At 34.9% G+C, this 144,179-nt stretch overlaps 1 long non-coding RNA gene across 3 annotated transcripts; it reads left to right on the top strand.

The window, feature by feature from the left end:
- The first annotated feature begins 23,680 nt into the window (after nucleotides 1–23,680).
- On the top strand, nucleotides 23,681–104,465 carry LOC123839833 (uncharacterized). Of its 3 annotated transcripts, none has more exons than XR_010409957.1 (5): nucleotides 23,681–23,803; nucleotides 75,445–75,522; nucleotides 76,689–76,747; nucleotides 79,481–80,941; nucleotides 102,048–104,465. It is a non-coding gene; the product is annotated as an uncharacterized LOC123839833 (long non-coding RNA). The 3 variants fall into 3 exon arrangements; XR_006789764.2 differs by lacking the exon at nucleotides 102,048–104,465 and having other exon boundaries at nucleotides 79,481–80,208; nucleotides 80,800–84,025; XR_008505702.2 differs by lacking the exon at nucleotides 102,048–104,465 and having other exon boundaries at nucleotides 80,045–80,489.
- Nucleotides 104,466–144,179: the final 39,714 nt, after the last annotated feature.

The raw sequence follows: 144,179 nt of genomic DNA, 5'->3' as shown, positions 1-144,179 counted from the left end.
CGCACGAGCAGGGGGAGGGGCACAGGGAGAAGCAGACTTCCTGCTGAGCAGGGAGCCCGCTACCCTACCCTGAGGGACTTGATCCCAGGACTCTGGGATCATGACCTGAGCCAAAGGCAGACGCTTAACTGACTGAGCCACGCAGGCGCCCTCTGTGGGTGTTTTCTTGAACATGCACCAACTGCGAGGCCGGCTCTTAATCTTTCTAGACTCCATCAGTTCTGTAGCGATGTTGCCACTCACTTTTGACTGGACTAACTCAAATCTGTAAAATCTTGGCCAACTTTATTGAAAAATGGACTATAAAACTACCATTGGTTCTGTTTAGATATTTGTCTCAGATTCCACAATTGTTATATATGAAATAACAATTCTCATATATACACACAAAATACCCAGGCATATGAGGTTTATGTGTGCATAGATAGGTGTGTGGTATACTCCTTTACTGATTTTCAGACAAAGGACAATTTATTCTTTTAATACCCGTCACTTAACCGTTTCTCTAATTTACTGAATTCTTTATGCTAATTTTGGTAGTTAAAACATTGAGCTATGTTTCTTGTAGACAAATAAGACTAAGTTCTTTGAGAACCTAAATGTAGTCGTGAAGGCTATTGGAGGAAAGTAACTTAGATACAATGCTGACTATAGCCTTCGGGCTAAAGAAATCTTACAAAATGTTCTCTACTGAAAGTCTCTATCAGCACATAGTGCCTCCTAGGCAATAAGCAATTACATTATAATAACATGGACACTTAATACATTTATTTGTCCTTCTAAAGTTTAACAAATTGTGCTTTTGCCAATTTCAGTGTAAGAGGATATGTGTGTAAGTGTGTGTTTAAGAAGGAAAGTTATTGAATTAATTGTTGAAAGGCCCACAACATTTTAGTTTCTCTCCACTTTAAGATGTAATAAAATGTATGTAGATCATCACACTTAGTATTCTTACGAGTATACTTACAAGTCACTTGGCAATAAAATCCTTACATATAAGATGTAATCTATTCCATTAAAATACCTACAGTTTTTTTTTTGTATACATGTATAATTATTCAAAGAGATAAAATATTTTCCCTGGCTCCAGTATTTCTTGCTTCCAATGTATCCTTTATTTTCAGTTAGAGTCATTTTTATAAAACACAAGTAAGAATATAATATGTCTTTGCTCAAAGTCCTTTACCCACTCCATGACTTTCATAATAAAATCCAAATTTGTTGATTTAGCAATCCAAATGGTTTTTGACATGGTTCCTGCTTACATCTTTAGTGTTAACATCACTTTAAATGCCCTCAATATCAAGCCAAACATCTTCCTGCTTCCTGAATTCACCATGTTTTTGCAAGTATCTAGAGATATCTAATGAAGAAGAAGAGCTGTACATGGACAAGTAGAGGAAGAAGGGGGTGGAGGTGTGCGGGTATGAGGTATTCGGATGGCATGAGGAGAGGGGGAGGCATGGGTTGCCGAGTGAAGAGGGAGACTTTATTATAAAAGTAAACGGGACTAAGAACTAGAATCTGGAGGAAGGGTAGGTGCTACTCTTCCCTAGCACACAGATCATTCCTACATCTTTAGAGTAGGAAGGAATCTCAGAAGTTGAAGACAGGAGATGAAGAAACAATAAAGAGGAGAAAGGAGAAGGAGAAGAAAAAAAGTAAGCTTAACCCTCTCATAGAACTCATCTTTACAGTTTCATTCTACATTAACTGTATTTCAGTAAAAATATTCTTCCGTTAATATTACATCCACCTGATTTTATTACACTTTTGGCTTCTAGGTTATATCCTCAAAGGCATACAAATCGGTTCACACTCAATATTGTGAAACAAATATTTCAAACTTAATACTCAACAGTTAATAAATAAAGTTCTGGGTATTCATACCCTTTTTTCTTGTGATTAAAACATGTATCACAGCAACAGAAAATCACAAACCCATATTTGTATTTATAATTGCTGAACAGTGACTCTGGTCATGGCTTTCTTTTTCTGGTAATTATTTAGTACTGTCGAGAGAACATAATGGAAATACATACTGTTTAAAAATATAGTAATATATTTCTTTCCCAACATCACCTTAGCATTACATAGTGCCCAAAACTTCCCCAGTACATTTACAAAGAGCCTTGAGAGGGAGCAGGAGAAGGAAAAGCTGATTCTCATTACTCTTTTGAAGTTGAGACTAAAAACAAAAGATAAGACTCGGAAATTACTTATATCCGAGCCAGCTTCCGATCATCATTAATGAAGTTATCTTTATCTCCATGAGTTGTTTATTGTTCTGATTTAATATAAAAAGTTGATGTTTCTTAAAGACACTGTTTTCTTTTGAGGTTAGTAAAAAGTAGATAATAAACTACCCATAAACCACAAAAATGAATATATAAATCTACTGTGCAGTTTTTATCATGCTTCAGACTTTTTATAATCCTCATGTATTGATCATGATCTACATGTTTCTAGGCTTTGAAATTAAATTAATATTTAAAATAGAAAAGTAGAATTCTTTAGAGGAAATTTTCCTTGGAATTGTAGAAATTAAACATAGCAAATGTTTTTTATATTTTGTAATACTATATATATATATGTATATATATATGTAATGCAGTCAGTAATCCAAATAGATAATATTATGTTTAAAAAGACCAGTTAATATACAGCGTTAAAGTCACAGGATATTCATGAAACTCAGAGGGCAAATCCTTCAACTTATGCAAAAAAGTTTGGCTTTGTTTCAGAAATTCTACCCTCATAAATCTAAGCAAAAGAGTTATTATTACATATCAGATTATCAGCTAACATTATGATAGAAATAAAGCTAAGATAAAGGCAGATGTTTTTCTTTTTTAAGATTTATTTATTTATTTTAGAGAGAGACAGCATGAGCGGGAGGGGCAGAGGAAGAGGGAGAGAGAATCTCAAGCAGATTCTGAGCTGATCTCAGGACCCTAAGATCAGGACCTGAGCTGAAACCAAGAGTTGGTCACTCAACCGACTGCGCCACCCAGGGACCCCTAAAGACAGATTTCTTAAGTCAGTCCTGACCGCCACCTGCTTAACACTATGCCAGCTACTCTGAGGAACATACAAAAAGTTGCAATCTCATTGAGGAGTGAAGTTTACATACCGAAAATAAGCAGAGAATACAATCTGATAGTATATCATCAGGTACTAAATTCTGCGTAACCGTTTATCAGTTCTAAAAGAATTGAGTTGAAAGAAGATGTTAAAAACCGATACTGAGGAAAACTGAACAGTTTCTAAAATTTCTCAGTAACTGAATATGAGAGTTAGAGTAAAATTTTATCAAGTCCCTTCATTTTCAGTCTTGCCACTATGCCCAGTTGTCTTTTTATAATGAATATAAATATAAAGGGTTGTACGCATTGTGTGAAGTGTTTCCAGGTGACTTCATAGAGATTTCTTTCCCAAACATCATCTTTACATCACTTAAAGCTGAAAACTTTCCCAATACATTTACAAAGAGCATTGAGAGGGCACAGGAGAAGGAAAAGCTTGTAGAAAAATTTTAAAGTTTGAAATAATTTTTGAGGAAGACGGAAAGAAAACTGCTTAAGGAAAAATCAGAGATTATTAAGAAGCACTAAATCCCCAAGTGAGTAGACAACCACACATTTATGATCAGACAAATCTGTACATTTGGGAGAATTTCTCGAGAAACGCTCAGGAGCTGAGGCATGATAATATTAAAATTCTAAGTTTAGTAAGTCATATTATGTACATTTGTACCCCCAGCCTCTTTAACACTTCTAGTGCTCAATGATTTTAAAATCCCAATTTGTTTTTTGATTTGCCTCTTCTCCAACCACTTAAAATCCATTCATCCACTTAGAGATTCTCAAGGAGCATCATTTTTAACCTAGTAGGGTCTCTTTCAGTTATTGTTCAGATGACATCCATCATCACTGCGTACGAGATGTAATACAAAGAGAACTCTTGGAGATTTCTCACATCTCGATCTCTCTTCTAGTCTTGCTTCACTCTTTTACTGAGAATGTGCTAAAGAGGAAGTATCTACAAATGTGTTATGAGTGTAAAATAAGATAAGCAAAGGGCCCTTTGCTCAGTGAAACCTCTACCCATTGGCATTGTGATAAATAAAAATCTATCATTTGATGCATATTTTTAGTCTTTTCTTACAATTCAAATACAGAAGGGAAGGACTAGAAGTAAATGTGAGCAGGAGATTGTACTGTTGTTGGTTCATTCATTTGCTTGTTTTCAGATCTTTCGCCGAGAGCATATTATACGAGGAAAAAAGGATGAGACACCAGAGTACAAGCACCTACGTGTTGGGAGACACTGGGAATTGGGAGAGGAGCACATCCATGAGTGAGAACCGAGAAAGGCCATGGAGGCCCCCCGATTCTGCTTTCATTGTGCCTGCCGAAGCCATCCTTTGCCACCGCCACTGAATCTCCTCCATTCTCGAGATGGTGGCTGCTCAGCTCAAAGAAAGAATTCAATCTGAGGTTTGAGGAAGATCAAAGATAAGTTTTGTTTGAAGTCTGAATTTGTTCAGAGAAAAGATGAAGCACATGGGAGTAGATGAAGGTGGGGGCTGTGTTGGTATAAAAGGGTATCAGTGTGGTCAGAGCAGTTTTAGGCATTGGGAAAGATCAGCAGCTTAGGAAAGTGCTAAAATTTGGAGACAAATCTGGAAATCATTCACATCGAAATGATCTCTCTTGTTTGGGTAATGGGTTCATGTGTTATTTCCTCATGGAATGAGAGGAATACTAAAACTAAGAATGTAATTTTATATAGTGATTGGGAACTCAGGTCTTGGTCTCTGAGAGTTTGTTGTCGATTACTGCCCTTGAAATTTCTGTCACTTTGGGCAAGATACTCAACATCTATTAGCCTTGGTGGGAGCTTTGGTAACTGGGGATAACACTTATTTTAGAGAGTTTCAGGCAAGGATTAAATGGGTAATGCATGTAAAGTGCTGAGCAGATGCCTGGCTTTCACTATGCCCTCAACTGTTCCTTAATATTATTATTAATGTTATCATTATTACTGTACATATATAAATTGGCAGGCTTGCTTTTCACCAATTGTTGGTTTCTTAAACAACTATCAATCACAGTCTTCTCCACTGTATACATAGTATACCTGATAAAAACATAAGGGAGATTTTTAATGGCTTTTTAAAAAAATCACTAGAGCCAGGAAAAAGCACCTGGTGAATGTTAGCATATTCACAGTCTACAGGAAATTCAATTCAATGAAAAAAAAGGAAATCCAACTTCGGTCTGGAACAACTGTCAGTCTTCAAAATTGATTTTTGCGAGTGTGGAGTGATAATCTTTTACCCAAATTTCTCAGGGCGAGGGCTTTACAAGGAGGTTGTCTGATAGTTAAGTCTGTTTTAAAAGATATTTCTGTAAACATGCTAAAGTGCTTCCTGTCTCAGACCAGTGCTTGCTGAATGACATGGCATTGCACAGTGTTTGTGCCCGGAGCTTAAAATGCAGGAAGCTATAGATCATTCTTAATGAATAAATCATGTGTGTTCCTGCTGTCAATTCTGCTAACGTTTTTACAGAAGCTAAGGCTAGTGCTGTGGTAAACTATCAATAATTAGAACCTACTAGGCCAGCTTATTTAGTACCTCGATCTAGCAGTAACAGCTGTTCCCGTATATATTTCTTTCTTTCTTTTAAAGCACTGAAGCACAACTTAGAAAAAACTAGTTCCTAGAATGTATCTGGGTTTTTTTTTCCACTCGTTTTCATGTGAAGCAATAAAGTGTCCATAAAAGCAGACCATTTTTGAATAATAAAGCTGGTCTTGTTTGAGGCATGGAATTCTCAAATTATTTATTAAATTTGGTTTGAACGCCTTATAGTTAAAACTTCATTACTTGCCATAACAATCTTGTCAGAGTGTCTGCGATATTAATAGGAAAAGAAGTGAGCTGAGTATAACAAAAAAAGGGGGGGGGGATTTAGGTGCTTTATCTTTTCAAAAAACATCTAATTGACCATTCCATTTTGGAGAGAAAATAGATTATTATTAGGAATGTACAAATCAGATACATGATTAGCAGCTTATATTTGTTTTATATAAATTTATATGAATTCTATACACATTAATTTTATATAAGCAGCTATTTAATAATCTCCATTTAAAGCCAGGGATATAAAATAGTAACTAAACATAAAATTGGTATCTTTTCATTTTAAAATAACTTTGAGTGTCTACTCTTACTTTCTTCAAGTCTTACGTTTATTCAGTGTTTGTTTAGTTCTTAATTACACCAGAACCTTCATTTAGCAAGTATCTATGCACTTTTGGGAATTTGGGCTTTAATACAGATTTTTTTACATAAAGAAATGTCCATTTAATGAACATATCTGTGAAGCAAGCACTATACTTTTCATGAGTGTATTTGGCCCAATAATTATGTAATCTTTACCCCAAGGAAGCTTATTAAACTAGATAATACAGTTAAGTGAATACACCTTTAAAATCTAGTGGGACAGTAGCTATGATAAAGGCATTTGCAGGGTACTGGGTGAACATGGAATAGACACAGTTGAATCACAGAGACTGGTGAGGAGAATTCAGGTAGGAGAGTAATGGGATATTAAATTAGAGTGCAAGCATGGCCTTGTGGGTTAAATTAAAGCACTTGAATTTTTGACTAGAAAGTTAAAGGAGGCAGTAAAGGTTCCTGAATACCTCAAATGAAAGATAGAGGGCAGAAAAATCAGGGAGGCATCAACAGTCAAAAGATTATAAAAGATCCAGAACACACAGTACAATCTGGAAGGTACCCTGAATCTGAGTGGTTTTGCAAAATACAGTTTATTATAAGTTCAAAACAGTGTTTGAACTGTTTAATGATAAAATAGAGCATATTAAAAAGAAACCACTATTGTCTTTATCAACTGCTTAAGGGTTGATTTTTTTTTTTAATTTTATTTTACTAATACTAATAGTTTACAGCTAACTTAGATAGTTTTACCTGGCAGTTAAACCTATCTTATCCAATCTATTATTTTACTGTTATATAAAATAGGTCCCACTGAGGGTTGTCTAACTGTAAAATTATAGCCCTTGAGAACAAAGAACTAAATCTGATTATATTAAATTTAAGTCACACTTTGTATGCATAACCTTTTGCCAGTGGTCCACCCTCTTCAGTCAACAGTTCTAAATCTATCTTTAGCCCATAAACTTGTTTTTTACTGCCACATAAGATGAGGGGAACTGTTTACATGTAGACGACTTATTGACAATTATTTTAATCCCTCTTTTAAAATATTCTCTGTGGATGTTCATATGTCTTTATCTGAACCAAGTTTCCATTAACTTAATAACTCCAGTCCTTAGATGGAAGGACAGTGTTATATTGTGAAAGCACTTTCATCTAAATGTTACCCTTACCATAAAAATAACTCTTGGAAAGTTCTTGTTCCAGAAGCCAAAAGATAATGAGCCCATGTGGAATATGTATGTTTATTTACTTGTGCAATGTTATTAAGGTGAATCAGTTGAGGAATGTATCATCGATTTTTAACACAATGTGAGGTTGCTATACTTATGTCATTTGTCACACCCAGTGATCCTGTTAATAGTCTTTAAAAGTCTGGACACCTGAGTTTTAATATTCTGTGTATTTCCTTACTCTGGACTTTTCCTCTCTATGCTGGAGACAGTAACATTTACCTGACTTCAGAAAGCTTTATACTATCTTGATATCTCTGATTCTGATTCTCAGGTAAGAGTCTTCCTTTTTAAAAGAGAAATAAAGCAGAAATGTAAAAGTATTATTTAGGCATTCATTGAAGAATTCAGATCTCTTGACTTTTCATTTAATAGTAACATATACTCCCCAAAATTGGTCTCTTATTTTGGCAAATTTTAACAAGTTTTGAAACATTAGGCAAGATTCCCTCTTCACTGGAGAAAAGAATATTTTGAAATTTGATGGCAACAAGTTTAATAGTAGAAAAATCCTATCTAACACACACACACACACATTTAAAACCCCTGATATTTTATTCACAAAGACTCATTACTAGAAAAAATAATTTTAATCATCTGGGTCTATGTTCTAGGGAAGTGCAAATATCTCAATATAAAAACATATTAACATAACATTCTATCACTGTGCAAAAAAGCAACTCTAATCCACAAATTCATTTTTTTTAAGAAAAGTAATTCTTCTATTTCTGAGAAAGAATGTGTACAAAGACACCAAAATTCCTCCTGGTCCTTAAGTCTCTTTTTCAAATATTTATTTTACAAAACTACAGTAAGAAAAAAAAACAAAACCTGTCCAATGGAACAATGCTTACGTTCGAAAATTAGATTTTTTAAAAGTTTCTAAAGCTCTCCAGGTAGAAAATAATTTGAAATTGAATTATCCAAGATACCATGGTTTTATTAACACTATTAAAGGAAGAGATTCCTTGAGGGAAATTCAAAATCAACCATATTCCAAGACACAAACTGAGGGTTCTAGAGGGGAGGGGAGGTGAGGGGATGGGCCAGCCCCGCGATGGGTATTAAGGAAGGCATGTACTGCATGGAGCACTGGATGCTATACGAAAACAATGAATCCTGAAACACTACATCAAAAACCAACGATGTACTGTATGGTGACCAACAGAACACAGCAAAATAAAATAAAAAACAAAACAAAACAAAAAACCAAAATCAACCGTATTCAGTGGCAATTACTTAGTAGCTTCTATATAATAAATAACAAATTCATGAACAACAACAACAAAAAATCAAGTGGTCTCCCCTTGTAGAAATAGCTATTTGAGGTAGGGTTTTCAGGATGGCAAAAACTGAAAACTTGAGCCAGATGTTTTAATAACCTAGATTGATTTGGGGTCTTTGTAGTGAAACAAAACTCAGGTAAATTTTTCATGACTCAAGTTTTCATTACAAACTTGGCTGCATCCAATTACTGATAGCTGTTACTCAATCACACATCGTGTTATAAATTCACACCTTCTGTTCCACAATCAAAATCAGTACCACAGGAGGGGAAATGAAAGAGAATCTACTTTGCACTGAGGTCCTTTTCAACCAGGGCCTCGTGGCATTGTATGAATATTAATTTCCCATCAAGTGATATTCAGTAAGTTAACGCTCACGAGAGAAGCCATAATTTGGACATTATTTATAATTGTAAAGTCTTGGAAATGATGAATGATGCTTTTGCCAGTGCCACATAGAAATTAATTTCATTTCTCCTTTTAAATTGCAAATAACTGTGAAAAACAATTATATATGGATGATACCTATACACACATATATATGGACACACTCTGAAGAGAAAGTAATAATCTGCCCACCTGAGACAGACAATTCAGAAAGAGAGAGAAAAGTAGTCAAATAAGGTAGTCAGAGAAACAGAGGTAGGCAGTAAACTTTTCCTACTTGTTACTTTCTTCTAAAGTCATGTCTTTTTTAGAGTACTAAGGATTCTATGGTTCTTAAAATGCCATGATGGGGATTAAGCTAAATATTGAAAGTACCTCTTTACATATTAAGACCCCTTGTAATACATTTGGCTTTTGTTACTAAACATATTTGTCATTTTGGAGAACTTGGTGTGGAAATTTAATTGCCTTTGCAGCATCAAAACCCCACAGGCTATGGTCCACGTTGAGGTGCTAATGCACGGAGGACATGCAATGTTTTGTACTGAGAGTAGAAGCAGTAATCATGCTAAACAGTGCACATGCAAATAAATCATTGTATTTCAAAGTGATTTATCTGGCAGTTTTACACTTTTCTAGGCTTATCTTGGTGTCAAAGCATAGACTAGAGGCCTTCTGGACATACAAACAAACCCTCTGCTATAATCCTAGGTAATACAACATGGGAGTAGTGAATATCAAGAAGCCTAGGAAAGCCATTCCACAGATTCCAAGCTATGGAATAAGTATTGCCCCAGGGAGTCTTCAACACGCTAAGAGAGAACATTGCCCCCTGATGAAATGTGTCCTTGCTGGAGCCAGATAGAATCCGCTGTCTGCAACCCTCAGTTTTAAGGAAAGAGCTATTGCAATAAAAAGGGCCATACTGTTTTCAAATAACTGAAAACAGCTTTTCTTTGCTTCAGTCCAGGGCTGTCGTCAAAGAAATAAACTTCTCTCAGGACCAGTGATGAGACTGCCTTGTGAGTAGGAGATTTATACTGCTGTCTGAGTTACTAGTGAAAGTCTACATGTGGGTCTCATCTTTCTCCTTGTCTGCCCACCCAGTTAAAACTCTGGCAGTGTCCTCCGGCAGGGACCGGAGCCCTTTAGGTAATTGCAAGTCTGATCCCTGATGTTGCGACCGACCAATCCATTGACCACGTCAGACTGATATCCCAGCCCTTCTGAAACTCAAGTTCTAAGCAGAAAGCTAAATACAGGCATGAATTGTTTCTTTATGTACTGTGTTGAGGTTTACCAGAACATCATTCAGGGTAAATCAAACCTTAAAACATTCTGTTCTTGCTGCTTCAAAGAATCTTTTTTTTTTTTTAAATCATATCAGTGTTATAGATATGAGTAACTTTGTCTAGCTTAGAACAAAATAATTTTCTTGGGATGAAGTTAAGCCACTTCCATGTCTATTTCTGTGATAGGTAATTCTTCCCAATTCATCTAAGAAAACATTAGCTATGTGATCTATGACCTTTCTTGAGGAAACACTTCCCAGTAAATCCATAGCCATGCAGGTAGAAATAGGGTACCTCTTAAGAAATCAGATTTCAGATGCAATCCATAATTATCTGATCACAATTGTGTGAAATAACCAAATACCATCAAAGGGCAAATGGACAATGTTTGGAATAAGGGATCATTTGAATATGGGCATGACAAACAATCATGTATGAAAGGGCTTATTTGTAAAAGATATATGACTTTTAGGCCAGTTTTTTTGATACTTGGCTCCTACTATGTAGTAAAATTATATGAAAAATTGTTTAAGGTTCAGTGATTATGGGCCCCACCCTAGACTTACAGAATCAGAAATCTTTGAGTTTTAAAATACTACTCCAGGGGTGCCTGAGTGGCTCAGTCGTTAAGCGTCTGCCTTTGGCTCAGGTCATGATCCTGGGGTCCTGGGATCGAGCCCTGCATCGGGCTCCCTGCTCCGCGGGAAGCCTGCTTCTCCCTCTCCCTCTCCCACTCCCCCTGCTTGTGTTCCTTCTCTCGCTGTGTCTCTCTCTGTCAAATAAATAAATAAAATCTTTAAAAATAAATAAATAAATAAAATATTACTCCAGTGATTGTAATGCACAGCCAAATTTGGGGACGCAATGACCAAACACCAAATGTGGAAGATAATCTTATTTCCATCAAAACTAGGGAGTTAAAAACAATTCTTATCACAATGGAAAGTATTTCCTAAAAGAATTGCAGACATGCCTGTGTCAAACACATTTTGTACTAGAGCAGTTGTACCCCCTGTGTTTCTGGGATGTACATGGACTTAAGTTAGAATAATTAGGAGAGTAATTGCATTTTGTATTTAAAACATGAATTTTTATCAATCACAGAAAAATGAAAATGTATTATCAATAAGTATAGCAGTTCAAATAACAATAATAAGCACTGACATTTATGGAATGCTTACTTTCTGTCAATAATACACTCAAAGAACATCAAGGGTCAGAGTTGGTCACACAGGAGGTCCAGAAAATAGCAAAAGAGAATCTGGATGAGTCCAAATAAAAACTATTAAGTTAGCTATTTCTGGTTGCACACTTAATTTTTTAAGTTTATTAGTGAGATACTGATCAACAATAGAACGATGCTGCAGGATTCTGATACATCATTTTAGTTTCTGTGGTTTTTTTTTAATAGTTCCTGTATACTTACATTAGTTCTAAGTATGGTATACTCATGCTTGATTAGCTGAGCATCCTTATAAATTACGAAGAACTCTGATAGGTCATTATTAAAGAGTTTTCTAACTATAGTGAACTTCTCTGATATTTAAATAGCATATAGATAACCAGATATAGAAAATCTTATAAAATTGTTTCTGAACAGTGTGCATTATCAATCCAGTGTGCTGTATTTTATATAGATCCTGGGAAATCCCCCAGGAGCAGTTGGATTTTACCTGTTCCCTTCCATCCCTCAAAAATCTCAAACATTTTGAAATGGTTCTTGTTTCCTCTCATGCATAGTTCCAATAGGATTACTAATAACCACAGCCCATATGTCTCATGTTTAGAAAGTACAGGTAGATGCATATATCATTATATCATTATTTTCATAATACTGCAAATAAATAAGGAATGACAAAGAGGATGATGACAATGTTGAGGATAACGATGATGATGATTGCCAAAAGGATAGGGAGAGAGGGAGGAAGAAGAAAAGGGTGATGAGGGAGAAGAAAAGGGTGATGAGGGAGAAGAAAAGAGAATCAAAACTTTAAAATTTTTATTTATTGATTGGCTATTATGACCTACATTCAAAGTCAAGTATTTACTATTATCTATCAAGTAGGCACTGCAGATTCCCACTGCCATATGCAGAATTGTTTATATAATTTGCTTTAATCATAAACAACAACAAAAAGAATGCTAGATGTCAAACCCTGACCTGCCCAATTCTCTAGAATAAGTTATGAGAACTACATGCTCTTGGAAAAATTGATGAATCGAAGCAGAAAGTCTAGTTTGAAAAAAATCATATAGCAATAAATTCAGGTCTCTTTATAATGTAATTCTAGATATCTGCAAAAATGTTCTTCTTCCATGACATTTAATGACAAAGTAAACTGATAGCAATACTTAATACTATTTAACTACATTTTCAGAAGAGGTGTGTGTCTACTTTATTGAAATTTTTATTCCATGAATAAAAAGATACTGTATTTTATTTTTTCATCATATAATGTTATGAACAAAAATATTGTATTTAATGTGTTTTAACCATGTAATGTTAAAAGTGTTAACACTAAAAACAAGACTATTGAGACCAAGATCTTACCAAGTTGTGTCAAAAGGCATTCCAATTTAAAGTTAAGAATGTGATTATTATCAGTATTACAGCCTACTGAGTGATGATCTTAATTTAAAAAGTACTGGTATTTAAATTTTAAAATACCATAGAGGAAGTCATTATGAAGTTTTATGTTTATTTATACCTGAAAAGTTAGATATACTTATTAGGTATACATTTAACATATATTTAAAAAAAGAGATCTGAGATCCTTTTAAGAAATCTATTTTTCCAAGGAACACTTCTTTAAGACAGAGATTATCCCCCCCCCCGGCCCCTTCAAATAGTTCTAGTACGGTATCATTAAAACCTAAATAAATTGGGGTGCCTGGATGGCTCAGTGGGCTAAGCATCTGCTTTCTGCTTAGGACATGATCCCAGGGTCCTGGAATCGAGCCCTGCATTGGCCTCCTTGTTCAGTGGAGAGCCTGCTTCTCCCTCTCCCTCTGCTGTTTGCCCTGCTTGTGCTTTCTCTTGTTCTCTCTCCCACTCTCTGTCAAATAAATAAATAAATAAAATCATTAAAAAATAAATGGGTTTTATGTTCAAACTTTTTTATTTCTTGACTTCCATTAAAAAAAAATCCGAATTATATTGTCCTTCCCTTAGAGTCCACAGATACACATTTTGGATGTACTGCCTGGAGATGATGCAAGTGCTGTCAAGTTTCCTAACCTAGGTTTTATTTCCTTCAGGATGAGAAATAGAAGTACATAATTTGGCAGAGAGCAAAGTGATTATCCTGTTGCCTAAGAGGCAAATGTTTTAGTGATGTGCAAAATAAAGAATCATTACAAATTCCAAGTGATATGTGATGCTGCTCTAAGTGTGGGAGGTAACAATGTCTGGGGAAAAGGAATTGTTTCTGGAGGACGGGTGGGTCTGAATGAGTGGGACTTTGTTCCAGAAAACTAAGGTGGACAGATGGAGTTTGGCTTTGGAGCATGACTTAGATTGGAATGTGCATCCAGAAAAATCCACTGCTCCTCTATTTTTTCATTTTCTTGATTCATCCCCTAACTTTGTTTTCTGTGTGCCTTTGTTTGTTTGTGTTTCACTCCTGACCTTTTCTTTGAACCATTTTTTTAAAACAATTATGCCTTTACATGTCTTGATTACTTTTTCAAAATATAAGCACAAACTGAAGTGCCTCCTATTTGTGCATATTAGAAGTGCTATTGAACTATGAAAGGTCCAAGTGGCAGAACACTGCAGCCTGGACCAGGTGGAGAACTTTATCTTGCTGTAGGTTTTAGTCAAAGTTGGCAGATTTTAGGGTCAATTTGATAAATGAGTCTGTTCTGAACAATATATCCAAAGTGGTATATGTAACCTCTCAAATCCCAAGAGACATACCTAGCATGTAGTATTCAAATGCAGTATTTTTTTTCACCTTATAGTAACTAACCTACATGCCAGAACTATTAGAACACTGGCAACTTTACAGAGGCATCAGGTTCCAGGAATTATCTCCCTATTCATAAACATAACTTACAAAGTCATCCATGACAACTGGTAATTCTGAATCATCAAGTCCTATTGGAATGATATTACCACTATAGTGTTTGAAAGATCCATAAATGCATAATAGGTCCTGGGATCCATGTTGATTTGCAATTGGAGTAAACAGCTGATTAAGCTTATAATAACTGTCTGGCATATGCTAAGAATACTCATCACCTGTACTAGCCAATAGTCTATTTAAATGAGAGTGTGATAGGAATCTTAACTCTTGCATCTTAAATTTTTAATGATGTCATTAATCATTGATTCCCCCAGGAGTATAATATTGCTTTTAGCTTACAATTTTGAAAGGTAGGGTGAATTCCAGGAACTTTCAGTTGTCAAAATTGTTCTCATTCCATGAATTGGAAAGGCAACATGGGGACTGTGCCAGTTATTAAAATACCTATTTTAGAGAAGCTTTTGTTTCTGACCAATATGTGTGGCTAATGTGCAATTAATATGATTGGATTTATCCTCCTACTTAAGAGAAACAACTGAACAAAATAAATAAAACAATGCTTTTCAAGATACTGGGCATGAGGCAACAGAAAATAGAGACTTTTGAGATAGAGAAAACAAATGAGGTGAACCCTAAAAACTGCCTAAGTTTACTTATTTGAGGGAACGTTCAGGTTACAGAGTGGGGAGAAGAAACCCAGGTAGATCTAGGCAGACTTCCTGAGTTGAGAAGACAGATCTAATAGTCCAAGGAAAACAAGGTAGCTAAATTTCATGATACAGAGCATTGGGATAACAAAGCTGCACAGAGAGAGAACTCCAGAGATCTGTAGAGGGATCCCTCAAGTGTTCATCAGAGTACTGATCAGTGCAAGCATGTGAAAAACTACCTGAGGCTTGGAAATGAACCACCTAAAAGGATTAGAATACAGTAACTTGAGCTCACCCAGGGCTGGGAATAAACTCTATTTCCATTAGCCAGATTGGAAACCCTCATAATTCACTGAACATTTGGTAGTGTATTCAGAAGAATCTTGCCTCAGTGCTGGGGAATAATTAGCTATACCCTGAGCACTGCTCCAGACCTTACCAAATCTTAAAATTTAAGGCTCTAAAGTCTCAAACTAGGTCTTAGTATCATAAATGTGTCCAAGAACAAAGATTGAGAATATAGGGTTACAAAAATATCCAACACCCAACAGGATAAAATTAACAATGCCTGATGTCCAATAAAAAATTATCAGGCACACAAACAGGCAGGAAAATGCAATCCATAATGAGGAGAAAATGAAATCAATTGAAACTGACCCAGATGTTAGAATTCGCAGACAAGAACATTAAAACAGTTATTACAACTGTATTCCATATGTTCAAAAAGCTAGAGGAGAAATGAATATTAAGTAGTGACAGAAAAGACATAAAAATATAGCCAAGCTTCTAGAGATGAAAACTACAGTGTCTGGGATGAAAAATGCACTGGATGTTATTAACAGCAAACTATGCATTGCAGAAGAAATGATTAGTGAATTCGAAGACACAGGAACAGAAATTATGCAACATTAATGAAACACACAGGGAAAAAATATGTAACTAAAGAATGAACAGTATATTAGTGAGCTTTGGGACAAATTTAAGAAATTATAATTGCAATTGGGAGCATGAAGTTTGGCTGAGTTGGGGAAAGGGAAGTGGCAGGAAAGAATATCTGAAGAAATAATGATAGAAAAATTTCCAGATTGATTAAACTATGCAAAAAAAAATTTTTTTTAAAGATTTTATTTATTTGACAGAGAGAGACACAGCGAGAGAAGGAACACAAGCAGGGGGAGTGGGAGAGGGAGAGGCAGGCTTCCCGCAGAGTGGGGAGCCCAATGTGGGGCTCGATCCCAGGACCCTGGGATCATGACCTGAGCTGAAGGCAGACGCTTAACGACTGAGCCACCCAGGCGCCCCATAAACTATCCAAAAATTTTAACAGTTCCAAAATCTCTACTAACTCCAAGCACATTACAGAAATACAGTCCAGCTAAGTGAAACATTGAAGCATCAATTACTAAATCATCTTAGCACCATTAATTAATGATTTGAACACTGAGTGCTTCAGATATTAAACTTTATCCTAATAGTTTCTAAGGAGCAGTTAAAAGCATTACAATAAGTAGGCAGTAATGTTAAGATTAGAATTAACATTTCAGGGACACAATTATATCTGTAAAAATGTCATCAGTCTTTATTACAAGTAGAACATTTGATTTAGGATGTTTCAGAACAAGTGTTGAATATATAATTTCAAAAATCAAGGTAAATGTGATAAAGAGAAAATCTTAAAAGTAAACAGAGGGAAAAATGCATTATGTTTAGGAGAACAAAGATAGCTTGCTGGAAACATTGCAAACAATAAAACAGTTGGGAAGGGAAGATGGCAGTGGAATAGGAGGACCCCAGGTTACCTTGTCCCAGAAATACAACTAGACAATGATCAAATCATCTGAGATACCCCAGAAATCTATCTGAAGAATGGCAGAACAAACTCTGCAACTAAAGGTAGGGAAGAGGCCATATGGAAGAAGGTAGGAAGTGCAGAGATGCAGTTTGGGAGAGTAACAGATCATGGCCCCTGTGGTAGCAAGAGAGCCACAGTCACAGAGAAGGGTGAGAGACAAACTTGTACACAGGGGAGCTCATGGAGAAAACAAATCCTCATAACAGTTGGCTTGGAAAGTGAGAGAGGGTCCGAATTTTGTGAGTTCTTGCAACCAGTGAGGCTTAAAGCCTGGAGTTTTAAAAAATCAACCTGCTTGGCTCTGGGAGAACTCAGAGGACTTTGGGGCTGCTCTTGGAGAAAAGGCAGGGCAAATAGCATGCAGACATACAGTGTGGAAACAGTGAGCTGAAGATCACTGAGGCACACAGTAGGGAGGTTGGTTGATCATTATGTAGCATGTCCCAGAAAGGCAGAGTTCATAGAGAGACCCCTCTAGGAACAATGGAAATGGCAGCAGTGCCATTTCCCTCCCCCAATCCCTCAGCATAAGCATAGAGCCACCTGCAAGGACCAGTGCAGCACTGACACTCGCTACCTAATTGCTTACACCATTCCCCCCACTCCCACTGTGCTCCAGAAAAACTGCCCTTCCCAGTTATATTTGCTTCAGCCCCAGCGCAGTGGGCCCCCTCCCCTGGAAGACTGGCCCAAACCCCTGCCAACTTTGCATCTCCCCACCTGGGAGTTTTGTGAGGCCTCACTTCCAGTGGCAGCAGTGACAGGTCTCATTTCACAAGCAGATCAGAGTATACCTAGTTAAAACTTGCCATATTCAGGCCAGAAACCAAACACTCCCCACAATAGGCAAAGAGAGCCTCTGTAGACGACTGGCCTGAAGGAAAGGGCTAGGACAAAATAGTAAAGCACATGCAACACACACTGGGGACACTCCCAGAAGCGCCAGGCCCTGGAGAACAGGGGACACTACATTGCAGGGCACTACAGGACCTCTTCATCACAAAGCCATTACCCTCAAGAATGGGAGATGTAGCTGATTTTCCTAACACACGGAAACAGGCAAAAGGCCACAGCCAGAGATATAAGCAAAACAGATATAAGCAACATGCCTGATGGAGAATTTAAAGCAATGATCATAAGGATACTCACTAGATTTGAGAAAAGAGTGGAGGACATCAGTGAGACCATTAACACAGAGATAAGGAATTACATGGCAGAGATAAAGGGCTCAGTATACAAAATGAGAAACATATCTGATATAATGAAGAGCAGGGCAGAAGAAGAAGAGGAATGAGTTAGAAGAAAGAGTAATGGAAAGTAATCAAACTGAACAAAAGACAGAAAAAATAATTACACAAAACAAGAATGGACTTAGGGAACTCAGTGACTCCATCAAACATAGTAACATTCATATTATAGGAGAAGAGGGGGTAGAGAATTCATTTGAAGAGATACTATCTGAAAACTTTCATAATCTGGGGAAAGAATCAGATATGCAGATCTAGGAGGCACAGAGAACGCCCAGCAAAATCAACAAAAGCAGATGCACACCAAGACATATTGTAATTAAAATCACAAAATATAGTGATAAAGAAAAAGTATTAAAAGCAGCAAGACAAAAGAAGAGAGTTACATACAATGGAAAGCCCCATAAAGATATCAGCAGATTTTTCAGCAGAAACTTTCCAAGCCAGAAAGGAGTGACATGATACATTCAAAATGCTGAAGGGGAAAAACCTGCAGCCACAAAAACTCTATCCAACAAGGCTATCATTCAGAATAGAAGGAGAGATAGAGTTTCCCAGACAAACAAAAACTAAAGAAGTTCATGACCACTAAACCAGCCTTGTAAGAAATATTGAAGGGGACTCTCTGAGTAGAAAGGAAAGACAAAAAATGACAGTATGAACCTAGGACACACAAAAGCAATAAAGATGAATATTTCTGTAAAAAATTCATCAAGGAACTCACAAAATAAAACGATGTAAAATATGACACCAAATACCTAAAATGTGGTGAAGAAGAGAGGAGTAAACAATGGGCTTAAACTTAAATGACCATCAACTTAATACAGATTGTTTTATGCAGAAGCTGTTATATACAAACCTACTGGTAACCACAAAGCAATAAAATAGTTGAATAGCATCTTTAAAGCAATGGAAAAAAACCCAGAAAACCTCTCAGCCTAGAAACTATATACCTAGAAAAATATCTTTAATAATAAAGCCAAAATAAAGACAACAAAGACAAAAAGATGTTTAAAAACTTTGTCACCAGTAGGCCTGAATTACAAGAAATGTTAAAGAAATTTTTTTTTAGGAAAATAAGAAATTTTCTTCTTATTTAAGTTCATTTTAAAGATACTGAATGATTATAGGAAACATAGTAGGACAGTATTGTGAAGATTATGAAAAATATAGAAGTAAACATATGACAACAATAGTGTAAGGGCCAGGAGGGGAAAGATGGAATTAAATTATTGTAATTTTTTTATAACATACATGAAGTATGTTATAAAGTCAAAGACATATAAAATAAACTGTAACAGAACCACTAGAGTAGCACAACAGTTCCAGTATATAGAAGATATAAAATAAAATTAACCATGAAAAATATTAAACTAAAAGAAAACAGTACAAAAAAGGGGGGGGTGGTTAAAAAAGCTAAAGGGGAGGAATAAGGAACAGATGGGACCAACAGAAAATAAACAAGAAATTTTAGATTTAAATCTAACCATATAAGCATTATGTTAAATGTAAATGGGATAAAAATAACATATATTGACAGACTAGGTAAAAAAGCAAGACCCAATTATATGTGCTTATGAGAAATCTGTGTTAAATAATAAGATACACACATGTCAATACTAAAAAGGATTAAAAATTACATATCGTGCTAACAGTAATCAAAGGAAAGCTGGAGTGGCCATGTTGATATCAAACATAGTATATTGCAGACTAAAGAATATTACCAGGGATTAAAGAAATTCATTTCAGCGTGATAATGGAACGACCTAACAAACCTAAATGTTTATGTAACTTGTTATAGACCTTCAAAATACATGATACTAAAATTGAAGAATGTCCAGGAGAAATGGAAAAATCTACAACTATAAGTCAGAGAGTTTAATATCTGCATCTCAATAATAGAAAAGTAGATGGAAAATCAGTAATCACATATAGGACTTGAGCAATAGTATTAAACCTATTAATTTACACAAAAGAATATTCTGTCCAAAAGCAGGAAAACACACATTCTATTTATGTTCTCATAGAAAATTTACAAGATAACCTATATCCTGGTCTATAAAACAAGTTTCAGTAGATTTAAAGGGATTCAAGTTAGATATTCTCTGAACAAAATGAAATTAGGAATCATTAACAAATTTCTGGAAAATTACAGATATTTAGAAACTATATAACATACTTGTAAATTATTCATGTCTCCAATCTATTTTAAACTAAATAGTTTTAAAAAGCATATCAAAACTTATGGAATATTGCATATTCAGCACTTAAAGGAAAATTTGTGGCACTAAATACTGTATTATTAGAAAAAAATTGCCTCAAATTGATGATCACAGCTTCCACCTTAAGAGTGTAGAAAATAAAGCACAAATGATGCCCAATGGAAGCAGGGGAAAGGAAATAATAGACACCAGAGCAAAAAATCAATAGAATAAGAAACAATTTTAATAACAGAGAAAATATGAAAATGAAAGATAGTTCTTTGTAAAAATTTAAAAAATAAAAAAAATAAATTTCTAGCCAGAGTAGTCAGAAAAAAAGAAGAAACAAAGTTCTCTTAGCAGAAATGAGAAAAATAACAGTACTAGAGATTCCATGAATATCCAAAGCATAATCAGGGATATTATAAACAACTTTATGCAAAGAAATTTGACAAAAACAATGAAGTGAATAACATCTTGAAAACAGGAAGAAATATATTGCTTGTATAGCCGATGTCTATTAAAGAAACTTAATTTGTAGTTAAGACATTCCAATAAATAAAACTCCTGAATTGAATACCTTTACTGGTGAATTAAAACAAAAAACTAAGGAAGATATAATTCTAATTTTGTACACTTTTCCAGAAAATTGAAGAGAAAGAAATACTTCCCAACTCATTACATGAGGCTAGCATTACACTGTTATCAAACCCAAAGATGGCAAGAACACAAAATGCTGACTAATATCCCTTATAAACATGATACAAAAATTCCTAACAAAATTTTAGAGAACAAATCCATAAATATATAAAGTGTAGTTTATCCCAAGAATCCATCAATAATTTACCATTCAATAATCAAATAATATTATTCACTATATTAACAAACTAAAAATTGAGACATTTGGTATATAAACCATTTCCTCTAGGTTTGGAATTCTACTTTTCTCCCGGAGAAGGTTGGAGTTGGATTCTAGTTATAGGTCTGGAAGTAATGAGGGGTGGTAAAAATGGGACACAAGCAAAATTGCCTTGTCCTTGTAGGGTAAATGCCTTAGGCATTCATTACAGAGACCTCAAACAAGGCAAGAAGAAACGAGTTGCTTCCTCAGATGAGAGAATCTCCATCGGATTTAGTGGTTCAGAGTGAACTGTTTTATGTAACCTAATCTTATGAGTTTATTCTAATTCTCTGTTTACTGCCCCCCAACCTGTTTCCTAAAACCAACGGATATGTTTGCAAGTATGAATAATATATATATATATATATATTTTTTTTTTTTTTGCTAACTCACTTTGCTTCCTCAAGCTTCTGCTACAAGTGATAAAGACTTATTCAATGGGATCTTGAAGAATTAGGGCTTTGATCTTTTTGTTCTCATTCTTTAGGCCCCACAAGTCAGTTACAAAAAGGAAAGCTGACACCACAGTTCTAGAATTTCATAATCAACGTTTTATTTAATAATAGCAGCTATTTAATCAAGACTTAAACTCCTGAGCACAGGAGAACCCTGGTAATAAGGCACTGTTGTGCCACTGCATGTCAGGGACTGTTAGAGAACTGTTCTCTGTGGTTGTTTTCTCACTGTGTTCTGATCCATGCATAGCAAATATCCCATCTGGGATTCTTATCACTGAATGTCTACTACCTTCAACCATTTCCAGGGCCAATATTCTTTCAGTTATTTTTATAGTTAAAAAAATGGAAATGTGCTGGCCAGTTTAAGAAAAATAGCATTCATTAAAGAATATTAGAATTTAACATGATCAGTAGGATAATTAGAGAAAACAAAATTTGAGCTTAAACTTGTAGATGAATATCTAAAAATATGCTGCAAAATTTAGCTCATAGGAAAACCTATTCTGGGCTTCCTCTCAAAATGAAATGGCAAAAAAAAAAAATCAACTTTACTGCAATGCTTATTGTCTGTTATTACTCCCAAAACTGATGCCACCTCTCCATGAGAAATATAATCTTGCTACTACTACCATTCCTCAAGCCTAGAATTCAAAATTTCAGTTTTACTGAGTAGAACATGACTCACGATGTGCTGATTTTTTAAAAATACAAGCAAGTTATACAAAGATGGTTGGTGCCCAGGAATATGCCATATTTTCCTGACAGTTTGCTTCACCTATTTCTCCATGTATAAGTAGGGTTTATTTATCATATTTATATTCCTAAGTTAGTACATATACTGTAGGATATAGGATCATGACAAAAATAGAGGATTGGTTATCACCTACAGATCCTGTAGTTTGAGCTAGAGATAATATGTGATTGGACTCTGTTGCTTCACTTTTGACAGTGTGAGAAGATATTTTCAACTGTCTGAAACTTGAAAGTATTATATGAGTCTTTACAGTAAAATGACTATGAAAGCTAGAGGCATGTACCTATTGAGTAATCAAAAAGATGGGATCTAGTCAGGATGTCTGTCATGTTTTGGCCACCTAGTTCTGAACTACCATCCTATTTAGGGAAAACTCTTTATTATGTGAGTTTTGGTGAATGGGGAGCAGATAATCTCTCACTCCCTGCAGCTAAGCTTTTAGACACATAACTTAGGCTAACTCAATCATATATTCCCAGAGGGACATTGAAATTTGAGAGTGCTGCAAAGAGAGGGAGATTTAGAATTTATTCACAGTGGCAGAGATGGAGTTGAGATTTTGTTGATCACAGCAGGGAATGTCATCTTTGGGTTTTTATGAAGATTTAATAAGTTGATGTAAATAAACTGGCTTGAATAATTCACAGAGCATATCCTAGGTGTTTATTATTAATAAGTGAGAGGCCACTTCAGGCATTGCCAAAATTGGACTTAAGAGCATTTTACTAGTCCAGGAATTCAGAATTAAAAATCACCCCTTGCTATTGTAATTTAGTTTGTACTTCCTTAGATGTGAAATAAATATTTTATTAAATTGGATATTTATATGAATCAAATGACTCAATGTATGACCTCCAATCAGTATAACTCATTTACTCTTGCAAAAGTTACCATGTGATCACTTTTTGTGTTTTGGGAGTAGACTTACAAAAAGGGATGCAGAACCAGTGCAACAGATAGACAATTTCACTACATTAATCCTCTTATGGGAAGAAAAGGAGAACTAGTGTGTGGTATTGCCTAAGCACAAAGCCATATGCAGTAAGTGGAAGGGCTGGCTATCCAATGTAGCAGATCTGCTCATTTCACCATATCCAGCTTTTGTGCTAGTTGGAGACAGTCCTGGAGTATTGTGTAATGTTTCAGAAAGTCCAGTATGGGGAGTGCTGTTTGCATAGTATACACCATCTACTGCTTTGCATTTTGTTCTTAGAATTTCTGGAATTAGTGTTCTTGAGTACTGCCAAACTGCAGCCTCAGTGAAGGTAAATATATTTTATTCTCTGTCTTTGGAAGTATGAGAATTGTAAGTGTTGTTTGTTTTTACTTTTTATTATATTTATGATAGAAAAAATAGTATAATATAATTGGACAAATTCTAAAATTCATCTCAATTTTTATACTAATAGTCTTCATTTTATACATAAGGAAGCTGAAATCTAGCAATTCTAATGATTTGTCCAAGGTCATACATATAATAAATGGCAGAAGTGGATGAAATCTGGGTTTTGATGACCAGAGGTAATGTGCTTTTCACAACAGTCACTCATTAAGCTTCCTCCTAACAGAGAACACTTTATAGCTGACTAATGGTCATCACAAATGTAGATGGTCTTAGACAATTAAGAGTCAAATAACGTGAGTTTATTTTACATATAGAAAATGCATAATTTAATTGAAACATAAATCTGGTTTTGTTTTGTTTTGGTTTTTATGTGTTATTTTGGTAAGTATGAAAAGATAATAGTAATCTGTAATATATGCTACAGTGGCACAGTGTAAGACTGGAATCAAGATCTTTTAATTTTAAGGCAATTATTCACAATGCAGATGATATTTAAAAAATCATAAATATATATATGTAAATAAATTTAAAATTACACAAACATTATTATTTCAAAAACATTTTGCCCATCCTCTATCCTCTTCCCTCCGGCAACCAAAAGTTTGTTTTCTTTATTTATGAGCCTATTTCCACTTCTTGTTTGTTTATTTGTTTGTTTTGTTTCTTAAATTCCACATATGAGTGAAATTATATGGTATTTGTCTTTTTCTGACTGGCTTATTTCATTTAGCATAATATTCTCTAGGTCCATCCATGTAGTTGCAAATGGCAATACGCCATTCTCTTTTATGGCTGAGTAACGTTCCATTGTATATATATACCATACCTTCTTTTTTTTTTTAAGATTTTATTTATTTATTTGACAGAGAGAGACACAGCGAGAGAAGGAACACAAGCAGGGGGAGTGGGAGAGGGAGAGGCAGGTTCCCTTCTGAGCAGGGAGTCCTATGCGGGGCTCAATCCCAAGGCCCTGGGACCATGACCTGAGCTGAAGGCAGATGCTTAACACCTGAGCCACCCAGGTGCCCCTATACCACACCTTCTTTATCCATTCATAATCATTATGGCTGAGATTAAAATCCTTTACACCACCATTCCTAATCCCAACTTCCTCTCTGCCTTCCCTTTGGGTAGTCATCTCTTAAAAGGTATTTTTCAATCCACATGATTTTCTAAGCATTTCTATACATATAACTTTGTCCAAAAATGAAGGTTGGGATAATTCGTTAAAGACCCTAAACTCTACATATTCCTATTTAATTTGCTGTGTTTACAAAATCATAATAATATCAATGGATATAATTAATTTCAGCAAAGCATTACATAATATAGATTTTATTTGGCCATTTTCATTCTGAAGTAATTTTAAATAATCCACTTTTTCAATTGTATCAGTAATATTTCATAAATATTGTCCTTATACATAATTTGATTATCTTTGTGATTAATTAGAGAAGGGAGGTAATTGTTTTGTAAATTTCATCTCTGGAGATTATTAGAAGAAATATTGAACAGATTTTCAAATTCATGTGACTTTAAGAGTGGTTTTGTTTTGAATCAGAGTTAACAAATGACTAGTATCTTTTCTGTTCTATAATTCTGTATCTGTTTTTTTAAATAAACTTCAGAAAAAATAATAGAGAGAATAGGAGAGTCTTAAAACTCTCAACACTTTTCAAAAAGTTGTTTTTATAAGAGTAAATCAAAAGGTAAATCAAAAAAATATTTTCAGACAAATGAAAATTTAAACACAACATATCAAAACTTATGAGATGCAACAAAGGAAGTTCAGAGAGAAAAGCTTATGGCTATTAACACATACATTAAGAAAAAAGAAACATCTCAATTTACTACCCAACATTACACCTCAAAATCTAGAAAATGAACAAATTAAGCCCAAAGTTAAGAGAAGGAAGGAAATAATAAAGACTAAAGCAGAAATAAATGGAACAGAGAACAGGAAAGATTAGTGAAACTAAGAGTTGGTTCTTTGAAAAGATAAAGTTGGCAAACGTTTAGCCAGACTAACCAAGAAAAAAAAAAAAGAGGCTGAATTGGGAAGAAATAGAAAATCTGAACAGACCAATAACAAGAAAGGAGATCAATCAATAATCAAAAACCTCTCACCAAAGAAAAACCCATGATCAGATGGTTTCTTAGATTAATTCTACTGAACATTTAAAGAAGAGTAAATGCTAATTCTCAAACTCTTCCCAAAATGTGCAGAGGTAAAAACACTCCTAAACTCATTTTACAAGCCTAGCATTATCCTGATACCAAAGCCAGACAGGGACACTCCAAGAAAAGAAAACTACAAGTCAATATCCCTGATGATTATAGATGAAAAAGTTCTCAATAAAATACTAGCTAACTGAATTCAACAGCAATTAGAAGGATCATACTTTATGATCAAGTGGAATTCACCCCTGGGATACAAGGATGATTCAACCAAAGAAAATCAATAAATACATCACATTAATAGAATGAAAGATAAAATATGTATAATCATCTGATGGATGCAGAAAAAGCATTTGACAAATACAACATCTTTTCATGATAAAAACTTGCAACAAATGGGGTATAGAAAGAATGTACCTTGACATATAAAGGTCACATATGACAAACCCACAGCTAGTGTCATACTCAACCCTGAAGGGTTAAAAGCTTTTCTTATAAGATGAGGAACAAGACAAGGGTACCCACTCTCACCAATTTTATTCAGTGCAGTAATGGAAGTCCTAGCCAGAGCAATGAAGCAAGAAAAAGAAATAAAAGGCATCCATATTGGAAAGGAAAAAGTAAAATGGTCTGTTTTCAGATGACGTGATTTTATATATGGAAAGTCCTAGACTCCACCAAAAATTTAGAACTAATTAATAATATCCAGTAAAGTTGTGGGATATAAAATCAATATATTTAGAAATCAGTTGCATTTCTATAAATAACAGCCACATTTCTAAAAAAGAAATTAAGGGATTCATAATAGTCTTTCTGCTTGCATTGTTCAGCCTTCTCTGCTGCTTCACCTTGCATACCTTCAGGTAACCTTAAGTGACACCTTTTCACTAGCTTTCCAGACTAATTAAGTCTCAATGCTATCTAAAATTTTACTGCATATTTTACTCCCCTTTCTGATATTGGTAACACTTGTATTAATTGCTCAGTGTGTATCTTCATATTAGACTGTTCAGGAACTATTCTGTCATGCTCACTGCTGTGTGCCTAGATCTGTCACAGAGTAGAGGTCAATGATTAATTGTTGCTGATTTAATATCTTCACTATTTCAAACTTGGGTGACTTGGAATATGAAATAATTTATTTTATTTTATTTTTTTAAGAGATTTATTTTTTTTAAGATTTTATTTTATTTATTTGACAGAGAGAGAGACAGACAGCTAGAGAGGGAACACAAGCAGGGGGAGTGGGAGAGGGAGAAGCAGGTTTCCCGCGGAGCAGGGAGCCCGATGCGGGGCTCGATCCCAGGACCCTGGGATCATGACCTGAGCAGAAGGCAGACGCTTAACGGCTGAACCACCCAGGCGCCCCTGAAATAATTATTGATAGAAATAAGGATCTAAAACGAAAAGCTAATTTTTCCAGGAAATAAGATAAATGTATGTTTTCATGCTCAATTTTAATTTAGATAGGACTTCCAGGTATAGTCATTTAGAGCCAATAATAAGCACGAAGCTTAAAAAAAGTACAAAAGGAAACACTAAAATGAATAAAAAACTTAAAATACAAATAGTCGTATATTGATAAGGAGAAAAAAGAAAACATGTGGCAGAGAACACAAAATTGCCTAAGCATGAGCATCCACTATGAGAATCTAATCATTAAGGTTATGAGAATTAATATGATTGCTCAGGAAAAAATACAGGAATAAAGCCAAGGACTGAACTTTGAAGAACGGCTTAATTTTGGGAATAGAGTGAACAATAATAGCATGTAAAGGATAGAGAGAAAGAAGAGAGCAATGTTTGTATGAAGTTACAGAAACCAGAGAAGGGAGTGCATGAGTCAGAACAAGTGCTACAAAAGAGTCTGAGGCTGGAGACTGAGGAAATGATGGTGTTCAGTACGTAGGAGTAGGAGTTCAACAGTGCTTTTCAAGGAACAGTTGGAGTAGGGTAGGGGAGTTACATTAAAGAGTTTTAAGAACTATTTGGAAAAGACAAAATGGGAGCTAGGACACAAATATTTTTCAAGGATTCAGGTCAAAAGTTTGAAAAATGAGGGGCACCTGTGTGGATCAGTTGGTTAAGCATCTGCCTTTTGGCTCAGGTCATGATCCCAGGGTCCTGGGATTGAGCCCCCCATGGGCTCCCTGCTTAGCGGGGAGTCTGCTTCTCCTTCTTCCTCTGCTGTTCCCCATGCTTGTGCTCTCTCACTCTCTCTGTCAAATAAGTAAATAAAATCTTTAAAATAAAAGTGTGAAAAATGGGGTTTTAGCTTGAAAGGAGGGCAGGTTTTTTATTTTTCTTTCAAAGGAAAAGGAAGATTTGACCATGTATAAGGTAGAAAGAAATATCCAGTGAATTGGGTTGAGTTAGAGAATTAAGAAAGAAAAGAGATTAACTGAGGAAGAAACTTATTAGAAAAGGCATAGAGATTATTATTTACCTTTATCATCATCATCATTATTATCATTGCCATCTTTATTAGGATAGATTCAAGAATGTAGGTTGAGAGCTTCAGCTTTTCAAATAATAATAATAGCCGTAATTTGTTAAATGTTTACAATCTGCCAAAAATCTGTTAATTACCCCTTATCCCCTGTAAGGTAGAAAATTGTACATCTATTTTGGAGATGATGACATTGAGGTTGTGAAGCTGGAAAACTGGTCAGGGTCACTCCATGTCAACAAAGAGTATTTAACTTTGACTCCAAACCCAAAGCACTCCACCACAGCATGATGCTGTTTCCCTGCAAAGGGAATGATTTCCTCAAAACAATGCAAAAGCAAAGAGGGAGAGATGCACAGATTTTTTGAGTGGAAACGAAGGCAATTGGGTAAGCTTAGGTTGGGATGGTTTCAATTTTCCCAGTAGGAGGTGAGGTTATGTGCTTAGAGGGGAGGGGGGAGCACTGGGATTAGGGACTTGAGTGCAGTGGAAACATTTGGAACAGCTGCGGCGAGGAATGCACTAGGGAGTCAACAAATGATAAACAAAAGATTTGCTGAGATACAGTGAGAGACCAGTTGAGGTTACTTGACTTGGTCACTACTGTCTAGTGACTTGCTTCAGTTTACAAACATGGGAAGAGAAATTGGGCAGTAAGGGTTATTGAAATGTGGGGATTGGTAAGGTGGAAATAGCTGGAGATCAAAGAGGGGGGAGAAGTAAGTGGGCCGTAAGTGCATTATGACCTGATTGATTGTGTGGGTGTTGGCAGAGTAGAGAGGAAGGGTGTGGCTCCGAGGAAGAAGTGTGCATGATGAAGCTACTAGACTGCATGATGAAGATGAAGACAGAAGAAGAGAAGACATGAGAGAGGCAGAAGGATAGCAATCCATCTGTAGTTTAATAATGATAAAATAATTTTAAAAAGAATTGCTAACATTTAATGATTGCTCATCTTCGGCTAAAACCAATACCTGTGTTACTGTGTTGAATTCTCATAATAACACCATCAGTTTGATATCATTATCTCCACTCTATATGTGAAGAAACCAAAAGCTGGATAAATTAAGTAACTTGAAGAGGATTTTAATCCTCCTGGAAATGGAAGAGAGGGGATTCAAGGACAGATTGTTGGGCAGCAGAGCCCAGTGAACTTATCCAAGAAGGAATCTTTGATGAGGGTTGAGGCGCCCCTTTGTAACATATACACATGGTTGAATAACTCCAGTTCTTTGAGATCCTTTAGTAAAAAAAAGATATATATATGCTTATATGTAATTCTTATAAAATCCAAGTATACTACTTCATACATTTCATGTCATAGGAAAACTTTCTGGGGAAGGTACACACCTGCTAATTGTTACTAACACCCTCAGACATATTTTATTGGTCAGGCTGTAGTGCTCTTGCAAAGTTTTAGTTCTTGCAGCTGGATGAAGCTGCACGTTTTGAATGCCTGAAATTTGACCTAAATGGTGTTGACATTACAGTGACTGTGAGTGATGGAAAAGGAAACAAAAAATCTTGGATTCTTTTCCTCTACAGAGACCTCTTCTCCTTAAATTAATAACAACAACAGACTTAGAAAATATCTCATGAACCGTAGACTGCAGCCAGAAGTACAGCTGCGGAGTTCCAAGAGGCCCACAGAGACGCCTGCCTTTCAGGCTAAATCTTTCCACTCATAAAACTCCCCCTGTTGTGTTGTGAAAGTGTCCTCTCTGCTTGTTATTTTATTTATTTATTTTTGTTTTATTCTATTTTATTGACATTTAAGTGTCAGTGGAAAAGATCTCCAATGCTCGACATGGATAACTTTGGCAATCTATATTTATTGTGCTATGATTTCACAGAAACAGAAAGAGGGAAAGACAACTGAATTCAATAAGTGTATATTGACAAGTACACTAATGAGTGAAGTTCTAGATTCCTAGGGAGCTTACAAGGTGATTGAAGCATGATCTCTGTCCTCAGAAGCAATATGGTTTAGAGAGACAGGTGGGCAATACTGAGCGATGATTATAATATGAATCACAAGGTCACTTTATTTTGAAAAGTTTTGGAAGTGAGTTTTGGTAATATAGATGAGGAGATATTACATATGGTTAGTGGACCTGAAAAGTGATTGAGGCATTAATAGCAAGTAAAGCGAAGATTTTGATAGGTGTATGTAAGATTAAAACTCAAGCCAGGTAGAGAGTATCTCAGTATCACAGGCAGCAAGGCAAGACGGTGAAGGTAATTTTCATGAAACAATGTGGACCTGCTCTGTGTAGTAGCTCCAACTGTATGCATGAGAAATATGCACTGAGGCCATTTTTGAGATTTTTTAAAAAAAGATTTATTTATTTATTTGAGGGAGAGAAATAGAGAGATAGCAGGGGGAGGGGCAGAGGGAGAGGGAGAGAGAAAATCCTCAAGCAGACTCCCTGCTGAGTGTGGAGCTGGACGAGGGGCTTAATCCCAGGACTCTGAGATCATGACCTGAGCCGAAATCAAGAGTTGGCCATTTAACTGACTGAGCCACCCAGGCACCCTGAGAATTTTTTAATGTATGGTTGACGAGTACAAGCAGCATTGTTTTCTGCGACTGTGAGCAGTGAAAGATTTATGAACAACTAAGTCATATAATCCATATATTCTTTAGGCAACACATTCACTTAAAGATATGAATGAGGCAATTACCTGGAACATTATACTTAATTACTTTTTCATTGTTTACTTATGCATTTTGCTAAAAGTAATATGCAAACTTTAATTACATTGATATATGTGATAAGGGAGTTAAATAATTGACCCTATATAATGACAGAAACTTTGAATGAAGAAGCGTTAAGAGAGGTGTTCTAGATGCCCTTTGTCACTTCTCTTTCTGACAGTAAAGTAGACTTCAAACTCTGACTTTGCCACTTGAAATAGCTGAAAAGCTGGAGTGTGTGTGGCAGGAAGAGTAAACATGTTTATACCTGCATTGCTAAAGTGGCAAGATAACAAAGAATCCCACAGAGAATAACAATGAGAAGAACATCCAGAAAGTAACCAATCATCAAAACCTACTTTGACCTTACTGAAAAACTTGGATACCTTGAATTTTCTGCTCTGATGGTTGTATGGGAATTAGCCTAAGGAGACAGTCTAACCTAGAGTTAGGAGCCCATATAAGGGACTCCCACTATAAAGCTGGAAAAAAAGGGATTTTGTTGGCATTGTAAGGATAAGAGGGAAATGAAACTGTCAAACAGAAAGTGACCGAAAAACAAAAGAAAAACTAACAAAGCAACCAAAATCTGTCTTCAACTTGGCATCTGGAGGAGAGGAAGAACAACCAACCCTCATTTCAGGTTGTGTTCATACAGACTATCTGTATGCTCAGAAAAAAATAACTAAAGTGATTTTAGGTTGGTAGTACATCCATGAAATAAAGAGACCCAACTTCAATGAAATAATACCAATGTGTATGAAAAAAAGAGAAATTTTAAGAAACATTTTACTCCCAAATTAATTTTTTTGAGAGTGGCAAAGCTTTGATACTAAAACAGACTAGAATAGAAATTCATGAGAATTTCTCTTATGAAAAAAATGTCTTCAATCAAACAGTAATAAACCAAATCAGCACTGTTAAAAAGTATGATTCAGAATGAGCTAACTGCATTTATCACAGAAACAAAACCTTGGATTAAGGTTAGGAAATTGATTCCTATAGGTAACCATATGTATCAAGACTAGTTATTGTCCCAATATTTATTTTCTCCTTCTTCCGTATAAATGGAAGTTTTGCTGAGAAATACGAGTTTCTAGAAATACAGCGGGGTTTTTAAAAATTTACTTTGAAGTTTTTTAGTGTGAGCATGTATTTTCCCAGAATAGCACACTAATTTCCCAGGCTTCTCTGCAAATACATGCTGTCTTGGGTCTAAATTCTGGCCAAAAGAATGCCAGATGGTGTGATGCATTTAACTTTCATTCAGTTCTCTTAAATAAAAAGGAGCAGGAGCATACCTGATTTCAACTTTTTTTCCTTTTTTGCTTGCAAAATGTTGATATCTCCTACAATACCCTTGTAAACACATTGAAGAATGGAGGCAAAAGGCAGAAAGAATCTGGAACAGATTCTATATCATACTTGAAGTCTTCATGCCTCGTCTACTAAATACAAAAGAAATAAACTTTTATTAAGCAATTCTTACTTGAGATTCATTAACAGTTACTGAATCTATATACTGAGTAATACACCACATTAATATAAAGAAGAAAAACCATATGATCATCTCAGTACATAAGGAAAATGTATTTAAAAATGTTCAACATCAATTCATTAAATATCAAATTAGGGTTGGAAGAAAATTTCATTAAGCTAGTAAAAGGCATAAAATCATCTACAATATCTACAGTAAATATTATAATTACGATGAAATGATGTTAGCATTCTCACTAACAATGTGGTAGATTAAAGAGGGTCATAAATTGTTTGACACCCTTGCTGGGTTCTATGTCTCCTAGCCTTGAATCTTGGTAGGCTCTTTGAAGAATACGGCAAAAGTGAGGATACACCAGTTTCTGGGCCCAGGCTTTAAGAAACCAGCAGCTTCCATTTCCACCCCTGTGCAATCTTCTCTCTGGGTGCCTTGGTCACCATGTAAGAAGTTGAACTACACTGAGAACAGCTTGCTGGGAAGGCCGTATATCCCCATTCAGATGGGTAGTCCCACATAAGCTCAGCTGCTAATTCATTCTTGCCAAGACTCCAGACATGTAAACGAAGCCATTTTGGACATTGCAACCAGTCCATGTGCCAGCAGAACATTAATTCAGGGCCACAGTTAAAATATATGGAGGAAAGAACTGCTCAGCCAAGTTCTTAACATAGTCTTAAGAATAATAGAAAAGGTGGTTTTATTCTCCAGTTACTTTAAAAAAAAAACAACAAAAAAACAAACAGACTTTAGTTTCTAGGACAGTTTTAGGTTAACCAAAAACCTGAGCAGACAGTATGTAGAGTTCCCATATACCACCTCCCCCCATATAGTTTCCCCTATTAGTAACATTATGCTTTAGTGTGGTGTTTGTTACAATTAATTAATGAGCCCCTCATTAACTAATGTTCATAGTTTATATTAAGGCTCACTCTTGGTGTTGTACAGTTTATAGATCTTGACAAATGCTTAATGCCATGTATACACTGTTAAAATATCATAGTTTCACAGCCCTAAAAACCTCCTGTATTTTTTCTATTTATCCTATCACCCTCCAATCCCGGGAAACCACTGTTCTTATTCCTGCCTCTATAGTTTTGCCTTTTCCAGAATGTCATATCATTGGAGTAATAGAGTACGTGGTATTTTCAGACTGGCTTCTTTTATTTAGCAATATGCATTTAAGGTCTTTTCATGGATTAATAGCTCATTTCTTTTAATCACTGAATATTTCATTGTACGGCTATACCATAATTTTCCATTCACCTATTGAAGGACATTTTCTTTGATTCTAGATTTTGGTGATTATAAATAAATCTGCTATAAACATTATGTGAAAGCTGTTGTGTAGACATAAGCTTTCAATTCAAGACATCCTAGGATGTAATTGTTGATACATACAGTATGACTATGTTTAGTTTTGAAAGAAACTGCCAAGGTATGAGTTGTAAGACTGAACCATTGTGAATTCTCACCACTAATGAATGATAGTTCCTGTTGGTCTGTATCTGCACCAAAATTTGGAGGTGTTAGTGTTTTTTGTTCTTGTCAGTGTCTTGCATTTTAGCCATTCTAATAGGTGTGTACTGATATCTCATTTTTTTAAATTTAAAATTCCCTAATGACATTTAATGTTGAGTATCTTTTCATTGGTCTATTTGCCATCTGTATTGTGTATCTTCTTTGATGAGGTGTTTCTTTTGCCCATATTTAAATTGGGTTGCTTATTTTCTTATTCTTAAATTTTAAGAATTATTTATATATTTTGAAGGCATGGCTTTTATTAGATATGTTTTGCAAAACATTTTTCCCAGTCTGCAGTTTGCCTTATTCTCTGAGTAGTATCTTCCTCTATGGGAGAAAAATTAATTTTTAAAGTCCAATCTGTTAATTTACATTTCAGTCCATTCAATGGTCCATTCTGTGTTAATTTTTGTGAAAGGTACAAAATCTGTGTCTAGATTCTTTTTTCTCCTATTCTTCCTTTTTCATGTAGATGTCCCATTGTTCTATCACCATTTGGTAAAAAGACAATTCTTTCTCCATTGAATTGTCTTTGATTACTTATAAAAATCAGGCTACTTTGGAGTCTTGCAGCTCAAAACTGGGGACTCATAGATGGAAAGTACAGGCTGCATCAAGCTAAACTCAGGAGGGCATAATTTTTTTCAATCAGCACATGGCACTGAACATCTATATGTCGAATCCTGTGGAAATGAAACATTTTTTGCTCTCAGAGAACATCCAAAGTAGGATCATTTTGGCTGCTGTGCTGAGAATATACTGACAGACAGTATGGGAGGAATAATGAAAAAAATATGAAGTTATTGCAAAATTTTTCCATGTCATCTAAAATGCCTAATTTAGGCTCAAGACAAGCTTGATGTAGGAAGACTGTGAATTCATCTCCACCATGGAACACACCAAATTACACCTATTAATACAACAACTTCTGAAGAACTGAGGGCTGACTGAACAGCTACTAAACGACCAAAGATAGAGAGAATGGCAAGAGAACAGTCAGAGAGATGGAGACATGCCATGGTTTAAAAGAGTAACAAGCATATGCAATCACAGCTCCAGACAGCGACCAAAGGCACCAAGTCCATACAGTCTGCATAGGGGACACCATACATGAGGCCACTCCTTCAACTTTAGGAGAGGGAGCCATTTCACCTAATCCATAGAAAAACACAAAGTCAAGCAAAATGGAGAGACTGAGGAATATGCTCCAAAAGAAAGAACAACAACAACAAAATGCAGAAAAAGAACTAAATGAAACAGAAATAAGCAATATGCCTGATAAAGAATTTAAAGGAATTATCATAGAGATATTTACTAGGCTGGAGAAAAGAATAGAAGAACTCAGTAAGACCTTCAATAAAGAGATAGAAAATATTAAAAAGAACCAATCAGAGACAAAGAATACCATAACTGAAATAAAGAAACACACTAGATGGAATCAACAGTAGATTTGAGCATTTGGAAGAATGTATCAGCAATCTGGAAGATAAGATAATGGAAAGCACAGAAGCTGAAGAGCAAAAAGAGAAAAAAACTAAAAAAATGAGAATAGATTAAGAGATCTCTTGGACAACATCAGAAGAACAAATATTCACATTATAGGGGTCCTAGAAGAAGAAGGGAGAGAAAGGTGGAGTAAACATATTTCAAGAAATAATAACTGAAAACTTCCTGAACCCAGGTACGGAAATAGATATCCAAGTCCAAGAGTCAGAGAGTTCCAAATAAGATGAATCCAAGGAGGTCCACATCATGGCACATAATAATTAAAATATCAAATGTTAAAGATAAAGAGAGAATCTTAAAAGCAGCAAGAGAAACAAAAAGTTACCTGCAAGAGAAAACCTATAAGGCTATCAGTTAATTTTTCAGCAGAAACTTTGTGACTCAGAAGAGAGTGGCATGATATAATCCAAGTGCTGAAAGGGAAAAAAAAGCCTACAACCAAGAATACTTTACCTGGCAAGGATATCATTCAGATTTGAAGGAGAGATAAGCAGTTTCCCAGACAAACAAAAGATAAAAGAGTTCATCATCATTAAACCAGCCTTACAATAAATGTTAAAGGGACTTCTTATATGGAAAAGGAATGGCCATAAGAAAAATAATAATAAAAAGATGTAAAATAGGGGCACCTGGGTGGCTCAGTCGTTAAGTGTCTGCCTTTGGCTCAGGTCATGATCCCAGGATCCTGGGATCGAGCCCCGCATCAGGCTCCCTGCTTGGCGGGAAGCCTGCTTCTCCTCCTTCCACTCCCCCTGCTTGTGTTCCCCTCTCTCGCTGTGTCTCTCTCTGTCCAATAAATAAAATCTTAAAAAAAAAAGATGTAAAATATAACAACACATACATAAAATATGGAGAAGGGAGTAAAAAAGGAAGAGACGGGGAAAGAAGTGAAAAAAAGAAGATTTCTTTCTTCTTCTGTTTTTTTTGTTTGTTTGTTTTTAAGAATGTGTTTGCACTTAAATGACTGTCATATTAACATGGACTGCTGTTTACTTAGGATGTTATATATTGACCAAATGGTGACCACACACCCAAAACCTATGATAGATACACAAAAGAGAAAGAGAAAGAAAGCCAAACAAGACACTATAAATGCTCACTGATCACAAAGAAAGAGAGCCAGAGAAGAAGAAAGGAACAAAGAACTACAAAATAACCAGAAAACAAATGTTTAAAATGACAATCAGTACATACCTACCAATAATTACTTTAAATGTAAATGACCTAAATGCTCCAATTGAAAGACATAGACCTGTGGAATGGATAAAAAAAACCAAAAAAACAAGACCCATCTGTATCTGCCTATAAGAGACTCAACTCAGACTTAGAGCCATATACAGACTGAAAGTGAAGAGATGGAAAAATATTCACCATGCAAATGGATGCAAAAAAGAAAGAAAGAAAGAAAGAAAAAGCCAAGGTAGCAATTAATATCAGACAAAATAGACTTTAAAACAAGAGACAAAGAAGGGCATTGCATAATGATAAAGGGGTCAGTCCAACAAGAGGATATAACAGTTGTAATTATTTTTGCATTCAACATGGTAGCACCCAAATATTTAAAGCAGTTAATAACAAACATAAAAAAGTAATCAGCAGTAATACAATAACAGTAGGGGGCTTTAACCTTTCACTTACCTTAATGGATGGATCATCCAGGCAGAAAAATCAATAAGAAAACAATATCTTTGAATGACACCTTGGATCAAATGGACATAACAGATATATACAGAACATTTCATCCCAAACAACAGAATACACATTCTTTTCAAGTGCACATGGAACACTTTTTAGAATAGATCACATATTAGACCATAAAATAAGCCTCAATATATTTAAGAAGCTAGAAATTATACCATACATCCTTTTGACAACAGTATGAAACTAGAAATAAATTGCACACACACACACACACACTTGAAAAAACACAGATATGTGGAGACTAAATAATATTATACTAAACAACCAATGGGTCAATGAAGCAATCAAAAACAAAATGAAAAAATACATGGAGACAAATGAAGAAGAAAAAGCAACAGACCAAAATCATGGGACACAGCAAAAGCACTTATAAGAGGAAAGTATATAGCAATACAGGCCTACCTTAAGAAACGAGAAAAACTCAAATAAACAATCTAACCTTACACCTAAAGGAACTAGAGAAAGAACAAACAAAACCCAGTGTGAGTACAAGAAAGGAAATAATAAAGATCAGAGCAGATAAAAAATGACATAGATACTAAAAAGCAATAGGAAAAAAAACAGTGAAGGCAAAAGGTGGTCCTTTGAAAAGATCAACAAAATACAGACCTTAGCCAGATGCATCAATAAAAAAAGAGAAAGGACCTAATACATAAAATAGAAATGAGAGAGGAGAAGTAATAAATTACAGCACAGAAATACAAAAGATTATATGAGCGCACTATGAAAAATTATATGCCAACAAATTGGACAAACTAGAATACATGGATAAATTCCTAGAAACATACAATCTTCCAAAACTGAACCAGGAAGAAATAGAAAATCTGAACAGACTGATTACAAGTAACAAAATTAAACTGGTAATAAAAAAAAAAACCCAAAAAATAAAAGTCCGGGGACTTGATGGATTCATAAGTGAATTCTACAAGACAATTAAAAGAGCTAAAACCTATTTTCCTCAAACTATTTCCCCCCCGCAAAAAAAAAAAAAAAAAAAATAGAAGAGGAAGGAAAGCTTCCAAATACATTCTATGAGGCCAGCATTATCCTGATTCCAAAACCAAAGACTCCGCAAAAAAAGAAAATTACAGGCCAATGTCCCTGATAAACATAATGCAAAAGTCCTCAACAAAATAGTAGCAAACCACATGCAACAATACATTAAAAAGATTATTCACCATGATCAGGAGGTATTTATTCCTGGGATGCAAGGATGGTTGAATATTTGTCAATCAATGTCATACACCACATCAACAAAACAAAGGATAAAAAACATATGATCATCTCAAGATGCAGAAAAAACATTTGACAAGATTAAACATCCTTCATGATAAAAACTTAACAAAATGGGTTTAGAGGGAACATACCTCAACATAATAAAGGCCATATATGAAAAATCCACAGCTTGACATCATCCTTAATGGTGAAAAACTGAAAAAGAACAGAAATATTAAAAAGAGTCATTCATATTGGTAAGATGACTTTAAACTGTTACTATTTATAGATGGTATTATACATGGAAAATCCGAAAAACTCCACCAAAAAAATTAAAAAAACAAACTAGTAAAAGTAATAATTTCAGTAAAGTGGCAGGATACAAAATTAATACCCAGAAATTGGTAGTGTTTTTATACACTAACAAGAATAATGCAGAAAGAGAAATTTTAAAAACCCTGCACAATTTATAATTGCACCAAAAGTCATAAAATACCTAGGAATAAACTTTACCAAAGAAGTGAAAGTCCTGTACTCTGAAAACTATAAAACACTGATGAAAGAAATTAAAGATGGCACAAACAAATGGAATTTATTCCATGCTCATGGACTTGAAGAATTAATACTGTTAAAATGTCCATATTACCTAAAGCAATCTACAGATTCAATGCAATCCCTATCAAAATACTAAAAGCATTTTTCATAAAACTAAAACAAATAATACTAAAATTTATATGGAACCACAAAGACCCAAAATAATCAGAGCAATCTGGAGAAAGAAGAATAGCTGGAGGTACCACAATTCCGGATTTCAAGATATACTACCAAGCTACAGTAATCAAAGCAGTATGGCACTGGCACAAAAATAGAACATAGATCAATGCAACATAATAGAAACCCCAGAAATAAACCCACATTTATTTGATTAATTAATCTATGACAAAGGAGGATTAATTAATCTATGACAAAGGAGACAAGAATATACAATGGGGAAAGAGTCTTTTTAACAATAATTGGTGTTGGAAAAACTGGACAGCTATATGCAAAAGAATGGAAATGGACTACTTTGTAACACCATAGACAAATATAAACTGAAAATGGATTAAAGACCTAAATATGAGACCTGGAACTATAAAAATTCCAGAATAAAACACAGGAAGTAATTTCTCTGACATTAGTCATAGCAGCATTTTTCTAGATACATCTCACAAGGCAAGGAAAACAAAAAGAAAAAAGAAAACTATTGAGTCTATATAAAAATAAAAAGGTTTTGCACAGAAAAGGAAACCATCAAGAAAAAAAGACAACTTACTGAATGGGAGGAAATATTTGCAAATGATATATCCATTAAGGTGTTAATATCCAAAATATATAAACAACTGACATAACTCAACACCAAAAAAACACAAATAATCCAATTAAAAATGGGCAGAGGACCTGAACAGATATTTCTCCAAAGAATGCATACAGATGGCCTACAGACACATGAAAAGATGTTCAACATCACTAATCATCAGGGAAATGCAAATCAAAACACAATGAGATATCACTTCATACCTGTCAAAATGGTTAGTATCAAAACCACAAGAAACAAGTGTTGGTGAGGATGTGGAGAAAAAGGAACACTTGTGCACTGTTGGTGGGAATGTAAACTGTTGCAGTCACTATGAGAAACAGTATAGATGTTCCTCAAAAAACTAAAAATAGAAATAATAATTTCACAATTGGGTATTTATCCAGGGAAAATGAAAACACTAACTCAAAAAATACATGCACTCCTATTTTTATTGCAGTGTTATTTACAATAGTCAGGACATGGAGGCAACTTAAGTGTCCATCAATACACAAATCGATAAAGAAACTGTGGCATATATACACAATGCAATATTACACAGCCATGAAAAAGGAGGAGATTGTGCCATTTGAGACAACATGGATGGATCTAGAGGGTATTATGCTAAGTGAAATAAATCAGATTGAGAAAGACAAATACCATATGATTCCACTCATAAATAAAATCTAAGAAAATGAATAAACAAACAAAAAGCAGAATCAGAATTATATAGAGAGAGAACAAACTGATGTCTGCTAGAGAGGAGAGGGTGAAAGTGTTGGGCAAAACTGGTTAAAGGGAGAAGGACAGTTACTGATACAGTAGTAGTGATGTAATGGGACAAATAAATAGTAGCTACACTTGTGCTGAACATAGCATAATGTATAAACTTGTCAAATCACTAAAATGTATACCTGAAACTAATGTAACATTGTGTGTCAATAATACTCAAAAAAATAAAAATAAAAATCAGGCTACTTTGAGTAATACCAAAGAGCATGATTGCTGGATTATATGGTAAGAGTATTTTCAGTTATGTAAGAAAGTGCCTAACTGTCTTACAACTGGTTGTAACATTTTGCATTACCACCAGCAATGAATGAGAGTTCCTGTTGCTCTACATCCTTTCCAGCATTTGCTACTGTTAGCCTTCTTTGGTTATAACTTTTATATTATTCCATTTTCTTTCATTTCTTAGTCTATCAATTATACTTCTTTTAAAATTTTTAAGCAGTTGCTCTAGATTTTTCCATATATACTTATAACTAATCTAACCCCAACTACTGCAAACTAATTACTTTATAATATAGTATTCCCAATTCCTCTCTCTGGTCTCTTAACACATTGCTGTTATTTAATTTATACATACACTGTAATCACCTAATAGAATTGCTATTATTTGTCTGAACAGATTTCTGGAAGATCATTAAGAATAAGAAACATAAACATTTTAATTTTATTTATTCCTTCTCTGATGCTCTCCTTTACATGGATCCAAGTTTCTGACTTATGTAATTTTCCTTCTCCCTGAAGAATTTATTTTACTATTTCTTGCAAGACAGTTCTGCTGGCGGAAAATTCTCTTAGTTGTTCCTTGAGAAAGTTTTTACTTCTTCACTTTTGAAGAATAATTTCACTGGATGCAGAATTCTGGATTCACATTTTTTTCTTTCAACATTATATTTTACTCCACCCTCTTCTTGCTGGCATCATATCTGATGAGAAGGCTGATATATTTCTTTTCTAAGTTAAGTATCCCCCCAGCCCACCTCTGACTCCTTTCAGGATTTTTTTCACTTTGAATGTATGTGTCTAGATGCAGATTTTTTGGTATTTATTGTGCTTGGTGTTCTTAGGAGTCCCAGATCTGTGATTTAAAGACTGTCATTAGTTTTGAAAAATTCTCATCCATTATTGCTTCAAATATTTTTTGTGCTCCTTCTCTCTTTCTTTTCCTTCTGCCACTTCTATATATAAGTATATTATACCTTTGTAATTGTCATATAGTTCTTGGATATTATATTCTTTTTTTTTCATTTTTTTATATACATGTCAGTTTGGAAAGTTTCTATGGACAGACATATCGTTCAGCAAATTGATTCTTTATTCATCTGTGCCCAGTCTACTGACAAGACTATCAAAGGTATTTTTTGTTACTGTTATAACAATTTTTTATGTCTAGCTTTTATTTTTGATTCTTCCTTCTGCTTTAATTAAATCTCTTCTTACATGCAGCATAACTTTTCTTGAGGGTTTTTAATATGTTAATCATAGTTATTTTAAAATGCCTATCTGAGAATTCAAAACCATTTTAACAGATTCAGAGATGTTTGCTTTGTCTCCACAGACTGTTTTTACTTGACTTTTAACATGTCATGTACATTTTTGTTGAAAGCTGGACACGAAGTATCGAGTAATAGGACCTGGAGTAATTAGGGCTTTTTGTCAGGCTTTATGTGACTATGGCTGGGAATTAAACTGTGTTTCATGCATGATATTGCTATAGGTGCCAGAGGCTTTGGTTTCTTATGGTTTCTTTGTTTTGTTTTGCTTTTCCTCCCCTGTTGTCCTTGGGTTTCCTTAAGAACTCCTTCTAATATAGGGACTGTGTTTTATACACTCTAAGTTGTAATCCACTGTTATCATTCTATAGTCCAATTACAGTCTCCAATGTGCTCGCCTTTCGGTAAGCCAGTCTTAGTTCTGACTACACATATTTACCTCTCCAGATCTTGAGGTTGTAGTTTGCCTTGTGACCTCAATTCTCTGAGGGACCTATGAAAAATCATTGATTTTTACTTTGTTCATTTTTTTCCTTGTTGTGACAGTGAGAATTATGACTTCCCAGCTCTTTACATGTTGGAGCTGATACTAGAAATCTCCCCAATGAGCATTTTTGAAGTCAGTATAATTTTGACATCAAAACAGACTAGCAGAGTATGAGGAAGGAAACCTGTAAGTCAAAGTGGCCCACAAAATTGTGAGATATAATAAGATAATTATTGTTTTAAGCCACTATGTTTTAGAGGAGTTTGTTATAAAGCAATAAGCAACCAAAATACCAATATATAAAGGTGTTATTAGAATTATAAAAAGAATTTGGTAAAATTGCTGGATACAATCAATTCAGGAAATCAACTGAAGTTCTTATACATCAACTGTAATAAGAAAATGTGACTAGGGGCACCTGGGTGGCTCAGTCAGTTAAGTGTCTGCCTTCGGCTCAGGTCATGATCCCAGCATCCTGGGATCGAGCCCCACATTGGGCTCTCTGTTCAGTGAGGAGCCTGCTTCTCTCTCTCCCTCTGCCCCTCACTCTGCCTACTTGTGCTCTCTCTCTCTCTCTGTCAAATAAATAAATAAAATCTTTAAAAAAAGAAAAGAAAATGTGACTAGAAAATATTATTTAAAATAGTAAAACAAAGAGCATTCAGATAAATGTGACAAAAGATAGATAAGCCTTTTAATAAAAAACATTAAAACTTTACTGAAAGTTAATAATGAAGACGATGGAGAAATATATTACTAACTGTGAAAACTCAGTATTCTAAAGATATCAATCTTTTCAACCTATAGAATTACTAAAATCCCCATCAAAATACTTAAAGTTTTTAGTGGAAATTGCTTAGTAAATTCTATAATAAAAATGAAAGAACAAGAAGAAATAAAAAAGGGGGCAGCTGGGTGGCTCAGTCGATTGAGCTTCTGACTCTTGGTTTCAGCTGAGATGGTGATCTCAGGGTCGTGGGATCGAGCCCCAAGTCAGGCTCTGCACTAAGAGCGGAGTCTGCTAGTTTCTCTGTCCCTCCTCCCCTGCATGCTCTCTCTCTCTCAAATAAATAAATCAACTTTTTTTTTTTTAAACTAACTCATTCCTGAGAAAGAAGGAAAAGTTTTGGAGGTCTTCTCGCTTGACTTGGAAATAAAAAAAAAAAAATCAAAGAAACTGTAGAATTGAGGAAGGAAGATCTAGGACAGAATTGGTAGAGTACACTTAAAACATGTTTGTCCCAGGTGTTCAATTCAGCCACTAAATCTCTCCTGCCCCTGATTCACACTCTGCTATCATTTAATTTCTCATAGAAACCTAAATTTCTATTACTTGTTTTTCAAGACAAGAGTGGTTTGGCTACCAATTTACTGCAGTGAATACTGAAGGGCATTGAGAGGTACACATAGCTATTATGAACAAGATAGAAGAAAAACATTTTTTTAATTTTGAACATGTGAGGTCACAATAGTGAATACTTCCAAGCTCGAAGTAGAGATCTTGGCTTCTGCCCCAATGGTACAATGTTCTAACTTAGCCTTTATAGAAATGTTCCTATCAGAAAACTGGGAGAGAAGAATCACCCCTTCCTGTTCTCAATTTATTGTTTACTCCATTGTGTAGAAAATGAGTATACTCAGAGGCACAGGTATATTCCATGTAACACTGAATTAAGAGGGGAGGAGGTGGTAGAAGGTGGAAAACAGGTTTGGTTTTTCTTAGAGTATTTTAGTATTAAAGACTTCTTTTCCCCATTAAATCATATTGATTCAATTTTAAAGAAGTAACCACTAAAGTTAACTGATATAAGTCAGAATTCAAGGCTATATATATTTTTTTAATATTTAAAATAGTATAAATACTATTTGTATTCAAAGTTTCAATGTTTGGTCACAAATGAAGAATCTGAATGGTCACATCTGAAAATCCAACATTTTGAAATCATTTTGAAGATATTTGATTACTTATAAGAAAGGCCAATAAAATTCCAACCCCTTCTTTTTCTCTGATAATAGAGGAATTAGTTGATGCCCTGAAAGGAAATGAGATGCAGTACAACATAGATTTCCTAGTAGATTACATGTTTTTTGTTTATTTTCTTATTGGTTTAAATTAAGTTCAACTATTTGTAGGCATTGTCTACAACTCCCCCCCCCCCCCAGTTTTTGGCAGGTCATCATATTGACACTTGTAGAAACGTGCTATGTTCATTGGTACTTATCAATGTAGCACACATCACAAAACACAAAGGGTTTTTATAATCCTGAGATGGTACTGTAGTTGAATTCAGTAAATTTCACTTGAAACATTTTTAAGTATATATATATTTTTTCATAATTTGTAATTGCATAATTTTGGAATTCACAAATAGTTGGCAAAGACACTTGCATTTGTTAAAGTTGCCCCATTCCCATGCATACCTAACCAAGACTGAACAAATATTCCAAGTGTCTTCATAGCTGGTCACTGGGGTCATTCCAATTGGAAAACAAAACTTCAGATGCTATTTCCTTTACCTAAGCTAATTGCAAACAAATGTTCCTTTTGTCAGAAAGGGAAAAAAAATGTTATGCCCAGTGGAAAAGCTCTTTCTGTGTTTGGTGCTAGTTTCTGGCAGCCAAGGTAGGCCAACGATCTCACTTTTCCTTTTGGTTCTTCTCAGTCAGGATTGCCTATGCATAATTATTTTACTACTAATTCAACTTCAATTGAATTTATCTTGGGGATATCTAATAACTAGAATTTATCTTGGGTACTAGGGATCACAGTGCTCCTCATTATTGTAATTCCCATGTCTGTTGCTTAAGAGGAAATGCAAGGCAGCCCCAGGAACTCAAACTGCTGTCCTGACAGCCTTCCAGAAGAACAATAAGATACAAAAAGTCAGAGGGAGGAAAATGCCCAGTTTACTAATAGAACTGCCCACACAGAAAAGAAGCCACTTTGAAAATGTTGATTTGAGCCCTTAAGCCGCACAAGGGAAAAGACTCAGAGCCCACTAAAGAAAGGAAGCCCAATAAATACAAAGAACAAGCTGCTTTATTCTTTATTTCATACTTGCATTACCAAGTGCCTATTCTGAGCTTGTTTTCTATTTGAAAGGCCTTGAGGGTTAGGGAACTATTCACCACTGTATTAATTGGTAAAGTTAAATCACTTGCCCGCTGTATTTGCTATAACACCCACATTCTCTGCAAAGCCATTGGCCACCTGTACTCAGCATGTTCTCACACATGGTCATTAACTCTGAAAACTAATGCAAGCCAAACAAAGCCTGAGGAATAAATGGGTTGCCATAAGAAAACAATTAAAAAGTCACCTGTTGTGAAAAGACATATTTAATCAAACCTGGGCAAAGAGACCACCCAAGATTAAACAGAAGTTTTTCTACCAGTCTGGTATTTACAATACAGGTGCATTTTTGTGAATGAGTGATTGTGATGAAAATGTATTTAGTTGATATGTGTGAACACTAAGAATAAAAATAGATGTTCTAAAAAAAAGAATCAAAGTTCCTGATACAATAAATATCCGATTAGTTTGTACTTTATTTATCAAAACTAAGGATCTATTTTTTTCTTCTTAAGGGACCAAAAGTAAATTATGTTTTACACAAAATTGATCATTAATGATACTGTGAAATGTCTGCAATTGCTGATTAGACTCATTGTATTCATCAAGATTTGGGTTATAAATTATATTAAAATGTAAAAGATGAATTCTTTCTCCATTTAGAAACAAATAATCGTGGTAAAAATACTTCTATACTACTTCTAAACATTCCAACTGATCATTTCTTTCCTCAGGATAGATTCTTCAGTCTTTTAGATTTCCAATAATAAACATTTGTTAGACATTTCAAAACAATTAAAATTATTGCATCATAGTTAAGTTTTCTGTCACTAAATTTTACATTTCTAAAATTAATGGGGGATTTAACACATTGTTTTATAACAAAGACTAAGTCCATGCTAGAAGATATGATTTGTATTGAATGCCTTGGGAAGAAAATAATCACACTTTCATTCAGACATGAAAACATATTAAAAAACAGAATGTGCATTTGTTGTTAAAAGGTTAATTCAATGATACTAAGAAATACATTAAGTTATAATATTAAACCAAATATCACCATCAATGTTAGCTAATTTCCCACTTAAAAATGGCAAGAGGAAAATTATATGATGGAAATAGTAAATCATTACTGTCCCTATTCTAATAATTTTACTAAAAACTATTTTTAATACCACCTGCTTTGCACAGATTTTATGCAGAACTTGAGTGTTTTGTCTAAAATTATAGAAAAGCAACAGAAAAAATTTGACTTGAGTTCCATATCTTTAAAATGGGAACAAATTGTGTGTGTGTGTGTGTGTGTGTGTGGTCACTATGGAATGCAAAGTGGTTACGAACATAGAGGGCCTGGGTCAAAACTTGCCATTTAGATGCTGTGTGACTCAAGCAACTTTCTTAAGCTATCTGTGTCACACTTTGCTCATCTGTAAAGTGGGGATAATAGTAACACCTACCTGATAAAAATGTGAGGTTAAATTATTTAATATATGTCAAGTGCTAGCATATGCTAAATGCTACTTATTAGTAATTACTGATATTGCTTTTGTTTCAGATTTCATGGGTTTCTGATGATTCAGGAGATAAAACATAAAATCTCATTGTAATTTCCAAAGCATTTCTTTATCTAACTCATGATATTATCAGATATTCAAAAATTTTAATGATTTATTGTATGTTGGCTAACTGAACATAATAAAAAATGTTTTCATGATTTTGAACTTAAATTGGCCTTTCAAAGGCAAAGATTTTTCATAAACATAATGTTTAATGAATTATAGCAATTAATTTACTACAAATGAGATAGCAAGAGGTGGCAACTGTTTGTGTTTTAGAATATCTGAGAAGTGCAAGTGTATAAAACTGAATGATGTTTACTACTTCTACCTCTTACCTAGCCTTCGTAGGCCACTCAAGGTCTTTCTGCTATTGTCTTCCACTCTTAACTACAGGACATATAGTGATATACTATAGATATTCCACAGACCTTAAACTCAGTATGTCTAAAACTGCCCTTACCAACTTTCTTCTTTGAAGTTTATTTACTATATGGCTTATAGTAGATTTAACTTTTTAAAATTGTCTTCAACAATTACTATTGACTACATTTCATCTGCCAGGGTTTCAATCTTCACATTCACTTCATTGCATGTTCCTATGTGTTCTACCTTCTGAACAGCTCTTGGATACTTCTTATTTCCTTTCTGATGCCTTGGTTCAGGCCCCTATCATCCTTTGTACTGAACTATTATGATAGTTCTCCACTTGTTCTCTCAAACTTTGGTCTAGTTCTCTTAAGTTTGTCCTCCACACTGTCAGTATGACCTCTCTAATATGCAAACTTGTCATAAATCAGCATTTTATAAGGGGCTTTGTGAGACCTCATCTTGGCTTTACTCCCCACCCCACCCCCCTTCCCTTCCCTTCCTCCTGCCATATCAAACTGTTAGCCATTCTTGGGAAGTGCCCATTTCCTTCTGTGGCGTTATGCTTTTGCATTGTTCCCTCTGCCTGGCATATTCTTCCTTTCATTAAATAATGGATTCTACTCATCTTTCATGAACCAGATTAGTGTCATCTCCTTTCCAGATTCCCCCTTGACCCCAGAAGAGACCATTCCTTCTTCCTCTGTCCCAACACAGTGGCATATCCTCACTTCTAGGATTTATTTCACTGTATTGAAATTGTTTTTATTTTTCCACCATTAAACTAGAAGCTGCATTAAGCCAGGTTTTTAAATATATTTTTCCTTTAAGGTTATCAAATTTTAATTTCTTCTGGAAAGGAAATTTTTAAAAATCCTACCATTTATTATAAAATAAAGACTGTTTTTACACCAAAAGTTGGAAGAACATACCCTTATGTACATTCATAATATAGACAAAATTTTGATTAATGTTTGTTTGTGAAACCATGTAAAACCCTTCTCATTGACTAGTACAGATCCAGGGATTTGCTATTGGGAATCACTGATTAGATACACTAGTTTTAACTCAGGTTCAAGAATAATTGAAAGGGAATCCAAGAACTTATTTGTGTGGTTATTTGGGGGATGCTGTGCACTTAGCATGGGGCCAGGGGACTGAATACCCTTAATAAATATCCACTGAGTGAATGAACATGTAAAGAATGACCAGTTAGTTAATTCTGTAATTTGTGGGAGAATGCATCTCTACATGAAGATCAAGTTATAGGTTATTAAGTTATTATTTCCATAAGTTATTATTATATAAGTTATTATTTCCAATCCTATCTCTTGCTTCTTCTCTGTCTACCCCTTTGTTTTCCTTATCCTACTTCATGTTTCTCTTCCTTTTTTCCTTATATTTAATGAATTTTTATATTGAAAAAATATTTTTCCTTAACCTAAAAATATTTACTCCCTAATATTGCAGAATTTTTGTCTTATGTTCATTTTATACCAAATAAGCAGGGACATTATTTCACATCTGTTCATAAATGATATTGTTTTTGTCTATTGTCATAAAAGTCAGATTTTTACTCTTAGGATACCTTTATATATGTGGCTACATCATATGTATTATTTAATGGTTCTAAGAAAAGAACAGGTAGCAATTTCTGACTTCCCAAAGAGGAAGGGAAAAACATTTGGATCTTAGAGATCAGCTGTAATTCTTATCCTGCTCTGGAATGTCTAGATTCTGATCTGAGTTATAACAAAGAGTAAAGAGAGTTGTTTGATCTCTCCTTGTTCAAGTTTACTCATCCCTAAATAGGGGAAAATAGAATTCCTTTTAATCTTTCTCAAGGATAAGTTATTGAGCAAATGCATATTTTGGACTTCTCAGAAGAATCAATAAGAATGATAATAATACTAATGATAATAGTAGCATTATCATAAACTATTGAGGTATTTCATCAAGATACTGTTTAACTAAAGCCCACGCATAGTTCAAAGAATCGTTTTACACTGTTTTACTATTATCTGGTTATTATTAGTTGTGAATAGTTTCAAACAACAGCCTAACTGAATAAGGAATTTAATCTGGATCAGCTGTGATCAGGCTAAGATGCCTTCTCAATCAAAGAATATATTTTATGCTCATAGTGTCTTCTTTTGAGGGTTTTCTAACACAAATTTTTCTTGAATTATGATCTTAAAAGACTCAAAGTCTACCAAATAATTCAAATTGAAATAAAAGTGGCAAAAGAAAGTTATTATCCTGTTTGTCCTTGGGCTCTGAGAAAATGCAGAGGGATCAGGAGCAGCAGAGACCACCAGCGAAGAACAGCTGTTGTGAAACAGCAGGAAGGAGTGTTCCAGCAAGGACAAGAGACCCCAAATAGAGGTCTGTAACATGAAAGGGTGTGTGTCTGGAGGGCGAAAGGCAGGATGACTGTGAACTTCTGAAACTGGCAAGTAAACTGGCACGGTGACATAAAATGAGAAAACACTCCAGATACAACATTAACCAAACACAGAAATGTCCAAAGGAAATGCCACTCAAATTTAGAATATTCTTTAGCTGCTCTTAACTAAACACCTGTAAAATGTTTTTTAAGTGAAGGTTAAAAGTCATCAGACACCAATATTTCCTTTAGGTAACATTTTCATGAACATTTGTGGGTAACAAAACAAAATACGTGCCTTAACTTCGCATTTCTATTGATGATAACGGGTAGTTCTCATGCACCATCTATATTAGGTAAAATCTTTGCCTCTTCCCAACACACGCTCACCACTTAGCTTTTTTTTTTTTTTTTTTTTTAAATCTCTCCTTAAAGTGCTGTTCAAAAGCATCTTCTTTCTATTGCCTTCTACCATGACACTCATTCTCTCTCTGATGGGCAACCCCATCACTTATTTTATGAAGCTCTGTCTGGCTGCTTCTTGTTCTGTTTATATACCCAATATATTCCTGTCCCACATATTTTCATGTGTGTTTGGGGCTTGTTTTATCATCTTAACTGAATTTCAATTTGTCATTAAGTCAAGCGGTTTCATATGACCATTTTCCTTAAAGATATACTACATCTTTTCCTTTGTTTAGTGCATGGTCGTTTAAGTGTTCCTGAGACTTCTCTTGGCTTTTTAAAATGCAGCCCCATACTCTGAGGAGCTTGTTCTCAGACATTGTAGATACAACTCTTCTGTAGGTAAGTGTTCCCATGCTTTGTCCTTAAAAGATACTCATTGAAACACACATGTATTTATATCCATGTTTCACTACTTTCTCATATATTTGATAGTAAATGTTTATGAATTCTTTCAATAATAATCCACACCTTGTTTCCCCCATGTAGCCTTGGCTGTTGCATCTAATACTGATATCTATCTTCCTTCACTGCACTACTCTGGGAAATTTCCTGTACTATTCAGTAATAAGATCCCTTAATTGTGTATAAAGGGAGAACCCTCAGCTCAGAGGCAAGTTTCTGGGCTTGGAGTCATTAAATGAGATGATGTGTACAAAGTTATTAGTGTAAAGTAAGTACTCTGAAAGTTAGGTATTATTACTGGTATGGTGGTAATTACTTAATGGATCCATTTAAGATATTTTTATCTCCCTAATTAGACTCTATGTCCCTTTAAAGCACTTATTGAATTTTTACTGTCTTGTATAGCATTTGCAGCTCAGCAAAGTGGACAAAGTATTTGTTAATTGTTTGATTAATGGCAGGAAGGCAGAAGACAGGGAAAAGTATTAGAGGAACTACAAAGAATCAAACAAAGCCCACCAAGGCATAAAGTCTATAAGATTCAGATGGTTACGAATTGGAATTGAGTGGGAGATGAAGGCTATTGGGAAAAGCTTCCCAGAGATAATATTTTAAAAGCTGAAAATTCTATTATTTTGACCGTTTCTGGCCCAAATCACAGGTTTTTTTGCAAAATTAAAAATGTAAACATTAGTCCCAAGATTGTGAAGCTCTGATCTTTTATATCCTTTATATTCTTCTATTAATCTATTTTATGCAAAAGGATGCACAATTATAATACAAAAGATTAAGTATAATTGTTTTCTGAAAGGCAAAGAATTCATTAAGAGAAAACAATATAAATGGAAACTGCAATGCACAGTTATAACAACAAAAAAAAAGTCTACAAAATAGATTCCAGGAACATTACAATAAAATGTTAGACAAAGTGGGAACCAGGAAGGGAAATGAGTTTTAACAGAAAGAAAAGAACTTTACAACCTCCTGTGGCTCAAGGGAGAAAAAGCTCACCCACATTGCTCCCTTTAAGAGTTTTTCCAGGTTTAACTAGCTGCGTGGAGGTTCCCATATGGCTATTAAAGAATTATATTATCAAATAGAAAAATAATAAGTATATTAAAAACAGTATATAATCATGCTATTAGAAGGGAAGGGCCATGTCATGAGCACATTATATTTAAGAGTTCAGAAGAGTAGGTACTCAATAAACGCTATTCTCAGCTAGGCTTTGAGAGCTTACTTTCTAAATCCAATATATAAGTAAATAAATAATGCAGCCTTGATAACCCTCAAAATAGAAAGTAATGGTCCATTAAGAGAAGACATTAAGAAGTCTTATTGACTCATGCATGGACCCTTCAAGTGCCCATTATTAGCCAAATGCTCCCATCAATTGTATTACCCACATAGAAAACAGTCTTCTTAAATACACCTTCAGGCCATAAATTCCTGTTCTTAATCAGCTAGTGACCAATGTTTCTAATTTGAAATTTTATAATTTTATTTAAAAAGTTACAATTTTTGCTTTAAAGTTGCATTTTTAGGTGGTGTGGCTCATTTTTAGAAAGCAGTAACAATCAATTTTTTTTTTAAGTAGACCTCATATCCAACAGAAAGGTCCTTAGTTGTGCTGCTCTCACCACAAAAAGGAAAAAGCAGTAGGGTTCTTTTTCAGTGACACCGTGGTCATATATAAATCAGCATGCTAACATAAATCATTCAGGTCATTTTCCGTCAAATGCCAAGGGTACAAAATAGACTTGATGGTTCATATGTACATTGTATGAGGATGTTATCTCTGCTTTCTGAATGAATGGAGGATTCATTTGATACAGACCTGGAAGACAGCTAATGAATCCAAATGCACTGGTCTTCAGTTGGATTGATATCCAGGCTGCCTACATTACATTGTTTTTAACTTCTGGCCATTTTAGCTGGGAAGGTTCTTCCATCTGGGTTTCAGGCACACACACCTCCGAAGTTAGTTAAAACTGTTCGCTTAATTGCCACCCTAACTTGACACTCAAAGGTCCTCTTACTACACTGGGTCATGTTTGATAGTTTCCTCAACTTCCAGCCTATAACCCTTTGCAAAATTATTCCTCCTCAGCTCTTCCGGATTAAATTTTAGCTCTACCTTTTTGATCTGTATTTCCCTGAGTTGATTGCATGCCAGATATCTTTTTTCACTTTTCCTTTTGGTATCACTTTCTCCCTACTCCCCTCAAGCTAGCCTTTAGTCATCTGGATTCTTTCTCTTAGTCATAGATTCTCTTTACTCCCACCCACCGCCACTTCTGGGGCCTTCCCTGGCGTGGACTAATGGTTACTATTCTTACAGCTCTAGTCAGACAGCTTCTGGCATGCTTCTACATTAGCATTCCCCAACCTCTTTTTCTATCAGTGGATAAATGATGGCTTTTTTTGTCTGTGGAAAGGAGGTAAATGTAATACACATTTAATTTGAGAAGGGGTTAGTCATCACATAAGTCATTATTCAGATATAGCTGCTCAGCAATTTATACATCTGGGAACGAATTAAGTATGTGTCATGTGGAATCTATTTGACACAACTTTTAATCTCTAAAACATTTGTGAGGAGGAAGTTGATGATACCCTTTCTTTTAGCGGAAAGGGCAAGGCTAAACGAAGGTTGTATGAAAAGGGATGGAGAAAAGTATCTGAATTATCTAGGGAAAGAAGGAAAGAAGGAAACATGAAAAAGGAGAAAGTAAAGCAGGCTGGAAGGAAATAAAGGAGAGGAGAGGACAGGTGAGAAGGGGGGGGAGGGGAAGGAAAATGGAAAGAACATTAGTTTCACTGGGAGCATTGTTAGAGTAAAATATTTGTGGTATAGTTTACAGGCCAAATGAACTGAAATCCTCATTCTATAGCTGCAGAACTAGAGCAGAGCTTGGATGGAAGGCCCAGAAGATGCATCTTGCCTCTCCCCGCTTTCTGTAATGCCTTTTTTGACAGTGGCTTCCCAGTGACACCTTTATGTTCCTCAGTCAATATTACCTCATTCTCGGGCGCCTGGGTGGCTCAGTCGTTAAGCGTCTGCCTTCAGCTCAGGTCATGATCCCAGGATTCTGGGATCGAGTCCCGCATCGGGCTCCCTGCTCGGCGGGAGGCCTGCTTCTCCCTCTCCCACTCCCCCTGCTTACGTGCTGTGTCTCTCTCTGTCAAATAAATAAATAAAATCTTTAAAAATATATATTACCTCATTCTCTTAACTCAGAATTCTGCCTTGCTTTTCAAACACAGAAGAGGGGAGCATATCTACATTTATACTAAAGAAAAGAGAGAGAAAAGAATTTAGCCAATGATATGTAATAAAAAGATGATATTTATCAATTATCATTGAACCAAATATTTAATTTAACTAGTTTAAGATAGTTTATTAATTAAATTATTAATAAAAGGTTATGGCCTTATTTCAGTCTGGTTCTTAGAAGGTAAACAGCAAAATATGACTCTCAATAGGAAAATGGTTACGTAAAAATAGTCCCTTTGCATTGTAAACTATTATGCAGGCACTGAAAGAATAACAACCAATTTAAGACTATTTCCATAATTTAATAATAAGTGAGGAAAGAAAATAAAGAAAAACATGTACAGTTAGTATCATTTTTATAAATCAATGACAAAACTCCCCTCATATGTGTGTGTATATACATATAAGGATATGTATATTGTCTTAATATATTCTTGTATAATGTTGCATGGCTATAGGCAAAAATAGAGAATAATATCTACTAAGTTGTTAATACAGATTTCATGGATGCGGGTGTGTGAGGGATATGAGAGGAAAAGAATAGGAAAGAAGAAACAAGAATCAAGTTGACAATTGAAGGGGGTGGTCTTTGGACAAAAAATATATATATTAGTATAATTAAGCATTTATTATACATACAATTTATTATTTATACACAATTATATCTATATATAAGTGTATATAAATGAATTCATGTGTCTGGGCACATTTTTTTAAAAAAACCGGAAAGGATAGGACTTAATTCTCTCTCCATCCCATCCAACATCTGCCAAAAACCACAATTACACATTTAGAGTTGTACAAACAGATGTGCAGATAAGCCTTCATATAATTCATCTCGTCTCCTCTCTCTACAACTTACATAGTGGGATGTAAACTTACACTTTAGGTTGCAAACCTCCAAGGGGCATGAGTAAACCTGAAATGTCAGAACTCTACAATGGCAATCAAACTTGTGAGAAATGTCAAGGTAATCACCCCATATGCTTGGTGAAAATAGTAACCCCTGAATGCAAAAATTAGATCAGCAACAGAAAAAAGAAACTGAAGGAAGAAATGTATACCAGTTAATAGTCAAAACTATTTTGTTGTTTTCAAAAGCATATGATAATCATTAACAGAGCTGACAATTTTTTTTTTTTTTTGAGAGAGAGTGGGCTCGTGAGAGCGAGGGGGGCCTGGGGGGGGCAGAGGGAGAGAATCTTAGGCAGGCTCCACGTCCAGTGTGGAGCCTGATGTGGGGCTCCATCTCACAACCCTGAGATCATGACCTGAGCCGAAATCAAGAGTCGAACGCTTAACCGACTGAGCTACCCAGGTGCCCCCAAAGCTGACAATTTTTTAAATGCATATTTGCTATTTGCTCCTTCAGCTTTTAGTTTTCTTTCTGTCCTTTTCTCTTGCTTTTTATTAAAATATTTTTCTCTTGTAAATTATTTTGAAATTGAAATTTTATTTTTATCTGATTAATATGTGCCCAGTTCTAATATTTAAATAATTCAATAAATCTTAGAATGAACAATAGCAGCCCCTTGCCTGTCCCATGCATATCCTGATTCCAGCTACTCCAAAGTCCATTATGTTATTTTAGTTATTTCTTTTAGGGTCTACCTCTATACACCTAAATGATATATTAAAATCTCTACATTCGGGGTGCTTGCTTTACACATTATCTACTGAATTCCTATTATGGAAGTTGTATATTTAGCTTACTTTTACCTTACATTTCTCCCTGACTTATCTTTCAATATTGTCATGTAATGCTTTTAGTTTAATCAATATTTATTCACACCTGTACAATTAAGTTCTACACCAGGCAATTATTTAGTTCATATTTTTCTTAAGAGGTCTTTGTTGAATTCTTCTGTCTGCCACTCTGATCTAAATTGGTCTCTCTGAGCATGCCTGCACCACTCTCATCTTGAAGCTTTCCTTACGTTAAGTCACCATCTCCCTCTTAGACTGAATCTCCTATTTCCTGAAAGTCATGACTTCTTTCTAGGTACTTCTCTTGGGAGCATATCTTCTATTAGCTTTCTTTAAGAGAGTGCAAGTGAGATGATTTTTGTTAAGGTGACATGTATTAACTTGATCTATACTTATAACTGATTAATAGCTTGATGGAGTACTGAAGCTGAGCTTAGAGACTGTTTTTCCTCAGAATGTTGAGGATGTTGCTTTGTTTTCACTTGCCATCTAGTTGTTATTGAGGAATCTAACATCATGCTCAATCTAGTCTTTCCTATAGAAACTGTTCTTTTTTCTTTTTTGTCAAAGTTTTTATTTATTTATTTTAGAGAGAAGGGAGAGAGCATGTGAGTGTGAGCAGGGGAGAGGCAGAGGGAGAGAGAATCTGAAGCAGACTCCATGCTTAGTGCAGAGCCCCAGAGGGAGCTCAATCTCACCTGACCTGGGCCAAAACCAAGAGTCGGACACTCAACCGACTGAGTCACCCAAGCACCCCTGTTTTTTTTCCTTTTGGGGAGCCTTTGGGATCTGTTCTTTTTTCTTGAGGGTCTATAATTTCATGATCATTTGCCTTGAGGTAGCTATTCTGAGCATTTAGTGGACCCCTTAAATTTGTAAAAGGATGCTCTCAGTTTTGCAAACTTCCCTCGATAAGTTCTTTGACAATTTCCTATTTTTGTTTTCTTTTTTCTGTTTCTTATGTCTGAATTTCCTAATAGTTCAGTTTTGGATATCCTGTGTTGAGTTTCTAATTTTCTTATATTTTATCTCCTATTTTACATTTTTTAATCATATTACCTAGTTTCTGATATAATCCTTTGACAATCTTTTAGCTATTCTAGTTTTTTTAAATTCATTTTTCCTTGTTCTTTGAGTTTCTATTGTATATTATTTTTTCATGCAACTCAAAATGTTCATTTTCCTAACAATTTTTTTTAAAGATTTTATTTATTAATTTGACAGAGAGAGGCAGAGAGCACAAGCAGGCAGAGCGTAGGCAGAGGGGAAGGGAGAAGGAGGCTCCCCACTGAGCAAGGAGTCGGAGGCGGGACTCAATTCCAGGACTCTGGGATCATGACCTGAGCTGAAGGCAGACACCCAACCAACTGAGCCACCCAGGCACCCCAAGAACTTTTTTTAAAAGATTTTATTTATTTATTTGAGAGAGACAGAGATCGCGACAGAGATCATGAGCAGGGAGAGGGAGAAGCAGGCTCCCTGCTGAGCAGGGAGCCAAATGTGGGGCTGGATCCCAGGACTCTGGGAACATGACCTGAGCCAAATGCAGATGCTCACTGACTGAGCCACCCAGACACCCCTTTCCTAAGAATGTTAATAACAGTTTTTGTTATTATTTTCTTTTATCTCAGAATTGCAGAATTGCTTCTATTTCCTCTAATTCCCATTCCCCGCCCCCCCCCATTTATTAGCATTGGTATCTGTCTTTCATGTACTTTCATGCCTATTAATTCCTGTGCATCCATTCACTTTTAAGAATGAGATGCTAAGGGGCACCTGGGTGGCTCAATCGTTAAGCGTCTGCCTTCGGCTCAGGTCATGATCCCAGCGTCCTGGGATCGAGCCCCGCATAGGGCTCCCTGCTCCGCGGGAAGCGTGCTTCTCCCTCTCCCACTCTCTGCTTGTGTTCCCTCTCTCGCTTTGTCTCTTTCTGTCAAATAAATAAATAAATAAAATCTTTAAAAAAAGAAAAGAATGAGATGCTAAAATGTTAATTGGAGACTTGTTTGGAGTGGGACAAAGCATTTCAACAGAGAGTCTACATGTTTACATAGTAGAATGAACAAATGTGGATATGGCTTTTGATTGTAAAATCCACACATATTGGTATCTGTGTCATTTTTCTTGGGCCAGATTCCTCCAAAGAACTCCCTCTAATTTTCTACTTGAGGCTTAGATGAGGGAAGATAAAATCTTGACTTATAAGCACTCAGAGATCCCAAAGGGGAAAGGGGCTGGAGACTACATATTAATATAGAGATTTTCCATCTTTAATCACTACCCCCCTTCCCACCTACTGCTATAAGTGGGGACTGACTCCATATCCCCTCTCTTTCAATCCTCTTATGAAAGTAAATGCCTTCTCTTCTGACAGAAATGAAAGGAGACAAATGTTTGTACCTAACCTAAGAGGGAGTCTGGGGTCATAACTTCTTTATGTAGTCTTCCAAAATTTTAAATTAATTTATATCAATGTTTCATATAATAAACATATTAAATATTTTTGAGATATGTTACAAATATTCTTCTCAAGTTATTTGACTTTTTAATTATTTTTTTGACTCAAGTAGAACCTCTAAAACTAAAAGAGAATCTACAACATAGTGAACACCTGCTCTCAGCTAAGTCTTAACTATTTTCACCCAAATTATCTCATATGTCATATTTAGTACAGGTTGTTAGTTTTCCCATTTTATGCATGATGAAACCAATGTTCTGGGAAGTTAGTAAACTCCACTGTCAGTGTGCTAAATATGATCCATGAAGTCACCAGTCATGTGAGAATGAAGGCTTGTTTGGTTATTATCTTTGTTTTGTATCTTTGGAATTATGTCCAGTAATTCTAATTGAATACAGGAACAGAGTTCCTGTTGTTACCCATAATATGTACAGAGGATGTGGCCCTAACTTTGTATAAAACAGAAAAGAAAAAGCTGTGTTTTTACTTTGTTCAGAGTCTTATCTAATCAGATTGTGTTCTTTAATGCAAATTGGTTGGTATAAATGTATAGTAATCCAAGAAGATATAAACTGCCATGTTATTGTGAATCTGCATCATTCAGAGGCCCTAATTCAAACAAGTGCTCATATAGTGTTTTCCTCAGTGTCTCAGTCAGATAAGCTTGAAATTTCTCTCTTCCTGGAACACTGTTGATTCTGGTTTGTCAGGATTCTATAAGATTCTGCTGGTCCCGGTTTCTCTACTGGGATTTACATCAACCTGGTTATTGTTACTTCAATGACTCTAGGCTACTTGACAAAAATCTGGCTAACTGAATGCTCTATAAACTGTTCTAGACATGTGAGAATGAGTGAATACTTTCTAATTATTTTTATATAGCAAATATATTATTGATAACTAAATCTGACAAAGATATTACAAGCAAGGAATGCTGCAGGCCAATATACATATTAATATTGATGCAAAATACTAAGTGCAATATTAGCAAACAGAATTCAAAGTCACATTAAGAAAATCATACACCATGACAAGGTTGAATATGTTCCAGAAATTCAAGATTGGTTCAGTATTAGTATTTCCATTAATATCTCACATAATAATAAGGTATATAAAAATTCTTAGATGCTAAAAATCTTCAAGAAATTCAACATTTTTTCCTGATTTACAAAAGAAGATTCAAGAAAATAGGAGTTTCCAGAGACTTCCTTAACACGATATAATACATATGCTTTAGTTCTAAAGTCACTTTCTTATTTAATGGGTAATCCACACAGACATTTCCACTAAATAAAAAACAGGGGAAGAATGCCCACAATTTTCAATAAGGTAGCAGGATATAAAATTAACATATACAAATCGATGGCCTCCATACACACAAATCTTAACCAGTTTGATGGCACAATGGTAAGGAAATCTCCATTTACATCAAGAAGAAGTAAGATTAAAATTTTAGGACAAACAAAATAAGAAATGTACAAATTTATATAAGATAAACTCTAAAATACTCCTGAAGGGTGGACTTCTGCTCCCATCTGGTAGTAAAAAGCATCCTTCCCTCTACCCGCTGGGGTGTTGTCAGAGGAGGCCTAGTGGTGAGTCAGGACTTTCATCACCCCCAGAAGTAAAGAGGCTACACCCTCTATGGTGTCACTGGAAGCCATAGAGAAAGCAGTAATGAGGAGCTTCTTCTCCACAAAGCCTAAGAAGTATCAGTGGAGATCTGTTTGGGAACTAAATTGTCACTTATATACCAAAGTAACTAGGGGCCCCTCATCAGCTCAGGTGTCAATGAAGACCTATTGGAGAACTAGACTTCTAACCCAGTAGTAACAAGGCTGCCCCTCTCCTTTCCCTGTTGGAGCAGTGTCAGAAGAAAAATCTAAAAATTTTAAAGGGGTGCCCGGGTGGCTCAGTTGGCTAAGTGTTGGCCTTCTGCTCAGGTCATGATCTCAGGGTCCTGGGATCGAGCCCCGCATCGGGCTCCCTGCTCAGCGGGGAGTCTGCTTCTCCCTCTGTCTCTCTCTCTCTCTCAAATAAATAAATAAGTAAGTAAATAAATAAATAAATCTTTAAAAATTTTAAATACGCACAGAGAATTAGATGCTGATACAGATGTATGTGAATATGTGTGCATACATATATTTCTTTCCTAGTGCAGCATATCCTAAAAGGAATCACACCCAAATAGCAATGAGAAAATGTAGTACTCAGAAATTCATTTATAAATACCATTTCAAACAAAAGGAACTGATGCTCCTAGGTCTGAGTCAGGGAAAGTATAAGATGAATTTGGAACATCAATCATATGATTGCAGAAAGGAAGAAGCTGTTTTAAAAAAAAAAAAGTGCCATGTCAAAAGAACTCAGAAGCCAACTCCAAAAAGCTACCAGTGCCCACATCTGGGACATTTTTAGCCCCAAAATAATAATGATAGTAATGTTTTATAGTAAGTATCCATGAGTTTGCACTAACATAATAAACAAACAATAAGTAAGGTAGGTGGGTAGATAGATAATAGATAGGTAGATAGATAGATAGATGATATATAGATAGATGAATAACTATATTTTAAGATAAAAGGGACAACTTTTCCTTATAGTACAATTTGAATATATAAAGAATCATGGAAATAGAAAAATCATAATTTTGCAGACACACTGTAGTAACTGTTCTAGTCAAGTATCATCAATGTACACTGAAATTATTTGGGGAAAGTATTATGAGAAATAGGATATTTGCAAAATTTCAAACTATCTCCCCGTAAGATGCTTATTAAAAGTGGAAAAGAATAATTTTATGGGGCAAAAACTTGGCACACACCACCTTAACAAAGTTATCAAAGTTAATATCACTAATATGAGATGTAGTCATCATGTACTTGATATAATGCACTGAGAAGGGTGCAACCAATTTGTGTTACTCTTGCCAAAAAGTGAATGACTCAGACTCAAGGAAAAATGTAAATTAAATGCAACCACAGTTCCTGGATTGGGTATCAGAAAAACAACAACAAATAGTGGGACAATTGGTAAGTTTGAGTAAAGTGTCTAGATTAGTTAATAGTATTGTATCAACATTAATTCCTTAATTTTTATAATTGTACTATGGTTATGTAATTTGTTAACATTTGGAAAAGCTGGTAAAGGATTTTCGGGAACTCTTTGGTACTGTTTGCAACTTTTTGTAAGTTTAAAATTATTTCTAAATAAAAAGTTTAAAAAAGCAAAAGCAAATAAAATGATTAGTTTGACTTCTGTCTCCTCATTGCAACCTGATTGGTCATCACCTATGGTTTCAAATTTGTTGGTATAAATATCCTGAAATATCTGGAAATTTAGGTAAAGAAAATGGGAGTTACACTGTATAAAATAAATTCAGTGTCTTATGCTTGTATTTGGTCCTAAAAGATTTTGAGTTAAAATGGCTAAATTTATGACCATAGTTATATTATTAATCTTTAAATTTAGACTTATATTACTCTGTAGCTTATAATTTTAAAGCTTTGTTGCTTCTTCCTGTCTTTTATGTAAACTTCTCATGGCTGAATAAAAATCAAGGATAGATTAGGAAGTACTAAAATAGAACAGGCTCTTATCATCACATTTTTTCCAAATAAAGTTATCCCAATATATAATCTTTACAGGCAAGCCCTATTTGGTAAAGAAACTATGTATAAATGTTTGTGTTTCAGACATAAGAATAAATTATAAAGAGTGTAGCAATTTCTTATGATTGGCAAAGAACAGAGCATACTGGGGTTTTGAACATTCCACAGTTTTATTAACATTTATCCTGATTTAGACATTTGGTACACGTGTAGGCCATATTGTAATTGAGATAAAATATTTATACTTAATGTTTTGTGTAAGGCTAAAAAGAAGATAATATCTTATTTGATAACTAGAGCTAGTTGGAATTTGACCAGTTAATATGAATAACTTTGCTTGAAAATCTTTATCTAGATGATCAGAATTTAGATGGGTAAGCTGCCTGATTAATTCCAGATTTCAAATATTTTCATTCCAAATTCTCTTCCTGCCAAGATAATTATCAGGAACAATATAGATGAGCACAAATGGTTTGGGAAATTTTATGTTGTTTAGGGTTAAAGATAAGGTCACGATATTTAAACTTCAGTTGTACTTGGTAAATATATCCTTTGTCAAATTCTAATTTTTAAACATTTTTGGAAGTAATTCTTGCAAGGTTTTGTCACACTCAGTGTCATTTGGAAGATGAATCCCAGTTGGCTGCATTTCATAGCACCTGCAACTTTCGGAAATAACTAAGATTTTCAGTTGACATGTCCCAGATATCAATTTATGTTACAAGTTAAATGATGATATCTGTATGCTTGTGAGGCAAGGTGCCTTTGTTAAGGAGACTATCTAATGATGAAGAGCAAATAAAGTGAAACAGTGATTTAAATCTCTACTCAAGAGGGAAAAATATACAAAAGCTTAGAATTTGACCTCAGATGTTAAAAGGAAAATTAATTACAAGGCTATGTAGAAGCATGTATCTTAGCTTTTTTCAATATTGTTGATGTTTCATAAGCTAAATAAAATATATCTTTGGTAGTACTGCATGATATATGTAAATCAAGCAGTATTTTACTAAGTCAATATTCTACAACTAAAGTTTGTAACATATAATTATGCCTCAATTATTTTATGAGTTGACATTCTGAGATTTAAAATAAACAATGAAAGACTAAAAAGGGATGCAGATCGCCTGCAACTCGGGCCCAAATCTCAAACTTTTAGTGGGAGGAAGTTCTCTTGCGATTGGATACAGAAACTGTATTGATTTAATTTGTTTAGAGCCCCTAGAACAAAAATGGTCCAGGAATGAGCAGGATAATAAATTAATAAAAGATTCAATAACAGAATCACAAACCAATCAGAAATTTTGTATATAACCATATACCTGGGTCACTCTTAAAAAAATTTAGTTATTATTTGGAAACCTGAGGATGTTGGGGGGGGTCTTGAAAATTTATTATGTATGTTCAGCACTAGGGGTTAGGAATGGATATTAGGATTTTAAATAAGAATATTTGAAAAGGTATTAGGGATTTTGTCAAGTCAAGATTTTACCTGACCTTAAAATACTTTTAGGAGATAACAACTGACCCTCTATAGTTGGATTTTGAGGGAAAAAAATTTCTCAAAATGCAGACATCTTTGACCCTAGATCTTCCTTGGAATAGAGATAAGGGGAAAAAAGAATGGAACAAAGGACAGCTAGCGGGGCAATTATAAGTGCCAAATTCTGGGCTTTACAGACTTGTTTCTCTAATACAAACCTAGAAAGATAAACACAAAGTTTGTTGCTGGGTAGAAGAGATGGGTAGAAGCACAGATGCCAATGAAGGGCCCGTATGCCCCTGCAAAAAGGAGCTTTAGTCTCTGGAGTGCTTCAGTGACAAGGCAGACTTTGAGAAACACTGAGAAATACCTGAGAAGAGCTGACAGAAATATGTCCTTCCAAGGAGGCATGGGCTGTTTCTCCTTGCTCAATATTATGTTTCCAGGCCATAAGGGAGTATCTGACCCTTAGATAGCACTTAGCAAAACTTCGTTTAAGGAAAAAAATTTAGTCACTCCTTTTTCCTTCCTTTACATTTTGGAACTTCAACTACAGTATTCATTACAGTATGTTGAGTTATTATACAGCGTTCTGAATATTGAGAGAGAACTGAATTTCAAGCAGGATAGAAATGGCTTTCAATCAAATTCTATTCACTACTAGTTTGAGAATTTAGAAAAGTTACTTACCTTCACTGATTTTCAGTTTCCTAATCTGTGAATTGAGATTAATAAAATCAAAATTATATATAAGAAGTGTAGCACAATGCCTAATGTAACATGGAGTAAGCAGATTGAATAACATAGATGATAAATTTAGATTAGAGAATATAGAACAGAATAATTACAAACTTGGGGTATTACATCTGCTGAAAAACTGGCCTAAATGAAGAGGTTGCTTAGGAATGTAGCAAATGGCATATTCACTCGTGATGTAAGCAACAGTACTAGTTACAAGAAGGGCAAGCTGTTATATCCCCTAACAGTGGTGAATATTTAGGAGTTATTTGGGCAATGCTCTAGCCCAAGGGCAAGGAAGATCATTTCTGTCATTGGCTGGTACTTAGTACTCCATTTCTAGAGCAATGCTAGTGTTAGGTTGTATAGGGACCTAAGCTGAATCTCTGTCCTACTGCTTCTCCAGTGAGAGTAAGAAGAGAACAACTGGTAGGAGCACCTTTGGAATCCAGTATATCCCTGCAGTGAAGTGCATCTGGAGACTCATGGACAGAGGGAGACATGAGAGAACAGTGTGCGAATCTAGCAGTTATTCTGAAGACAACAAATAGAAGCTAGGGCGAGGCTTTAATTTCTACCCCCAAGTAGAAGACAAGGAGTATGGGAGGTGGGCTAAGGTTGTTGATGTGGTTTCTTCTGGGGTCATGTTGGGCTCTCTCTGTCATGGACAAAAATGAGAATAAGCTTGTGGTGACAAGAAGGAGAATTTGATATACTGTAATTCCAATTCCCAGGGAAACCAGAAAAAGAGCAGATGTCTAAACACAGATAGAATGTCTTATAATTTAGGCTCATATTTCTAACACATTTGGCAGAGAGTTTCTAGAAGAAAGGCAAATCTTAAGGATACAAAAAATGAGGGAAGAAAAGTTAACATTCAGAGAAATACTTTAAAATATGGCTGGCCTTAAAATGTAACAGGCACATTGAACTGAATTTGACCTTCTTGGTAATTTTTAACAAAAGATGAATACTTTCATAAAAATAGAAATTGTTTATCTAAATTAGATGATAACCATTATTCTTTCTGAAGTCTTCTTTGTCCTAGATCTATAATTTTCAACAATGAATGATGTCTTCATATATTTTTACCCAAAGCCTTTCCTTCATTCTTCTGAATACCCATTGTCTCTTTTGTGCTCAAAGGAAAACTAATGGAATGGGACTGGTGCTCAATCATAGTTGTAAAACAGCTCAATCATAGTTGGACATCTGTATGTGTAATCTCACTTCATTATAGCCTTTATGACTTTGATTTATCTATCTCATAACTCATGGAAACTATAATTTTTATTTTCTTGATTAATAATTTTTTTTCTGAAAAAAAGATATGTTCCAAATCATAAAATTAAAGCTGTGTTTGTTTATAAAAAATAATTCTGTGCAAAGCTCAGTCTTCCCATTACCTGGCAATATTGGTTATCCTAACAACTGATGAGTCTCATGTTAAAGTCTCATCAGTAAATCTAAGCTGAGTTTTAAAAAATTCTCCAAAAGACATTCAGTTCATATATATATTACAGCATCTGTTGTAATAGGCCCTGGAATATAGTCAGTAATAATTCTGGTCTTCCTTAAGAAGCCTCTATAGTTTGGTGAATCATTTGGAACATTGGATAAGGTGCATAAAGGTAAACCAAGAATACAGCACTGTGGCATATCACATGGTAAAGAATCGTATCTGTAGGGTTTTCACAACCTACTTCGATCAGCTTGTGGTCCAAACTTCAATGTTGATTTTTAGAAGAAGGCTAATGGTGAATTTTAGGTAAAATTTCAAAGAGAGCAGGTGAACAGGACATTTTGTTTCATTCCCAACCAAATCGTAGGCTGTTTGCCTTCCTTTTTAGTCAGCTTGTCCAAGTTGCTGTGGTAAAGTATTTTGGGTGCTCTTGATGAAAGAGGTACTACCTAAAGTCAAATAGCTCTTAAGTATAAGAACTAAGATAAGAATCCAGGTCTCCTGACTCCAGTTTTATGGCCAAAATATATACTAAAGGGCTTAAATAACTAATCCTTTGCGAGAGAGTTAAGTAAATTTGGGTTTTATTTAATAATCAAGAGAGCACCCGAGTGTGGTTCCGTTAGAGAAAGAGCACTCCTTTTGACGTCAGTGGAAACAGGACTTTATATTGAATTCAGGGTAGGGCTCTAAATGGACATTCCTGTTGCTTGATCATATTTCTTGGTAATCTCTTAATATTTACAGATAGAATGCCAAAAAAAAGTTAAGTGTGTGTTAATCAGTTCCTAAAAGGATTAGACCTTAACTTTAAGTATTAAACCTTTGCTTATCCTGTCAAAACCTTCAGTTTCGTTGGAATCCTAATTACTAACCTATTCCCCTGTGCAGATGGTCATGGGGAGGAAGTTCCTTCTCCCTTGACCAAAGTAATTTATTAGTTTGTTGACAGATTACACAAGGCTGAGCTCTCTGCTTATCACAGTTAATGTCTCAAATACGCCTGAGGAGTGTGTATTTTGTAATTGCAAGGTCATCCTGTTACCACAAGCTCTAGCCTGTTTGTTTGAACAAGGGCAAGAACATATACATAGATCATTCAGTAAATTTACTAGTTAGAGGTATGGTGGTTAACAAAGATAAACACTCTATCTGCACAGTACCTGAAGAAAAGCTCTCAAAATTCCTAGCTTGTCTTCACACTCTAACACCAACACAAATTTTATATAAACTTATTTATCTGTCCTTCATTTTACATACATGCAAATAGTTTATATGCATTATCATGTATTTGTGTCACAATAGATTTAATCCATGCAGAATTATTTGTTACAATTAAGAAGTAAAAAAAATATCTGTTACCATCACATCTACCACTCATGAAATGTCTCTAAATTTTTCTTAATATATATAATATTTTAATGCAAAACTATGGATTGATGAGTTTCCTAAATTTGCTACCTAATAGGAGAATTTACTTTTATATGTCTTAAATCTGTTAATTTTTCTGAGGCCTTTCATATAATTTTAACATTCGGGATTCAAAATCCAGTCTAATCCATCTCTTCTCATTAAATTTAAGAAAAGTAAAAAGGATGAAAAATTCCTTCTGATAGTCACATGGGTTCAGGTTGAAATCCAATTATTGCCTGATGTGTTTCTTAAAAAAATCAATTAAGCAATCAGTGAGTGTGTCCACAACCCAAGAACATTAGAGTTGTGAAGACATGATATAAGCAAATGAAAAAAAAAGGAAAGATAATTTGTACTGAGGGAACATCTCAAGATGAAAAGTATTAATTCTCCCATTTCCATAATTTTTTCCCAAATGCAAAAATTACAATTCACTGATAGCCAGGGTCATTGAAGAATGATAAGTTATAATTTGGCAGTGACTGAGGTAGTAAAAGCAATTCCTTCACCCTTTGGTTGAACAACTGTCTACTTCTGAAGGACCATTTGGTCTACAAGCCCCCTCAGGCAACTAACGTAGTGACAAAAGGAAGAGAGTTTCTGACCTGTCTGCCTTGGGACTCTTCATCCTGAGTCCGCATATTCCTGGGACTCCTGTCACCTGCTCTTCCTTTTTTCATTGCCTATTTTTCCCATATTTACTAAGAACAAGTCTTGCTTTGTAGTTCAGCATTTTAAAATTTTTTCAATTCATTACCATGAAGAGTGTTATATATTTTTATATTATTTTATTTTTTTAATATCAAAGCTTGTGACTTTCTTGATTATTTACTTCTTTTGTTTTATACCTTTACTTTAAATCTTCTGTATGGAAAATTTATATTATTTTTACTCTTTATAACTTTCTCTTGTTACATTTATTCTCCATTGTTATAGTTATTCAACTACTTCTTTGTCCACTACCTTATTATTTACCTTTCTTTTCATATTTTATTTCTTCAAAACATGTATCCTCTTTGATTATTTAACTTTCTCTTTTAATTCTTATTATTTCTTTTATTTAATTTTGTTGCCCCTTTTGATAATGGCCACAGCAGTGTAGCAGCAGAAGAAAGTAATATGGAGCATTTGTTTATTCATTCAGAAAAAAAATATATTACATGACCACAAATTACTAGGCACACTATTCAGGAGAAATATTGATTACTGAATAATCATTTCCTCAAGCTTTGGAGTTTATGTCATCACCATAATAATATGGATTTGGTGCAGTCTCTCTCAGCCATTTCTCTGAGATTGAGTGCCCCCCACCCATAACACCAAATAAGAGATTATTCTCTCAGGACCACTGAGTGCAGGTGATGCACATAGAGCTTTGGGAAATGCACTCATCCCCCTGTTTCTCTCCTGACAAGAGAACAGATATTCGAGAGCACCCTTACAGGGCCATAGATAAGCCTGCTGATGAGCATGCATTTGCCAACTTGTGTTCTTCTGAATAATGTTTTTTTTACTGTGTGTGCTTTTGTGAACGACAAAGCTGACCGTATTTCCCACTTTGTTTTGACTGTTGGAATAGTCATAGTCAGATTTGTGGCCCACTTCTTGCAATTTTATGGCAGGGATTTATAGGATGATCTTGGTGTACTAAAATTCACCATTGGCTCTTTCCATTTCTTATCCTTATGTTCAATTTGTCCTGATTTCTTTACTAATTAGTATCCTTTGTGTTGTCTTCCCTCTTCTTTGCATTTTGAAAGGTGCTTTAAATTAGTTTTAAGAGTGAGACAGAGCCTTTTTTATACTATAAAAAGTTTTTAACAGATTGTGTATTTTTGAGCAGAAACTATGCTCCATCTGCCTCTGTTGGCACTCAGTGGTAGACTACCTGATAGAAAAAAGGTGTGAATTCTAGCTTAATTGATTCCAGAGCAGTTCTGTGTTTTTATCGTCATATACAAACCAAGGGTTTAGATTCATATACACCCTCATTTCTGATTTTAAAAAAAGTCATGTAATGAACATTGTTTCTAGGGTTCATCTTCATTGGGCTGGTGTTCTCAGAACAACAGCTTAAACAGCTTCTGGTTCCTATTCCTCTACCTCCTCCAATATCTCAGGCTCCACTAATCTAAGGCATTTTCTTTCACAAGTCAATTGACATTCACAGATTTTTTGCCCACTTAGTATTGTGAAGTTTCCTTATAGCTTTCTCTGTTACCTTGGAAAAAAAATGTTAAGTATTTTTCCTAAGACTAAACATTTCTTAGGGATATGTGTAATGAGGAGCAGACTGCTGTAAAGTTATGGAGAGGAATAAGAAGAGGGAGGTTTTCAGGGAAATCTACATCAAACTAGTTAAGCAGAAATGAATCTGAACTATTCTTATGGAGTAAAATAGCTTTATTATCCTGTATATCCCTAAACGTGGTGCTATATCTGGGGGAAAGATTTGATTAGAACTAACGGCCAAATTCTTCAGGAAATATCTGGAGTATAACCTCGTGCTTTCTCTCACCCTGAGGATATAGGGAAATTATTCACATATGCTCAGTACAATGAGAAGATTTCTTTCTTCTTCCTGTGCACAGCAAAACCAGCTGCCGTTGAGGGCACAGACCAGAGAACTCTTTAGAATGAGCAGATTAACACTTCTTTCTATAGGAAGAGTTAAGCATATATCTCTATTCTTTAGAGTGCGTTTTAAGTTTAAGCTTAAATGCAATGCATCCGTGTTGATAACAAACTGGAAAGTTATGTGTATTTTTCTGAAAGCTCTCAGAACTTCAGATGGAAAGGCAAAGGGGTATAGAAGGTAAACTACAGCATTGTGTTTATTTATATGAAGCTGAAAGTATATTCTAGAAGGAAGTGTTACAGGCCTACAGGCACTCCCTTTAATTCCCTGTAGAATATGATAGTTGCCACCAGCCAAGAGGCAACTATATAACAAAATCATCATTTATGAAAGGTTAGATACATAATTTAAATATGTTTTAGAGAAATTCAAGTAATATAAAAAAATTAATGTACAAACCTTTAAACGTAGGAAATTCCATTCTGGATTTCAGTTCACGTCAGTTTAAATATAGCACATAAATCATTTTATCCTAAAATCATTTTTTTCAGCAATAAACATGATATGTTCCATTGTAACCAAACATTTCACTGGGATCAAATTAAATAGTCTAAAATTTATTATTACCACCTTAACTACACAAATGATCTATTTTTGAATGTCTGGTCTATTTGGCTACATTTGGCCTTTACTATAGATTATTTATGAAATAATTTTATTTAATTCCATCATATAAACATAGCTTGAGTGCTGTCCATCAGATATTTGCATTTGTGTATGCTAATGTGAGACACCTATCTCCCCATCCTCTCTGTCACCCTTATACATACTGAAGACCAAACTCTAGAGCTATATATGGTGGGTGCTGGCTAGAGCCCCATTTCTCCCTTCCATGACCACACTGACGGCTTCAACATGACAATCGACAGGTCGATCTATCCGGGCTCACCTTTAAGTATGCCAAATACCAAAAGAACCAAATTTTCTTGGTCATCCTTGTTACCCACAACATCACCCTCTCCCTCCCCCTCTCTCTCTATATATGTATATTTATACTCATACACACACACACATACATATATGACTTTACTTATAACAAGAGCTGCAACAGTCCCTATATGGCAATGGCCAACTTTACAGGGATTTTTAAGCCAACATTGCCAAGATAGTGATTCTAAGAATAATATGTTGGGAAAAATTCCAATTGCCTGTTAATCACTGGCTTGTTGATATTGGGAACAGGTGCCCCTAGAAATAGTTATTTTTATACAATCCATTTTTACAGACTTGCAAAGACATTCTTGCTCCTAGGATGCTTTTCTCAGGGTGAAACCAGGATAACATCATAGATTTGGATATATATCATAGAATCCTGAGTATGAGTTTGAATAATTTTACAGATAAATTTTGCTTATCTACAAATTGCTAAATAGAAGAAAAGTGTCTTTAATAGGCCATTTTTGAAATTTATTATAAATTTTCCTTTAGTGAAGCTATATTCTTTTTCCTTCAAAGCCTGTAGTTTAAGTCAGTGGATAATTTTTAGCTGTATGGAAGAAAAGAAAAATGATTTTTCCACATACGCATAAGATTGTAACCATATGCACCCAATAGTGCAGTTTCTACTATGGGTTATATTACACCAAAATAAATGACAAAATTTCTGCCTGGAAAGCGAATATTACAGGGGAATAAGTGATGTAATAAAAAAAACCAGAGTGTTGTCTGTTAACTTTAATTGGAATGTACTTTCACTGCAGTTTCCAGAATAAGATTAATATATATATATTAAGCAAAATAAAGGAAATTCAAATATATTAAATAAATTCAATAATTAAAAATATGTGCTATTTGTATTTTTATAAACTTTGCCTCCCTTTTTTGTATAAGCATTATTTAAATAGAAACTAAGTAGGGACTATGACTGATTAATTAGTATTGATTAATGAGATTTGTGACCCAGAATAAATAAGGTTCTCCTCTCCTCCTTGCTCCTTTATTTAAGTTTTATTATTGAGATTTGCCTTAAGATTAACTTTTACATAAAGTGGTTTTAAGTATTAAGATTTGCCTTGAGATTAAACTTTTTTAAGAAAAAGAGTTTTTCTTTTAAACATTTTATTTATTTATTTATTTGGGAGAGAGACACACACACACAGCGAGAGAGGGAACACAAGCAGGGGGAGTGGGAGAGGGAGAAGCAGGCCTCCCGCAGAGCAGGGAGCCCGATGCGGGACTTGATCCCAGGACCCTGGGACCATGACCTGAGCCGAAGGCAGACGCTTAATGACTGAGCCACCCAGGTGCCCCAGAAAAAGAGTTTTTCTAATACAATGTTTGAAAACTACTGGAGAGGGTTAGAAGAGAATATTATTTTCCCAACTCTGGTTTTCTTGAGGAAGGATTTTCCCTCACACATTGGTGGCACCTTCCCACCTCTACTACTACCCTGGAGTTATCTAGTTGACTGGAGTTACTTAGCTGATGGGAGCCAAAATTGGCCCACAGTTCTCAGTGAGATGGGTTAAGCTCCAGAAGTCCAGTGCATGGGATTTCATCACGTTACTATTTCTTTCTCCATTCAGGTTACTGAGCCAAATAAGTGTGTTGAATCTGAAGACTTAAAATGCTCCAAGGTTCAGGCTGGGGGTAGTCTCCTTTGTTGATCTTATTTGGCTTTCATGACATTATCTAACCTGGTTTTATCTGTAATAAATGGGATATTGTGGGCTTCCATCTTTGTTTTAGTTCTTAAATTGATCAGAATCTGGTCTGAGGATTAGAATGATGGTTGCTTCCAAAATCCCAATTGATTAAATGGCTTTCAAGTGTTTTCTCCTCTATACAGAGAGAATAAAATTTGCTACTAACCAATGATTGATTATTAGGAGTCATGCTCTATTCTATGTGATGTTCACATACCATGTCTTTTAACTCCTCTGCATTCCAAAATAGTTGCTATTCTTATGTTCATTTTACTGATGAGAAAACTGAGACCCAAATATGTTAGTTACTTGCCAAAGGATAAAACTAATAAGTGGAAGAGCCATGACTCAAATTTATAGTTTGGTTTGATTTTACTTTTTAATTTTTTTAGAATTTTTTTGAAAGATTTATTTATTTGAGAGAGAGAGCACGCATGAGCAGGGGGAGGGACAGTGGGAGAGGGACAGAATCCTCAAGTAGACTCTCCATTGAGCACGGAGCCCCAGGCAGGGCTCTACGCCAGGACCCTGAGATCGTGACCTGAGCCAAAATCAAGAGTTGGTCGCTCTACTGACTGAGCCTCCAGGAGCTCCTAGTTCGGTTTGATTTTAAAGACTGTCATTTTTTTTTAATTATAAGACATTTAATGTGAAAAAATGACATAATATGACATGATTAAATTAACATGTGAACTTTTTTGTATTGAGAAAAATGGACTATTAAAAAAAAAATAGGTGCCTGCAGTTTAATCATCTATCTGATCCCCCCCTTTCGATCTCTCACCTTTGATCAATCCAATGCTAATAAGTTGTTGTTTATCTCCTCAGAACTTTGTTCTTCCTCTTATAGAACTTATAAACACACCTTGATAATTTGGGTTTTTAATTTATATATTCATAATCATAATCTGCAAATTACTACAAAACTCTTTGTTTCTCACTAACTATATATCTTATGTCCAATTCTATTTTTAAGTTATTTCACATGAATTAGATTATGTCATACATGGCTGACTATTTTTAAAGCTTTATAATTCTCTTTAATTCCCTCTGTTCCCTCTTCCTTCTGTGCCACTCTATACAGCAATCCCACTACCTACATAAACAGAGGAAAGCCTGGCTGTACTTAAGGACTCCTCTACATGTTTATGTATTTATATAAAAAAATGTAGATTTATAACTTGAGTTTAGATAAATCAGGTTATAAGAACTCAGCTTTACAAGGAGTTTCATTTACTACCCCTATTTTACTTGCAAAGTTTTCTTATGATTTAAAAGGCTTCTGAAGGATTTCCTTTGCTTCAGGAACAGATGGGCACTATCACACGAGAGCCAACCACACAAAGTTTTATAGTTAATGCATTTTGTGGCAAGTTTTCCATTTGATGTCTCACAGTTTATAAACTTGTAGCAATAAAGATATTGTGCAGCACGTGTCCCATGATGTTGTGCCTTTTGTTGATTATGGTATCATTTGCATTCTTTTCATGGGTTTCTTTAGTCTTTACTCTTTTTTTTTCCCATTAAATGTAGAATTACATAAACTATTTATAGACACACATATTTTGCTTATAAGTATGGTTGAAAAATGCAAAATAGTTACAAAAAATTAAAGAGAAATGTTGGCAAGATAGAATGATTAACTAAAAGATTTATAGGATTACTCAGCTTTTCTCTTTGATTTCAGTTTTGTAAGTTGTATTTTTCTAGTGATTTGTCCATTTCAAATGTGGCAGATAATTGTTTATAACATTATCTCATTATCTTTCATATGTCTGATGTCCTTACATTGGCTAGTTGTGACTCTTTTTAAAATTTCCTCTGTAAGACTTGCCTGCGATTTAGCAATTTAATTATCTTCTAAGAACTTTTGCTCTCTTGATTCTCTTGATTTTATGTCTTATTAATATCTGCTCTTATTACTTTCCTCACTTTTTCATTTTATTTTATTGTCCATTCTATAATATATTGAATAGGTGCTTAATACATTACTGTTACAGCCTTTCTTCTTTCCTAGTATTTGCACTTAAAGATGTTTAAGTGTTCCTCTAAGTACTGCTTCAGTACATCAAAAAACTTCTGGTATGTAGTTACTTTATTGTCACTTATTTCAAAACTTTATTATTTTCTACTATGACATTTTTATAGGTAGGCTATTTAGAAAACTACTTTTATATTCAATAAATATGGGCATTTTCTAATATGTTTTTGCTTATGATTTCAAATATAATGAATTATGGTTAGAAAAAAATTTGTATCATTTCAATCTCTTGGCATTTTTGTAAGATTTACTTTATTGTCTAACATATGGTCATTATTTTTAGTCAATAATTGCAAATGTTTCTTGTATATGTGCCTGAAAAAAATGCTACACTGAATTTTTGATGGCTAGCATTCTACATATGTCCAAGAGATATATTTTAAAAATATATTGTTCAAACTTCTATATTTTTATTGTTTATATATTCTAGCAATTATTTAGTAAAATGTGTCACTGTTATTTTGGATTTGTCTATCTCTTTTAGTTTTATTAAATTAATAATAATTATTAAATTAATAAAGTTATTAAATTAATAGTTTCTATATTTTAAATTCATATTATCAGGTACAAATACATTTATTACATTATTAAATAATTATTACATATTTCTGGGGAATTGGCAAAAAATATCATTATGATGTGGTCCTTTTAATTTTAAGTAGTGATTGTGCCTTAAAGCCTATTTTGTTAAATTTCAACAAAGCTCCACCAGCTCTTTTATTTGCTACTCTTTGCTATAATTTTCTATTCCTTTATATTCGAACTTTCCACACCCTCATGTTTTAGAATATATAGCTATGACTCTTGCTTAGGCTGCTGCTGTTGGTTTTTATTAGTATTCAACCGAATAAATGACAAAAATCAATCAACTATATGGAGATGGGCAAGGTGTGTAATAGGTCAGTGTTTGCTGTGGCAATGGGTTCCGTGTATATAAATTGTAGCTGCATATTTCTTCTTCCATAGCTGCTGTGGGGTTTCCCAAACACCAGATCTTATAGACTGTATCTGAATATGTTCAACACTAGTGATAAACAACTAAAGGTGAGTGCATGGTTTTGAAATACTCTGTTCAGTGTTCTCTGTGTAAGTACTTTGTTAAGATGCTTGCTTGAGAAGGCTGACTTAAAGTTTAGACAGATTATAAAGTAATCAAGTAAATTGTCATATTTATTCTTAAGGTTTAGAATGTATTGTTCTGTGAGCTGCAGTTATTCTATACCTCATATTTTTCTATACCTCATATTTTTCTATACCTCAAAATGCATTTACCAACTACATGTATAATAAATACAATTATAAGAAATTCAGACATGGAAAGTTTGGAAAAATTGTAATAGAAACAGATGAACTAGAGAGGCACCTGGGTGGCTCAGTCTGCTGAGCATCAGCCTCTTGGTTTTGGCTCAGGTCATGATCTTAGGGTCCTGAGATTGAGTCCCACATCAGGCTCTGTGCTGGGTGTGGAGCCTGCTTGAGATTCTCTCCTTCTCCTTCTAGCCCCTGCCCCCCCACCCCCAATTGACACTCTTTCTCTCTCTTTTTTCAAATAGATAAATAAATCTTTTTAAAAAAATAAACAGATCAACCAGAACATTTGATCATTTAACTTATTTTACTTCCTATTTTCATATTTTAAATAAGTTTTCTATATTTTCTCTTTTAACTATTCTTAAAGCATAGAACAGGAAATCGAAACATTTGTAGAAAACTTCATGTTCCAGGAAGGTAGTTAAGTTTTGATGTCCTTCTCCACTTTCTGGAGGAGACCACCTTGAAAGGCCTTTGGTTTTAGAAGTCATATCTGGAGATAAATCATTAAACTTAGTGTTATGAATTTTTATTTGCTGTTAGGATAAGATTTTAACCAGATTATTGATATATTACATTATGGGGAATTATGTTAAGATACAATTAAGAGTCCAAATTGTATGAGATTACAGTTAAAAGTAGATTAAATATTCCTAACTCAGAAATACACTAGTTTCGCGAACATGATAATTTTATGAGGTACTGTATGGGAAGGGAATTTTCTTTTCTCATCATAAGTGATGGTTACTTCTATTCCAAATCACAAATGATACTCAGAATGTGATATTTTGAAAAGTGTATAATTAGAGAACATGTCTCATGTGATTATTGATCCTCCTTAGAAATGCTGGGTTGAAATGAAAATATAGTAAGTACTAACAATGGTCTTTATATTTCAGGGTACCTAATTATCTGACTGACCCAGATGGAGTTCCAATATCCTTTTGGAGGAAATATAGTAAGAAGACAGAGTTAGACAGTTTTATAGCTCAATACAAATTTTAACAGGAGATCACAGTTAATCATTAAAAATAAAATGAACACATTATTTGGATGCAGCTAACACAGAGATTGGACAATGCAGACCAGATAAAAGAGAAGGGTAATAGAAATCAAGATGGTAAAGAGATTGAGCCAAAGGAAGCAGGAAATCAGTGTGAAAACACAATTCCTCAGAAAATTCACTGAAACCTTACCTAGAGCATTGGATATTCCATAAATCTAGCCATGAGGACTTGAGCCAGCTTGATCGTTTGATCTAAATGTCAAAGCACACAGTAACCTCAGCTGATACCTGGACTAAATTTTGACTAATTAACATTTAAATTGGAATTATCTTGGTTATTTGACTAAAATTCTCCCAGGAGATCAGAATGAAAATGCTTAATAGTTAAATTTGACAACTGAGAGGATGAACAGGTTTAAAAATAGGAGAAGTATTATATAAAATGGGAACATCTGTCTTCTGAGCTTTCAACATGTCAATGACCTTTTTAGAACATGTTTATATTAAAAATTCCTTTTGTTCCCATTCATAAATGCCAAAAGCCATATCTCACCTAATTTCATTTCAGAGAAGGACTAAAAAGACTATGTTTCACACCTTATTTAAAAGCTGCTGCAATAAAGATTATAAAAAATTGAAGCCTTATTCTTAGGTACTTGGGGAAAAAAAGCATTAATAAAGAAAATTAATTGAGAATGAAATAAAATATCTCTCAGAAATACAAATATTTTAGATTTTAAAATACTGAAATACATATATATATATAAGTACACAAATTATATATGTACAGCTTGATGAATTTTCAGAATGAACACACCAAACTTGTCAGTACACACACACACACACACACACACACCTGTTGTGATTATTTGGATTGCTTTAACTCCATGGACCAATATGGGAATAACTGGCATTTTTACATCACTGACTCCTCAGTGATGCAGTGATGAAATCCTCAATGAGAAGTTCTAGCTCTTCTAATTCATCCACCCACCTTAATTTTTTTAAAACTCTGGATATTCATTTATTTATTCATTCACCCACACATACATTTGGAGATACAATTATGGATAAGACTCTCTTTTGTTCTGTGAGTAGTTTTAAGCTAACGGGGTAAGTGAGATACACACATAAATGACAATAATGCAAGTCGAGTCATTTTAAATTTTTGGAAATGGTACACATAAAGTAAAAATAAAATTGAAAGAAAATAATGAATAGAAACCACAATCAAGAATGACTTCATGGAAGAGAAAGCTTTTGAATTAGTCCTTGAAGAAAGGAGCCAATTAAAATATACAGCAAGAGGGTAATAACATTGTAAGCACTGCATAAAGTCATGTTGGCAAAAATGTCCACAGCACAGGTGGATTGCTGGGTCTCACACCCAGAGTTTTTGTTCCAATATGTCTGGGGTGGTCAAGCCTGAGGATCTGCATACCTTACAAGTATTCGTGTGATTATGATACTGCTGGTCCGAGGACTACATTTAGAGAACCACTGCTCTGTTGTAAAGTAGTCTCCCTTGGTGCAGGCAGAAGGCTCCCTGAACTCCTGGGATTACTCTAATCATTGTTACCTGGATTACATACCTAGCCTGAACAATACTTGGAGCTTGGATGCTCTTGTTGTACAGGCCTGGATCCTATGCCCACCTTTGTATCTTGGGGCAGATCCCATGGACCGAGGGAAGTAAGAATCCAAAAAGGATATTTTAGATACCATTGCAAAAGGGAAGGAGTACTAGGCAAACACAAATATTCATCAATGTGCTTTAATTCACAGCTCTTTAAATTTATTGAATTATTAATAAAAACATACATTGGGGCGCCTGGGTGGCTCAGTTGGTTAAGCGACTGCCTTTGGCTCAGGTCATGATCCTGGAGTCCTGGGATCGAGTCCCGCATTGGGCTCCCTGCTCGGCAGGGAGTCTGCTTCTCCCTCTGACCTTCCTCCCTCTCATGCTCTCTGTCTCTCATTCTCTCTCTCTCAAATAAATTAATAAAAAAAAAATCTTAAAAAAAAAAATAAAAACATACATTATACTCCCCATTAAAATAACTTTAAATGATTACGGCTTCACTGAAAATGTGGCATTTGGGCTTTAAAATGTAGTAATATCAACCGTAACATGGAAGAGCATATGCGTTTTCAAAACATTTCAATATATAATGCATAATGGTTGAGAAGAAACATTTATTTGTAAATTGCATCCTGAAGATAAGGTTAGTTCAGTATCAACATGTTGCCTAGCTGAAGGTGGGTAGCATTCCCTTTGTAGGTTATGTGAATGGAAACCATGCAGTCGTGCAACACAGTTGATCCTTAATTACATTCAGAATTTTCCATGAGGTATGGCTCATTAGGTAGATAACTGGTTTTGTGGATTGGACATTTTTTTTTTAAGATTTTATTTATTTATTTGAGACAGAGAGAATGAGAGAGAGAGAGCACATGAGAGGGGGGAGGGTCAGAGGGAGAAGCAGGCTCCCTGCCGAGCAGAGAGCCTGATGCGGGACTCGATCCCGGGACTCCGGGATCATGACCTGAGCCGAAGGCAGTCGCTTAACGAACTGAGCCACCCAGGCGCCCCATGGATTGGACATTTTATTGGTCACTGTTATAGCACAGTTTTCTTAAAGAAAGCATTTTTTATTAATCTAGAAAATATTTCTTCCTTGGCAGGTATGATTTCCACCAGTCTAGATGGAGCCTGCTCTAAAAACCCTCAGTGTGGATCTGGATTCTTTCATATGCATCCTTTCTTGAAACATGCTGACTAGAGTCCCAGAATGTCTGCATTCTCCACAAATCTACAGTCTCCCTATGGGACTGTGATAAAGTTACTTACTTTATGGTATTAACTTAAGGAGTTATAGAGTAGCAAATTTTTTATTTCTTTGGACATACATTTAGCAATGGCATACCAGCAACAGATAGAAAGCCTTGTAGCAATTTTACCACCAGCAAAAATGGCTTACAGAGAAAAAAATATTGAAGCTCACTTCAAGTTTAAACTTGTGAAAACTCACTGTTCGAACACAGATAAAGTGTTTTCCAAATAAAATGATCACATGAGGGATATTTTCACCCATTTTAATTCTTTGGGAAATGGATAATTTGAGAATAAATAGGGAAAGCAAGGGAATAATTCTTCAGGCAGACATGCTATCCTGTGAACTTGCCCTTGTGAAAAACTGCCCATGAGCATATTTAAGGGTTTATTGTTCTGTTTTCTGTGTATATAAGGTATGATCATACATCTGGGGAATGAGTTATGAAATGGAAAATGTCCCCTGGCCTGAGACTACCGACGTAGCTGTTTCGGTGTTGCTTTGGCGTGGTGACAGCATTCAGAAATTCTTCTTAGTGCAGCCAGAATTGAGAGTCTCAATTTGTCTCAAAAAAGCAAGGTAAAAACAGTCCTAATTTGCACACTTTGCTTGTTTGATTTTATAATTTTGACCAAGAAATCACAACAGCAACTTGTGTGTTCAATTATATAATTTTGAAGTATCCTTTTTCATCTTTTGAATTTGCTTTCAAATGTTATTTAATATCCAGCTAAACAAACAAGTAAAACATGTGTGGATATTTGTATCACTGTCCAAAAGACATAGATGAGTAGCAATGAAATAAATACCATGACTTTTTCCTTGGCTCCAGGTTTGTTGGTTATGGACAAAGTTAAGAAGTGTGATTTTTTTTTTCATAATGCTCTGTCTCTATTATTTGGAGATGATTTGTTCAGTTGTCAACATATTTAATCTAATTTCCTAGTAGTTTGTAACTGGGTGATATGAAGAGAAGCATGAGGGGATTTCAGCATAAACCTATTAATTTTCTATTATTACTACTTAAGTTTATTGGAAGAGAAAAATGTGCGTGTACTAAAATATTTATGAAAATGTTATTTTGTAATCTCTTAATACTGAATTATTTTTTCTAAGGTTTAAAGATTGTAAAATGCTCATGAGATTCTTTTTTTTTTTTTTTCAATTTAGACATGCTTTTTAAAAATTTGCTTAAATAGGACATCAGCAAGATGGTGGAATAAGAAGTCCCCTGCTCATGTACCCCCATAGTGACAATAATTTGGCAGCCATTTATGGACAAAAGTGCTTCTGTGGGAGCTTTGGGACCCAGGTAGGAAGTTTGGAAGCCATGGTGGAGCCCACAACAAAGGAAGGTCATTTAAGAAGCCTGGCCCATGTCCAGATGGCTGGCTTATGAATCATGGTTCTGGTTACAGAATAGCCATATCCCCTAGGAATTTGGCTACAATCCCACTAGGTCTTGGTCCTGTCATCAGCACCATCCACTAAGGGACATAGGAGAAGCCCTCCTTGCTTATGCGTTGGGTAACAAGTCTGCCAACCTCAGTCCCAGCTGTGCACCATGAAGCAGCCCATGGGCCCCCTCCAGCCCCTGGATACATATCATAAAGTAATGTAAATAGCAATATGGATAACATAAAATACGGTGGGGGAGAATAAAAGTATAAAGTTTTTGTGTGCAATCAAAGTTAAGTTGTTATCAGCTTAAAATAGATTGTTAAAGTATAAAATGTCTTATGTAAGCTTCATGGTAATCACAAAGAAAAACCTATGATAGATATGCAAAAGATAAAGAAAAAGAAATTATAGCGAAAATAAAATCAAATCAGAAAGGGAGGTAACAAGAGAAGAAAGGAACAAAGAAACCATGAAACAGTCAGAAAACAACAAAATGACAAGGGTAAGTCCTTACCTATCAATAATTACTTCAAATGTAAATGGATTAAATTCTCCAATCAAAAGACATATAGTTCCTGAATGAGTAAAAAATACAATCAACAATATGTTGCCTTCAAGAAACTCTACCTTTAAGGAAGCACATAAGTGAAAGGTGAAGGGATAGAAAAACCCTATTCTATGCAAGTGATAAACCAACAAAAGAGAACAGGAGTGGCTATATTCATTTCAGATGAAATAGAATTGTCAAAATCTGTCACAGAAGACAAAGAAGGTCACTACAGAATGATAGAGGTGTCAATTCATCAAGAGTATATAATAATTGTAAATATATATGCATCCAACATTGGAGCACCTAAATACATAAATAAAGCAAATATTAACAGGTCTAAGGTAGAGACAGCAATGCAATAATAGTAGGAGACTTCAATATTCCACTAATAACAATGGATAAATCATTCAGACAGAAAATTAACAAGGACACACTGGACATCAGTTACACTTTAAACCAATGGACCTAACAGACATGCACAGCAATCTTAAAATTTATATAAAACCACAAAAGGCATGGCGTAGTCAAAGCAATCTTGAGTAAGAACAAAGCTGGAGGCGGGCGCCTGGGTGGCTCAGTTGGTTAAGCGACTGCCTTCGGCTCAGGTCATGATCCTGGAGTCCCGGGATCGAGTCCCGCATCGGGCTCCCTGCTCGGCGGGGAGTCTGCTTCTCCCTCTGATCCTTCCCCCCCTCATGCTATCTCTCGCTCTCATTCTCTCTCTCTAATAAGTAAATAAAATCTTAAAAAAAAAAAGGTCTATGAAAAAGATTATAATCTCACCCTGTTTTTAAATGAATTATTCTTCTAAATTTATTGCCCCAAAATGTCATTAAATATGTGCTTAACTATTATCAGAAAAACAATATTGCTCATTTGAAGCATAATTTGCAAGGGTACATTTGAAACCTCTAAATTATTCACAGCATTTAAAAGATGAATATGGGGGCGCCTGGGTGGCTCAGTTGGTTAAGCGACTGCCTTCGGCTCAGGTTATGATCCTGGAGTCCCTGGATCGAGTCCCGCATCCGGCTCCCTGCTCGGCAGGGAGTCTGCTTCTCCCTCTGACCCTCCCCCCTCTTATGTGCTCTCTCTCAAATAAATAAATAAAATTAAAAAAAAAAAACAACAACAAAGCAGTCGTAATCAAAATAGCATGGTATTGGTGTAAAAACAGACAACCATTAGAACAGAATACAGAACCCAGAAATAAACCCGTGCACATATGGTCAATTAGCTGCGACAAAGATGCAAAGAATACACAGGGGAGCAAGGATAGTCTCTTCAATAAATGGTGCTGAGGAAACTGGACATCCACATGCCAAAGAATGAAATTAGGCCCTTATCTTACACCAGGCACAAAAAATCAACTCAAAATGTGCTAAAGACTTGAATGTAAAACCTGAAACTGTAAAACTCCAAAAAAATATAGAGGCACTCTCTAAGCTTAGCCTTGGCAATGTTTTTTTGGGTATGGCCGAAAGGCATAGGCACCAAAACCAAAAATAAACAAGTGAGACTACATAAAGCCAACACGCTTCGGCACAGCAGTCAATCAATAAAATGAGAAGGCAGCCTATGGAATGGGAGAAAATATTTGTAAACCACCTATCCAACAACAATTAGTATCCAAAAATATATAAGGACCTCATACAACTCAAGAGCAAAATCCCCCCAAATTTTATCAAAAATTAGTCAAAGGACTTGAATAGACATTTTTCCAAAGAAGGCATACACATGGCCAAAAGGCATATGAAAATATGCTCAGTATCATCAGGGAAATGCAAATCAAAAACCACAATGGATGTCTAACCTCACGCCTCTTATAGGATGGCTCTTCTCAAAACCACAAGAGAGAGCTAATGCTGATGAGGCTATGAAGTAAATGAAACCCTGTGTACTGTTTTGGGGAATGAAAATTGGTATGGCTGCTATGGAAAAATAATATAGAAGTTCCTCAAAAAAATAAAAATATGGCTATCGTATCATCCAATAATCCCACTATGGGCATATATTCAAAGGAAATGAAGTAAGTTTCTCAAATAGGTGGCTGGACTCCTACGTCTGTTGCAGTATTATTCACAATAGACAAGATATGGAAACAATCTAAATGTCTATCAGCAGACGGATGGATAAAGAAAATACAGTGTGTGTGTGTGTATACATATATATATTGTGTGTGTGTATATATATATATACATATATATAGTACATTTTGAATAAAAAGAGTTTTGATATTTATGGTGTGTTAGATTATAAAATCTCTCTCCTACTTCCCTCCTTATTTGTTTGTTCTCCTTTTCTTTTTTTTTCTTTTTTAAAGATTTTTTATTTATTTATCTGAGAGAGAGAATGGGAGACAGAGAGCATGAGAGGGGGAGGATCAGAGGGAGAAGCAGACTCCCTGCCGAGCAGGGAGCCCGATGCGGGACTCGATCCTGGGACTCCAGGATCATGACCTGAGCCGAAGGCAGTCGCTTAACCGACTGAGCCACCCAGGCGCCCCTGTTCTCCTTTTCTTAATTGTATTTACAGTAACAATCATATGGGAGTTTTGAAAAATACAGGCAATAGTGAGCGATTTTATGATTAAAAAGAAGAAAGAAGGAATCCCTGGATGCTTGTCAATATTTGGTAACAGAAAAACTCGAAGCACTTTATGTTTATAGAGAAAGAGTCATTACATGTTACCCTGCAGGTGCCCTTCAGGATAACCTAGGAATGGGTGTTTTTGTCAGAGAAATGGTCAACACAGAGGTATTAAGTCACTGAAGTCAATGTCCATTTGCGTCACTTTTGGGGTAAAATGGTGCTGATACCAATAATGGCACGTAATTTTGTTTTTTTAATCCAGCAATTCAAAAAATTTCGACATGTGCTTCAACAGTGACGAATACCTTGGGAGTTCTCTTCACTACCAAATAATATTAAGTCCTAACTTCAAAAATTTTAATGAATTGGGTACTTTTGTGGATTTTGAATTTTAGTTTCTTTTTTGGCACACCAGGAATCACTCATTCATATCCGTGCTTACCTAGAAAACTTCTATATAATATTTTTCATAATAAAGTATGTTTTGCTTTTTTGGCTTTCTCTAGCAGATACTGAGAAACAGCATGCTGCTTTTTTATAAATGTGTTCGCTCTTCATGCATAAAGGCAGGAATATCGTTTTCTAACTTGCTCTCATAATCTGTGCTCATTCCAAACACATCTCTGGATTTCACAGTGTTATTCCTTTTTGTCCTGTTCTGTCAACTCAAACTTTTACAAACCAAGCCCTGTCTTCAGCTTCCAAATATTAGTCTAAGAAATAGAGATGGGGACATTGTTGTGGGGACATCACCTTCTATTGAAGCCAGGGTTGATTCTCATAAGGAATTCAAACTGTGGGAGATTTTAAATACTGATCAATAACTTTCAACGTTATCACTTAATTAAGAATATTTATCTTCCCTTGGCAAAATGCAAGCAACAACATATCCAGGGTATAGATGAATTCCATCACTTGAATACATATTTGCAATAAGAATGATGTCTTTCCTGAGGAAATTAAAGTGAAATATATAATGGGTCTGATAATATATGTAAGCTAAATATTTTCCTTCAGAAAAAGAAGGCACAGATTTATTGATATGAAATCTGCTCCCTCTCCTTTCTATTCCCCTCTCCTCATGTTTAGTCTCAGAAAATTGACAGAAGCTGGGAGTAACTGAAGTTGCTATGAAGTCAACATCTATCATCAATTCTTTCCCTCCTCAAGTCAATGAAAAAAACAAACCAAAGAAGGTCATTGCCCACCTTCTTTCCTTTCTTCCCCCTTCCTCCCTCCCTCCCTTCCCCCCTTCCTTCCTACTTCCTTCTTTCCTTCCTCCTTCGTTTCTCCTTCCTTCTTCTCTTTCCCTTCCTTCCCTTCTTCTTTTCTTTCTTTCCCTTCTTTCTTGCCCTCCTTTCTTCCTTCCTCCTTCTATCTTTTTTAAATAAACCTTATGCCTCAGAGAAAACTCTTTAACCAGAAGGTCATTAATGGCATTCGGTTTGACATGACTTCTGAAATCGTAAATTGTCTTTGAAAGCCAACCCAGGAATGTAATTCTTCTAGAGGTAAATAGTTCCCAGTTTTCCAAGAATTTGAGGCAGTTATAGTTAAAAAATCCTCTTTGTCCTTCTCCAGGCAAATCTGTGAGAAGTCTAGCAAGGGCAGTTGGCTGATGATCTTTTTCAAGAGTCTATCTGAAAGAGCCTATAGCAGCATATAGCTTTAATGTTCCTAATTAGTCAACATTTCTTTACATCACTCTGAAAGAGAAGAGCAGTAATTCAGGTGCAGAGGCTAAATTATAATCATAAAGTGATGTATTTCTGATACACTAAAGTGGGCATTAAAGACTTATCATTTAAACTTCAAATTAGGTAATGGATAGATTTTTGAAAATATTTTTGAAAACACTCACTGAAAATTGAAGTTAAATAATTTGACTTATTTAAGGGGTCATTTTAATAAATATTAACATTATAAATTACACACCCATACTTTCTATTCAGTCAAGATGTAAAGACTATATAACAGAAAGTTTTGGAATATAAAGACACATTTCTAGTACATAGAAAATAGTCTGAAAGCTTTATAAACATGGAAATTAAAACCCAAATGACTCAGGATAGAAGTGTAGGTCATTTATCAATTATACATGCAAACAATTTTTCTCAAGCAGACCTTCTAAACGAGCTTTTGTTTCTGATTGAAAACTAAACCTGTGTAGCATACAATATTGCAAAACCAAAAATGAGATAGTATTGTTTTTAATTTAGCCTAGGTGTTAAAAAAGGTCTTTAACTTTTGTTAATCTGATTATCTACTTTGTCAAAATATGTAGTGGTCAGTATGCTTTTTTTTGTGTAGTTTTTGGTGATGTGCACTTCCTACCTCCCTCATTGTGTTTAGAATAAATGCACTGTTTGTGTATACAGCAAAAGACCATCAGAACCTCTCTACTTAATGGAGTTTAGTCTAGAATGGCTTGCTGTAAACAAACATGAGAAAAAGGTCACTTGCTTTCCCCAGGAATGTGGTCTAGTGTCTGAAGTTTTGGTTTTATGAGCTTAGCATGTTCCTCAAATGAATTTCAATTTCGTAAAACAAGCTGTAGATATTTTTATGCATGATTTTTTTAATGTGTGATAAGCTCACTGGTACCTAAGACAGCAATTTAATTTTGATTTATCAGAAAGACATTTAATTTCTTTCAGCAGTATTGAGGAAACTGGAATATATACATTGCTTCTTTTATTGAGAAGTTGAATTCTAATCAGTTATTTATATATGATAAGCTTACTATGAGCCAACCACTGTCCTAAGTGATGTAGGAACTTCTCAGTGGCAGTAGGTTTTGTCACCAAGAAAGTGGCAGTTTGAAAGCCCAGTGACAGCTGGAGTCACAAAGTTAGAAATTACTCATGTTTAACTGCTTCCTTCCCAATGTAACCTTTAACGACATGTTGTGGCCAGTGTCTGCCCAATAACTGACATCAAGATGAAAGGATGCTAGACATTGCGCTGTTTTCCTGATGCTACCGTGCAGGTCTTTTCATTTTTCTGGCTTTTCCTTATTACTTCATATAGAGAAATAACTAAAGCTTGAAAAAAATCTCATGAGCTAAATAAAAAACACTACTGTTTCTTTTTGAAAAATATATATTTTGGAAATGTTCAGCTTAACTATACAGATGGTTGACTCAGGTACAGCCACTTCTGCTAGAAGCTGTTAAGACAGAAGACAGTTGGAAAAATAATTAGGAAAATAAAACCACACATTTGAAGAAAGGCCTTGTTTTTGTCAATTAGCATAAAGTGTGGCATTTCAACTACCTCTTAACGAAGCCAAATAAAACTTATTTTTTACTCTATTTTCTTCTATATTTTCTCAATAACTATATTTTTGACTTTCAGCCATCATCAGGAATACAGATTTGAAAGAAATAAGTTCCTGGCTTAAATATTCCAAGAGGAGGATAGTGAGTAGCAAAACTGACTCAGTAGAGAGCTATTATGAATGGCTGTATTTTACCTCAGGGAATTTCTAATAATTGTAGGATCTAATATTCCGGTGCCCCCTTTGAGGTCCAGGGTTAAGAGGGGATCACTGAATTTCTATGTCTTGAGCAACTGAATATGAAGTAGAGGTGATTTATGAGCTGAAGAGGAAGTAAACACATATGTTTTAAGGCTCAAGCAACGTACTGGATATGTTATCTGGGGAAAGTCAGTTAACCTTTTAGTTTTCCCACTTGCTAAAAAAAGTATGAAAAACATGTCTTATGTACTTCATTGGGTTGGTATGAGCTTACTTACATTAAAATGTTAGGAAAGGTCTTTGAAAACTTTAAAGCTTACTACCAAAAAAGGTTCTTAAATTTTACCAATCATTATTATTATCAACATCATTTCATGCTTCTTTTGTCCCCAACTTTTATATTATTCTACAGAATATAATGTTTCAAATCTGAGCCTCTGAATTGAAAATGTAGAATGGGAAATTGAAAAACCAAACACATGCTCTCATTGAGTGCTCCAGCACAAATCAGTTAGGTTGCACATAGTCCCTGGGAGTGAGGGGAGCAGGCTGAGTGGTGGCATCCCAAATCCACACTGTCCTAAGAGCAGGAGAGCTGTGGTCACTGCAGCTCTCTCACTACTCAAAGCGTTCACCAATTCTTAGAAGGCTGAACTAGCTGATCTATGAACTTATTTCAGTGGCCAAATTCCATGCTAGTATATACCACAGTTAGAGATGAACTAGTGATGTTGAGTAAAATATTTTGGAACACAGGTAAATCAAGTCAAGAGTGGAAGTTCTGAAACAAACAAACAAAAATGAGTCAAGGGACTCATTACTTTATGCTGAGATTTTCCATTTACAAAATACTTTTTATTAAATTAAATTAATTAATGTGAAGGATACTTTAATACAACTGGGTATGTAGAAAGTCGCATCAAGGGAGCTTTTTAACATATGCAAAAAAAAACTTATTTTAAAAGGCCATATATATTTTAGAATTTTATCAGAGCATTTAATCAATATATATATATATATTTTTTTTCTATTGATACTTGGGAAAATAAAGAATAGTGATTAAGAGCTTAAATCTGGAATCAGAAAATTCTGAATTAAATCTTGGCTCCTCCCAGTCTACCACTTACAGCTATATGGATTTGGTCAACTTTCCCACTTCCTCATCCTCAGTTTCTCATCTGTAAAAGAAGGATAGACTAGACCCTAACTAATAGGGTACTTACCAAGATTAAATAAGAATATGTATAAAGAGCTTAGTAAAGAAACACAGAACATGTGAATAAAATATAGCTATTAGTATGACCAATGATAATTTGATTGGTATTTAATGTTAAATATTTTTAAGACAGGAGATTTGGAGATTTTTTTTCCTAAACATTCTAAAGTTAAATAGCACATTGATGAAGAACATGATCATCTCTTTTTTTTATTGACTCTATACCAATCTTTTATATTGCTACACTCACTTGCACTAACTACTTTTCAACAGTTTTTTCATCACTTACGTGTTTTTGGTAAGAACTAAAGAAGTACTGGATAATGTACTAAAGTAGAAAGTGAAAGACTGTTTTGAATCAGAAGGGGAAAATAGAAGAGGAGGGTTGTGTGCTTTCCCTTCTAGTTCTGGTATTATTTTTGTTTGTTTTAATAGCTGAAATGGAAATGTAATTTCCAAAATGTGGAGATGTGATTAAGTAAAATGAAGATTGAAATAAATACTAATTTTAAACTACAAACTGGTAAAGGGGCACTAAGCTTAAGTTACATTTATAAGGAAGAAGGAATGCCTGCTTTAGGGATCTTGTTCTCACAAGGTTTTATGTTAAAACATAGGAAAGCATGATAAAGAATTCATTAGGTATCTCCCAGTTTAAGGAGATGCATTTATAAATACATTCCTAAATATCAGACTGGATAATGTACTGTTGGACTAAAGTAATGGAAGTTCTGTATTTTCTTCCAGAAAGTAGACAGGGGGATGTCACAGGAAGCTTTACTGAGAAAGTGACCTTGGAGCTTTTCAGATATTGATGTTACACAGTAGAAAAGAGATAAATACATATGATTGTATAGTTACATATGTGGGTAGAGCATTTTGGGGAATGTGGTGGTGCAGTAATCAAGCCTGATATTTTCTATATATCTTCCCAAATTAAAACTGCATTCACATACATTACATTGTTTAATCCTCAAACATCTTTAGAAATTACTATATTTTTAATAGATAATGTAACTCAGACTGAAAGCAGTCGACTTAGCCAAGCAAATGCATCTAGCACAGCTGTTTTTCTTATTATTCTGAGAAATTATTTTAAAGATACATGGTTTTAAGAGTAAAATTGAGAGTAAGTTATAGTAAATTTAGACACATTTATATAAAAAGAAAAATTATTCGAAGGAAATGAGGATATAGTTTATGGGTTTTAACATAGTCTAAGAAATATGTAACTATATATACAGTTCCGCCAGGCTCACTGAGTGAAGTCCTAAGTCTCAAAAAGTGCACCAAAACATTTGTTTAAGCTCAGTATTGTTTTAAAATGTTATCATAAGTGGCAGAGAGATTATTTATTCTCTTTTTCTTATTTTTCACCCCATGTTTGGTTGACTGGATCTTCTCCAAAGAGAAATTAAGTACAGAGCCAGGAGTAACTACATTCTAAAATATGGTCAGTGAGATAGAAATCTAACGACTCTATGGAAGAACCCCTCAGCTTTCCCTTCATTTTGCATGCTGGGGAGAAGATAACGATAGTAAGTAGGCGGATGGAATCATGAATGTTACACTATATAAGAAAATTCAGAAGTTATTTCCAGTCCCAGTTCTGCCATGAAAAAACTATGTAAACTTGAATACATTATTTTAACCCTCAACAACATTGTTCTCATCTACAAAATAAAATCATTAGAAGAAAAAGAAAAAAATAATAAAAATAAAGATCATGAAACACAGAAAGATTTAAAAAATCATTAGACTAGGGATAGGTTTTAAGACCCTTATTACCTTTAATTTTAACTTTATAAGCTGCAGAAGGTTTTTGACATGTATTTAGAGGTAACGGGGTGACTTCTAAACTATAACTTCTGTAACACTAAAAGAAAATGTTAGAAAGAGGAAGAAGAAAAAATGTATCAGCAGGTCAGCTGCAAAACATTTCCATTGTAAGCAATTCCCAAGGATGTGCAAAAAAGAAAATACTAAAAAGCACTTAGGGGTCTTTCAAGTATTTGAACTTTAAAGAAAAATTACATTTAAAAAGCTGAGAAAAGCAGATAAAGAGACAAGCTAGAATAAGAAAATTATTTCTTGGAGAGTTAAACTGTTTTATCAAATCTACTTAAAATTTGAAGAAAATATTTTAATTATTAGGAAAAAAATAAGAGGATAAAGAAAGTGATGTATGGATGTCCCAAGGGAGATATCAGTGAACAGTGTCTTCATCTAGAGTTACAGGGGGAAAAAAATTAACTGAAATATGTCTCCAACACCAATTTTTAGCAAACGTACAAATAATTGATACAGCACTAAAAGATGTATATTTAACTCTATTATTTTGGTGATATTGTATACGTAAACATGAGACCTGAGTTACCTGATAGTCATAAAACACATTTCAGTAGTGAAAAAAAATGATTTGGCCAATCATTTAGACTTCAAAATGTCTACATGGACCTAGAAAATAGAATTTGAACCTGCTTAGGAGGATGAGGATGAGCGTTTAGGAGAGGAAAGAAGAAGAAAAAAGTCAGGAAGCAATTTCAGGAATTGTATCACAATTGTTTTCATACTTGCTCGCTTCCTCTCCCGAGAAGGTACACTCTGAGCAAGGTAGTTTTTATCCTGAGCACAGTTTTGCATTGCACTTGGCACCACCTTGCCACAAAGTCTGCCAACATAATGAACTAAGGATCTGTGGTAGCAGAAATTAAGCTAGTTGGTGGAGAAACAAAATATAACAAAACAATAAATACGGTAAAAATTAGGTGTGAGAACAGAAGTGAGGTATTCAAGAGCTGAGGTTCTAATAAGAATGGGGTGTTTGTTTGCTAAATCCAAGTTGGGTCACCTACTCTGTGATCAAGAACCACTATTTTCATTTTTCTAAGAGTTTCCAAATTGTAAATGGACACAATAATATCTATCTATAGGGCTGATAGGAAGTTGAAATGAAGTAATATAAATGCTACTATTGAGTAAATGCTTACAAAGTATTGTTATTTTTATTAACTGTAATTTCTACTATAAATGTCATAAGGAGTAAAAAAAAAATACTGAAGGGTTTTCCCCCAAAATAAAGTACATTAAAAATAATAGGAAATATTTTGTGTCATGAAAAAACGTCTTTGGGATTTCAAAAACGTGTCAGTTTCCATTCTGAAAATTATATCTTAGAAATCGTATTACTCCAATATTGTAACAGGACTACAGTATCTACAGTGTCTGGCACATAATAAGTATTCAATAAATAATCTGTTGAACATGGGAAGGTCCTTCCCTGCCATCTTAAAACTCAGAATATTATAGCCCTATGCATTGGAAAGGAGATTTCCATTATTTTCCTTTTTCTTAACTAGTTAAACTTCATATCTTCTTTGAGAAGCAGGTTGTTTGATGAGTCACTGGTGAGGACAAAATCTACTAGAAAAATACAATATTCTATCTTTTGGTCCATCACTGCAAGTTTCTACAAGGTACATTTCACTTTACGATTATGGTAATCCCTCTCTTAAGAATTTAAAGGATGGTTCAAGCTTGCATGTGCATTTGCGCATTTGCATGTGAGTGCTGTAAGGAGGCAAATTCAAGAAGATTATGTAATTTGGAAGAAGAATAGATGCTTTGATTTTTTTTTTCTTTTCTAAGAACCAGGGTGTTGCCTTTTCTAATACCAGGTTGAGAAATCTTCCTGCAGCTGTATGGGCTGTACATCATATAATCACAGAGCACATAATGACAATGTGAAAATGTGCTTCCAGCAAGAACATCAGAGATGGACCACAAGACATGTTTAACAACAGGTAGAAATTGGTTCTTTAGGGCTTTCATTACACTGAAAGTGTCTAAAAAGCAATTTATTTGCTCTGTATCATACAATAAGTCTTCTTCTTTTTTTTTTTTTTTTGAGTCTGTGCTATCCTAAACTTTTTGAAGGATCTAGTTTAATCATTCTTAATATATCTGATCCCTCCATATGCTTGAGGAATATACTTCAAAAAAGAATACCATCTAGAATAACTCTCAATAGCAGTGAGTATGTGTGTATGTGCATTTAATGCATTTAGTGCACAATGAAAAAACTATTCCAGATGAATTTGACTTTTACTCCCAGGAAGTAAGAATCATGACCGTGGCTTATGGTGATATTTCTAGTTGTTCATTCAACATCTAGCCACCTTCCCCTTTCCTCAATATGTGAACTACTAAACTAATATATTTTCTAGTTTCTCTTATAAGTATAGGTGGCCAAATCATATTTTTAGTGAATGGGGTTTTTATCAAAGACTGGTGGATATTTCTGGAAAAAAATTGTGTTTTAAAAATTTGGTTCTACACTTCTTTCTCCTCTTGACTGGAATTTAACATGAGTTTGGAATGGAAGTGAGTATCTTAAAACCATGAGGGCCAATGTTGCGTGATAAGGAATAACTTTTGTGAGACAAGAAGGAATCTGGGTTGTTGAGATTTTCTGAAGCAGCCAAATCCATGTTGGAATGCCCTAACTGGAGACTTCCTGTTATTTGAAGTAAATAAACTGGTTTCTGACTACCATGGAAGGTTTTCTACATCATGCAGATGAAGACATGTCTGTTACATAAATCATTACTGTGTGTTTATAAATGTGGAGACTTAGTCCCAAAGTATTTCATCATTTGGATCAAATGGTCTATATACTAACAACTATTATATTTATATCTCCATCTTGAAACTTTTAACAGAATTTCCAGCTGTCATATCCAACTGCCTCCTTGGCATGGTCATGTAATTGTCTAGGAGCGTTACAAAATTAACAAGCCCAACATGAACCCTCATAATTCCACTTACGCACTAGCAGAAGCTGTTCATCCACTATAGTCCCCCAATTCTTGTCACTGACTATCCCTCTGTGCTGTAGTGTAGGCCAAAATCTTGAGATCACTCTTCATTACCTTTACTCAAAATTCACATGTATCAACTCACCTGTTGACTCTCCTCTAGAATACATTCTGAAAAAAATAAAATATATTCTACTATAACCATTTTTCATGACTCCCATTGCCATCACCATGATTCAAACCACTATTACCTCTTTTATTATTTAAAAATTATTTTAAAATCCCCTAAATTTTATTCTTATTTCCAGCCTATCTTTCCAATGTTTGAAACAAGAGGGATAGTACTACTGAGTAAATCAGTAATGTCATTTCTCTGCTCACAATCATCTTATTCAAAGTAAAAATCAAATTACTTGCAATTACTCATAAGGCCTGGAAGATATTCTCCTCTTATAATCTCTATCACATTATTTTCTAACATTCTCTAGCTCTCTCACTCCATTCCAGAGAAATTTATTTGTGAGTGCCTCTAAAAGGTTAAAAAAAATTGTGTTTCTTCTACTTTTTTGGGTTTTCAAAGATGTCCTCATTTAAATTATTTTACCCTTTTTCAATCAAAGCTATAATTTACTAGGTTGAAAATTTAACTAAGTACTATAATATTTCAACCGATATGATGATAATTAATCAGATTTTCTTTTGTTTTCATCAATCCCAGCTCTGTACTGCAAAGCTTTTTAACATGTTCACAGAAATTGCCCATTTCTCTCCACCTTTAGGGACTTGTCTGCATCAGCTTCAAGTTATTCACCACTGTCTTTGATCAGTAGCTACCTTATCTTATGGTCTTCTGATCCTTAATATTCTTTATAACTTTCTATGGTGGCAGCAACCTACGGGTCCAGTAAATAATATATTAATTATTTCATCACTGCACTTTATGTTGTCACTTTCCATTCTAGAAAATGAATAAAACATGCTTCTTTCACCCATTCTTGAAGAGATAATTCCAAATGCTGTATATTTCCTGAGGATCTGTGGCTAATATTCCATTCTCTCACACTCATTTCTGATTCATTTATGATTCTTTGGTTGTAAGTTTAAGCTGACTTTGACTAACTTCTTAGGAAAAGCAAAAACAAAAACTAAAGATTATCAGAGGTCTGAAAATACTCAAAGACCATAAGAGCAGGTTTAGAAATCAGCAACAAAGCGGGACTAAGTGAAAAGCATTATGAAGTATTCAGAATGGTTTCATAGTAGGAACAATCTTGTTAAGGCTCCACCATGAAATAAAAAGAAAAAGAAAAAGAAAGAAAGAGAGAGAGAGAAAGAGAGAGAGAGGGAGGGAGGAAGGAAGGAAGGAAGAAAGAAAGGAAGGAAAAGAAAGGAGGGAGGGAAGAAAGAAAGAAGAAATCTAAACATTACTTAGTGGGTCAGTTGCTCAAAATTCAAAGACCCAAAGGAGAGCATTCTATTGGCTGAATCTAGTTATGGATCAACCTCTGGCTCTGTCCATAGTGAAAGAACACATCTATCTGGCCCTTTGGCATCCATAATAGAGGGTTTTACCATCCCACCCAAATGGAGGAGAGAATTACCAAAGGATATATGCCTGCTGCTTAGAGGGGGTGAAATAAAATATGGGTGATCAAAAGATATCAAAGAACTACCAAAGAGATCCTATTCAACACTGCTGTCATAAATAGCACATGGCTACTATTAAAATTATTATTTTAATCTTGCTGGTTAAGAGTTTCCTCATCTTGGGGCACCTGGATGGCTCAGTTGGCTAACTGTCTGCCTTTGGCTCAGGTCATGATCCCAGAGTCCTGGGATCAAGCCCACGTCAGGCTCTCTGCTTGGTAGGGAGCCTGCTTCTCCCTCTCCTTCTGCCTGCCACTCTGCCTGCTTATGCTCTCTCTCTTTCCATCAAATAAATAAACGAAATCTTTAAAAAAAAGAGTGTCCTCATCAATGTTTTATTTACTTCTTAATACTTGAAATCTTACCTACGGGAGAATAAACAAATACCATTTTTTTTTATAGAGACTAAAAGAAGACATGGTCAAAACAAAATGTGCTTTAAAAGACCTTCAAGAATTTAAGAAAATCTTTTTTCATAGCAAAGTATACAATGTGAGTAAAAGTGCCATCTTGAGATGTGTCAGTATATTATAGTCTGTTATTATTTCCAATTGGGGAAAGTAGTTAATGTAAAACAAATAGCTGATAAAACTCTTACTATATATTTAGTAATGGAACTATTGCTATAATTACTTTCACTTTTGTCTGTTTTTTTTCCCCTTAATCCATGTAATCTACTTAATCCACAAAAAGTTAAAATAAATAAATGGCCCTGCTTACTCTCTCCACTTTGAAAAGCCAATAAAGAAGCTCATAGCAAATTAGTAATGTTAATTTTAAAGTAGGGTTTGGACTAATCTAGATAAAAGTAGCAAACTAGTACAAAGAGAAGACGCATTAAAAGATTTAAATGCTAACAGGACCCATAATCATACTTAATTTTGGATATCTTTACTCTTGAGCAATTTGGGGAGAGATTTTGAAGGACAGTCAAAGTTTTGATCCCTATAGCCAGACCCGCTGAACATTTCCTTAAAAAACCCTCTCACCTTACTAAAGACAAATAGCAGGAGTAAGGAATGATGTTATGTAAGCAAGCAAAATATTTCTTCTGTTGTCAAAGTTTACCTACAGGAACAAGTAGAAAACACTATCTTTTCCAGAAAGTATTTGATAAAATTAAAATATCTTAAACTACCATAATGGTCCTTCCTGTTTTCTTGTGGATCTTTAGTCTTTTGAAGCTCACAGATCTTCTCTTATTTTTACCACTATAAAGATGTTGTTTATTTTCTGTCCTAACTGCATAAGAAAAATAGGATTCCAAAAATAAAACCAATGATTCTTCATTGTTTCATAAATATAATCATAGAGGGGCGCCTGGGTGGCTCAGTTGGTTAAGCGACTGCCTTCGGCTCAGGTCATGATCCTGGAGTCCCTGGATCGAGTCCCACATCGGGCTCCCTGCTCGGCGAGGAGCCTGCTTCTCCCTCTAACCCTCCCCCCTCTCATGTACTCTCTCTCTCTCTCTCATTCTCGCTCTCTCAAATAAATAAATCTTTAAAAAAATATAATCATAGAATATTTAACTTATCTATCTTTACAATATGAAGAACTGACACAAGTTTATTCACTGACCTAACACATTTTAATAAATATAGTCTGTTGTTTTTTAAAGAGGCTAAATAAAGTGTTAAAAATATTTGAAAAGATGGGAAATTTGATTTTGATCATTATATTCTGTTTAGTAAGTTCAAATAAGGGAGAACTTCAGTTCAGACATGTAAAGTCTATCAAAAGTTATCTGTTTAAGATGAGCAAAGGAAAGATACCAGTTATTTTAAAAAGGGCAAATCAGTTGGAGGTAAAATTAGAGTGTCATGGAAATGATAGAGGTTTGGTTGTATGCAAATTATTTAAATTCTTGAGTTTGACTTTCTTTATGAACAAAATGGAGGAATTTGACTCATCATGTTTTTATGTGGATATAAGATAATATACTGAAATATATGTGGTCAATACAAGAGATGAGTTCTCTACTTCCTTTTTTTTTCCCACCTTTATTGAGATATAATTGACATATAACATTGTGTAAGTTTAAGGGATAGAGTGTGATTATTTGATACCCTTATGTAATGTGTGTTGTTTTGCAAAAGCTGCAAAGTAAAAACTACATTTCTTAGTCACCCTTGGAATTCTGAATATGATGCATATTTGGCAAACTTATGTGTTTGCCCAATATTTGATGAAAATAAGGCAGAGGTCATCTTTCTGCTGCTAGGGAAATTTTGGCTATCCACTCTCCTGGATATACTTGATTTTTCTGCAGCAATATTAGCATAAAGTCACTGGCTTTCTGTATGACAAGAGACAGAGCTGCAGTTAGTGACAAAGGTTTGCAGAGGTGTGGCATGGTCTGGAGCTAGGAACAATTGCTGATCACGGTGACTTCCAGCTTTTAGGGGTTCCTGACTGTGGCAGTGCCCTTGTGATTCCTCCAGCTGCCAACTGCAGGAATAGCTTCCCAATTCCCTGTCCAGTTCTCAAATGTAGAAAAGACAGTGACTTTCTTTGTGGGTTGGTAGTCATTCATGAACATCCAACCCAGACTTTATTTCTTATACCCTCAAATAAATTCCCTTTTTAAGTGGCTTAAGGGGATAAATGTGCTCTGAAAAGGAACCTGGTTCCACACAATGCTGAGCAGATACTGATGCACAGTTGATAATTAATGGCAACATTATACCTGTAAAAAAAAAAATACACGTGTATACAAAAGAAGGTGCATTTAAAATTGTAAGTGCAATAAAAATCTTTGGCAAATTCTGAATGAACTTATGCTTAAAAATCTCTAACTAGTCTGTTTCCTTTTACCAAATCAAACATTATATACTAAAATATAATTGACCAGTGGATGCAGTATAAATTAATTCTTCTCTGAATATAAAATTGGGTTCTAATCATTATACATTTGTACGTAGGTGTTCTTTTTAGCAAATCCTGATAAGGAAGTTATCTATACACTATGTGTAGTCTATTGACAGTTCACTGAAGAATGGTCTCATAGGTTGCAGAGTTGCTATAAACATTTGAGTAACATATCTCAAACATATATAGAGTGAGATAATTTGTTTCAAATCCAAATGCAATGTAGAAATATAACTTAAAGAAATTAAATCTGAGCAACTTATACATTGAAACCAACTATGTCCCTTTTCTCTAAAGAAGTTTACATTAACTTATGGCTACATGTGTGTAGTCTACATTTGATTGCTCCCAAGTTATTTGAAAGTCTCAAAACAAGACTGAATGTGCTTAAAAACATGTGTTGCTGCTAATGTCCTTTGGGAAAACAACTATAGTAAGTCACCTTGTGGTCATCAAGAACCAAGTCACCTTAAACAGCAATAACCAGCATATGTATAATAAAGACAGGAAAACTGAAAGTTTTTGGCTTCTGCCTCCAGCAAAGTAACAGGAAATGAACAGTTCAGGACATATGGGCAGACGAAATATTCCACTCTAATCTTTGCCTAAATCAAGAATTATTGCACAGGATACACTTCATGCTGTTCATTTAAAGCAGCTATAATCACCAATATTGCAATGTGTTGTTTCTAAAAGCAATGCTTTTGTATCAGGTTATTAAAGACAAATGGCTTCCATTGTTTTATGTATTTTCAGACTGCTACTCAAGTTTTATACATTCCAGGATTCTTTAAAATAAGGCAAATATATATTCCTTGGTTTATTAAATTTATATGATGAAAATATAAATTAAAATCCTATAAGTCCCCATAAAAGCCTGCATCCTGAATCATTGATGGAAAATTTAAAATTGGATACGATCTTGCAGCTTATCATGCCTCTTCCCCCTTCCCCTGAAAACCTGAACAATTTCAAAATAAGGAATTAGTTAAGAGATCTAACTAAGGTCAAACCTATTGTGTGTTAATCATCCATTTTCTTAAGTAGGCCACAATTATGGGCATTTATCTATAAGCATATATTTTCTTTACCTCTCTATTTATCTCCACCTAGTCTCTTACACATAAGTACACTGGAGGTACTTTTGCACAGCAAAACTCTGTTACAGCAATGCACAGGGATTTTTTTTTTTTACTTTAACTTTTATAGCCATAACTTTTGAAGTCAAGGCTAAGTAATGACAGAGAAAATCTTATACATTTAAAACCTGAATGGATTTCCTCTCTGTCCTAATCAAGGGCTATTGCTGGTCTTCTCTTCATCCCTGCTTGGAACACGAGAGTGACAAGAACTCTATCTTGGTTTTGGATCTTCTGCCCTGAGCCAGAGTAAGGGTAATCAAGGAAAAGACATGAGTAGTTTGTGTGAGGTAGTTTGAAAGGGCTCAGGAAAATGTTGGAGAAAAGACAAGTTCTCTTTTTGCTAGACAATTTAGGTACAACATGGGACGCTCTGAATAGACAAGAAGGCAACTAATGGGGCTCTGAGTTCATCAACACTGGGTGAGAAAAGATGGTCTGCAGACCTTGGTCTGTTTCTGTCAGACTTCCCTGTTCTCGATGGGCAGAGAAGGGGCCCAGCTATTCTTTTTTTTTTTTTTAATTTTTTTTTTAAGATTTTATTTATTTATTTGACAGAGAGAGAATGAGAGTGAGAGAGCACATGAGAGGGGGGAGGGTCAGAGGGAGAAGCAGACTCCCTGCTGAGCAGGGAGCCCGATGCGGGACTGGATCCTGGGACTCCAGGATCATGACCTGAGCCGAAGGCAGTCGCTTAACCAACTGAGCCACCCAGGCGCCCGGGCCCAGCGATTCTTAATACTGACTCCACTACTCTCTTCAGGACTCACCAGGGCCAGCCCTTTCATTTGATGCCTCTAGACACATTCTAAGGACGGAATTTCCCTTCCCTTCCAGGTGACCTTTACCTTTGCTCCCTAAGGAGCAGATATAGGTGACTTTGCTCCCCCAATTCTCTTTTTAATCTATTACCCAGCTTTCCTCCAGCATTTCCCTTTTGATTCTAAAAAGCGTATCTGTGGGGGGCACCTGGGTGGCTCAGTTGGTTGGGTGTCTGCCTTTTGAGCCCCACATAGGGCTCCCTGCTCAGCGGGCACCCTGCTTCTCCCTCTTCCTCTCCCTCTACCATTCCCCCTGCTTATGCTCTCTCTCTCAAATAAATAAATAAAATTAAAAAATAAAAGCAAATCTGTGAAATATAAAGGCATTTGTTTGTTTGTGGGGATTTTTTTCATGCCTATGCTAATGACACTGATGTTCCTCCAGTGTTGACGATGCTAAGTGACCATGAGATGCTGAATGACAATGAATGCAAAAAAAAAAAAAAAAAAACCCACAAAAAACAAAGCATGGTGATTAATATCTCAAGACGCATTTCTCTGTCTATATAAGCAGAACATTTCTTTTTGTCAGCCTAAAGCCACTGAGGATTATCAAATTCCCACTTCAGCCACAGGAGGCATTAACTTTTATTTACAGACATTCTCCAGCAGAGAATTTGGTGGAAGTCATCAGCAGGACGTTCATCTTGAAGAAGATGCCATCTTCACGTTTTCACAGATTTATGAACCAGCTCACAGAAACAGCCTGATGTCTTGAAATGTTTTTAGGAAATTGTGACTTTAATCACTATGTTTAGAGTGATTTCTGACAAACAGATTGAAACTTTTTCATGGCTGTTGTACCAATACAGACAGAAGCAGTGTTAAGCTTGACAAGAGTTAGTGTGAGTAATGGACACAGGTCAGAAGACAATGCAGAAGTGATCAGTTTGCGTGAAAGACATAGACGAGAACCGAGACAGGCACATAACCACGGCTACCTGGACAGTTCACCAATATCCTTGGGAGGCAAGTATCAGGATCATGATGCACGCGCCCACTTTTCTACCTTCCCACGTGTCGGCTAGCAGAGGCTCTCCCAAACGCTAATCCAGTCAATCCTTGTAACAGTATTCTGCATCTGTAAGATCACCTGCATATTTGAGATTAGTGAACTGGAGCAAAAGGTAGCCAAGGTCACACAGCAAATGTAAGAACCCAAATCCTCCACACCGTCTCCAGACTCCAAGTGTAGTGCTGTTGGCACCTCACAGCTGCCTCTGGAACTGCTAGGACCATGAGAACGTGTGCTACGCGCTGCGTGTCCGACGTGAGGGTTGCTTTAAGCAACAATCGGAGACATGTACTGACCACTTACGACAAACTCTTGCAAACACTTTGCATGCGTTATTTTTATTTAATCCTTTGAGTAATCTAAAGAGACAGTCACCATTGTCTGCTGAAGGAAACTGAAGCTAGGAATGGTTCAGCAACTTCCTAAGGTCACATACTTATGTCTGAGGTATGTAAGACACAGGCAGTCTGACTTCAGCACACTTACCGTGAAACATTACGTTATAAACCAAAAGATAATGCCCCAAATGCCCACTGTCTTCCTTGCTAGTCTTTCAGGAAGCATTTGTATTACTATGCGCATTGTAATGTGTTCTATCTACAAACTTTGTCTTTTTTTTACCAAAAGCATGAATGAAGTAATTGCCAATTTCATTAGAAAAAGATTGGATTTAAGAATATATGTTGCCTTAATTTCACCTGTAGTCTGTAAGTGTATGGACTCCAGAAGTAATTATGCTAAATGCAGATAATGCATCTTAGATTTGGTGGCTTTGCTTATATAGTTATTTATTATTATTCCACGTCTATGTTTCCTTAATACTATAAGATATAATGATTAATTACTGAAATGCAAACATATTCTGTTGCAGATTGGAAACCCCGGGAAGCATACTCTGAGTCAGAGATTATCCTGCAGCAAGCGTTTGAGGGAGTACCCTTGGTATCAACGCCTGTGGAGACAGAGTTGGTGAGGGAGAATTTGACTCTGACCCAGCCACAACAAAGATCTCAGTCTACCTCAAGAGGGACATCAAAGCCATTTGGCTCTTCAGATGTGGCAGGGAGAGTGGATTTTTATTCTCCTACACCAAGCAGTCATTAGATACAGGCTGCCCCCAAGAAGGAGGCATGGCTGTGGATGAGGCAGTGACCACAGGGAGGAAAACTTCCAAGAGGACTGAGGGCTGAGGGCCAGCAGTGCTCGCAAAGCTGGAGCAATAAGGCTAGGTTTCTCATTCTTTGAAATGGGAGCTGTAAGTAGGTAAAGGGTCAAATCTAGAACAAATTGATAAATGTGATGAGAAATGTCTTCCTTAAAAAAAAAGAAAAAAAGGGGGAGAGAGAGAGAAATGCCTTCCTTAAAATAGGACATCAACTAACAAATTTAGAAAGGATGATATAATAAGAAAATCACCATGTGGCAGCCATCATATTAATAACTGATTCAAGTAACAACCATCAAGGGACTCTAAAACTAGGGAATATGGTTTTGAGAAGAATGACATTATTCCTGTACCCTCAAATTAGATCCTCCAAAATACTTAAAAATTACAAAGCCAATATGAATGAACTACAAAGAGTTCATTCATATTGGCTAAGACTGGCACCATTATTCAAGTGATCAGAGATAAAATAACTTTGATGGGCAACTTGATATTATGTACTACCTCACAGGAGTAAGAATATGGCATCACTTCTATAATACTTCTACCAGAAAAAGCATCACCTGAAATTATACTTGAGGAAACATTAGACTAATCCGAACTGAGAGAAATTCTACAAAGTAATTGGCCTGTAATTTTCAAAACTGTTAAATTTATGAAGATCAAGGGAGGTCAGAACCATCCCAAATGAGGGATACTGAAGAAAAATGACAGCTAAAGGCAATAATTGAGAATTGGATCCTCTTGATATAAAATACATAATTGGACAGTTGGTAAAATTTCAGTGAGGCCTCCCGGTGAGGGATATATGAGAATTCTTTGTACTACTCTTTCACTTTATCAGTAAGTTTGAAATATGTCAAATAAAAAGTAAAAAGTTGAATAAAGGAAAGAAAAAAAACCAGATGCAGTCTTTTGAGTTCCTAGAGTAAAATAAATGACAATTACAAATCAAAGCAAAAATACTTTTGGCTTGCAAAATTCTTTGCAAATTTTTTGATTATTTGCAGCTTAGCACATTAATGGAGTCAAGTCATGTTTATGCCTGATTCTAAAAGGAAATAATTTATAATTCATAAGAAGCAGATAAGCACTCACTTTCAATTCCATTTTCAGATTTGTTTCCCAATCCCATGGCATCTTGAGATACGAAATGCATATGGAGAAAGGTTTTGTTGCTAACTTGTTTGTGAGCACTATTTCCTTTGATACTTTATGACATACTACATTGTTTAATATAACCAGCACAGAACTTTCAGTATTAGACATTATTTAAAAATTTATATAAATTGAAATATGTTCCTTTTAGAGTAATGCAGGAAATAGGAAGCATTACAAAGCAAATGGTTGAGGCAATAGAGAAATAAGGAATAAGAAACAAAACAAGAGAGCCACTATATATGTATATGAACATATTAAATATGTATATATTCATTCATAACCATTCTCCCTATGGGAGAACATATCCTTAACAGAAAATGAGAGAAGTTAGAGAATAATATTTTTTTGCTAAGTACAATTTTATTGGTATACTAACCTTCATATTGTTACTATTAGGCCTTCATAGGCTTTTGCAAAAACAAACATATTCTTCAACTGTTAGTTTAATTGGCTAGAATCAAAACAATTTATTCATAACCTTGACTTTTATCACCCTTTGATGACATTCCTTACAAGGCTCTGACTGAGCGTGTTGCATGCATCATATTTAATCCTCAAACACTGTAGAGAATATATACATTATTACCTTTATTTTGCTGAGGATTAGAGATAATAGTATTTATGTTGTCTGACCAAGGCCACACAGTAGTAGAGCAAATAATTGCACAGGGGCAGAATTATTCTTGAACAGTTTCCTTAACTCCTCATAGGGAAATATATGCTTATGTTAATTTGAAATTAAAAAAAATGATTTTACATTTCTTTCCCACTTTTGTATCAATCTTTGTGAGTTTTGCTCACTTTGGTTTTCATAGGCTTAATATTTTATATGTTATTGAACATTATAAATATGCATTATACTCCTAGTACAAATATTAATTTCAAGAAATAAAAGGTGATGCAATTTGAATAAGATAAATTCATTGAGAGCATAGTAAATATGGGAATCTTACATATTTAGATATATCAACGTTTTAATATATTATATGTGCTATTGTATAGTTATTTAGAATGTACAGTATTTTATATATCATTATATATACACTATATGCTGTTTTATTACATCTAAACAACATATATGTATATATATATGCATATATATATATATATATATATATATATATATATATATATATACACACACACACACCCATATATATACTATACAGATAGGTAGATGTTTCAGTATAAGGAATTAGGTCTGTGTATGTTTTACACATGTGTGCTTTTTAAGATACCTACAACAGCAGCTTTCCTACACAAATTCAGACTGCTGGAGGTATGGAGAGAGAAGCAAAGGGCATAGAGAAAGCAGAGACTAGATCATCACTTTGTGATTTACCAAGTTCTGGCGGTAGGATTTTTTCCCTCTCTAATGAATAATGTAATTACATGTTTCTAGAGGGAACTTAACATTTAATGATGGAGAATTGGCTTGTTTTTTTCCTAAGTAAACAGAGAACCTCTCGGCCCTCCTTTGGATTCATAACCACCATTCTATATGTGGTGTTCTACAATTCAACAGACATTTGCCAGAAAGAATGCAATCACATACAATTTCCCATTTGGATTCCGATCTATTGAAATAAGGTAGAGGTATGGGCAGGTAAATTCTAACCATAATTTCAGAGGGCTTAAGTCTTATTTCAAATATGGAACTAGAAGGAACTACACAAAAATCCAGTCATCCTCTTATAGCTAGGTCTGTTGATTCTTGAATAACTATTAGGGCCAAGCTTCATAAAGTAAAGTGGATATTGAACAGAACAGAGAAAAAACATTTCTTTTTGCATGTATCATCTTCACTGGAGCTGAATTCTCATTCCTCCATATTGTCCATAAACAGTGTTCATCTAAAGTTTCAGTGTCCAGGATGAACTCGCCAGACACTGTGGAATCCTACTGCTTAGACATCCACCTAGCAGCTGACGTCACCTTTCTCGGTCTGTGGAAGATGAGCTGCATTTGTGAACGAGCTTTTCTTCAGGACTGAAAAGAGACTGAGGAATCAATTGTGAATGGACTTGGGCAGCTTTGTTTGTTCAGTTTATAAACAGTTTGAAAAGTTCTGAATCTTGCCCGGAACACTTTGGCTTAGAGACAGCTGTGTAAAATTTGTAAAAACAAGCTTAGTTTTCACATTGTCCCTCACTGTTGCAGTATGACAAATATTTTCCTTTTGAAATTTAAAAATATTTGTTTGGCTATGTCATACAGATATGCCATGAAATATCTCTGTTTGACTTCAATGATCAAAAAAATCATTCATACTACATAAAATGTTTTCCTAATTAGTGTAAATTTTACCAAAGAACAAAACCCGTTATGTTCATCTGAGAGTGCCTTTTTATTTTTTTTAGGATCTACTTTCCAGAACAGTTTTAGATTTACAGAAAAATTGAGAAGATAGTATAGAGAATCCCCATTTAGCCAATGTCCAGTTTCCCATATTAACAACAATGCACATTACTATGGTAAACTTGCCACAACTAATAAACCAGTATTGATTCATTACTACTAAGTAAAGCCACAGTTATTCAGATTTCCTTAGTTTTTACCTACTGTCTATTTATGTTCCAGCACCCTGCCCAGATATAACATTGCAGTCAACTTTAAGGTGTTCTCTAGGCTTCTTTTGGTTATTCCAGTTTGTCAGACTTCCCTTGTTTTTGATGGCCATAAGAATTTTGAGGAGTACTGGTCAAGTACTTTGTAAAATGTCCCTCAAGTAGAATTGTCTAATGTTTCTCTCGTTATTAGACTGGGTGTATGGATTTCAGGGATAAAAAAAAAAATCACAGAGGTAATTACCATTTTCAACACATTCTAGCAAGGGTACACAGTATCAATATAATTTATCAAATGTTAATATTCACCTTGGTCACCTGGCTGAGGTAGTGTTTGTCAAGTTTCTCCACAATGTTATTCTTTCTTTTTCCCCATTTCCAAACTGAAATTTTTAGAAGTCACTACACACAGTTTACCTTTAACCAATGAGGATTTACTCCTTGAGGACAGAGTATTTCCATACTTTATTAGGATTTTCTCTGTAAGGGAGATGTCTCTTCTCTACTATTTATTTATTTATTCCATAATTTATTTATATCAGTATGAACCCATGAATATTTATTTATTACATCGGGTTTCAGTCTAATACTGCTTTATTTTATTGCTCAAATTCTGCCAGTTTTGGCCATTGGGAGCTCTTTTGGTTGTCTCCAATGTCCCTACGCCATGTATCCATCAATGTAGAGGTGGGCTTTGTTGCTGTTTTAGCACTGACTTTCTTCATGTTATTACAAGAAGATCCAGGCTCTTCTTGAATCTTTTCTGCCCCAGTCTTAGAATCAGTTGTTTCTTCAAAGAGCCCTGGAGCCTCCTTTTTGAGAATGGTGTTAGAAATCAAGATCTGTGGGCACCTGGCTGGCTCAGTCGGTTAAGTATCTGACCCTTGGTTTTGGCTCAGGTCATGATCTCAGGGTCGTGAGATTGAGCCACATCTTGGGTTCCATGCTCAGTGGGGAGATTCTCTCTCTCCCTCTTCTTCTGCCCCTCTCTTTGCTCATGTTCTTTTTCTCTCTCAAATAAATAAATAAATCTTTAAAAAAAGGATCAAGATCTGGGGTCTCATTATGTTTGTTGCTACTGGACTAAAGTTGCTTCTAGGCCCTAATTTTAGCTGATAGAGAAAAGAAATTTGTTTGTATACTAACCTGTACGGACACATATCTATAGATACTGCTCTATGTCATTATCTCTGTGCATATTGAGCTAAACATAAATGCATACCACATCTCCAACCCTAAAACATTACCGCATGGATCATTTTAGCATTCTTTCCTTGCTTTACTGTGAACTCACACTACAACACAAAGAAACCTGGATCCCACTATTTGCTGTTTAATTAATCATTTAGTTCCAGTATTTATATATAACAGTATCAGAAACAACTCTATCAGCTAGAGTACAGTGAAAATGTCTTGTTTGCCTCCAGTCTTACAGGCTTCACTCATTTTCTAAGTTACTTAGCTCATCGCCTTTGCCCACACCCCCACCTGCATTCAGTGATTTTCTTTCACATATTTGTGATACAATTAGATCCTTTTATGAAAGTCTGTGTTCCTTCCTTGAATTTCCCCAACCTTCCAAACATTTTTTTATTTGTAAACATTAAGGTCGACTTTTGTGCTGTTAAATTATATGGGTTTTGACATATGAATAATATCATGTTTCTGTGACCGGATCACACAAAATGGTGTTAATGCCATAAACAAACAAACAAAAAACCAAAAACCTAAATACCGGGTTCTATTTCACCCTCTCCTCCTCCCCTAGAACTTCTGATCTTTTCATCTTTTTTAGTTTTGTCTTTTCCAAATGTCATATAGCTGGAATCAAACACTATGTAGCCTTCTCTGACTGGATTCATTCATTTAGCACTATGCACTTCAGGTTTATTTCTGTCTTTTCGTAGCTTAATGGCTCGTTTATCACTGAATATGATGCCATTATCTGTTACATCACAGACTGTTTATCCATTCACCTACTAAGTACATACTAGTTGCTTGCAGTTTTTGGCAATTGTGAATAAAACTGCTACCTACATTTACGTGCCTGTGTGTGTGTGCGTGAGCATTAGTTTTCAAGTAAGTTGGGTAAATACCTGAGAGTGTGATTGCTGCATCATGAGATAAGATGATGTTTATTTTTTAGAAAATGGACAAACTATGATCCTATTCTAAAGCATAGGAGGAAAGTGTCCAGTCTCTTACCATTAATTATGACTTGTAGATAGACATACTTTATCAAATTGAAGATACCGTCTATTCCTAGATTGTTGAAATTAAAAAAAAATCATTAATGGGTATTGGATTATGTCAAATGTATTTTCGGCATCATTGATACAATCATATGATGTTTCTTCTTTACTCTTTTGATATAGAGGATTATATTAACTGAGTTTCTAATGTTGAACCAGTCTTTCCTACTTAAGATAAACCCCATTTAGGTGCTTCTTACACATTATTGGATTCAATTAGCTAATATTTAGTTGAGGATTTTTGCATCGTTAGAGAGATTGATCTTAGTTTTCCTTTCTTATAATGATTTTATCTATTTTTTGCATTAGAGTGAGGACCTAAATTATGACTCCTCCCACTGAGAAGCTCCCTTCTCTGTGGGGAAAACAAGTCATCTGCAGGAGAAGCAGAAGACAAATGACTTTTTGCCCACTGGATAATTTTTATTGTTTTGAATAAGTCCTTAGCTTTTTACTAACAATCAATCCAGCAACCCTATTAAGACAGGCATGATAAAATGTTAAGTTTGACTCTTTGACATGACTCTTTTTTATCAAGAGGTTTATCACCTTATTTTATTACATTTAGCTGTTGCTGTCATCATCGTCATTATTATAAATATGCTTTATATGAAATGCTTCACGAAATATGAGGAAAGGTAAATTTGATTTAAGTGTGTTTCTTTCAATTTGTCTATGTCCCCTTGGGACTTATTGGTATTCGTGTTCTATAAGCCAATGATACACTTCTGAACACATAATTGCAGACAACATGATCCCTCTACCAAAAATATAATTTGTCACTGTACCACACATGTTTTATCTTTCAGGATAATACAATCTTTAGTGGTACTTTGAAATTTTGCTTTTTTAAAAAATCAAGTTTGCCACTAGTATGCTTAATATTCAATTTTAGAGGTCACAGCTTGTTTTAATAATGAGTAGAGCACACTAGCTTGTAATAAACATTAAAAGTGTGTTAAGGTTTTAAACAGAGCAACTTTCTTCCAGACAATTTACTTTATGTTTCTCCCGGCACTGAAATGAAGAGAAAAGTCAAGTAGCAACTCACACTATGATTTCTTGTCAATAACAGTAAAGATATCTAGAAAATTTCATTAGAACAACTTCTTTAAATATACTTCTCTGACTTTCCTTCACATAGTAATTTTAATTTTGCTTGGGGGAAAACTAAAAGATGTTTCCATATTAATTACATTTTAACAATTTTTTTCAAAACTATTAATGTTTCTTTTCCCATTCCTAGTTTTAAAAGTACATTGGAAGTCACCATCTGTCAATTAATGATCCTTTTAATTTGATCTCTATGCTTGTCTGTATAATTAACAAGAAACTTTTTCACACTGTTAAACTAATTTGTGCTTTCCAACAATTCTCTCAACTGATTTATTTTTTTTTAAATTGGATTTTACATATACTCAGAGTCCAGAAGGGGGACAGTCAAAATAACAGAGAACATTGCAATGAATGTTGCTGAATATTTGTATCGTTGGATGAGCTCAGAAAGAAGGGGCATTCTTAAATTCCTTATATTTGGCTTAAAAACATAATATAGTCATTTGTAACTACTGATGACTCTTGAGAAGTGGGACAGATAGAGTATCTTTGGGACTGATCTCCTAATCTTGTAGGCAATAAACTAATTACACTGCAGGACTGAGGGCATTCAGTGCTGAGACCTTTCCCAGGCTCTGAGCCTACCTTTTTCAAGGTGAGCTGCCAGCCTACCAGCCATTAGCAGTGTCTCAAACATCCGGCCTCTGGGGAAAGGTATAAAGGGCCAAGTGACAGGAAAAAACTTCAAAATGCCTAGAATTGCCAGAACAATGGCAATTTCATTCTTTGAGTTTAGAAAGATTTAATAGAGAGCGTAAAGGGAGGAAAAAAAATAAATTAATGTGGCCCTTATGTAATATTCCACTTCAGTTTGACATCATTGCACAGATCACTTTTAATGTGGCTTTTTAAAAAAAATGCCAGGGCAATAGCAACTTCATTCTTGGAATTAAAAAAGAAAAACAATAATGGAAAGCACAAGTATAAAAAAAGAATTAAAAAAATATATTGTTGAATTTATTTATCATTCCTTTTCAGTTTGATACAACTGCACAGATATATTTAATGTGACTTTTTCTAAACTTACAATTAATTCTTTATTCACGTGCCATTGAAAAAAAAATCTTGAAAAATCTGATATGCTGATTAATAAATAACCAAGTGGACTTTATAGAGAAGACTAGAGATTTTCTGGTTTGATTTTTCCCAGCTAAACCACTAGGTGGCGTCACAGCCATCAGGTGACTTAATGGATAAATCTGTTTTTCACAACTGTGGGTTAATGTCCTTTTTAAAAATTACCTACTTAGGTGTTCTTCCACTGTTTCCTAATCAGTTACAAACTTCCACTATCTCTTCTATCACTACTTATAGTAATCACTAATTAAAAATAATGGAAAATAATAAGTAATATTTTGATTATACCATTATCTTTGTTAACACATCAAATCATATAGTGGGACACATTACAATTCTTGAATAAACTATGAAAATGTCAGAAGGGAAAATCTTTATTTGCTATAATGAATATAACTTGCAAAATATACATTTTAAAGTTAATACTCTGTTTATATTAAGCAAAAGTAAAAACAAAAGAATGAATTTGGGTTTACATTGTTTTCTTAATCTGTCTGTTATGACTAAATCAACACAGTATTACTCAACATGTAATGCTATATGTAACTATGAAGTTGCTGAAAATTGCTCCTAGAGCTTGTGTCCCATTTAACAAAAGTCTAACCTAACACTGGTATATTAAGGTATTTGATGTTCGGCCCCTTAGATATACGTATGAAAATTGAAAAAAATACAATCATCAGAGTGTCTTGCTAACAATTAACTTCTAGTTATTTGAGGTGAAATGTTGGTTTAAACGGTTTGCCTCTTTTTCAGGTAGGCCTGGAGTTTAACTTTTTGCTACATTTTTGACAAGTATAAGCAGCCCCAAAACCCCAAAACCAAACAGAAAAAGCCACAGGAATCCTATAATCATTACATTACTTCAGGTATACGTCTAGCATTTAATTTGAGACTCTATGGGACTGTTCTGAGATTTCATTTGTTTGATTTAATGAAGACAGGGAATAAATTGAATAATCACCAAGATGTTCTCAAACATAATAACTTCTTCAAAATAGTAATTCTAAAGGCAGATATGCAAAAATTGCTGAAGAGACAAGATAGGTATAGACTAAATGATAATCTGTCCCTCTCAAATCAAGGTAAGTTAGAAAATAGGGAAAAAACCTGGAAGACAGAAACATGGAAATAGAACAAAGGAAAATGGGGAATATGCTGTTAATGTCACATCTCTCAGCTCATTGTTGAGGACTTTGGAAATCTTGGGGAGGGTGTACTTTATGTAAGAATTCCACTGCAATAGGAGTTGGCTACAATTCAAATTTAGAGAAATGTGACTGTATCTTTTTATTTTATCCAAAGAACATCTCAAATACTCTATACCCCAAATTATCTACAAAGAATGCCCTCTAAATGTTGTCCCATAAATCTTCTTTTACAAATTAAACCAAGAGGGGCGCCTGGGTGCCTCAGTTGTTAAGCGCCTGCCTTCAGCTCAGGTCATGATCCCAGGGTCCTGGGATTGAGCCCCGCATCATGCTCCCTGCTTGGCTGGAGGCCTGCTTCTCCCTCTCCCCCCCGCCCCCGCCCCTGCTTGTGTTCCCTCTCTTGCTGTGTCTCTCTCTGTCAAATAAAAAAATAAAATCTTTTAAAAAAACCCCAAAAACAAAAAAACAAATTAAACCAAGAGTTTCTCTTGTTAATTCTGTTTCCTTCTCTCTACAGCTCCACATGCCAATAATGTCTCCTACTTTTCATAAATGGAAATTTTCTATGTTCATTTTAAACAAGCAGCAGAAAATATGCTCATTTCAACAAATAAATCATATCTTGAATTTTTAAATTTGGTTGATGTCTACATAAAGGGACAGCAAATTATGGCCCATGGACTAAATCTGATCTACCATCTGGGGTTTTTTTTGTGTTTTTTTTTATGATGTGCAAGGTAAAAAATGTTTCCCCCACTTTTAAATAAGTAAAAAACACACAAAAAAGGTGACTATTTAGATGTAAATCTAATAAAACCTATGCTAAAACTACAAAATGCTGATAAAAGAAAATCAGAGAAGATCTAACAAATGGATAGACATACTGTGTTCGTGGAGTGGAAAACTCAACAGAGAAAAGATGTCAATGCTCCCCCAAATTGATATTTACATAGGTTTAAAATGATTTTTATCAAAACCAGCAAGTTTTGGTGTTTTGTTTTGTTTTTTTCAGACAGGATTATTCTAAAATAAATATGGAGATGCAAAGGAACGAGAGTAGTTAAAACAATTCTGAAAAGGTAGGAGAGAGTGAGAGAACTCTGTTTACTTAATTTCAAGACATTAAATATCAAAGTAATCAAATACATGTAGTATTGGTGGAGGGACAGACATACAGATCGATGGAATAGAAGACAGAATCTAGAAATACCCACACAAATATGCCCAACTGATTTCTCACGAAAGTTCAAAAGCAACTGAGTGGAGGAAAGACAGCCTTAGAAACAAATGTGTTGGTAAAACTAATGTTGTAATGTATGGGGATTAACATAAGAATAAAAAATAAATAAATTAATTAATTAAAAAAAAAAAGAAAGAAACAAATGTGTTGGGGCGCCTGGGTGGCTCAGTCGTTAAGCGTCTGCCTTCGGCTCAGGTCATGATCCCAGGGTCCTGGGATCGAGTCCCACATCGGGCTCCCTGCTCCTTGGGAGCCTGCTTCTCCCTCTGCCTCTCTCTCTCTCTCTGTCTCTCATGAATAAATAAATAAAAATCTTTAAAAAAAAAAAAAAGAAACAAATGTGTTGGAGCCACTGGACATCCATTCATTAAAAAAACAGATAAACCTAAACCAAAACCAGACATCTTATTTGGTTAAGTATTGTATTCTTATAGGAAAGTTAATATAAACTTCAGAGAAGGATGCTTACCAAGTAAGATTTAAGCTTCCTTAGATTGACACTGTATACTACCATTTTAATATTTTTAAAGAGGTGGGTAGTGTAATTACCAAAAAGCTGTAATATTGCTAACTCTTCCCCAGATTTTTCCAGATGTGTGAAGAGCTTCAGATGCAAATGACTCCATTTTACCTGATGAGTTCAATCTCACCGGTAACTCAAGAAAACTGCAGGCCATTGTCAATGGCTGCTTATTGTGCGCTTTGCTTTTAAAAACATGTTCTATGGAATTTCACAACATTGGAAATAGAATAAGCAGGAAAATATTTATATTACTTTTGTTGCTCTCCTTTATTTTCTCTTTAACAACTAAAAATAACAGCTCAAATTCCCAGGGGCTGAAGATTTTGTTATTGTTTTTGTTTAGCCTGAATAAACTATAATAACTTCAACTATCCAAGGAAAATATATTTTAACTGTAATGGTACAATCACATTTTTTAAGAATGGGATTTAATTGAGAGTAATAAAAGGTTAAAATAATAGTAAAATTTTTGTGTAATAATTACCTATTTTTTGGAAAATTAAAAGTGATTACTAGTAATATGAGTCTTTTCCACATTTATTTATGTTTAATGGAGAGTCAAATCAAATTTCTTTCTCTTGGTTCAGTTTTAGTAATTTTATTATCTTGTAAAATAGTAATGAGGCTAAAATTTTAAACTAACTTGACTAGAACCACAATTGATATTGCTTTGTATTTACTTTTGTTTCAGAATTTATAGTTATATACCTTTTATATATAAATGTTTTGTTTTCTTTTTTCTAATCTGACTTTCAGGTTTTTTGTAATAAAAAGAAACCTGTTATTGAATTTATGATTTTTATTTTTCTATTATTCTTTTCTTTTTTTTTTTTTTTAAAGATTTTATTTATTTATTTGACAGAGAGAGACAGTGAGAGAGGGAACACAAGCAGGCAGAGTAGGAGAGGGAGAAGCAGGCTCCCCGCTGAGCAGAGAGCCCGATGCGGGGCTCGATCCCAGGACCCTGGGATCATGACCTGAGCCAAAGGCAGATGCTTAACGACTGAGCCACCCAGGCGCCCCTCTATTATTCTTTTCATTAATGTTTGGTTTCTTTGCTATCACCATTGGGATTGCTTTGTTGCTCTTTTCTGGCTTCCCTGCTGAATGCTTAGTCATATATTTTCAGTGCCTCTTGTTTAATTTGGGAGCATTCATGACTTTGAGTAGAGATATGACAGCATTTTGAAAGCCTTGCAATATATATGTAAATGTCAGATTACTTTCCATCATATCTTATATATCTCTTTCCTATATATATTACATATATTATACATGTTTATAAAACATATATACATATACATGTTTATATAATAGTATATACATATACATTTTATATTATATATAAAAATATATACATACATATGTTCATATTATACATATATACATGTATTTGTTTTTTTTACATGTATGTTTTCTACATAGTCTGATTATACTCCTGATTTCCTCTTTTCTCCAAGAATTATTTGAGAATGTGTTAACATTTATAACTGACTTAACAGATAATTTTGTAATATTAGAGACAGAAAACACAGTTGCATTATGGATTTAACACAGCATGTTTTCGTGTGTCATATATGTTTATTTTTTAATGTTCTCTAGGCACTTGTAGAAGTCATATGCTTACTTGTTGCAAGGTAAGAAGTTTGATACACATTTATAAAAATACATAATTCAGGTTATTATCTCAATTGCTATTTATTAATTATCTGTAATTATAATTATCTGTAATTATATAATTATAATACATTTCTGTCAGTTTTATAATTAAGATTATGTATATTGTATCAGATTGTTATCTACTTGATCTATCAAAAGTAAAGAATGTATATTAAGGTACCTATAAAGAATATATATTAACCTTCCTAGTACCATTGTTAATCCACCAACTTCTACTTTTTTTTTTAATTGTTTCTTCTGAGATAATTGTAGATTCACAATTGTTAAGAAACAATACAGAGAAGGTAGCAGGAGGGGAAGAATGAAGGGGGGGAAATCGGAGGGGTAGACGAACCATGAGAGACAATGGACTCTGAAAAACAAACTGAGGGTTCTAGAGGGGAGGGGGGTGAGAGGATGGGTTAGCCTGGTGATGGGTATTGAGGAGGGCACATTCGGCATGGAGCACTGGGTGTTATGCACAAACAATGAATCATGGAACACTACATCTAAAACGAATGATGCAATGTATGGGGATAATATAAGAATAAAAAAATTAAAAAAAAAAACAATATTTAAAAAAAAAAAAAAGAAACAATACAGAGATCCTGTATGGCCTTTACCCAGTTTCTCTCAATGGTAAAATCTTGCAAGTCTATAGTACAATATCCCAACCAGTATATTTAGATTGACATGGTCAATATACAGAACATTTCCATCAATTCAAGGATTCCCAAAGGCTACCCTTCTATAGTCACACCCACTTCCTCCCACCACCACACCCTCTTTAACCACTGACAACCAATAACTTGTTTTCTATTTCTATAATCATACAACCATTGTACAATCTGGCTATTCTCCACTCCTACATTTAATAAATAGAACAGCTTTACTATTTCAGGTTCAAATCTATTAAAAATAGACTAGAGAGTTTGAGCAAGTCATGCCGGTTCTAAGATTACTATGAATCTGATACTAGACAGTTCTTTATCTGCCCTTTGTTACCTGTAATTTTCTTGGTCTTTGATACATTTGGAATTCACTCTGGTTTTTTCTTTCTTTCTTTCTTTCTTTTTTCTTAATCCTCTCTTACATTTGTGATTAGCTTCTGAAGAGAAGTACTTCTCTTTAGGACTCATTGTGTTTCAATAAGATTTATTTCTGAATTTCTCTCTCTTGTTTTGCATGACCCAGTCTCACTAGAGAAACCATATCCTGACCCATCTGGTCCACTCCAATTAATCTTCCCTATAAGGAAGCAAAAGTAAGGCTTTACTATGTTAATTGCCAGAAGTATGCCAAGAAAAGGTCATTGGACCGGGGAGTCAGGAGCACCAACTTAGTCTAAATTTTACCTATTTATTTAGCATCGGGCTTCTCTAAATCTTAATTTATATAATAAACATAGAAAAGTAATATCCTTGTATTCTTAACATTTTTAAGAGATTGATACTTCGGAAGATTTTAAAGTCTAAAAAGTCTTTAAAACTTTAGGAATAAAAAAATAAGCTATAGTAATGTGATGTTTAATAGGAACATTGACCTTGAAGTAGAACCTTTGGAATAACGTCACTTAAGTAGCTACATATTCAACCTATATGTGAAATGTAATTTGAAGAAGTGCTCAGTAAAGTCTCGTTGGGTGTCTAATGCTCAAATTACATAACCTATGTAATTAAAAAAAAGAAAAAAAAATTAACTGGATGTTTTGCTTATACAGTGCCAACCAAAATGAGTGGTGAAGTTTACCCAATATGACCAAATGTTTTTAAAATGTTACTTAACTTTCATTTCCAGTAACTTATTCAGCGCAAATCTCTAAGTAGAGCACGTAAGAGAAAGGATAATGTGTTATAAGGTTGTTGAACTAAAAAAGTTACGTAATCAAGTTATAATTTACTGTCCCAATGTAATAAAATACAAAGATTTCACTGTATCTTCTTTTTTTGTCACTCAAATAAAAAGTTCTCCAACATCAAAATATCTTATATTGTGTTTTAAAACAGTAATATTGAGAGTTAAATAGGGTATTTCTTGAGTTAAATTGTGAAATTGAATATAACAGAGTTAAACTAAATATTTACTATGTAAAGAATATTTGTGAAACACTGAAAAAAAAGATAGGTACTGCTATTTTTTAATAGATTGTTCTTTTGCTATTCATTACATATGATAAAAAGATCTTTAGGTTAGATCATTTATTTTCCAAAAGAAATCGCTGTTTGAATTTCATTTTATGATCTTGGAACACAAAGGGTCATGGTTCTAGGGCACGAAAATATTTAGCCACCATCCCATGAAAGGTTAACAACTTCTTTTTTCCTCTAGAAATCCCTTAATACAGAGAGAAAGTACATTTATTTTTAAAAAGCATTTAGGCCTAAACAGCCATACTTTCTGAGTATTTACTAAATATAAAGAAAGTAAGTTACAGTTCCTTTTAAATGTACATTATTACTTTAGTCCAACCCATTAAGTTTTCTAAACTAGGGTTTGTGGTATTTGGCATCAATTCTTCTGTTCTTTTGATAAGTACCTAAACAGGATGTCCTTGCAAATTAAATGAAAAATAGCTCTGGAAGTTTTCCTCCCTCAGGAATAAGCATTAAGATTGGCAGATGGCTTAAGTGGAAACACACAAGAATGCACTTTAGCCAACATTAGAAAAGTGTTCTAGCAGATATTACGGAGGTTCATTCATGAAGGCCCATCTCACTTCCTTCTGTACTGAAATGTTTTAAATGGCCTCACATGGAAGAGGCTGAATTCATTTTTGTCTAAGCTGTTACAAGACAGCCTCAATGAGGAGGGGAGCTTCACTGTAACTAGTAAAAATAAAAATAATGGCTTATTTCTTTTTTTTTTTTTGAAGATTTTACTTATTTATTTGAGAGAGAGAGTGAGAGAGAGAAAGAGCACAAGAGGGGGGAGCGGGAGAGGGAGAAGCAGACTCCCTGCTGAGCAGGGAGCCCGATGCGGGACTCGATCCCGGGACTCCAGGATCATGACCTGAGCTGAAGGCAGTCGCTTAACCAACTCAGCCACCCAGGCGCCCATGGCTTATTTCTTATCAGAGAAATTATATTCCTTGATACTGAAAAAAGAGAGACACCTCAACTCAAACATGTTTCCCAAACCTTGGACTACCCAAAGACTATGTCATTCTTCATACAACTTAAATGTTCTTACTTTTTTTTCCTCTCTCTCTCTCTCTTTTCCCCTTTTAGGCTCATTAAGTTTATATGGCAGATATTATATTATTATTCTCTCATGATTAAGTGCTCATAATTTTTAAAAAATTTAAGTGATCAGTAGTGATTTTGTACAACCACTAGAAATACTTCAAAACCCTTAGTAATACTTTAATGTTTCAACTTAAAAGATCTCAGGTATTGGAAACTGGAAAAAAATTCCATGAAAATGGGAACTGGGGAAATAATATTTGAAAGTAAAATGCTATTTTTATTTAATTAAATAGTTCATACATAGCAGGTATTCTTTTAGACTGTCATTATTTTTAAGAGTTGACATTTTAAAAAATATGACTATATATATTTAATGAATAAGGAAAGATCCTAGGAATAAACTCAAGTGGGGAAAAAAGTGCAATTGTCCAGCATAGCTCAGCAGTACCTTTTTTAGTGACATAAAATGAGCTTTTCTGATCTTGTCGTAAGTACAAACTATGTCCTAAACATAATGAAATACATATAGAAAATATTCAAACAATTGCAGAACTTTTTTTAACTTATATTTTTAACTTTCTTCTTCAATCAGCTGGCTTATCAAAACAACTAGATTATCAGCAAGTTAGCTATCCACTTTATTCCTCATGAGGAAGTATACATATTTAGTGTGAATGAAGGTCAAAGAATGGAGAACAATTAAAAATATATATTGATAATAGACAGATGTAACTTGTAGTATTTGTCCTTTTTTTTTTTTGAAGATTTTATTTATTTATTTGACAAAGAGAGACACAGTGAGAGAGGGAACACAAGCAGGGGGAGTGGGAGAGGGAGAAGCGGGCTTCCTGCTGAGCAGGGAGCCCGATGTGGGGCTCAATCCCAGGACCCTGGGATCATGACCTGAGCCGAAGGCAGACGCTTAACGACTGAGCCACCCAGGCGCCCCAGTATTTGTCCTTTTTTGAACAACCCAAATTACATTAGATAATTTTCTTTTACTCTCTCTAACCCCCCTAAATATAGCTACCCTGAAAATATGTGTATTCTATTCCATACCATTTTAACTACAATAGCAACAAAATAGAGTTGAACACAGCTAATTGCTAAACCCTGAGTGAGCCCCTATTATTATTTATGTACTAAATGTTCACTACCAAGCATCCCCTGGCTTCATTTATCCTTACCCATATGTTCTTACCCGAATTCACTATAGTCATCTCCAATCCTGATTTTTCTTTTGTATTTGTAAGATAGCTCAATGGCACTATCTTCTGTCTAACTAGCCAATACAGAGAACTCAAACTTTCATTACTCTCTCAAAGCAATTATCCAATCAATAATTAGGTCTTTTCAATTCTGTTAATCAGATAGCACTAAGATATTCTGTTTTAAAAACAGCTTTATTTAAAAATTATTACAGTATCCACATATCTAGTTTCTCTCTCCCCTGGCCTGCCTCATTTCAATACACATTACATACTATTGCAAAAGCAATCTTTTAAAAGCAAATATGATCATGTCATTTCTATCAAAAAACAAAAACTCCCTTCCAGAGCTTCACTGCCCACAGGAAAAAGTAGGAACTCCTCCTCATTATGGTATACTGCATCAAGGACCTCTTAACCCAAGACTTGCCTATCTGTCCAAACATACCATCTATACAGCCACACAGAATCACCCCAACATCAATCATATTTGTAGCAAAACCTTGTTTTTTTATAGCATATTACAGTGAAATCAAAATGTCCAAATTAAATCATCCTAGGATGGTTGTGCATTTGTCTCTTTCTTCGAGCTCTATCAATTTTTCCTATATATATTTTGATCCGACTCATTAGCTGCATTAAAAAATTATGAAGTTTATACCTTTGTCTTGATCTGTATGTAGGTAGAAAAAAATTTTTTCATATAGTTATTGTACAAAAAGTAAAAAACATCCTGAAGATTGTATTCACAGTAATTGAGTAATGAAGAAATCTCGCTGACCTCTTAGGTTATAATCAACTGTACAAATTAAAATTAAAAAACTGAACTAAAAGCCATCTTACAAGGTAGTCACAAGGGGGCCTTTTGGGCTTCAGTGATCCTGAGTGTACAAAAGGGGAGGAGAGCCCTAGGGAGGATTCTGGGCAGCTGTGCCCTGGGGCTCGTATTCTCTGGATTAGGAGTAGACACCTCTGAAACGTCCACCCTATGCTTGGAGCAAGACAGAGTGCATATGAGCCCAGCCCAAAGAGGAGCAGGAATGTGTGAAGAACAGCTTCTTTCCTTAGCCAAAATTTGTGATTTTGCTCTCTTTGCCCTGCCTTTTACCTTTTCTCTCTTGCTAGAACATCTATTTCCAGAGGTGGTATTCACCTCCCCAGCCCCAAGTGGGCAGAACATAGTGGGAAAGAAATGTACAAAGGAAAGACAAGGGTGTCAGACACTTAGGTGCTTTTTTTTTTTCTTTTTCTTTTTTAGAAAGAGAGAAGAGCTTGTGAGCACACAGGCAGGGTGGGGAAGAACAGAGGAAGAGGGAGAGAGAGAATCCTAAGCAGGCTCCATCCCTAGCGGGGGCCCATGCCAGCTTGATCTCATGACCCTGAGATCATGACCTGAGCCAAAATCAAGACTCTGTGACTTAACCCACTGAGCCAGGCAGGCTCCCCTTTCATTCTGCTTTTTAACATGTTTCTTTAAATGTTTATAATGCACCTTGTTAAATATTTTCATGAAATTTTATTATACCTTTTCAGTATATGTGCACCTTTTCAACAGCAAGCATAGTTTACCCTTTATTACTAAATTATGTTCTTTTACCCTAATAGAAAACAAATATGTTTTGTTCTCTATTTGTTAATATGCCTGCAGTGGTAAGGAACAGATTTCAGGTCTCAGGAGATTTCATTTTATTTTTGCTGGTCAGATATCATAAAGGCTAGGAGTATAAATGTCATGTAACTTCCTAACTAGGTGTAGGACATGTTCAAGAAAAGTGAAATCAAATCCTTTGATGCTGGACCCAATGGAGGAAATTGTAGCTAAATGTTGATTTACTTATAATAGATGTCTCTGTGAGAAAACATACGTATAGGATATGCACAAATCACTTTTATTTATCAGGCCTTATTCTACTTATGAACCACAATTTAACTCTTCTGCAGCAGCTGGTTTATGATAATGGACAGATGCCCAGTATGTGTTGCTTTTTTCCAACTACCACTATAAAGACACACTTAATCACATATATACATGCAACTTCTTGGCTTCATATCTATGAAGCTATTTAAATATTTTTATTATACATTTGTCTTTAATGCTGCTTCTGTTAACAGTGATCTTTTTTATTTTTTCATTCTTATATGTTCATTATTGCATTGGTGCATAAATCTGTCCAACTGGGGCCTTAGGACCATGGTAAGATATGCTAGAATCAGGGTTTTGTATTTCCTTACCTTATTAAAAGGAAAGTGCCAAAATTATCTTTTAAAGGAAGGACCTGACTTGCTTTCTCTCTGTACTATTTTTGTACTTTACTAGCCTTTAAACTATTAAAAAAATTATACCAATAATTTAGTAATTTTGAGGCATAGGTTAGTTTAGGTAGTAGAGCATGTGCTTATTAACTTTGTCTTCAGGTGCCTTCTTCTCAGCCAACTTACGACTAAGATAAGTGTCACCTGATTACTCCAGCTATTGACTGAAGATCTATGTAGGTCCAAGAAATGAACTACAGTGCATGTCAGCCATTCTCAATAAAATATAATACTGGTGTGTGTTATGAATTATTTTTTTATGGTAGCTCTGTTCGTAGGAAAAAATACATGAATCAAATAGAATTATGTGTAGATTAAAATAGAACAGTTACCTAAAGTTGGGTGGCATGGATTGTAGCCTTGAATCGTTTTCTAGCCAATTTTGTGTCCCTGTGTCATGTGAGTTTGGACAAGACACTTCATCTCTCTGGGCCTCCATTTTAAACAAGGAGCTTGAAGTAGATGATGGCAGAGATCCCCCTCTGCTCTCGGATGCCTTGGCTCAATGGCCTACCCCTCTATAGGTCCCGGCCAGGATGCTGGTGCTATAAGCTGCTTGAAATATAAAATTGGTTTGTCTATCATATATGCTCATTTAATGAGCATTCTGAAAGCCCTTTTCATTTAATAGCTTTTTCTAGTTTTATGGACTTGACTGCTGTAATAATGTCTTGTTTTTAGCCATGTAGCTCTAAACATCATTAACTTGAGGTCTGAGTAATCTGCACTTGATATATAGTTGATGGGATTTTGGTATACTACAGCATTCTTCGGTTACATATCTGTCCAGCATCTTATTACCCTAAGCACTGTGATCATTGTTTGGAAATCTGTCCTATGGAAAGAATAAAAGCATTTTTTTCACATGTACTTCACAGATTTGAAAGAAGTTTCATTAAAACATCATTGCTCTCTTTACTGGGAAAAAAAATTATAAACTATTAAATCTTTTCTTTAGATTGAGTCTTTCATCATTACAAAGTGTACCTTTTTACCCCTGCTGTCACTACTTGATTAAACTCTTCCATCAAAAGAACCACCACTCACTCCTTAGGCTGGGGTTTACATGGTACCATCCTTACTGTCCTTTCAGCTTCAGCTTTTTTTTTTTTTTTAATCTTTATGTTTAAGGCATTCCATGGTAAGTGACAAATATTTGTGTTTTTAGTTTAATCAATAATGAACATTTTTCTTTTGATTAAATTTTTTTTTAAGATTTTATTTTTTTTTATTTGAGAGAGAGAATGAGATAGAGAGAGCATGAGAGGGAGGAGGGTCAGAGGGAGAAGCAGACTCCCTGCTGAGCAGGGATCCCGATGTGGGACTCGATCCCGGGACTCCAGGATCATGACCTGAGCTGAAGGCAGTCGCTTAACCAACTGAGCCACCCAGGCGCCCCTCTTTTGATTAAATTTTAATATATATTTAATATATTTACTAAGGTATTTGGTTTCAAGTTTGCCATACTATTCTTGCTCTCCTATTTATTCTTACTTTTGTTATCCTTCCTTGTATTATTTTGAATTAATTAAATGTTCCTTTATTATTTCACTGGTTATCTCTCTTAGCTTGTTAGTTATATATTATTTAACAAATCTTTTTGTTATATTATACATGAATCCTTGACTTCCTAAAGGATTCATGTACAATTAAAAAACTTATACTAATAATTTAGTAATTTTGAGGCATAGGTTAGTTTAGGTAGTAGAGGATGTGCTTAACTTTGTCTTCAGATGAATCCTTGACTTAACTAAAGTCTTGTATATCTCAGACTTATTAAAATCTAGCATATATTATTATATCTGCAACTTCCCATAAAATAAAAGGATGTCAGAACACTTTTTTTTTTAAGATTTTATTTATTTATTTATTTATTTATTTATTTATTTATTTATTTATTTATTTATTTATTTATTAGAGAGCGAGAGAGAGAGAGAAACAGCATGAGAGGGGAGAGGGTCAGAGGGAGAAGCAGGCTCCCTGCTGAGCCGGGAGCCTGATGTGGGACTCGATCCCAGGACTCCGGGATCATGACCTGAGCTGAAGGCAGTTGCTTAACCAGCTGAGCCACCCAGGCACCCAAGGATCTCAGAACACTTTCAGTTCATTTTTTCTCTTTTAAAAGACAGTCTTTTTTTAATATGTTTATTTTTTTAATTTATTTTATTTATTTTTTATCATGTTATGTTAATCACCATACATCATTAGTTTTTGATGTAGTGTTCCATGCTTCATTGTTTGCATACAACACCCAGTGCTCCGTTCAGTATGTGCCCTCCTTAATACCCATCACCAGGCTAACCCAACACCCCACCCCCCTCCCCTCTAGAACCCTCAGTTTGTTTCTCAGAGTCCATAGCCTCTCATGGTTCATCTCCCCCTCCAATTTCCGCCCCCTTCATTTAAGGGGAACTATTTTTTTAATTTAAATTCAATTAATCAATATATAGTGTATTATTAGTTTCAGAGATAGAGTTCAGTGATTCATCAGTTGTATATAACACGAGTGCTCATTACATCACGTGCCCTCCTTAATGTCCATCACCTAGTTACCTCATCCACCCCCACCACGCCCCCTCCCCTCCAGCAACCCTCAGTTTGTTTCCTATGACTAAGAGTCTCTTATTGGGGCACCTGGGTGGCTCACGGGTTTAAGCATCTGCCTTCTGCTCAGTTCACGATCCCAGAGTCCTGGGATCGAGCCCCACATCAGGCTCCCTGCTCAGTGGGGAGCCTGCTTCTCCCTCTGCCTCTTCTCCTGCTCTCTCTCTAACAAACAAATAAAATCTTAAAAAAAAAAGTCTCTTATGGTTTGTCTCCCTCTCTGATTTCATCTTGTTTTATTTTTCTCTCTCTTTGCCTATGATCATGTTTTGTTTCTTAAATTCCGCATATGAGATCATGTGATAATTGTTTTTATGATAACATTTTTTTGTATTTTAATTTTAAATTTGAAACCCTATAAGACACTGATTTTTTCCCCTTGTATTTACCCTGTCCTCTGTCCTTTACTTTTCTTGTTTTTCTAGATTTCCTTGTTGGATAGTTTTCCTACTGCCTGAAGCATTTTCTTAAATGTGGTTCTGCTTGTGACACATTATCTCAATTAATGGATGCCTGAAAAATGTCATTATTTGCTTTCATTGTTGAAGGATATATTCATGGTTTACAAAACTCTAGGTTGGTAGTTATTTTCTTTAAAAAATGCTCTAAGGCATCATTGTCTTTTATGTTTTACGGTTTCTGCTTAGAAGTCAGCTCTCAGTCTTAGACTTGTTCCTTTTAAAGTAATATGTCTTTCCCACCACCTTGACTGCTTTTAAGATTTTTCCGTTTTCCTGTTTTTCTTTGGTCTACTTCACTTTTCCAATGTGACCTAATGCACAGTTCTACTTGTATTTATTCTAAAGTTTTGTAGCACATCATTATTATATTCTTTTATATATTTACAGGAGCTACTCAATTATTAATTCTTCAAATATTGCTTCCTGCCTCATTCTTGGACTCCTGTTCTATTGGGACTCCAAATACATGTATATTTTACACTCTTTTCTACATGTTCTTTCTTTTGTCCTTGTTTCCAAAGATACCTTTTATTTGTTCAATCTTCCAGTTAATTAATTCTCTTTCCATATGTTTCTAATTTCTTGTTACAATTTCTTGTTACTGCATTCTTAACTTGTTATTAAATTTTTCAGTTCTAGAGTTTCAATGTAACTTTATAATAGTTTCCACTTTTCTACAAATATTCTCCTTCCTGTCTTTGAACTTACTGAATTTCTAGTTAAAATCATTTTAAAGTTCCTTTCTGATCACTCTTGTGTCTGATCTTCAGTGGGTCTGTTGCTATTCTTTCCTCATTAGTTTCTGGTTCATTCCTATACTTTGCTTGCCTGGATATTGTTGATTGAATAGAGAGCTTTTGGAATGAGACAGAGACTGAGAAGTTGAGTCTCGCAGTCCTGCACATCGCTCTATGTTCTTCAATCAAGAATTTACCTTCTGCTTATGGAAGATAGCTGAATGGCAATCTCTTGAATTAATCAGAGATTGAGCTGATTCAAAGCAATCCTGGGCATAGGTTTTTGAGAGTTAGTATATATCTTACTTACACACATGTAATCTTTTTCATGTTCAAATTGGAAACCCAGGGTGCTTACAAGTTCTCTCTTCTTTGGCCTTAAACTATAATTCCCTTTAACAGCATAAAATGGTAGAAATCTTGCTTTTATGAGTAAGTCTCTCAAAATGTATGCTCTCAGGTTGGCACATACTTGGGGAGAGGGAGAATCATGATCAAATATCAAGACTTCCTCTGTCAGCTGCACTGCTCTCTCTTATCTTGATCCCTTAAGTCTTTATGCTTTAGAAGCTTTCTTATAAGCCCTACCATCCCCCTCTTTACCCCCTCCTTTTTTTACATTGTGTTCAGCTATTCTATTTGCTTTTGGTCATGAAATAGTTGCTTTGAAGTAAGCTAGCACAGCATTACTGGAAGCAAAAATTCCACAAAATGCTCTAGCACTGGGTCTGGGTACAGTGCTAATCATAAAGGGTAACTAATACAGGGACATTCTGGTCTAATGGAGCTTACAGTCTGAAATGGAAAGATAAAAAAAAAAAGTAGGACTAGCATGTGGAAAACCCCTCAGAAATGCATGAATTTCTTGTCTTTTATGAGGCTAAACATTAGTGCAGCATGTGGATGATGAGTGAGGTGGAGAGTAGAGGCTGACATCAGTAAGGAAGGCCTCTTATTTTATAGTGGTAAGCTTTGAAGGCTTTAAACAGAGAAATAATGAGTTTATATATATTACTGAATGATAATTCTGCTTAATGTGTCGAAAATAAATAGAACGGAATAGCCGAATGAACAAGGGAGAACAAAGGCTTCCTGCAATAACCCAGGCAGGAGATGACTCTGGCTTGAATTACAGTGATACCAATAGAAAGATGTGTAAAGATTTAGAATATGTTTTGAAAAAAGCACCAATTAAAATTGTTAATGGATTTAAAGCACAGAGGTGAGGGAAAAGAAAAGAATCGGGAATAACTCAATTGTGTTGTTGTTGTTGCTCCTACCATGGAATACATAGTGACATCATGTGGAGGAAGAACCGTTATGGACAGGAAAAAACCCAAGTGCTAACTTTTAATAACGTTAAGTTTGAGATGCCTCTAAGATAAACCATGTAAGACTGGAGATGATGTTTGAAACTGGATATAGGAGAAAGAAATTCAGTGTTTCAGTGTTGAATTCAGAATGGCATTCAATGTTTATAAATATTTAGGGGCGTCTGGGTGGCTCAGTCATTAAGCGTCTGCCTTTGGCTCAGGTCATGATCCCGGGGTCCTGGGATTGAGCCCCGCATCGGGCTCCCTGCTCCGCGGGAAGCCTGCTTCTCCCTCTCCCACTCCCCCTGCTTGTGTTCCCTCTCTCGCTGTGTCTCTCTCTGTCAAATAGATAAATAAAATCTTTTTAAAAAAATGTTTATAAATATTTAATGTTGGGAATTCACTAATAATGAATAATTTTTCAATTACAAAAAATTACAAATTAAGGAAGTATGTTTTGACTTATTACTTACCACACAATTTAAAATGCATAACTAAAGTAAATGTATTATCTTCTTCTATTGGTTTTAATCCTTATATTTCCAGTGTGAAAAAAATCAGACAAAAATACCACTTGGTTTGAAACAGATTATGAATATTTCTCAGTACATCAGCCTGAACCTCCCCAATGTCCCAGCCTTATCTACATCTATGCATCTTTATCTCTTTCCACCCAAGTTTCATTTCTCATTGCTTACACATTTGGCTTTTAACTTTAGTATGTTTCCAAAAATATTCTCTATAAAAGCAGCAGTAAATTCTTTGTTGTCAAAATCAATGACCTCCCTCTAGTCATTGTTCTATTCTACTTCTCTGTAAGATTTTTTAATTTTTACCTTTTTCTCCTGGAGGCTTTTTCAATCTTGTTGTTTATAACAGCAATCTATCTGATGATGTCCTTAGTCTGTATCTTCTAAATCTTCATCACTTATTCTTCTTTCCTTATAAATTACTTCAAAGAAAGACTTTATTAAAATCCCTCCCTGGGGCTGCTTCTCCTTTCCCTTGAGACACTCTCCTTGTGTAATGAGTTCTCCTTCAAATGCTTCATCTACCACTTTCACTCAGAAAAATCCAAAGCCATTTACCAATTCATACAAAAACATTTACTGATGCCTGAGGTGTATGCAAGACTGTACTATATCATCCAGAAGAAAAATGAAAAAAGAGTAGCAAATACACTGGAATTAGAAGTCAAATAAATGGAACTGAAAAACACAGACAATGAAACTACTGTGTGATAATTATTTATAGAGCACCAAATGTTATGAGAGGACAGAAGAGACATGGCTATTCTGGCACAAAAAAGGAGAGACCAGAGAAAAGGAAAGTGGGTTCAGTGTTTAATGCTAAGAATTCACTTGGTCACAAATCAATGATAAAGGTCTGAAAGAACTTGGCATCCACAGGACTGGGAACAGTCCTACGTGATGAAACTTTTTTACTGACTTAACGCAGTAAAAAGGCTAACGGGCATCTTTACAGCACAGTCTACGCTGTGTCCCACACCATACACTAGTAAGTATTCTTAATCTCTACAATTCCTTGATCCTATACACTGGTACACCAATACTATGCACTAATTATTCACAGAATTTCTCCAGCTAATTTGGCAGGGATGCTTTTCAGAACGTCTCTCCTGGGTACTAGTCTTCCAGATGTCACTAGTTAGGAAACTGCAAATTGGATATGTGTTCTACAGGTGCCTTCCTGTTTAATTATTCACTTTTCAAAACATGGCAAATACTGCTAGCACATAGGCTCTATTGTCTTGTTTCTCTTTGGTTGAATAAACATGAAACATGACACATGAGACCTGTCCTGACTTCATGCTATGTTACCCTATGCACCTCTAGTTAATCCCTTTCTCAGAAAAAGTAAAATAAAATCTTTGTCTGCATTTCCTGTCTCTTCCTCTCCACTTGCTATTCACTTTTTGTATAATTATGTTATCACATATATTGAAACAGTACATAGAATAATATAACCCATTAAGCAAACCCCAATTAATCACATATTAATAATCTGCAATTATTTTTTTAGTAAATCAGTAAAGTATGGAAATGAGGTCAACCCATCATCCCCAATTCCTAGAAAACCATTGATATCTCATTCCAAAATATATATTCTATGAAGCTGTCGTGAATTTTTCTCAATAAATTTTATATGCTTATTTATACCAAAACAATACATGTAATATATGAAAACAAATACCCAATAAAGAACTCATACACTATTGTTTAGGGTGATTTCAAAATTTATGTCAATGGTATTACAGTTTATCTACTTGTTGCTTTTTCCTAATCAGTCATTGACATTTTGAGACTTTTCTATGTAGATATACTTAGTACTAATTCAGGCATATAAATTTCAGCAGTATGGTATGAGTACTACTTTCTATGGTATGATTATGCCCTAATTCATCTCTTAATTTCATTTCCCTTTTCTAATTAGTTCAATGATTCTGTCAGAGACAAATGTATCCTTCTGCTTGTGCAAATGTCTCAGAGTTTATCTAAGAACTTAAAATTGCATTGACTGTCAGTTAGTTTGGAAAGTATTGCCATCTACTATGATACCAAATCTTCTTATCTCTAAGCATCATGCTAATACACATACTAGTAAACAAAAAAAGTCTATATTTGACTTACGGGATCATGTAAAATTCACTGATTTTCTTCAAAGTACTGATCAAAGTTTACTATCATGCTCAGTTTTCTCAAATACTAAGATAATGTGTTGTATCACCAAATATCTCAATAATAATTATAATATGAGGTATTATCATTCACCCTGACCCAAAACTGGAAGAGTCCTTCCACAGAGCAAATGGTCCATTTGCATGCATTAATAAAAGATAGATTAAAATAAAATAAAATAACAAATGCAAGAAACAAAGCAAACTGAAAGAAAAATTCTAATATCTTATACATAAACTATTAAATCCTACACACTGATAAAGGGAAAATTAGAGTTGCACCCGAAGACAATATTAAAACTAATTTTGTCATTTGCTCGGCATGACTGGAGGTGTGTCTTCCCCTCCAAAACATGAATTATAATTATCCCTGGAATTCTACCTTTTGAGAATCATCCTTCTTTTGTCAGCAGAACACTTTGGAATGGCTTTCTGTTTATATGCAACTTCTGAATGATTCCCTGTATTTTCCACTGATTAAAAAATGCACTATTATTCATTCATTCATTCATTCATTCAATCATCTAGCATTTATGAAGTGTGTAATATTAGCAAGACATGAAGTTGACATGCATTACAAAAGTAAGAAAAAAGATATATTCCTGATTTCAATTAACTCGCAGTTTACTGAGCAATAATGTTTTCCTACATCAGAGAGAGAAACTGAAATTACAGAATTAGTGAAAGCAAGCAAGTAAGCCAACAGAAAAGAATGAATGACAAATTCTAAGGGGCTATGAGAATAAGTATATAGTACTGAAAAGTGAGAGAAAAGCAGAAACAGAGGAATTTTAAAATATGAAGTCATTCATAACTTCAAGTAACTAAAAACAGATTCATCAATCTGATGCAGAGAGTATTTTTTTAAATAAACAAAACTTTTCTCTGCTATAAATAATGATTTACTCCACATCTACTATGTGACACGCTCTGCTTGATGCTTTACTGATACAGAAATTGAGATTCAGAGCCATTGGTAAATTCGCCTCAGTCAACAGAATTCCTAAATGGCTAGTCAGTCTGGCTTTAATATCTGTATTTTCCCCCTCATCCTACATTGTCATGTAATGAAGACTGACAGTGTTGGTTCAATGACTAAAACATTATTGGCTTTAACCTTTGTAGTATTAGTAATCCTCATTTTTCAGAGGTTCAGAAAGATGATGTAACTTGGAAATATTGCTGGTTAAACATTCATCCTTACCAAAGAGTGGTGTTTGCCATTTCGAGATCAGAAACACAAGGAGTTAGTGTTCAGTTCTAAGTTCTTAAAATCCCCTCATTGAGTTGCTTCCCTCATTCCTACTCACTATGCTCCATCCCTCTCACTTACGCCTGGTTCTACAGTACCCAAGACCTTTCTATATTCCATTGTTTAAAGCTTAAACACAATATTTCAATGTTCAGAGTTCTTGTTCCCAAATGATAATATACAGTCAGAATATACTTACATATTTTAGTTTGTGATTTAGTTTTAAGAATACATACCACACAGATAGTTGAGACTATTTTAGAAGGTGTGCATAAGAGTATTTTTTGTATTTTTATTTTAAAAGGCTCTTGAAGAAGGAAAATCACACTTTGAGTCTAATGTTTGATTATTTCCCCCAAAACTAAAGCCTTTGTCCTTAGCTTGAATCCCAGTCACTAAGTACATTGCCAAGATCAAGTAGATTCTCAATAAATTTGTGCTGACTAAACAAACTAATGAATTAGTGAGTAAGTGAACAGATAATGGCATTTGATGTAGGATCCTTGCCCAAATCTTCAACCCTGCAGAATAAGCAGGGTAGAAAAAAGTAAACACTTCTTAATAAGCGGTAAGGCAAGATATCTCTTATAACTTATTTAGCTCCCTCAAAGGCACACAGATGTTCTTCTCCCATAGGGAGAAAGGAGGAGGAAGATGAAATTGAAGAGATAATAGTATGTCTTGCCAGGAGTTCCGGAGCAACTGCTAAACAGATTTGCTCTTAGCAAAGAGGGCTGAGAGATCGGGCAACCTCACAATCGTGTCTTCACACAGGAAGTAGAAAGCTGGCTTTTTTTTTTTTTAATCAATACTCTGCTATTTGCAATATACTTACAGATGGACTATGGCAGTAAAAATATATATTAGCTAATTAATTAAGTAGTTAACGTAAAAAAGAGAGAGGGAGAAAGAAAATTCAATTGTTACACAAACCTTGAGAGAACAGGTATTTGATTAAAATGGTATTTCTTTATATTTCTTCTCTTAAGTAAAATCTGGAAAGTTATGAAAATTTGGAAAATATAGGCAGCTGTAATTCTCATGAGAAAATGGTGCAGAAATGCGATAGTCTTTTGCAAAACTTTCTTCCTTTTCTCTTCCTTCTTCCCCCATCTTCTATTGCTTACCTTCTCTTTGTATTTTTCTTGCTTTGTCTTTCGTTATTTTTTGCTTTCACTTTTTCTATTCTCTCTCTCTCCCTCTCTCTGGTTCTAATGCTGTCTTTCCTTTAATATATATACATAATATATATATAAAAATATATGTATAATATATATATTTATATATATGTGTATATATATATTTTAAACACCAATTAAATTCTTTTCAAGGTCATGGCTGGTAGCATCTGGTATACTTGATGAAAGTGGGAACAGTAAAAAAATTTGTGTAGAGAGAAGAGAAGGAAGTCCCTGGGCTCTGTGAAGCAGCAGATGCTTCTTCCATCTGGCTGTGAGCAGGATTCCTAGGGGACAGAGGACAGGAAAGAGACCGTGGTGCAAATTCCTCGATGCTCTAAGATCTGTCACTTTAGCGCTAAGCTTTCTTACATCTAGATGATGAGTGGAGTTTCCATTTATAATTAGATAAGAAAGAAACTGCATTATGTACTGTTTTCAGAAGCAGAAGTTGGGTGGCAGTTTTAGTAGCTGGGAAAGAAGATAAAGGAGCTTCAGAGTGTGTTGTAGCACCTGGTTTTGCTGACATTTTAAAATAAATTGTCAGTGTTAACATGTGGCTTATTTCAGACTTGTCAGGGGCATTACTCTTGGAGTTTCTATTTGTTCAGTATTTTTTTTAAATGTAATATATTATAGATATTCATGATACATTTCATTTTGCATATTGGTAACTAATAAAGCACTTTAGAGAATTACTGTTCTCCATTTTAGATAAGAGATTTATGTGAAATAGGTATTTCTTTGATCTATATACAGGAAGTCCTTGATCTGCTGTATTCACCTGACATGATGAAGGGAGAGCTGTCTAAAGTGACACCAGCAGTTGAATTAGCAAATACTAGTGGATCGGAGTGAGGTACATTTCCCAGGCTTTAACAAACTTAGCACTGATTGGAATTGGGTGGCTTATTCTAAAACTATATTTAAAAATATTATGTTTAGGGTGCCTGGGTGGCTCAGTCGTTAAGCGTCTGCCTTCGGCTCAGGTCATGATCTCAGGATCCTGGGATCGAGCCCCACATTGGGCTCCCTGCTCCGCGGGAAACCTGCTTCTCCCTCTCCCACTCCCCCACTTGTGTTCCCTCTCTCGCTGTGGGTCTTTCTCTGTCAAATAAATAAAATCTTTAAAAAAAATTAAATAAATAAATAAATAAATAAAAATAAAAATATTATGTTTATGGGGCCCTGCTTCCCCATCCATCATGTGACTATACTATACATATGTTTCTGTGTGTGGGGTTTGTGTGTGTGTATGGTATGTGTCTTCTGATCTCCTGAAAGTAGAGGCTTGAGATGGTCACAAGTTAATACATATGTGCGTATGTTTTGTGCATTTGCTTTGAAAATTGGGTCAAACCGGGGTTTCCAATAATCACGTATAAAATAGAATTTAATGTTTTAACATCTGTCATTTGCATATACCATTTTCAGTGCATTCCCATTACATTGTAGGAGATAATAGAGGAGGAAAAGAAAATTTCCAGAGAACTAAAGAGAATACGGCTATTTGTATTTGGAAACAACTGGGGACTCCTTCAGTCTGGGACAGTAAAAACAGAAGGGAGCCATTGCTGCTGGTACAGAGGGACAAACTCAGAGTCTGGCATTCACAGTCGACACATGAGTGAGTCAACAGAGAGAAAGAGTCTGTGTGTAAACATACACTATGTCTGCTTTAACAATCACCTGAAATGAAACTAGTGACTCTAACTCATTTAAAAAACAGTAGATAAGAAAGGTCACTACTGGTGGATGGAAAAAAAAAAAGAAAAAGAAAGAAAGAAAGAAAAAGAAAAAAAAACAAGCTTTGGCTCTGAGTGACTATATAATCATTTAAACAAAGATGGCCAAAAGCAGAAGTTTTTGGGGTGATCTGTCTCAGATACTGGCAGAAAAAAATATAGGGAATCTAGAACAAACTTTTATCACATTAAAGTTTGATTTGGATCACGCTTCTCTCTCATTATGTGCTACACCCACCCATGGACCCCTACATTTTTTTCAAACTGGTGATATTCGCTATTATAAAGGTAAATAGACTCATTTTTTAGCCCAGGGGTTTCTGCATGACCCTCAGTTATTGTACATTTACTTAAGACTGCTCTCTGTTTATGAACAACACTACCTGGAAGGAAGTGGTAACTTTATATCTTTAAGTTAATAAAAATGCTCATTAGTAAATAATATTCTGCGTATTTGTATGAGAGGATCAATCCCAGACCATCTCATTAGGATCTTATCCTAAGTGAGAACATACTCCTCTCTAGAGATGACAGAGTTCTGATCGCCTTAAAATATAACTTGGTCTTTTTGGCCACTATTGTGTCTGGTAGAACCAAAACCAAACCAAATGAAATGAAGTATCAGAAAATAAAACCTCCAAATTACATAAATAAGAAGCACATTTCTTAAACTGATTTTCTTGACAAGTATCGAAAAGCAATTTTTTATTGCCCTTTACTATACCCATTTTCTGACTTTTTGATCTGTAGGGTTTTTTCTAGTATTTCTCTTGCATTTCCCTTTTTTGCACACAAAAAAGCTCATGATATTGAATCTTTCTTTTTTATTCTCATATTTCTTTTAAATCCTTCAGTAGATTTGAATATTTTAAAGAAAATTATGTTTAAATTATTAAATAGTACTTGTTGATATGATTTAGGTTAATATAGAAAAGAAAGGCTATTTTTAAAAATTTGAGCTATTGGTAAATTAATTTAGACAATTTTTAGTATTTTGAAATCTTCAGTGATAAACTATTGGTCAGCTCAATTGTGAAAATTTTATAAAATGAGTAAGAAGAGAATCCAGAAAAAATTAATGTTCAGAGAGACTGTGTTAGTGTGTTGATAATATTGAACTTTGCCTGAGTTCTTGCTACTGGAGAACAGCAAAGATAAGTAATCCCCCACCTTTACCCTTTTGTGTTTCAAAATATTTAACTTTGAAGGACCTCCATGTCGTCACAGTCTCTGAGACAAGACTCACCCCACTCAACTTCAATGACTCAGATAAGACCCCTCTCCATCTTTACTCATGATGTCTAGTTTTATAAAACCCTAGGTTTTCAACCTCATATTCTCATTATCATTTTGCTCTTCAAAAGCCTGTCTAAAGTTGTTCCTGAAAGAAACATTTATAGAAAAGAATACATTTAGAGAAAGGTAACGTAAGTTATAATTTCTGATATGGCTATTTTAATATCATACTTATCACTCATGGCAAATTTTCCCATTTCTTTTCTTTTTCCTGTTTGCCAAGTTATCCTCAGCAAAGAACACTTAGACTGAAAATAGTTTATGGGAAAAATATCAGCTTAATGATGAAACATTAAAAAATGTTTTATATATTTATTATATTATCTTGTTAATGTTTTTGGAAAATAAATTTCCTGAAAGTAAGAACATTTATTTTACTTTATTTTCACAATAATGTCTAAAATACCATACTGAGCACCAAAAAATTTTCCTGATAATAATATGAACCAAAAAGTAATTAAATCACATTCTAATATGTTAATTCAAAACCAATGGGGAAAAAGAGGACTACTTCATAAATCTTACATAAAATGTGTTCAGATAGCAAAATGTATGAAGATATGATGGCTTACGAATGTTCATCAGTTATCAAACAAAATTGTAGGTATTTATTTTAAAAAGATAATATAATACACAAATAAACATGAATTAGATTCCATTACTAATTAGGATGCTTTATAGATGATATTTATTTACAGTTATGATTGGATTCAAACATTCACTCATTAAATTGGATAACCTATCATTCCTCTGGTAGCTTATCAAATTATATTAAGCAGTTAATAAGTATCAGACACTTGTAAATGTTAAAATATTACCTAGATGAATGTTTCTAAAAGTAATAAAGACAGCAGTAAGAGGAGCTTTCTAAGGCTGTGAGAAGGAAGGCAGAGGAGGAGAAGGGAAAGAGTGATGGAAGAAATGACAAAGAACTTCACATCTGCTAATAAATTACCCTTATAACAATTTTTATGGTTTCTATAAATGGTATTTGTTATATCATTTTTTATGGTTTTTCCATAATGGCATTCAGTTAAAGAAAGTAATAAATATTTAAATAAGAATATATATTTTAAAATATTATTAATGAATTTGTCTTTGAGTTTATTCAAGAATTGTAGTAAAAAGTAATTAACTCATCCTTTCTCAGGATCACTGTCTTGATTGGACAAGGAGAAACATCTACTGAAAATCTGTATAGTGACTTTCTAGGCTGCATTTAAGAGCAAGTTCTTCGAATGTCATGGGCTAAATTACCACTAGAGGGCACTCAAAACATGTACTCTGTCCATAAAGGAATGTTAAGAGTGGTGTCTCTCACTGTCTCTATTTGTGCTGTGAGACCTCAAGACAAAGCTATCAGATAGAAAACATTATTATCCCTGCTTGTGATCAATAATCATGTGAACATGATCATCCCTGCTTATTCTGCTTGTGAGAAAACTAAGACACAGAGAGTTTAAGTCATTTGTATTTCTTAAAGTCCCAAGTCTTGCTATGGATTTAATATGTTTATGCCCCCCTCCCCCAACACATCAATTTATATGATGAATCCTGATCCTAAATGTGATAGTATTTCAGAGGTAGGGCCTTTAAAAGGTAATTAGGCCATGAGGGCAGAACTCTCATGATGGGATTAGTGCCCTTTTAAGAACAGACAGGAGACTGCTTGCCTTGTCTTGCTCTCTTTCTGTCCTGTGAGGATATAGTGACAAGAGCCATCTGCAAAAAAAGGAAGAAGGCTCTCACCAGAACCCAACCATACTGGCACCGTCATCTCACATTTCTGGTCTTCAGAACTGTGAGAAATAAATTTCTGTTCTTTAAGTCATCTGCTCTACGGTATTTTTGTTACAGCAGCTTGAATAGACTAAGACAAGCATAAAGTACCAAAGTACTTAGCCTGTCCTTTTATTTATATATTTAATTTAATATTTAAGTGTCTCCTGTCCTTACATTTAATCATATAATATATTTTTTCCTTTGGCTCAGAGGTTTAGAACTCCACTGTCATTATTTATTAATAATTAATATCACTGTCTTGAATTCAACTGCTGCCTGATAAATACTTAACTGATATTCCTCACTAACACTTCCGTGGTTTACATAAAGGACAAACATAATATGTCCATCATTCAGATTGTTTGTGAAATAGTAACAAATTTGTATGCTAATAACATACATAACTTTCCAAAGACATTTCAGAATTCAGAAGTAACCAAAAATAAAAATATAATCCGATTTGGGAACCTTAAATGAACCTTAATGATTATGTAAATTAGAAAATAATTTACTAATGGTATAAAAACAGGAGTTTTCAAAAACAGAGAAAGTTGGCCTAAACCATTAAATAAAAATTATATTAGATTCTTTCAATTTACAGAAAATAAAAACTAGATGTTAGCACATTAGGAGTAAAAAGATCTGATGTATGTACAAGGATAGGGAGAGGGAGAAAAATAGACACATAGAAAAGGATTATGATAAGCACAACAGTAGGGATAATTCAGATGTTCTGCTGTTGTGTAATTCTAAGGTATATATGACAGATTTTTTTTTGTCATGATGCATAATAAAAATTGAGTTAGAAACAAATAACACCCTTTAATTAATTTTTATTGCAATGACAAATTGTACCATTATGTAACTTCTTGTCCTTGTAAAACAAGAAACTGTCACTGGGAGTCAACATGGAAAGTTCACTGAGCAGATCAAAGAAAGGGAACACTTCTGGAAGTAATAAATAATTATTAAAAGTGCTAAAGAGAAGAGTATCGATGCATTAAGTAAGATGTGTATGGAAAACTGGAAATAGTCAAGAGTGGCACACAATTGTAAACATCCACCTTCTAAAGAAAGGACAAATGAATGATTGATCAAATTACCAGATCTATTTCTCATGTATGCTTTGATCATCCACAGAGAGAAAGAGAGGGAGAGAGAGAGAGAGAGAGAGAGAGAGAGACAAAGGAAAAAAAAAAGAGGATAGAATTAGAATTGGCACTAACATGTGGTAGAGTAAGTTGAACTGAATTGAATTGAGCTGCTTTGAATTGAACTGCATTGAATAAAACTGAATTGGGGATTTGTACTGATTTGTGAATAGCTGGCTGTGTGAGAGAGTGGCTGAGTGATTGGCCAGGAGCTTTATACTAAAGCCAAGTGTGTGAGATTGCTGCAGAATAAGTGGAAAATAAAATGAGGGTTTGTGTCTAAGAGGAATTGGATATTAAGACAGTAAAGTATAATCATTAGAATAGAAGAATAATCATTATCTTGTATATTCAGCTATTCAGAGAAAGGAAAAGAAAAGAAAGTTGCTACAAATAGATGCCAGAAATAAGAAAAAATGAAGACAAAAAGAAACATAGGATACTGGAATAGAAGTCTATTGAAAGATATATATTAATGATTACTTGGCTTACTATTTTCTAATTCTTGGATATTACCAAATTTGGGTCCAAATGTAGCTCTCGTTTCTTCTTCTTTTTTTTTTTTTTAAAGATTTTATTTATTTATTTGACAGAGAGAGAGACAGCTAGAGAGGGAACACAAGCAGGGGGAGTGGGAGAGGGAGAAGCAGGCTTTCCGGCGAGCAGGGAGCCCGATGCGGGGCTCAATCCCAGGACCCTGGAATCATGACCTGAGCCGAAGGCAGGCGCTTAACGACTGAGCCACCCAGGCGCCCCACTCTCGTTTCTTCTTCTAAGAGTTGACTACAATGTGCCAATCCTTACCCCCAAATCAGATGAGCTACTAAAGAAGGAATTATCCATTGATAGCTCTTGAGCAATGGCAGAGCATCTTTGAATAAGTGCATTGAGGTTGACAATGTCCTGTGTCAGTTCTTCATAGCTGCACATCCATTATCTTGCCAAACACAGAAAAGTGAGAACAGTAGTCTGTGGCATTTAACTTTTCATGGGTGTCAACTAAGAGCAAAGCATAGATAGTCCTACAGGTCTATTATAAGAATATTGTTAAATGGAGTCTTCATTCAAAAACCATCAAAATATAACAAAACTATATTCTTCAAGTAAGCCATACTACTTCACAAATAACTCTTTGAAATGGGTAATTATCTGTTCTCCTTGTTTTTAAAAATACTATATTTTGTGACAATCAGCTCTGTCTGCCTCTTGGTTCTGGGTAACTTGTGCAAACATGAAACACTGAGTTGAGGTCTTCTGCAACTCTGGACTGCAATGGGCTGCACCAGCCTGAGGGAGCTGATGACATACATCTTGTTCCAACTCTGCTTTTAGTGACTTCAGATCTGTGGCTTGAAATCAGCAATGACCTCAGAAGTCATCGAAGGCCCCAAACAGAAGTTCCCTCTAACGCCAGTACCCAATCTTTAACATTTATCAGCACACCACTTCTAAAGGAGCTTGAGGGCAATGAAAACCAGTAAAACAAGTCATATCCACAGAAAGAATGTGTCTGTCCCTCTATCTTGTACTCTCTGTTTACCATAGTGTGTTGGCAATGGACGTTGTTAATGGCATTAGATATAGATTTAAGTGCCAACTCCTCATTTAATAGCTATGTGACCTTTGCCACATGGAATACTTTCTCTGAGCCACTGTTTCCACACTTCCTCTTTCTCATAGGACTGTAGAGAGATATATAGGAAATAATGTACGTAAAATGTTCAACTCCAGCCTTGGCATATAGTAATTAATAGTGCCTAGCAGTAGGTACACTGATTAACTACTGCCTTAAATTTGTTCACTATCTTTTTGATTCTTTGCTTTTCTCCCTCAAACTCCATTATAGTATCTATCAGGATTTGGTTGGATGCTTGATTCTGTTAGCTTTAGCTCTCAACTAGGCTTATTTCTTCCAGCTAGATCATGAACTCTTCGTGGTAGATTACCCATCACCCATTTGATGTACCTGCCACCTCTATGCATTTCGATCAGATCCTGTCTGTATATCTTAATCTATAAAATGAGCACAGTGTAGGGGCACCTCTGTGGCTCAGTTGGTTATGCGTCTATCTTCAGCTCAGGTCATGATCCCAGGGTCCTGGGATCGAGCCCTGCCTCGGGCACCCAACTCAGTGGGGAGCCTGCTTCTTCCTCTCCCTCTGCCATTCCCCCTGCCTGTGCTTTTTCGTGCGTTCTCTCTCTCTCTGCATCAAATAAATAAATACAATCTTTAAAAAATAAAATAAAATAAAATGAGCGCAGTTTAAATGTGGCATATTTATAATTAATTTTCACGTACAAATCATGTATTAAAAACATGCATGTATTATAATTACATTGAAGTGAAATGTCACAAAGATAACATTTAAAAATAATTTTGTTAAAATATACAAGCTTGTTTATTTATTAGTCATTCTGTTTAATAGGAGTTTATTTCAGATATTTAAAAGAATATTTAAGGGGTGCCTGAGTGGCTCAGTCGTTAAGTGTCTGCCTTTGGCTCAGGTCATGATCCCAGGGTCCTGGGATTGAGCCGCGCATCAGGTTCCCTGCTTGGCAGGAAGCCTGCTTCTCCCTCTCCCACTCCCCCTGCTTGTGTTCCCTCTCTCGCTGTGTCTCTCTCTGTCAAATAAATAAATAAAATCTTAAAAAAAATAAAATAAAAGAATATTTAAATTCTTTAAGTAATTTTTAAATAGTATTTTTACTTTTGTTAAAGAATAAAAATGTGCTTAGATATCAAATATGAACATAAATCACCTATTTCTAAGGTAAAACAATTGAGAAAAGGAAAATTTATTTTAACAGCAAATCATTAGACAAAGAGAAAAGTTCCATGAGCTGCAAGTCAAATCCTTCTTTGTCACAAGAAACTCAAGAGTGACATCAACTTATTTTCAAACTAGGTGTTTTATTATCTCTAAGTTGAGAAGTGTGAGTTACAATGATTTCTTCCATTTCTTCTGCTCTAGCATTTTCTAAATCGCATTATCTTGTATATTTCTACCCAGAAAAAAGCTTTCTATTGTTAACCAAATAACAAAAACTAATATTAATGCAACATAAGTATACTGTAAATATTATGGTGCCTAAAACAGGAAAAAGAGTAATACGTCAGAAAGATATATACAGCCCCATATAACATATTTTAATTGAAGGTTTCTAAGAGGTGGCAGCAAACATTTTGATTCACTTTTAAATAAAGCTTTAAATCAGTCATGAAGAGTTAGCAGAATTATAAATATGGGACACTTCAGGAAAGTTCCCATCACAGAGGCTGGCAACCTATGACTGTGGGCAAAATGCAATCCATTACAAATTTTTATAAACAATCTTTTATTGGAACCCCACCACACCCATTTGTTTATGAATTGCCTATAGCTGCTTTTGTGTTTCAGCGGCAGAGTCGAGTAGTTGTGAGAGAGACCATATGGCTTGCAAAGCCTAAAATACTAGACTATCTAGTCTTTTACGACTCCTATTCTTTGTCATTGTGAAATGAAATGCACCACCAGCAGGTTTTATCACAATGGGTAATGAGATTATTCTATGATAAAAGTACAAACATTTTCTGCAGAAAAAGTCTGTATTGAAGAAGAATAGGTCAAGATGCTATTCAATAAGATAAACATGCAATAGATGTGAAGCTCTAACCTTGGTATTATTCTGTTTTCTATCCTTTCCCAAGTAAATACTCCAACCACAAATTCAATCAACAACTTAGACTTCTTCAGCTACTTGGTAGATTTCTTCTCCTCGGTGCTTTGTTATCATTTAGTGGCTTAAAAGAAATGTCTCAGTTTAAAATAAATAGATTATCCTGGGATGCTGGGTGGCTCAGTCCATTAAGCGTCTGCCTTTGGCTCAGGTCATGATCTCAGGGTCCTGGGATCGAGTCCCGCATCGGGCTCCTTGCTCAGTGGGGAGTCTGCTTCTCCCTCTGCCTCTGCCACTCCCCCTGCTTGTGCTCAGTCTCTCTCTCTCTGACAAATAAATAAAATCTTAAAAAATAAATATCTAAATAATAGATTATCCATTCATCTCCACTACATTTTCTTTTATTTGTTATTGTCTCTTACTTTCTACTTCAAAGGACATAGGGAGGTCAAAGTTAATTTACGGAAAATAAATCTAATCGGAGACTGTTCAAAAATAAAAGATTCAAACCTTGCCTGGGTTCAAACTCTGTTATTAACAGTAAAGTAAAAGTGGTGCATATGTGTTTCTGTGATACAGTACCTCTGCACAGTTTGGGCGGGGTAGGATGTGGTAGAAATGGGTTGATGAGGGAAGTGGGGAAATGCCACAGGGGGACTTCTCCCCAGTGCATAGTAAGCCCTGAGAAAGATGAACATTATTATTTCAGAAAAGCCAGAGTAGTGTTTTCCCTATAGGCCTATAACGAGGTAAAATATTTTCATGATACTTTTATTGCTATCATTTGCAAAAGGAAAATGATGATCTTGTAAGGAAGAAAGAATATATTAAGAACAATGTAGCAAGACTTGGATATACTATTTTTTAATCTTTAAAAATATAGGTTACTTTAAATTGATCAAAGCATATTATGGTTGCAGTTTATATGCCATTTTTTATTAATATTTTCTGTCCTTGTCTTTAATTTTCTCAATTCTTGCTTTCTTAACTTCAGTATTGGTTCATAGAAAACCTAAACCTAAGTCTTATGGTGCATTATGCATTTAAGTGCATTTATCTTGAAAGTCCCCTTAAAGTTCACTGATTTGTACATATTCAGGTTTTTTAAAGGTCATTTTTACCCAATTACTCGTTAGCTAATTTTTTATCCCTACAAAACTGTGCAATGCCAGCAATTTAAGCGTATTTAACACTAGGAGTGAAGTATTTCTTGAATCTAAAAGGAACTGGGCTACAGAATGAGTCTGTGTTGAGTTATACAATTCTTTTACAGTTGGATCAAGTTAGAACGCATACAATAAAAAGGATGACGATGCCTACAAACCTAAACGGTGAATCAGCCTTGGGAAGCACGGGAAAAATCATTCACAGAAGCAGCAATACATATTTTCTCATACAAGGTAATTATTCTTTAAGGGAGGAAACATGTCGGCATACAATATATGGTCATATGATTTGCTGAGTTCCACCTAGAGTGATTGCCTAAGTTTTCTTGTGTAATTGCTTAGAAGCTTTATTTAAGTTCTTTGAAATCCTTCCTGCAGCCAACAATTACGGCAACTCTAGTTTCATCTGAAGTCATACCAAAAGAAATATTATGTTAATAATTCTGGCCATAAACACTTAGGGGATGTTTGACTAGAATAGTAATTCAGAGTGCTTCTCAGACTCCATAGGAAGTTTCATACTTAAAGGCAACTACGCTTCATCTATGATTCTAAGAGAGAACAGATGATTTTGTACAACATATTAAAGTTGTTCCAATAGAAAAAAATGTATTATTCATTCTGATATGGAAGTATGTTATCTGGGAAAGGAGGCTGACGTTCTTCCAGGATGCCCACTTTCTTGGTGAATTTTTAATGTCTATGGCTCAACTCTCAATCTCTTAAGTCTCTACAGTTTGACGTTCATTTATGAATTTATTCCTTCAGTGACTAAAAATTGAGGGCCTACCACATGCCAGGAACCATTTTAGTACTAGGCAAAGAACAGTAAAGGAAAAAGTCCTAAGTCCCTCAACTCATGGAGCTTACTTATATTCTATTGGTGAAATTCACAACATTTTCTATTAGGGATCATTCTTCTAAGCACTTTGTTGAACTCATTTATTTATCACTATGACCTATGGAATGAGATAGTAATATTTTACCTATCTTAAAAATGAGGCACAGAGATACTAGGTAATCTGTTAAAGGTCAAACTAGTAAATGACCATGCTAAGGACTCCAGAAGTTGGCTCCATGGTCTGTCCTTTAAGACACTGAACTGTGCTGTTGATTTTGGCAGCATATTAATAATACAAGAATGAATTCAACTGTCATAGATAGAGATCCATTAGTCAAGGTCGTACTAACTTACTAAGGCCTTGACAAATATATTAGTTCATAATCCTGTGCAAAAATTCAATACTGTAACCTGTAAATTCTTTAATTCTGGAATATGTCTATTCCTTCAATTATTCATGTATTCCCCAAGTAGCTTTGTGAGTCATTGCTCAATATATCAATAA

Source organism: Mirounga angustirostris, unplaced genomic scaffold (genome assembly GCF_029215605.1).
Source record: "Mirounga angustirostris isolate CCGP_5_RB_7025 unplaced genomic scaffold, mMirAng1.0.hap1 SCAF_3, whole genome shotgun sequence".
NCBI classification, from domain to species: domain Eukaryota; kingdom Metazoa; phylum Chordata; class Mammalia; order Carnivora; family Phocidae; genus Mirounga; species Mirounga angustirostris.
The sequence above is the reverse complement of the archived record's forward strand: the minus strand, read 5'-3'. Positions and strand labels throughout refer to the sequence as shown.